Source organism: Ictidomys tridecemlineatus, chromosome 2 (assembly GCF_052094955.1).
Source record: "Ictidomys tridecemlineatus isolate mIctTri1 chromosome 2, mIctTri1.hap1, whole genome shotgun sequence".
Lineage (NCBI taxonomy): Eukaryota > Metazoa > Chordata > Mammalia > Rodentia > Sciuridae > Ictidomys > Ictidomys tridecemlineatus.
In genome coordinates, this window is record NC_135478.1 from 226068714 (window position 1) to 226172873 (window position 104160).

At 48.3% G+C, this 104160-nt stretch overlaps 2 protein-coding genes and 1 pseudogene across 11 annotated transcripts; 2 read left to right on the top strand and 1 right to left on the bottom strand.

Moving 5' to 3' along the window:
* Nucleotides 1-24959: 24959 nt before the first annotated feature.
* On the top strand, nucleotides 24960-27003 carry LOC101975506 (protein SET-like; annotated as a pseudogene).
* A 12643-nt stretch (nucleotides 27004-39646) lies between these two features.
* Nucleotides 39647-70979, top strand: Nub1 (negative regulator of ubiquitin like proteins 1). 4 transcript variants are annotated; one of them, XM_078040843.1, is made up of 15 exons: nucleotides 39647-39800; nucleotides 42179-42296; nucleotides 46330-46497; nucleotides 47937-47995; nucleotides 49192-49262; nucleotides 51274-51456; nucleotides 51641-51732; nucleotides 53353-53459; nucleotides 60123-60309; nucleotides 61141-61248; nucleotides 61880-62032; nucleotides 66220-66366; nucleotides 68622-68711; nucleotides 69283-69460; nucleotides 69621-70979. In XM_078040843.1, the coding sequence occupies exons 1-15, from the start codon at nucleotides 39730-39732 to the stop codon at nucleotides 69797-69799; spliced, it is 1911 nt and encodes a 636-aa protein (XP_077896969.1). In that variant the 5' UTR covers nucleotides 39647-39729; the 3' UTR covers nucleotides 69800-70979. The 4 variants fall into 4 exon arrangements, with proteins under 4 accessions (XP_077896969.1, XP_005326740.2, XP_077896970.1 ...); XM_005326683.5 differs by lacking the exon at nucleotides 39647-39800 and adding an exon at nucleotides 39965-40461; XM_078040844.1 differs by lacking the exon at nucleotides 39647-39800 and adding an exon at nucleotides 40516-40974.
* A 1866-nt stretch (nucleotides 70980-72845) lies between these two features.
* On the bottom strand, nucleotides 72846-88833 carry Wdr86 (WD repeat domain 86). 7 transcript variants are annotated; one of them, XM_078040847.1, is made up of 9 exons: nucleotides 88175-88283; nucleotides 84316-84404; nucleotides 81482-82471; nucleotides 80741-80782; nucleotides 80519-80660; nucleotides 77529-77949; nucleotides 75848-75983; nucleotides 73618-73721; nucleotides 72846-73434 (listed from the first exon to the last, which is right to left on the bottom strand). In XM_078040847.1, the coding sequence occupies exons 4-9, from the start codon at nucleotides 80772-80774 to the stop codon at nucleotides 73258-73260; spliced, it is 1014 nt and encodes a 337-aa protein (XP_077896973.1). In that variant the 5' UTR covers nucleotides 80775-80782; nucleotides 81482-82471; nucleotides 84316-84404; nucleotides 88175-88283; the 3' UTR covers nucleotides 72846-73257. The 7 variants fall into 7 exon arrangements, 6 of the variants coding, with proteins under 6 accessions (XP_077896973.1, XP_077896972.1, XP_077896975.1 ...); XM_078040846.1 differs by lacking the exon at nucleotides 84316-84404 and having other exon boundaries at nucleotides 88175-88310; XM_078040849.1 differs by lacking the exons at nucleotides 84316-84404; nucleotides 88175-88283 and having other exon boundaries at nucleotides 81482-82036; nucleotides 82345-84309.
* Nucleotides 88834-104160: the final 15327 nt, after the last annotated feature.

A 104160-nucleotide genomic window follows, 5' to 3' on the forward strand; every position in this document is an offset into this window, starting at 1 on the left:
CCCCCTGGCTGTCCATCAGCATCCTTCATGGTAAATTGGCAGATGTGAGAGAGGGAGATGGGGGCCCACATGGAGCCAGTCAGTCGGAAGCTCAGGTAACAGCCCGGGACTCTGGTTAGCAGCTGGAGTGGGGGCAGGCTTGCAGGACTGAGCTCACAACCCGTGGGACATGAGACGGTCCAGGTGGGTGGTGTCGGAACTGAACGGAGTTAGAGGACCCCAGCCCTGTTCAGAGGTGAGCTGCTCGGTGTTGGGAGATCCCCATTCATCTGGTCACAGCAGCAGACCGTGCAGAGAAAGTAGAGAGAAACGTGCGTTTCCCAGCCCAAATGTCAGGGACAGGAGCTTCGACCAGAAAGCGGTCCATCTGTTCCCTGGAGCACTCTTCTTCCATAGCAAGGAACTAACTACCATTTGTTCTCTAGAAAGGGGTCCTCCTTTGTGTACCAGGACCACAGTCCCACCACCCCCGGGTCCTGGGGAGGGAAACAGCACACCTAAGAGGGTTATTGGAATCCTGAGCCAGGCCACGCCACCCACAGCTGGGCCTTTGGCTCTTCTGTGCGCCTACATGATTGTTTCTGGGCTTTTCTATCTTCAAACCGCCATCATCCCTCTCTCCAGGTGACATCTCAGAGCAATTAAGGCAGTGTCTCCAGAGATACCCCGTCAAAGTACAGGGCCTGGTAATTCTGGCTACGGGAACAGAGCACGTCCATCGGTCATGGCCTCAAGGTATCTCCTCCATCCTCCCTGCAGGGTCCTGGCCTCCAGTGGGTGCAGGCCACTCCCCAGACCCATCTAAACAGCTGCCACTGGGCAGTGGGCACCTCCCAAGACCAGTGAACTCTGTGGGCCTGGATTCGGTGCCCCGTGCCTTTTACCATCGTGAGTTCTTTGGCTGGCGATGATGATGTACGTGTCACCATGGCAACCAACAGGGCATTCTGAAAATCTTGAGATGGTGGTGCTGGCAGAAGCAGCACCAGTGGGGAAAGCAGGTCTGGAGTGGGACTCCATTCCTGGGACAAATTTCCAGCTTCCTTTAGGAAGGCGTGGTGAGAAGTTACCGTGGTCTCTAGGTGGCTGTCTGGTCTGTCCCTCTGTGGAAGGTGCTATATCAGGGACTCAGTGTTGGGCTTTGCTCACGGGTGGCAGTTTGGGAACGCAATGGTGATGCTATCCATGTAAGCCTTGGTCAGGGAAATGGACCTACTCTTATGGTTTGATTGTTAACGTCCCCTCAGAGGCTCACGGGCAGACAGTGTAGGACACAGAGGTGGGGTGATTAGATGATGAGAGCTGGTGAACCGACGTGAGTGGACTGCTAGTGGTCACTGTAGGCAGGGGGTCTTGGCTGGAGGAAGTGGGTCACTTCCTCCCTGCCCTGCTCTGCTTCTTGGCTACCAGGGCTGAGCAGTTGACCTCCACCAAGCCCTTCCACCACAATGCTCTGCCTCATCTGGGGCCAGACGAATGGAGTTGGTCAGCCATGGACAGAACCTCTTAAACTGGGAGCCCCGGATAAACTTTAGCTCCTCTAAGTTGTTCTTATCAGGTATTTTGGTCACAGCGATGAAACACTAACACACCTACCAAGGAAGCGCCAGGTGAGAGAGAAAGAGGCTACTGCCGTCTGCAGGATCACTTGATCATCCCGTCAGGCTGCCTCCTGAGCGCCTCCTCTGCAGCGGGCATCCCAAGGAGCACCAGAGCATCCTCACACGGGGCCTGTCCTGGGAGGTCCACATACCTTGTCCCCAGACGCCCTGGTCTTGACCGAGGCTCCTGACTATCCAATCTGTTGTCGGTGACTCATTAGTCAGTGTAGATCCACACCCAACCATTGTGCCTTCAAGGCCAAGAGCGACATTTTAGCAGGTGGGTGGAATTTGTGCACTGGGAGGCTTTCCCCTCGCTGCTCTCCTTCGGGCATTCCCGAGGGGAGCCTAGTGCCCATCACGCACCTCCCTGCAATGACCGCGAGCAGTGCAAACCTGCATCTATTGAGTAGGAGCTCCCTATGAAGCGTAGATGGGAACTGAGGGGGCACGTAGTGAAGTGGTAGGAGCAGGTACCCCGGAGTCTGAGCCACTGACCTGGGCAGTTTATCCGTGTCCTTTGGGCTTGCTCCGGCTTTCTCCCACAGGCGCAACGGTCTTACTAACACAATGCAAGGTGCACCTGTCCACCTGGATGATTTAGTGGATCAGATAGTCAGTGCAGGATGAACGGCATGTTCCACTGTTACTGGGTATCCAACGAAGAGGAATTATCCTTACAGTGTCTAGATGCAGTTTTCCCACCTAGTTAGCCTTTCTGGGGCTCATTTTTCTTTATTGTTTTATTGTTTCCATCTGGTATCATTTTCTTTCTTCCTAAAGAAATTGCTTTATTATCCTCCTTAGTGCAGGTTGGTTGATGGAAATTCCATTAGTTTGTTTTTAAAAAATCTTAGCTGGCACGGTGGTGCACCATAATCTTAATGGCACAGGAGGCTGGGGCGGCAGGATTGCTTAAGCTCAGGGGTTCTTGGCCTCCTCTGCTCAGCATCCCAATGCTATCGGGACCTGATGGGATTTGTGGCAGCTCCTGATGGATCTCTGCATTCCCCGGTGTCGGAGCTCCCAGGAACCTCTGAAGCACCTGTGGAGCAGGCTGGAACCCATCAGTTTCTCCGGCCCAGGCAGGTGAGGAGAGGTGTGTAGAGAGTCCTGCCTATATCTGGGGTGTTCCTTGCTCTTCCAGCAATAAAAATCCTACTAGAAAAGTGTGAAGGAAGCAGGGAAGGGAAGAGGTAGGCTGATGGAAGGACAGTGACTAAGGGACTTTATCACCCCCACCCCTACTGTCTAGAACAATCCTCCACCACTCCTGCAGCCTAGAACATCCTCCTCCACTCCTACAGTCTAGAACATCCTCCACCACCCCTAAGTCTAGAACATTCTCCACCAACCCTACAGTCCAGAACATCCTCCTCCACCCCTACAGCCTAGAACATCCTCCACCATCCCTACAGTGCAGAACATCCTCTACCACCCCTACAGTTTAGAACATTCTCCACCACCCCTACAGTCTAGACCACCCTCCACCACTACTACTGCCTAGAACAATCCTCCACCATCACCCTACAGTCTAGAGCATCCTCCTCCATCACCCTACAGTCTAGAATATCCTCCACCACCGCTACAGTCCAGAAATCCTCTACCATCCTAAGTCTAGAACATTCTCCACCACCCCTACAGTCCAGAACATCCTCCACCATCCCTACAGTCCAGAACATCCTCTACCACCCCTACAGTTTAGAACATCCTCTACCACCCCTACAGTTTAGAAATTCTCCACCACCCCTACAGTCTAGACCACCCTCCACCACTACTACTTCCTAGAACAATCCTCCACCATCACCCTACAGTCTAGAGCATCCTCCTCCACCACCCTACAGTCTAGAACATCCTCCACCACCCTATAGTCTAGAACATCCTCTACCACCCTACAGTCTAGAACATCCTCTACCACCCTACAGTCTAGAACATCCTCCTCCACCCCTACAGTCTAGAACATCCTCCTCCACCCCTACAGTCCAGAACATCCTCTACCACCCTACAGTCTAGAACATCCTCTACCATCCCTACAGTCCAGAACATCCTCCACCACTCCTGCAGCCTAGAACATCCTCCTCCACCCCTAAGTCTAGAACATCTTTCTCCACCCCTACAGCCTAGAACATCCTCCTCCACCCCTACAGCCTAGAACATCCTCCACCACCCCTACAGCCTAGAACATCCTCCACCATCCCTACAGTCCAGAACATCCTCTACCACCCCTACAGTTTAGAACATTCTCCACCACCCCTACAGTCTAGACCACCCTCCACCACTACCACTGCCTAGAACAATCCTCCACCATCACCCTACAGTCTAGAGCATCCTCCTCCATCACCCTACAGTCTAGAACATCCTCCACCACCGCTACAGTCCAAAAATCCTCTACCATCCTAAGTCTAGAACATTCTCCACCACCCCTACAGTTCAGTACATCCTCTACCACCCTACAGTCTAGAACATCCTCCACCACTTCTAAGTCTAGAACATTCTCCACCACCCCTACAGTTTAGTATATCCTCTACCCCCCTACAGTCTAGAACATCATCCACCACTCCTCCAGTCTAGAACACCCTCCACCCCCTACAGTCTAGAACAATCCTTTGAAAAGTAGAACCAAATGGGACTTCTGGGTTCTGATGCCAATTGTAGCTCTCCTTAGCAAGCCTTGCTCAGGGCCACGTGTCCCCTAGTGACCCCTGTTGGAAGGTGACATTGTGCTTCTCTAAGGCATCCCAGAGAGCTGGGAGCCTTGAGGAAAAGACAGAAACAGGAATCATCTCCTATGGGTGGTTAACAACACTGGAGTAGACCCTATGTGTTTTGTCTTTAAAAAAAAATTTTTTTAGTTGTTGATAGACCTTTATTTTAATTATTTGTACGTGGTGCTGAGAATGGAACCCATGCATCACACATGTTAGGCAAGCACTCTACCACTGAGTCACAACCCCAGTCCAGTACTCTTTTTAAAAAAACTTTTTCTTATGAAAAAATTTAAGCATATATATAGGCAGACTAGCAAGTCCAATGACCTCCATGTACCCATCCCCAGCTTCAACCACTCCAAGCCAGTTTTATTCTATCTAGCCTCCTCTCTCTCTCTCTCTCTCTCTCTCTCTCTCTCTCTCTCTCTCTCTCTCTCTCGTTGTAGATGGACAGATGCCTTTATTTTATTTGCTTATTTTTATGTGGTGCTAAGGATTGAACCCAGTGCTTCACACATGCCAGGCAAGTGCTCTGCCATTGAGCCCCAGCCCCAGGTCTATCCTACCCTTTTCTTGTACTAACTCAGAGAAAATTCAAGACATCATATTATTTTAGTTTTTACATATTTCAGTGCTCTATAAAAGATAAAGATTTCTGCAAGGCATAGGGGTGCACACCTGGAATCCCAGCAACTCAAGAGGCTAAGGCAGGAGGATCATAAGTACAAGATCATCCTGGGCAATTTAGCAAGATCCTTTCTTAAAAATAAAATAAAAAGGGTCGGGGATGGAGCTCAGTGGTAGAGCACCCCTGGGTTCTATCCTCAGTATTGAAAAAAACCCTTTAAACATGTACATATAATCGTATTATCATTGTTAAGGATTGGATGTGAGGTGTCCCCTAAAAGCTCATGGGTGAGACAATGCAAGGGGGCTTCGAGGTGGAATGATTGGGTTATGAGAGTCTTAGCCCAATCGGGGAGTCAATCCCCTGGTAGGGATTGAAGACAGGTAGGGTGTGGCTGGAGGAGGTGGGTCCCTGGGGGCCACCTCTATACTTTGTGGGTTGAGCTTAGCTTTCTCTCTCTGCTTCCCATCATCATGCGAGTGCTTCCCTCCACCACACTCTTCCACCACGATGTTCAGTCTCACCTTGGGCCCCCAGGAGTGGAGTTGGCTGTCTATGAACTGAGACCTTTGAAACCAATGGCTCCCAAATAATTTTTTCCTCCTCAAAATTGTTGTTGAGGCCGGACACGGTGGTGCACACCTATAATCCCTGTGGCTTGGGAGGCTAAGGCAGGAGGATCGTGAGTTCAAAGCCAGCCTCAGCAAGAGTGAGGTGCTAAGCAACTCAATGAGACCCTGTCTCTAAATAAAATACAAAATAGGGCTGGGGATGTGGCTTAGTGGTCAAGTGCCCCTGAGTTCAATCCCCGGTACCAAAAAAAAAAAAAAAAAAAAAAAAAAATTGTTCTTGTCAGGTCTTTTGGTCACAGCAGTGAAAAAGCTGACCAAAGCAATCATCATCATACCTAAAAATTAACAATACTTATTAAACTAAGTGTTTAAATGTTCGATTGTTTCATAAATACGTGGTTTCATATAGCTTACTTGTTTAAATTAGGATTCAAATAGGGTTCACAGGAGTACACCCTGCTGGGTGGCTTGGAGGGGCCAGGGGAGGTGGGTGGGTTCCCTGGTGGGCACTGAGCAGGTCAGCGGGGCCCTCCTCAGGCCCCCAGCCCCCAGCACATCCCACCCAGGAAACCCCTGCTCAGGACTGGGGTCTAGCCTGGCGAGGGCCATGTGTCTTCTCTCAAGGGAAGACGGTGCGCTGGCTCCCGGCAGCTCCTGTAGCACTGAGCACACTCGTCATTGGCCAGGCGTGAGTGGCAGAAGACATCTGGGGTGAGCAGATGGGTGAGAAGGGGGCTTGGAGAGACTGGCTGGATGAGGACGTCACTGAGGGCCACCCACTGGGTTCAGCATTCAGGAACATCACCTCCAATCTTCAGGCCCGCCCTTGATGCCACTGTCCCTGCTCCCTAGATGAAGATTTCTGTCCAGGAAAAGAGAAGTCACCTGCCCAGGGCCAGGCCGAGCTGCTCCTCCACCGGAAGTTCTCATGGGGACCCGGGACAACCACCTCTTGGATGCTGACACCTGCCTCCACCGGCTCGTGGGCCTGAGTGACCTTATAGGTGGGGAGACATGAAAGTGGGGCGGCAGGAGAGGAGCAACGGCCCTGCACCTCGTCCGTGCAGGGGAACAGCTAGCTCCACAGGGGACCTGAGGTGGCAGCTCAGCTCCTCTGGCACCTGTGACCCGCTCAGCAGAGAAAGGAACCCTTAAGAACTGCAGTGACTTTCCAAACGACACAGGACAACCAAGGGACTAGTTATCCAGCATGGTCGCTCGCTCTTCGGCGGAAAGAGGAACCTCTGGGGACAGGAGCTGGTCCCGCGTGGCGAATCCTGAGAAGTCAAACCCCGACGCCGGGTTCCACTCGGGTGGGTGGGCACCGGGCCGGAGGCTGCGCGCTGGCACGGGCTCTGGCGCCACCTGGCGGCCCCCTCAGGACCAACCCAGGCACGTTCTCTTGGACCCAGGCCCCATCTGCTCTCAGGACGCTGGAGGCCACAGGCCCTTGTGTAAGTGACAGGTCACCACGTGGTGATTGTGGGGAACCTTGGGAGGCACGAATAGGCCAGCCACGCCCGTGACGCATGCACGCAAATCTTTTGGGCCCTACTTCTTGTAATTTTAGCAAAACGAGGAAAGTTTAGAGTTAAATCAAGTTACTGGAGGCATAAGAAAGAGCAGTTCCTGCCAGGTGCAGTGGCACAGGCCACTGTAGAGGCTGAGGCAGGAGGATTGCAAGTTCAAAGCCAGCCTTAGCAATTCAGTAAAGCCCTAAACAACCTAGGGAGACCCTGTCTCAAATAAATAAATAAATAAAAAGGGCCGGGGATGTGGCTGCATGAGGTGGTACCCCTGGGTTCAATCACCAGGACTCTTCCCCCCAAAAAGAAAGAGCAGCTCCTACCTCCTCACTCCCAGCTCCCCAGGCAGGACCCCTACTCCTGCGGCTGATGTCTTCCTGGTCCTGGCATCCCTAGAAGCTGATTCACAGCTCTAGCTCTTTCATTTTAGGGTTTCTGACCGTGAAAGAGTGGGTTTTGATCTTCATGAACTGGAACTTCCTGCTTCTTCCTTCTGCCAGGTAATTTCCACCCTCTCCCAAGTCTGGGGATTGAACCCAGGGCCTCTCCCACTTAGCTACATCCCCAGCATGCGCTCTCTCTCTCTCTCTCTCTCTCTCTCTCTCTCATCTTTTATTTTGAGACAGGATCTGGCAGAATTGCCCAGGTTGGCCTTGAACTTGCAATCCTCCAGGCTCAGCCTCCCAAGTCTGGGATTACAGGTATGTGCCATTCTACCTGGTACCTAGTAAATTTTTATTTGGAATTAGATCAGTTTTCATCATCGATATTGGTAAATTCAGGAAACTACTATTCAAAAACAAGCCATCGACTATATATGAGGATTATTGTTTCTTTCTGCCTTAACTTTTTTGTTACTCTGGATTTGATGATTGTCTTGTGTTTTCTTTTGTTTAGTTTGACTTGTGATCTGCATCTTTAAGCTCATGTTGAAGCTCATGATAAGGGTGATTTTCTCCGGTTCTCCAGGCCGGGGTCCTCAATCCTGGCCCCTCTCTACAATGTCAGAGGCAGGCACAAGTCAGCATCCAGGCAGAACAGGACCCAAATAAAATTTAGGTTCAAATCAGAAACTGCCTGAGCTTTCTGTTTGGCATAAAGGTTTTCTGCAAGTGAGGAGTGGCAGCATGTGCTCTTGGGCTGGGTCATCTCTTGGAAGGCAGGAGCCGTGCCTCGAGCCGTGCCTCTCTCACTTCCCTCCACTGCCTGGCTGGCCGGGTGCCCCAGGCATCGGTGCCTGCCCAATACACACATGCAGAGAAGCTGCCCGGTATGGATTGAATCTTATCCCCTCAAAGATGCCAAAGTCCTAACTTCTCGTACCTGTGAACCTGACCTCATTTGGAAGCATGATTCCAAATGCTACATATGATTAAGATGTGGTCATGAGGGGGACCCTAATGCAATGCGACTAGTGTCCTTATGAAGAGGGGAAACTTGGCAGCAGAGACAGACAGCTCTCAGTGAGACTGCCATGTGCAGATTGCAGCGATGCGGCCACCAGCCAAGGATCCACCAGAGAGAGCTGGAGAGAGGCCTGGAACAGATCTCTCCCTGGCACCCTCACAGGAAGCATGGTCCTGTCAACACCTGAATCTCAAACATCTGATTTCCAGAACAGGAGAAAGCAAATCCCCATTGTTCGAGCTGTTGCGTTGCGACAGTGTACTTCGGCAGCTCCGGCTTGCCGATGCATTGCTTGGGTGTGCCACCTGTTTGCTGCTGCCTACCTGCACTCTATGGTCTGTCCGTCTCTCTACCATAGCTGTTTCCAGCTCAGCTGCAGGGGGCAGCATCAGTGGGATTGGAGGCAAGGGTCTCTCTGACCTGTGACTTGTGGGTGCACACAGGACGAGGGCTCTCAGATGGCATCTCCAGCCCATATGCCCCAAACACAAGGGACATCATGAGAGACGCAAAGGGGTGCAAGCCACCTCCTGTGGGGACCAGGACTGACACCCAGCTTGGATTTGCAAAGCCTGGGCCTCCATCCATTTGTGTCATGCAGCAATGACCGCAGCACAGGTAAGAGCCTCGACAGGTGCCACCGCTGGGACCCCCACCTGGAGCAGGACGGCCTGGGCTTCTTAATCACAGGCCCAAGGGCGTGCTGAAGTGGGGAGGGCAGACGCCGACTAGGGGGTCACAGGAATCGGGAGCTTCTGGCCCTTAGTGAGAGGACTCGGGGGTGCTGCAAGCCCTCTAGTGTTTGGGCCCCGCACCTGTCCTGTTGGAGCCCAAGGTTGCTGCCTGGGGAACCCAGGACTGGGTGTCCTCTGTCCTTCCTTGACTCTGCCTCCTCTCTGGCCAGTTTCTTCCCCGAGGAAGGACAAACGATTCTTGTACTCCCCAAGTCCTTGCCAATTTGGTGTCATTTACATCCGCAGTCTTTTAGGTTATTTAACTTGTAAATTTCCCTCAATAATTCCGGCTACATTACTTTCAGAGTCCTGATTACGGCATTTAAATTTTTTAGTATTCCACGCACCGCGCTCCAGGATGTGTGGGTGCAGCCTTCATCAGGGCAACCAGAAAGCAGCCACCCTCTCTGTCGGCCACGCTTCCTGGCATCTGGGGGAGCAGCTCCTGGGGAGGGGCCCAGAGGAAGTGGGGTGACTGAAGGGGGACCCTGCCTCAGTGCTCGGTGGCCCAAGGCCGAGGACTGTGCATAGCGGTGCACTTCCCCACGCTGGGTCCAGCCCTCCCGGGTGCAACCCACGTCGTGGCCATCGTGGGAGACACACAAGGCCACACTTCCTGGCTGCAAACCCTGCGAGCCAGCTATGGTCCCCTTGCTCCCACCCGGCTTCCTCCCCTGTGGGCCTGGCCTTCGTACCCAGCAGGAGCTCGGTGGAAGGCAGGTGTCCCTGTGGCTCCCTCCCACCCTCACACCCATCTCAGGTGGCAGTCACCTTCCTCAGGGCACTGTCCCTTCAGGGCAGCTGTGTGCCCCCTTGTCGGTGGCTTTAGTTCTCCACCTTCAGGCCTGCAGAGGCCACTGTGTCCCGCACTGGCTGTTCTTGGCCTGGCCACTGCCTCTCCTCCCCTCTCTGCCTCTCTCTGTTCCTTCTTGCCAACTGCTGTGACACAAACCACTTCAAACATACTGTCACACGATCACTTTTTCTGCTCGGGTTCCATAGGTCAGGAATTCAGGTGGAGTGAAGTGGGGAGAAGCAAAGGAGTGGTCTCTGCTTGTCTGGGCCGGGACCCTGCTGGGAAGACGGGCAGGCGGGAGGATGGGGCTGTCGGGGCAGGAGCATCCGAGCTCCATCTCTCACAGACGGCCTGGCAGTCGGGACTGACTGTCAGCCAGAGCCCTGCATATGGCCTCTCCTCGGGCTCCCTTTGCAAGGCTGGTTCGGGCTTCCTCACGGCATGGTGGCCAGATTCCCAGAGCACCCCGAAGACAGCACTGTCAAGCCTGTGGTGTGTTTGCTCTGCGCCTCAGCAGCCACAGAGCATCGGCCTTGATCAAGGGCCAGGGCTGCTGCTGCGGCCCTCTCACACCTAGCTGCACCCAGGCTGCAGGAGTCTGCAGAGACCCAGCCCCTCGTCACTGGCTTCCAAGCGGAGGCCTGGGAGGGCAGGAACTGATGGAGCCTCCCACAAGGGCTGGTCCCATAGCCTCCAGGGAGGCCGGGAGAGTGAGCTGCAGCCATTTTTTGCTTCTGGAGGGGGAGGTGAGTTTTGCCTGAAGAAAGGTTCTCCAGCTTTTCCTACGTCTATGAAGAGATGTCCATGACGGTAGAAGGAAGAGGGCCAGGTGCGTCCAGAGGAAGGTTCAGCTGACAGCTGGGAAAACTGGCTTCTGACTATCTATGGGGACGGGTGGGATTGGGAAGCCCTCCCCACACCCCTGCAGTAGCAGATGCAATTGACTGCAGTGCACATTTTTTCTTCTTTTTTAATAAAGAGGCTTACTTTAACAGTTCTGTTCCACAGTCAAGGGGCTGCATCTGGTGATGCCCTTCTTGCCGGCAGAAGCCTGAGAAAGTGCAGGGCATCCCATGGCAAGAGACGGGAGTGTGCATGTGCTCTGCTCTTTCTCCCTCTTCTCATCCATTGTTTTCTTTCTTTCTTTCTTTTCTTTCTTTTTTTTTTTTTTTTGGTGGAAATGGTATGTTTGATAAAAGTTGAATGTTGCCTTTAGCTGAAATTTCAAAAACCGTTTTAGAACATTTTAATAAAACAAGTGAGAAAAGACAGACTAAACGTTGGGAGTATACAAAGGACATCTTCCTTTGTCATCTTTAAGTTCAAATTAATATTAATGGACTTAAAAAGAAGAGCAATAAAGAGTGGCACACACTGTAATCCCAGCCACTCAGAGGCTGAGGCAGGAAGATGGCAAGATCAAGGCCAGCCTGGGCAACTTAGCAAGACCCTAAGCTACTTATTGAGACCCTGTCGAAAATGAAAAATGAAAAGGGCTGGGGGTATAGCAGTGGTAGAGTGCTCTGGGCACAGTTCCTAGTACTGGGGGAGGGGGAAGCCATACAGACGAGAGACAAAATCAGTGCAAATTATTCTGACATGGAGAAGCAAATTATAACAAAAAAACTTTCATCTCATACATAAAGCAGTAATTGATTCAGGAGAAATGATACATTTTGAATAGAATCAGTGAATAGGCTTTTGGATTGTTTGATAATCCAATTAGTGAATCATGAAACGTTGGAAAAGAATGTAACTAACTTCTTTGCTAATTTGACATGAAATACTGTCATTGATAAAGATAAAATAACATGCAAGAGCCCAATAACAGGGCTCAGCAAAAATAAAAGCAAACTCGGAAATGCATTGGACTCTTACAACTCATATCCGAAACTCAACAGATATTTCTCCAAACTTGAAAATAATATTTAAAATATACAATAATTATGACCAGCATTGGGCATAAGGCTGTATGGGCCCCATTTGGAAGCAGGGTCTCTGCATTTGTGAGGTGCCGTCATCAGGGTGGGTCCTAACCAAACGTGCCAGTGTCCTCGTAAAGAAGAGAAACTCCAGAGGCCCGCTCACAGGGTTCAGAAAGGAACCAGAAGCTACGTACTGATTTGAACATAACAAAGTTTAACAAAGAATTGGACTGGAGTAGTGAGAGATGGGTTACAAAGATGTAATACCCTTTTGCACCTACGGGGCAGCCATCACCTTAGAGCGGAGACAGGAGGGAGTAGTCCCTGTGCTAGGGCTGAGATCCTGAGCTTATTGGAGAGATCAGGGCAGGGAATCCGTCACTGAGGTTTCAGAATTTGCTAGAAATCCGCTCTCTAGAGTACCCGAGGAGGGGCTGGGGATGTGGCTCAAGCGGTAGCGCGCTCGCCTGGCATGCGTGCGGCCCTGCAACAACAGAACTTGTTGCAAGTCTTCATAGGACAGTACCTACTGGCCACAACCCGGACAGTACCACTGGCCACAACCCGCTGTGCAGCTGCTCGAGGGGCGCCCTAGTCAGCAGCTGACTGCTAGGAATGAGTGGAGCCGATGCTGCAAAGCCACGCCGTGCTCTTGGAACCGTCAGATGGGGCAGAAGCCGGGTGCCTTGCAGGAGCAGGTGCCACAGAACCACACCGGCGCTTGGCGCTTGCAGAGTGTGCACCAGAAACGGGAAGAGAAACCCTTGCTCAGCCGGTGCTCCTCCAGCGCCCCCTACCGACAAAGCCTAACACAGCAATTGGCAAAGAAGGACTAATGACAGGGTCCAGCTGGATTGCAGGGAGCAGGCAAGGAGGCAAGAGCTGAAATGCAACAGATGAACAACTAGCTTGGAAGTGAAAGAGACTTTCCTAACTTGATGAATCTCATGCACTGGATAGTCTTTCTTTCCTACCAGGGATTGAACCCAGGGGCGCTCCACCACTGAGCCACATCCCGACCCTATTTTGTATTTTATTCAGAGACAGGGTCTCACCGAGTTGCTTAGTGTTTCGCTTTTTTGCTGAGGCTGGCTTAGAATTTGTGATCCTCTGGCCTCAGCCTCCTGAGCTGCTGGGACTACAGGCGTGCGCCACTACGCCCGGCTAAAACTATCTTTCTAATTTTTCTGATTAAGATTATCATCATTTGAAGAGTAAATCAGAGTCCACAGTGAAAAGCTATTAAAAGTATTATATATAGGGGTTGGGGTTGTGGCTCAGCGGTAGAGTACTTGCCTAACACCTGCGAGGCCCTGAATTCGATCCTTAGCACCACATAAATAAATAAATAAAGATATTGTGTCCATCTACCACTGAAAAATAAAAAAATAAAAAGTATTATATACAATATGTGTATGTGTGTGTATATGTATATATATATATATATATAAAACTTGAATGTCTAGCAGCATTCAATAACTGTTGCTTTTTTGGTGCTAGGGATTTTTTTTAGGACAAGAGTAAGATTATTTTATTTTTAAATTGTTTTAATTTGTTCTTTTTAAATATAGATGACAGTACAGTATATTTTCACATATTTTACATACATGGAGTATAACTTATTCTAATTAGGATCCCAGTCTTGTGGATGTATGTGATGTGGAGTTTCACTGTGGCCTGTTCATATATGAACATACTTATGTCTGATTCATTCTATTGTCTTTCCTATTCCCATCTTCCCTATCTTCCCTACATTCCCCTTTGTCTAATCTGATGAACTTCTATTCTTGCCCCCTTCTTATGTGTTAGCATCCACATATCAGAGAGAATATATGACCTTTGGATTTTGGGGGGATTGACTTATTTCACTTACCATGCTAGTCTCTAGATCCATTCATTTTCTGGCAAAAAATCATAAAGTCATTATTTTTTATGGCTGAGTAATATTCCAATGCATTTATATACTACATTTTCTTTATCCATTCACCTGTTGAGGGCAACTAGGTTGGTTCCATAGCTTGGCTATTGTGAATTGAGCTGCTATAAACATTGATGTGGCCACATCACTGTAGTGTGCTGATTTTAAGTCCTACTGAGAAATGGGATAACTGGGTCAAATGGTGGTTCCACTCCAAGTTTTCTGAGGAATCCCCACACTGCTTTCCACAGTGGTTGCGTGAATCTGCAGTCCCACCAGCAATGTATGAGTGTAATTTCCCCCCACATCTTCGCCAACGTTATTATTACTTGTATTCTTGAAAGTTGCCATTCTGACTGGAGTGAGGTGGAATCTCAGTGTAGTTTTAATTTGCATTTCTCTAATTGCTAGAGATGTTGAACATTTTTTTTTCATACGTTTGTTGACCATTTGTAGTTCTTCGTCTGTGAAGTGCCTGTTTAGTTCCTTTACATGTTTTATTGTGTTATTTGGTTGTTTTTTTATGTTAATTTTTTGAGTTCTTTATATGTCCTGGAGACGAATGCTCTGAGGTGCAGGTGGTAGACATCTCCTCCCACTCTGAGGCTGTCTTCGTGTTCTGGATGGTTTCCTTTGCTGTGAAGCAGCTTTTTTCTCAGTACCGTCCCATTTACTCATTCCTGACTTTCCTTCTTGTGCCTTAGGAGTCTGTTGAGGAAGTCAGTTCCTCCGCCGACATGATGGAGATTGGGGGCTGCCTTTTCTTCCAGTAGGTGCAGGGTCTTTGAGTTGAGCTTTGTGCAGGGTGAGAGGGGTTGACTTTCATTCTGCTACAGATGGATTTCCAGTTTTCCCATTGGTGCTAGACATTGCATCCAGGGGTGCTTTACCATTGAGCTACATCCCAAGTTCTTTTTCTTTTTTGATTTTGAGACCAGGTCTTGAGACTGAACTTGCCATCCTCCTGCCTCAGCCTCCTGAGTTGCTGGCATTGTTAGGTGGCCTCCACTGCACCCAGCTTGTTGCACATATTGAAATATATATCCTGACTCCTCTGCTAGATTATAAGGGGTAGGTCAAGGATAGATTAAGAACTCAAAAAATTTAACATTAAAAAAACAACAACAAAGTAACACAATCAAATGTGTAAAGGAACTGAACTGGCTGTGGGGGGGGGCACAGACACCTCCCTGAGGCAAACCCTTCCTGGACAAGGACCCTGAAACCCAGGGAGGCAAGACCATGCTGGTGTCATGTTTGAGTCCAGGGTGGAGGGAGGGATGGACCCTCCCCCACCGGCTGACCCCAGCGGCGGCTCTGATCAGGGTCCCTCCGCTCCTCCCCATTCTTGGCTTGGGAAGGTGCGTGTTGACAGCAGATGGGGAGAGTGTCGGAGACATGTCACCACAGACTAAAGGAGGTGCTGCTTTCTCCTGGGCTGGGGCTGGGGCTCAGGGGTAGAGTGCTCGCTTAGCACACGTGGGGCACTGGGTTCCATCCTCAGCACCACATAAAAATACATGAATAAGATAAAGGTATTGTGTCCATCTACAACTAAAAAATATATTTAAAAAAGGGGGAATCTAGGGCTGGGACTGTGGCTCAGTGGTTGAGCACTTGCTTCTCACGTGCAAGGCCCTGGGTCCCACCCTCAGCACCACATAAAACAAATAAATAAGTTAACAAACAAACAAATAAAGGTATCGTGTCAAACTACAACTAATAAATAAATAAATATTTAAATATTTAAAGAGAGGGAAATCTCAGATGCACCCCCGCCCCTATTACACTGAAGCCTGACAATCAGCAGCAGGCCCAGGGTCAGGGGCCTGACAACAGGTACCCCGAGGGGGAATTAAAAGCAGGAACTTGAATGTTTTGAAGATAGTTTTCACTTAATTTAAGATTATGGCAACACTTTGTACCTCACCGACTGAGTGTGAAGATGTGCATTTCCCAGTTCCCCCAAGCCTCGTCAACCTTGGATATTATCAGACATTAAACCTATGCCAAGTTAATAGCAGGCAAATGATTTATCGTTGTTAATTGGTGTCTCCTTCGTTCCTAGGGGGCATGAGAATCTTTTAAATGTGCATGGGTCGTTTGGGCTTTTGCGTGAATTCCTGTGATTATTAGTTACTGTTGGTTCTTCTTTTAGGAACTTCTTTAAGCTTTTTACAGAACGTCTTACTAATGGGTGGCAGCCTAGCAGCACATCACGGAGCTCATGTCAGCACATAGCAGCTGCTGAGTAGACACTTATCAGACTAGTGAACGGTCAGCAAGGGTCTGGCTCGGACTGCTGTGTCCTGTTCTCTGTCTAGTACTGGGGATTGGACCCGGGGGGACTCTGCCATGGAATACATACCCCAGCCCTTTTTATTTCTTCTTCTTTTTTTTTTTTTCTAAAGAGAGAGTGAGAGAGGGGAGAGAGAGAGAGAGAGAGAGAGAGAGAGAATGAATTTTTAATATTTATTTTTTAGTTCTCGGCGGAGACAACATCTTTGTTGGTATGTGGTGCTGAGGATCGAACCCGGGCCGCACGCATGCCAGGCGAGCGCGCTACCGCCTGAGCCACATTCCCAGCCCCTTTATTTCTTCTTTTGAGACAGGATCTTGCTAAGTTGCCAAGGCTGGCCTTGAACTTGTGATCCCCCTGCCTCAGCCACATCCCACCCCCCAGGAACCTGGGATTATAGACCAGCACCACCCTGCCCAGCTGTCCTGCCTCTCGCTCCTCTGGATTCTGGACTTGTGGAAGCCACCATGGAGGTAGGGCGTGGCATGATGTGCACTATGCGCCTCTGCCGAATCCTACTCCGCTCAGGCCACGTAGCAAAGGTCCCAGGACACACCGGGAAGGGCTGCCTTGCAGAACTGGGAACTATTAAATCCTACTAATGCTTCGTTTGGGCTGTGATCCAACACAAGTTCTGAATCTCACCAGCAGAGAGAGCCCTAAAGTCAGAATGATCTGGAAGTGGTGGAAATACCATGTTGAGAGTTTGGGGCAATCTTGTATCTCAACAATTTTCAATTTCCCACCTAAAAGTTTTCCTCACAAATTTAAATAGCCACAAAGAATGCAACTGGGAGGTTGGTGTAAATATTAATATTTTAAAATAACTATTTTGTTACCCTTGGATATGTGTTCAGTGATATCTAGATGCATAGCAATTTAATTCCCACCATTTAAAACTATCTAAGTTCTTTAACCATCTCCCTTTTTTTCATAAATCTGTCTTTCCATCCACTTCCCTCATAAAATTTTACCCTAATATACATTACATTTGAAAGTCTTATGAATTATCCCCATCATACTTTTAGCAACAAAATATGTTTCTAAGCCAGGCCTGGTGGCACATAATCCCAATGGCTTGGGAGGCTGAGGCAGGAGGATCATAAGTTTAAGGCTAGCCTCAGCAACCTAGTGAGGCCCTGAGCACTCCTGGGTTCAACCAAGCATCGCCAAAAGTAAATAAATAAATAACATATACCGGTTTGAATGTTATAATTTGTAATTTAAGGAAATGGTATCCTATGATCAGAGGTTTCTAAATGCTGAAAAGTTTCTTTGGTTAGAATTTTTCACTGCCATTATTAGTAACATATTAGAAATACATTGGGTTAACATATTAGTATTTAGTATATTAGTAGACAGTATCCCATGTTAGTAATATATTTGATTAAAACCATATAAATATGTGACAGATTTTAATAAATAATTGTAATAGTAAGTTTTTATGGGTCCTGCAGGGTGTTTTGGGGTTTATTTTTTGTTTTGGTCCTGCAGCTCTTAATGAGGTGAAGGAAGTTTTTATTGTGCTGGAATAAGGTGCATTATTACACCAGTTCTGCTTCTCCTTTTGTTATTGTTACAGATGTGGTGGTGAGAAGTGTTTTTCACACAGGTAAGTTGAAGGGAACAGAAGGTATTTTGGGGGGGTATGGCAGACTGAACTCAGGGGCACTCACCCTCTGAGCCATATCCCTATTTTGCATTTTATTTAGAGACAGGGTCTCACTGAGTTGCTTAGCACCTTGCTTTTGCTGAGGCTGGCTTTGAACTTGCGATCCTCCTGCCTCAGTCTCCTGAGCTGCTGGGATCACAGGCGTGCACCACTGCGCCCGGCGGAATGGAAGCTTTTTTACAGCAGTGCCATACAATTTTTTGCACCCTTACATGTCAAAAGTCATACCATGATCCACTGTTACCCCGTGTATATACATATTTTTTTTCTTTTTCCTTTTTCTCTGTGCCTGGGATGGAACCCAGGCACATGCTAAGCGCATGCTCTGCCACTGAGCGACACCAACAGCCATTAGCAATACTTTTTGATGATTGGCTGAAGGCCAGTTCTTGCTGCTCCTCTTGGTTGGGTGTGGTTAGCCCAGCATCAATCCTGCTCTCCGGAGACTTCCACTGGTCACGTGTGCCTCCTCCTCTGCCAGTTGCTTCCCTCTGGGAGGAAGCACGTGCGGGCAGAAGGCTCGGGGTCTGCTGCACTCCTGTCCATTCCACGCCGTGCAAAGAAAGCTCCACAAAATGCTCAAACCCACTTTTCCAGGCCAGGTTTTGTTTAGCGGCAGCCGTACTGTCTCGCACCTGTCGGTTCATAAACCTGTTCGTGCAGACCCCTGGCTTCTGTTCAGGTGACCCCTGTGATGTGGTGGGCTGGGCGGCTCTTCCCAGGAAGGCCGGGGTGGTTGGTCTGTGGCACAATCAGGGAGCAGGGACAGAAGTGAGCAGGTGTGCAAGCTGCTGGTGCCAGGGACAACAAGTTGCTTCTGCTAAGGAACTCAAGGCCAGTTCCCGCCAGGTCCTGCTGGGTCACCAAAGCCAGGCAGGGACTGACTGCCACTCTTCCTATTCTTCCCATATAAACCGTCACAAAAGATCCTCCGTTCCTTGAGATTCCTGACTCCGATCCTTGACCCCTAAAGGCCCAACTCAGACACAAACTTTCACAGAGAAGGAAAGAGGAGTAGCGAACGTCAGGGGAGCCTCCCGACCAGCACCGCGAGAACCCGGATGGCTTTGCCAGCTCCTGCTCCCCTGCCTCCTCCTCCTTCCTTTTCTTCTCTCCCCTTCCTCCTTTCCTCCTCTCCCTCCCACTCCTCCCTCTTTTGTCTTTGAAAAAGGCAGGTGGTCGGTGGGGTCGAGAAAAGGATTTCTCCGTGGGCACCGAGAGTCCTGGAGATTCGTACCTTCGGTCCACTCATTCTTCTTAGGATCCTTAGTTTGAGGACATCCAGAGCAACTTAGCAGGACACCATCTCAAAATAAAAGGAGGTCTGGGGATGTAACTCAGCGCTAGAGAGCTTGCCTCACGTGCTTGTGACCTGGCGGTCCCTACTAGTGCCAATAAAAAGAAAGAAAAAGAAATCACTTTAAACCTCCATCCTTGTTTCAGTCAGTTTTTCCACCCTGTGATCAGAAGACCCAACAAGAACATTCAGAAGAGGGCAGTTCTGCAGGGGCCATGGTTTCAGAGGTCTCAGCCCAGAGAGGGCCAACTCCATCCTTCGGGGCCCAAGGTGAGGCAGAACATCGAGGCAGAGGAGTGTGGGGGAGGCAAGCAGCGCAGGACATGGCACCAGAAGCAGAGAGAGACCCTCCTCCTGCAGCCACAGCCTCCCTGCCTACAGTTACCACTCAGTTAATTCCTATCCGCGCATTGACGCACTGATTAGGTTACGGCTGTCTTAACAGGAGCTTCTGGGGGACATCTTACACCTAAACCATAGCACTTTATTGTCCTGCGTCTCTGTTCCAGCAGGCAAGTTTGTATTCTATGAAAATTTAAATGGCCAATGATATGTCCACCTGGTGAGACATTAGGCAGCTGTTGAAATTTTGTTCATGGAGGTATGAAGTAATATTTAGAAACAATATGTCTTAATTTTTTAAGAGGAACAAAGTTGCCCATTAGGATGATGATTATTTAAGAAGAACTCTTATTAGAAAACTCCAGAAAGCCTCACATAAACATGCTCGTCATGGTTCTAGGTGAGGTAATGAAACACTGGGAGATGCACATTCATTCTCTCATTTTATTATCTGAAAACATGGGCTGAGACTCAGCTCAGGGCGGAGCCCTTGTCTAATTGATGCGTGCAAGGTCCTGGTTTCCATTTCCAGCACCGAAAAGAAAAAGTCTTAATAATGGAAAAATAAGGAAGAAAGTCATCCGATAGTATCCCCCAAGCTATTCAGGCAGTCTCCCCCTGGTGCAGCAGGTGAGATGGGCTCTGGCTGGTGGACAGGGAAGCTGCTCTCCAGCTCTCACCTGAGGCTACAAGACCATGATACTGACAGCAATTCTGACACTAACATGCACCTCTCAGACCCACTCCTTGGTGGGTGACACACTGGGCACCTGCCACGTCAGGGTGAAGTCTAGTGGCTTCATCAGTTCAGTGATCAGTGCCTTCAAGACAAGTAGGCATGACTGGGGGAAGAGGCAGGATGCAGAGGGGGAAAGAAGGGGACATAGCAAGAGATCATGGGCTACAGCGGCACCTCGGGTGACTTCTGGTTGACCCAGGTGCTACTGGTTGCCTGTTCTACGTTCATCTCCACTTCCTTGTCAGGGGGTAAGATCACCAGGGGTTGCTTTGTTTTGCTTTAGGGGATGGGAAATGATTTCCCAAGGTCTCTTGCAGCCAGGAATGGCTCCTGGGCTTTGTTCTGGGCAGTCAGATGTGGGAGGAAGTTGAAGGGGTGGGGCTTCTAGACAAGCCATTATTTTTCTGATGAAGATGGACAGACTTGTTTGCCACAAGTTTTCCCTTCTTTGTTCTTGCCCCGTCTTGTCTGGACCACAAGCAGAACGCTGGAGACGCAGTGGCCAGCTTTTGTCCAAGACATGGAAGCCTGAAAAGATGAGCGTATCAGGGTTCCCAGAGAGACGGCCAGCGGAGCAGGTGAGAAGGGGGCTCTAGGAGGAATTGGTTCACTTGAACACGGAGGCTGACCTGTGCCCGAACGGGCGGGTAGGCCCGCGGCCAGCTGAATGGTGGAGAACCACCCTAAGGTGGAGTCCAGGAGAGTCCAGGAGAGTCCAGGAGAGTCCGAGTCAGGGAAGCTGACACTGCAGCCCCGTCTGGGGCCAAAGGCCTGAGCCCCAGGGCGGCCCGGCCAGGTTCCAGAGTCCAAAGCTGAAGAACCTGGAGTTCTGATGCCCCAGGGCAGGAGCAGAGCATCCCTCCTGCTCTGAAAGGGAGAGTGAGAGCAGAGACCCTCAGGTTATGACCTGGGTGCTCGTCCCCTCTAAAACTCGGACACTTGGTAACAGAGTGGAGCAGGGGCCTGAGGAAGGTGATCAGGATCAGCTGAGGCCTCAGGACGAGGCCCCCCTGGTGGCTTCTGAACTGGCATGCTTGCTCTGTCTCACCACACGAACCCTGAGCCTTCTCAGGACTCGGCATAGTCAGCAAGAAGGCTCCTGCCAGATGTGACCCCTCAACCTTGAACCTCCACCCCAGGGTTTGTTCTTTCTAAATCAGGGAGTCTCTGACATTCAGCTCCAGCCACAGAGCAGAGTGAGGTGCCTGACCGCCTTCTCACTTTCCCACTGGGCACCCAGCTGGTGGGATGGCACCTGCCCACACTAGGGCAGCTCCGCCCCATGCGGTCCATCAACGCACACTCATGCTTCTCTGGAAACCCGCTGAAGCCGCACCCAGAAACCGCTTCCCAGCCGTCTGGGTATGTCCCAGTCTAGTCAAGTTGACACCCAAGATTAACCATCATGGTAAAGTTCTGGGAGAAAAGCAGAATCTTGATTCTCATTCTGATGTAAAAGTGAACTTGTGTTAAAGCTTGTATTTAACTCCTGAGGAAAACAGGATCTGGAGTCAAGGGAAGTGGAAAAGAGGCCAAAGTGGCTTTTCCAGGGGTGGCAGAGAGACCTCTGGTCTCTACCTAAAAGGGCAGAATCTGCACATTTGTAGGCTGAAGGCTGTGGAACAGAAGCTGCAGGGAACCTCCCTTCTCACAACTGTTCCCTCCTGCCCTCCTGCCATGTGGCCACCTGGAGCTTGTGTCATGGCAGTGGGACAAAGTGGAAGCCCAGGCCTCAGCCAGAGGGAAGGCAGGAAGGGAAACTGGGGAGAGCCCAGAAGGGACTCACACTGGCCCCCACCTGGAGCGGAACTGCTGTCCCCAGTCCTGAGTCTCAGGATCTCGTGGGAAATACAACCCCCAGGGAAAAAAGGAGAGCTACAGGCCCAGGGAACTGCCCTTACCTACAACTGTTCCCCTGCCACCTCTGCCCCCGCCCTAATGCGCCCACCACCAGCAACTGACAGAGTTCCTCCTAGGACCTGGCCCCGAGAGACCCTATAAAACCCAGACCCTGGTTGTAGCCCAGCGCCATTTTCTCCTTGAAAATGTGCCCCTCTATTGTTTAATTAGCATCACGGATCCCTTGGGGTCTATCTCTATTTCTTTCTCTGTTTTCTCCCTCATTTGCTTTCATTTTGTGCCCAACCTGGGAGTTCAGGGCTCTTTACCCCTCCCGTCCTAACAAACCTCTACCTCTTTTTCATATTTCTCTCCCACTTCTCTCTCTCTCCACCTTATACTCAAAGGTTAATGACAGTCATGTTTAAACGGCTGATGAGACGTGGAAAGTGACCGCTGATCATCAGCAGTTCTGATTAGCATGGCTGAATTCCCAGACGGACTATCCCCTCCCCTTTCTACATTACACTCAAAGAAGGAGGACCGTCCTGCTCTCCATGTCCACTATAGCTCAACGGTGGCCAGGACACAACCTGAAATCAACCCCAGTCCTGGGATAGATCTTTGCTGCCTTGCTGCCACGGAGATAGAGCAAGGACCCATATCGGGTCCTTTGTGGTGGTGTAGGCATCCTCCTTCTAACCCTGTCTGCGCCACTTCCTTCCTTCCCTCTGGATTCAGACCTCCGGGTCAGAGGCTGCCTTCCGCCACTTTGTTCCCGTACGCAACACCACCCTTCTCATTCTTCAGGGCGGTCACATCCCTTCCAGTCTCCCTTCAGAGGTGCCCTGCCCAAGACCCTGGCCTTCTGGCTCATCTGGACCTGAGGGGGTCTTCCACCAATGGGGTTTCAGGGCGGCACGCCCTCTCATTCTCCAGTGGAACTCTGTCCAGGACGGGAGTCATCAAGGGACATGTCGATGTAGCCCCTTCCCTGGTCAAACTGCCCCACATGGGGGCAAACAGTCATCCTAGGGGATCCCCCTTAGGTTGTCTCATTAAAAAAAACTGTACCCAGATCTGGCCACAGTCTAAATTAGATCACCTGAGTCGATAGCCCAAATTCAGAATTTGGAACCTCTGACCCCCAAATCCTCCAAGACTTAGACAATTTCTCCAACGAAATGGCAAATGGCCTGAGGTTCCTTACCTCCAAGCTTGCTGCTCAAAGCCCTCATTATGCCAACCTGGCTCTGCTTACAATTAATTCTTGCCGACTCCCATTTCCTGAAACCCCCTAGATCAAGTCCTGACCCCCATCCCTCCTCCTCATTTATTGCCTTCGAAATAGCAGATGAACCCCCACCTTACAAAACCAAGGGGCCTTCTGCCCCCTCATCTCAGCCCCCTCCCCAAGCCCTGAATCCCCACTCCCCACATCTCCACCTCCCACCACATGGCCTGAAACTCTTCTTCCAAAGCTTGTTTCCCCTTTGGAAAGTAGCCGAGACTGTGGGGTCCATGTTCCCTTTTCTTATTTTCAAAATGGAGGGCAGATTTGGCTCATTTTCTGAAAATTCTAGTAAGTTCAGGAAGGATTCATAAGTCTGACTCAGGCCTATCACCTTACTTGGGCAGATGTTCACTATATTCTCACTTCCAGCTTGACCCCAGTGAACATGCCCATATTTGGCAAGCTGATCTCCTCCATGCTGGCCTTCTCCATACCCCAAACTCTTCACCTGGCAAGGAAAAAAACAACAGAAAAATCTGTCTCAATTAGAGTAAAACTACTGCTCATCTGTCCTAGTTCAGGAATACAAATTATTTATTTTCTCCAGTGGGGATATCACCCAGAGCACTAACAGGCTTGCCTCCCACTTCAAATCGAGGAGAATAATATGAAATCGTGGTCTTATGAATATGAGGACCCAAAGGACAAAGGGAAAATGTAATTTTAAGGGCACAACTAGCTGGCAAATGTCCTCCCTTAAATTAAAATAGTTTTCAAGAAGTTAATTAGTGCCAGGACTAGTGGCACATACCTATAATCCCAGTGGCTCAGGAGGCTGAGTCAGGAGGATCACGAGTTCAAAGCCAGCCTCAGGAGTAGTGAGGCACTAAGCACCTCAGTGAGACTCTGTCTCTAAATAACATTCAAAATAGGGCTGGGGATGTGGCTCAGTGTTTGAGGTCCATGAGTTCAATTCCTGGTCCAAAAAAAAAAAAAAAGAAGAAGTTATTTAGTATCCTCCATTCTGACGGAGGCTCCAGACAGAGTCGTGGAAGGAAAGGAAGAAACTGCTGACCCCTAGAGGCCCCGGGATGGGGAGCTGTCCCAAAGTCAAAGAGACAGTTTTCTTGGCACAGGTACCCATGTTGTGTTCTCCTTCACTTGTCCTCCCAAGTAATAGTAGGGGATGGCTTAATCACAGTTGAGATAAAGGAGTTGCCTAATGATATTCTGCATCCAACCTGGCTTTCCTATCAACTGGGGAAAAAAACTGGTCTCTGGAGGAAACACACACTACAGGACCACACCTTAAGAGGCTGGCTTTATAAAGGAAAACATATGGTTAAAATGCCCAATGAATGAGGTTTTGCCTCTCAAGCTCAGAAGAGCAGCTTCCCTCACTTACCTTCTGCCAGATCTCTCTCTGTCCAAGGCTTGCATTGAAATGTAAATTGCAGAGGCCTGCAGGGCTTGCAGAGAACTGATGAGGGGCTGAAGGAAAAAGTGTGTCACTTTTAAATCCAAGCCTCCTGTGGCTGGTTATCTTGCCACCCTGCTTTCTTAACAATATCCACTCCAGCATAGGGAGGGAAAATAGAGTGACCAAGTCTTCTTTACCTAAGGATTTTAGTGCTGTCTCATTCTTTCACTCTAATGTTAGACAAAAAGTAAGCTCTAAAAAGATGTTTTATATGCTCCTTTACTAGAGTAATCAATGACCATGTCATTTTTTTAGAACTCTTCATTTTTTTTTAGAATTTTTTTTATTGGTTGTTCAAAACATTACAAAGCTCTTGACATATCATATTTCATACATTAGATTCAAGTTGGTTATGAACTCCCAATTTTACCCCAAATACATTGCAGAATCACATCGGTTACACATCCACATTTTTACATTATGCCCTATTAGTAACTGTTGTATTCTGCTACCTTTCCTATTTAGAATTTTTTTAATTCCATATTTTCAAGCTCATGGTTTTATGATGAATTCACATTGGATCTTGTGTGCCTAGATTAAAATATTTTCCTGATCAGTCTTATTTTATCTAACTATAGAGGTTTTTACACTCTGTCTTTGTTCAAGGGCCAATTTTTAAGGGTTAGCTCTCAAATACGTTAGGAAAATTTCCTCTTTCAAGGGATACAAGATCTCTGTCTCCTGTCTGTTTTGTGTATGTGTGCACACCTGCGTACTGTATTGTTGTGTCTACATGTGTGCTTGTGTCCATATGTCATGTACATGGTATCAAATTTGGTATATAGATAAATGCTACATAAAAAATCAAGTACTCTTAACTTCTCAAATTCCATAAGGTAATATATTTAAACATTAAATGTGTTTTTATAGATTGGTAAATGGAAAAAGGTTTTAGATTGCTTTGTATCTGTGTCTTTACTGAAACAAGATTACTGAGGGTTATGATTCTAGCTTTGCACTTCTCCCGGGTGAGCTGCAAGACCTGTGGGCCTGCTCCTTGACTTCCCTCACAGGATGGCCCCCAAACACCAATCTTCACCCCAGTCTCAAATGTAGAAACCCAAACTGCCCCCTGCCCCAAGGCAGGTAGATTCATCAGCCTCTCTGGGCTTGTGGAAGGATGAAAAAGAACACGAAGAAGCAATTGAACTTATTGATGAAATAGACTTAACCAACAAGCCAATGAGGTGATATTGAAAGTAGAACAGAAATATAACAAACTCTGCCAAGCATTTTTTTTCCCAGAGGAAGTCATAAAAATCACAGATTTGGGGGTAACAACATTTATCCACCATCCACAAGTGTCTGCACTGCTTGGGGAGGAAGATGAAGAGGCACTGCATTATTTGACCAGAGTTGAGTGACAGATTTGAAGATATCCAATCAGGTTACAGAATAGATTTTTTATTTTTATGAAAATCCTTACTTCAAAAATAAAGTTCCCTCCAAAGAATTTCATCTGAAAGAGAGTGGTGATCCATCTTCAAAGTCCACTGAAATTAAGTGGCAGTCTGGAAAGGATTTGGTGAAATCTTCAAGCCAAATGCAGAATCAAGCCATGAGGACGAGGCAACATGAAGAACCAGAGAGCTGCTTTACCTGACCACTCTGAGGCAGGTGCAGACGAGTTAGGAGAGGTGACCAAATCCATTGCAGCACTACTTGGTTCCTGATATGGAAGATGAAGAAGGGGGAGGAGAGAAAGAAAAAGAAGATGATGATGGTGATAAAGCAGGAGTAGAAGATATTGATGCAGAAGGGAATGAGGATGAAGGTGAGGGAGATGAAGATGATGATGAAGGGGAGGAAGGAGAGGAGGAGGAAGGAGAAGATGACCAATTGAACACTGGTGGATTCCAACCTTTTTTCTTTCTTTCTTTTTTAAAATTCAGTCCCTGGGGGCAAGTTGCAGTCTTTTCCTTCCCTCCCGCCTTGTGCTCAGTTGCCCTGTTCTTGAGGTCTCTTTTCTCAAACCGTGTTTCTCAACTTCTTTTGGGGGGAAATGCCTTGAGTAAAGTACAATGGGAAAAGAATCTCTACACCCTTCTGTTCTAAATTCATTTTTATCCCTTCCTGTCTCAAAACAAAAACCTGTATGGAGTCCACAGCACCGTGCTCTGTGGGAAAGAAGCCCTTCTGCTCCCTCTGTGCTGGAAGCTGGAGGGGGCTGGGCCCTGTGGAGTGCATAGAATTCTAGATTTTCCCTCCTTTCTCTGTATATTGGGCTCAGAGATCACACCGTGTCTCTATGTGAATACGGACAGTTAGCATTTAACAACATGTGTCTTCTACTTTTTTGTTTAAAAAAAAAAACACTTGGGGCTGGGTTTGTGGCTCAGTAGTAGAGTACTTGCCTCACATGTGTGAAGCACTGGGTTCAATTCTCAGCACTGCATGTAAATAATGAATAAAAATAAAAATTTATTATTTTTAATAAATTTAAAATTTAAAAATTATTTAAAAAATACTAAAAATTATTTTAAAAATTTAAAAACACTTAAAAATATTGTTTAAAGTTTAGCAAAGGGTAGGTTTGAGATGTTTTGGTGGGATAAGTGGGCTTTGTGACAATATGGCTTCTTCTTTGGCATGTTTAATTGTGATGTTTAATGGACATACTTCCTGTTTAAGATGATACTTTTAAAATAAAATCCTCTTCTAATGATGACTTGAGCCTGCCACTCAATGGGAAAACCGGCAGAACTTCTGGGATCTTATTTGGAATTGACCTTCTCTCTCTCTCTCTCTCTCTCTCTCTTTTTTTTTTTTTGGTGGTGCTAGGGATTGAACCCAGGGCCTTGTGCATGTGAGGCAAGCAGTCTACCAACTGAGCTATATCCCCAGCCCAAGAATTGTCCTTCTCTATTGTAATTTTGTTTATTTTTAAATTTTCTTTTTTTTTTCACTGTAAAGGAAAGATGAAGCTCAGTTTTAAACATTAAAAGTATACAAGTTGCTTTGTTACAATAAAAAAAAAAACTAAATGTGTACACACATACACACAGAAGATTCTGTCAGGTGTAATTTATATACAAAGAGTATGAGAGTTTTCAGTTGGGTTTCAATTAAGGTACCATAAAAACATAAAAATGTTTCATCTTATTAAAGTGGAAAAATTTGTCTCAACTCAGAAATTTTATAAGGGTTGTTTCATAATGTGAATTATGAAAAAGAATCAACAGCTAGGAAAGAGATATAAAAAGATTCTAGGTATAGAAATATATTTTAATATGGAAAATAGAAGAAAAAATTCTGGATGTGAAAGTCTTTGTGTTTGGTAAAGTAAAAAGCTATAGAATGTCTAAGTAAGTTGCAGAAGGTTTGTGGAGGGAAAATGTCAAAGAGTTTGTGTGTAACTAAGTTGACTGTATATAAATAGCACAATCAGTTAAAGTTATTCAAGGTTTTCTCCTGGGTCAAATATTAGTGTACTAATTAATATAATAAAGTTTAATCCTCTATGGGTTGAAATAACAAAGCTTTCTTTTAACATTAATCTATTTTTATCTATCAAGATAATCTCTTATTTCTGTTAAGTTTTATTCTTTAGAAAAACTAGTCTTGAAGGAATTAGGGTTTGTACAAGGGTTAAACAACAACTGTTATTTTAGAGTATTACACTACCTTACAGAGTCTAAATTTGTATTTAAAAGCTAAACTTGATTAATATAAGAACATCAGTGTAATCATGGGACTGTTAATAGCTTCTTTGTGATATCTTCAAAGTAAAAAGTCTTTTTTTTTTTAAAGAGAGAGAGAATTTTTTTAATGTTTATATTTTAGTTTTCGGCAGACACGACATCTTTCTTTGTATGTGGTGCTGAGGATCGAACCCGGGCCGCACGCATGCCAGGTGAGCATGCTACCGCTTGAACCACATCCCCAGCCCCAGTAAAAAGTCTTTAATACATAAGGTTTAAAAGAGAACTTTTACCAAGCTGGTATTCTTCAAACTAAAGTTTAAAGTAAGGTTTGGGACTATAAAATTATGTTTCTTGTTTTATAACTATTATACAAACTCAATATGTTTTTGTTCTTGTTAATTTGATTTTGTATTTTCCTTGTAAACTTTAACTGTTGTCTGTTAGTGCCTTACAGAAGTACAACTTCTAATATAACAACCTGAGCTAATTTGAGTTAATAGGCCATCACCTACAGGATGATGTATGGCTAAATCCAGTACTAATACTGACTCCAATTAAATAGAAGCTGTAAATAACCATAAATTTATAGACATTAAAGTTAAAATCTAGTACTTTCACTTTAAGACTGGTGAAAGTGGCTTGTTGGATGTTTAAGACCAAAACATGGAAACTAAAGGTAAGAAAGTAAAAGGGCCAAGAAAGAAAATAGTCAATATTTGGCTCTTACCCTCTGAGTCAGCTTAAACTCAGGGAACAAGGGGACTTCTCTAAGGCTTTTCCAATTCTGGGCCACATCACCTCCTGATCTGGGGATCACTGAGACCCTAGAAAACAGAAAGTTGAAACAGTGCACATGCTACAAAGAAGAGGTTTGTTGAAGAGGAAGATGTCCCTGAGGCAACATAGTCAAGGAGACCCTGACCCATCCTGGAAAATGGCACTAAAGGAGCTAAGAGGCTACTTTCAAGTTCCCAAGAGTGATGCCCTGAGGGAACTTAGCTGACTCTTAACAATAGACAGGAGCAAGGTCAATTTGACTAGCCTGGTCTTAAACACCTAGTAAAACCAGTTATAACCAAAGTACAGCCATACTTTGGCATTAAAAAGAAAATACAATAGTTCTTTTAATGGAAATTAAGATGTACCCTTGTCAGCCCCACAGCCCTGGTGCCCCTCAAATTCTGAGGTATTTTTCCTTTGTGAGGCTCATATTTAACACTGTCTACCAAAAATCAGACTGGCCTCTGTACCTTGGCCTTCCCTACTTCTCAAATTGATGTTTTACCTAACAACCAAAGTTTGCCTATCCTGATAATGGTGCACACCAGACACAAGACAGCCTTCAGTTTATTCCCTTACTCATAGGACTTCAGATATCCACATGGATATCTCTGGCACAGGAGCAGCAGGATCGCCTTCTGCTGAACAAGGTGACCTCTGCCTCTTCCTAGGGGGAAGAATGTTGCTTCTATATCAATCATTCAGGACTGGTAAGGGATAAGGTTAAACAACTGATTGGAGCAGCAGAGAAGAGACCTAGCTGGTACCTGGTGGTCCTATTGGGGGATCTAAACTGATGGACTTCCTGGTTACTTCCCACATGTCCCCCTTAATTTTCATCTTTTTCATAATAACCTTTCTTCCCTATATTCTTTATACAGAAACAGCTTCTTCTCTTCAAATATGCTTCAGCCCCACTCTCTTTCTCCAGGAAATTAATTATACAAGTATAGCTCCTATTTTCACTGTGCTGCGCCCCATGTCTCTCTAATGCTTATTTCTGTATTTCCCATTCTTTCCTGTGCTTCAGTTCAGATGTTTTCTATTGATTTGTGTGCAGTTCACTAACCCTGTCTTTAGTTTGTGTCTAATCCATAGAGTTCTTGACAGGGTGACTTGTTTAGGCTCAGAGGCCTCCCAAGAACACATCAAAGCTATTCTCCTCCTGCACTTGAAACTGACCATCCTGAGCCCCACAAGGAGGAAATCACCCAAGATGGCGTCAAGTTTCCCTCCCTCTACACCCCTGTGTCTCAGGCCACAAGTGCAGGAAACTTATGGGAACCCTCCTCGCCTCTGTGTTCTCTTCCATATCTCTGATAGGGGATCCCCTACTCCTTCCCCTTTCAGAAGGAAGTAGCTAGATATGATGACATTGCCCCAGCTCATTATACAACTTTCAGAGTCTGGAATGAAGGCTGTAGAAAATAGGTTGCAGGGAACTTCCCTTATCCACAACTGTTCCCCTCCCCACCCACCTGTCATGTGTGTAAGCAGAGATCTGTGGCCAACTGGAGCTTTGTCATCGTAGTGGGATAAAGTAGAAGCCCAGGCCTCAGCCAGAGGGAAGGCAGGAAGGGAAAATGGGGAGAGCACAGAAGGGACTCACACCTGGCCCCCACCTAGAGCTGAACTGGCTGTCCCCAGTACTAAGCCCTGGGATCTCTATCCACACCCTTTGAAGGATGTGGGAAATAACAACCCCCAGGGATAAAAGGAGAATATAGGCCCAGGGAACTTCCCTTACTTACAACTGTTCCCTTAACCCCCCTGCCTTCCTCAAATTTTTCCTACGTAGCCCTTGCTGTAGCCTGTCACCATTTTCTCCTTGAAAGTGTGCCCCTCCATTGCATGATAAAGCATCTCTGATCCATTGAGGTCTATCACTGTTTTTATCACTATATATATATATATATATATATATATATATATATATATATATATATATAAAACTTTTGGTACCAAGGGATATTTAACAACTGACTGACATCTCCAGCCTTTTATGGTATTTATTTAGAGACAGGGTCTCTCTGAGTTGCTTGGGACCTTGCTAAGTTGCTGAGGCTGACTTTCAATTCGTGATTCTCCTGCCTCAGTCTCCTGAGCTGCTGAGATTACAGGCATGCACCCAGCTTATAGGCAACAATTTTGCCATTAGTTAGGTAACATTGGTTACAGGGATGTGAAAGAGTGCTTGTCTGAAAGGAGGATCTGATTTGACAGCAGGTGCGATGGCATTTGGGGGATAGAGCATGGCTTTCCAACAAAGTACAAAGTCTTCCTGCAGAGGGAAGGATATGTAAACTTTCCCTTGAGCAGTGATGTCGGTCCCGACGGACCTCTGGATGCCTTCCAAAGGAAAAACATGTGCCTATTTTCTGAAGTGATGATTTCTGCTAAACAAACCTGGTCACTGTCTTAATTGTTGAGACTAGTTGAAGATGATTTGGTTATGTGGGTGCTGCTGGGTGTTGAGTAAAAGTCACAAGGACTGAGTGCCTGCTCTAGATCCCAAGGCACCAAGGTGAAATGGAGTCATTCATGATGAAATTCCAGGCCACGAAACTGACACTAAGTTGTTTATCTGATTTTCTAAGAAATGAGAAGGCCGACCCCCAATTGACCATGATCAGGATTTGGCTAGCATGATCAGGAAGTCCCCTGTATTTTAACCCTACATGGAAAGCCACTTTGAAAGAATAAATCTGCTTTTTGTTTCCTGTTTCTGCTGTCTTCAGCCCTTTCCAGTCTATAAAGCCCACCTCCTCTGCCTCAGCCCCCAAGGGTGTCTTTAATCAGATTTTTAGAGAAGATGCCATCTAAATTCATGAATCACTAATAAAAGCCAATTAGACCTTTAAACTAGTCTTGTAGTTTTGTCTTTTGAAGAGGAGATATCAAATACTTGCCCAAGGTGGAGGGAGGACAAAGACTCTTTTCTGGTAAGAGCTTCCCCATATTTCTCTGAGAAGCAAAAAAAACTGACTTTAGTTTTATCTTTTGGTTTACACACCAGTCCATCAATAAACTAAACACTCCCTCTAGGGTGTGGTGCACCAGCTTCTCTAACAATTAGAAGAGCCAGAGGCAGTGGAGAGCTGCTGAGCCACTGAGAGCACTGGGAGCCTGACTATTCCAGAGCCCAGAGCCCAGAGCCCAGAGCTGGAGACAGCTGGTATCTGCAGCTGCGTGTACCCTCTGGGTACTGGCCAAGTCTGGACAGGCACATGAGGCTGAAAATCCAGATTCCGATCCCACAGAGGGCCACGGCCAGGGACAGAAAACCAGCAGGGCTCCTGGTGGAGACCAAAGGGGAATTCCAAGGACAGTCTGCTGAATCCTAAGCTTGTGTGGGACAAGCAGCTGAAAACTAAGTGTGAAGCCTCTGAAGAGCCGAGGAAAGTCCCGGTGGACTTGCCTAACTGAGATCAGGTTTGAGATGTGCTGGAGTTCTGGGGAAGGGACTCCCCGTTAGAAACCAGAGCCCTCAACCCTGCCTTGGCTCACAGAGTCCTTGACTGGATCAGGGCACTGGAAAAGGGGAACACTCCCAGGATGGTCATAACATTGGATGCCTTAAAATTTTAGAAGCTGCATTTGGCATCTCAGAAAAATTACTAGGTGCATGAAAAATAAAGCAAAACAAGAAGACAAATCCACAGATACCTAGATATTGAAATTACCTGACTTTGAAATAATTGTGATTGACATATTAAAGAAAGCAGGGAAAATATGGAGAACTTTACTTGAGTATAAAGTATATAAAAATATATTCAGTGGAAACTCTAGAACTGAAAAGTATGATAAATAAAGTTATGAACTCTATGGATTAGACACAAACTAAAGACAGGGTTAGTGAACTGCACACAAATCAATAGAAAACATCTGAACTGAAGCACAGGAAAGAATGGGAAATACAGAAATAAGCATTAGAGAGACATGGGGCGCAGCACAGTGAAAATAGGAGCTATACTTGTATAATTAATTTCCTGGAGAAAGAGAGTGGGGCTGAAGCATATTTGAAGAGATCGTGTCCAAGAACACAAGTTCCCTAAGACTGATGAAAGTCATCAATTCACAGATTCAGTAAGTTCTACGACTCCTAAGCAGAGTGAATACAAAGTCACTCATACAAGTGCATCATAGTAGGACCTCTGAAAACCAAGGACAAAGGTAGAAATTTAAAAAAAAAATTTAGTTGTAGTTGGACACAATGCCTTTATTTTAATCATTTTTATGTGGCGCTGAGGATCGAACCCAGTGCCTCGCACATGCTAGATGAGCACCCTACCTCTGAGCCACAATCCCAACCCCCAAGGTAAATTCTTAAAAAGAGCCAGAAAGAAAGCCAGCCACGGCCTGCTAAGATGGTCAGCAGACACCAGAAATGGTGGAGTCAGAAGACAGTGAGGTCAGCACCTTCCGTGTGCCCAAAGAGAGTTCACAGATGTCATTAAAATTCCCCCAAAGTTTTATGCTTTGAATAAAAGTGTTTCCTTACAGCAATTTCTGTCTCCCCATTTTTGGTAGGGCAATGGGCAGCACTGACATTGGATCCTTAACGAAGTTTAGGCAAGAAGCTTCATTTGGAAGACAGGGATAGTAGAGGCTTCTGCTTTGATCTTTTAATTGTCATGAATAATATATGGTTTATAATTGTTTTCTGTACTTAAAAAGAAAAAAGTTAATTATTCTAACATTTCAAAAAAGGTTTTTCAAAGGGTGAGTCTAGCAATGATTATTCACTTTCTTACTTCCATGATCTGCTTAGTTCCCATTCACCCTTTCTTAAAACCACAAGACTAATATTCTATGTCAATTTCTTTTTCATGTTAAAGTGTTAATAAAACACTGAATTTAACTTAATACTATTAACAGCAAGGTTTTATTTATTCTGTCATCTCTGTCCTTACTTCCATGTCTTTCCAGAGCAAAAGCATGACCTACCCAGCCATTGAGGCAGATGTACTCAGGTTCCTGGGTTAAAAATCTGGGACCAGGTATGTCAAAGATTCCAACCAGCACACAGAACTGGAGGACTACACACTTTTAGAGGCTTCTACTTGAGTCCCAAGTGAGCTGGCCAGTCCTCTTCTTAAAATCACTATGATCTTCCCCGAGATATAGCCTCCTAGCACACAATCCCTGGGAATCAGAGTAGTCTTCTTATCCAATCTTTTCATAACTTCTTCAGCTTGTGCCATCTTCTAAAATAAGTAGAGTCCTAGACTCCCAGTCAGGTGGGAACAAATCATTCTCACCATTTACTTGGTCTCTCTGTGGTTTCCATGTTCTACTTGTCCAGCAAAAATGCTGAATAACATGATTGTGACTCCAAATGGGGCAATAAAGAAAAATATCACTCACAACACTTGCTACAGATAGCAGGGGACCTTTTGCAAGAGAGCCATGGCAAAGGGCACAGGGACCACTGCACCCAGGGAGAGAGACTGGCTTCCACTCTGACTCCAACTAGGACAAGTGAGGACTTATAACCATGGAGAAGGTGGATGAAAAATTAATAAGAGGAAACATCAGGGAAAGGGGTCCTGGTTAAACTGAGTTAGCAAGATTCTTGTTCAAGCTGAATTCCACAAGGACAGAGAAGGAAGCCCAAGATCAGGCCTAGTCAAAAAGAACTAGGTGGCCCACTGAAGTTTTGATCAAAGGAGTCTTTTTAAGGATTACCAGTGAAAGTGAAAGTCCATCAACTGAAAGTGTGAGTCATCACTCAAAGTCCCTGGAAATTCCCATTTATAACCACTCCTTAGAAATTACCATATATATATAGGAAAGTCAAGAATGCACTTGTTTCCTTTTTTATTATTATTAAATTATCTATTTATTCTGATTTGTATTATATGATGGCAGAATGCAATTCATTTAATATTATATAGAGAGAACACAATTTCTCAAGTCAGTGGTTGTACACAGGTATTTTCAAACCATTCGTGTCTTCAAACATGTACTTAGGGTAATGATGTCTAACTCATCCCACCGTCTTTCCTACCCCCATGCCCCTTCCCTTCCTCTTCCTCCCCTTTGTCCTATCTGAAGTTCCTCCATTCCTCCCATGCTCCTTCCATTGCCATTATGAGTCAGCATCCTCATATCAAAGAAAACATTCATCTTTGGTTTTTGGGATCTGATTTTTGGGATCGGCTTACTTCACTTTACACTTGTTTCCTTTTTAAATCCACTTCATCTATAAAAACTTAATTCCAAGTGGAGTGGCTCTCATCTATAATCCCAGTGACTCAGGAGGCTGAGGCAGGAGGGTCACAACTTCAAAGCCATCATTGAGGCCCTGAGCAAACTTAGCAAGATGTTGTCTCAAAATGAAAAATAAAAATAGAAATAAAATGGGCTGAGGATATAGCTCAGTGGTAAAGTGCCCATGGGTTCCATCCCCGTATCAAAAAAAAAAAAAAGTTCACTATATAACTTAATCCAGCACACGTATATCTTTCTGATTAAAGCAACTATAAAAGATGAACTGTCAAAGCCACCTGTTACTCTGATTTTCTATCCAGAATTGATAATAATCAGCATTAAATTTCACTGCCATGCAGAGGGTGTTTAAGGAGTTTCTAGTTTTAGATGAGCAGAAGTGAAATCAGATATTCCTTGATTCTTTATCACCACAAAATCCATAGCAACAAAAACACAAATGCAAATCAGGACGACTTCTTCATCTCAAGAAACTGCAGTTGGAGCCAATAAATATCAATGTTTGAAGAAGACAGGTTAATAAAAATACAGTCCGAAAAATAAAAGCTGGATTACTGGGTCAAAGAGAATGTACACTGGGGTTCTGCCATGCTAATCTCCTACAAGTTTACAGATCTACCCTTCCACATGGCCTTGCCACCAAACATATAAGTGACAACATAAAAAACAGACAATGTATTCCTTCAACATCAAAAACTTTTGTGCTTCTAGACACCATTAAGAAGGTGAGAAGACAATCCACTCCATCCTGAAAATATGTGCTAATCATGTTTATCTTGCCTGAGATCCAGAATACATAAAGAACTCTTAAGCTCCATAATAATAATTTAAAAGCTCAGTTTTTTAAAGATGGGCAAAGAATCTAATTAGATATTTCTGCAAAGGAAATAATGGCCAATAGGCACAGGGAAAGAGGCCCAACATAATTAGTGAGTAAAGAAATGCAACTGAAACCAGAGAGAGCGAGCGATTTGCACTCATTAGAGTGGCTAGAATAAAAAAAGAAAGATGTTGGTGACACTGTGGAAAAATTGGAATGCTTATGCTTTGCTGGTAAGAACACAAAATGGTACAGCTGCTATGGAAAATACCTTGGCATTTCTTCAAAAAGATTAAACACAGAGTTAGCATATGAACCACCAACTCCAATCCTAGTCATATACCCAAGAGAACTGAAAATATGTTCACACACAACTTGTGCACTAATCTTCACAGAAACACTATTCATAATAATATCCAAAGAGTGGACATTATCCAAATGTCCATGAGCTGATACATGGATATATAAAACGTGGCACATTTGTATAATAGAATATTATTTGGCAATAAAAAGGAATAAAGTACTAACATATGAAATAATATGGATTAATCTTTAAAACATTAGGCTCAGTGAAAGAAGCCAGTTGCAAAAGACCACATATTATATGGGTTTTTTCCCCCATTAGAGGGGATTGAACGCGGGAGTGCTCTACCACTGAGTTACAGGGAGTGTTCTACCCACTGAGCTGTGTCCCTGGCCCTTTCAGTTTTTTAAGATGATCTCACTAAGTGGCTGAGGCCGGCCTTGAACTTGTGATCCTCCTACCCCAGCCTCCTGAGTAGCTGGGATTACAGGGATGGGCCACTGCACCTGGTCTATGTGATTCTATTTCTATAAAATGTTCAAACTAGGCAAATCCATGGAAACAGAAACTAAACTGAGTTAGTGGTTGCCACAGGAATTGAAGAAAAAAGGAGAGGTGAGTGGGGGGATGGGAAGTGTGCCTACGGTTGAGATTTTGTTGGGAAAGTGATAAGGGATAGCAAATGGGCACATGGTTCTTCGGGAGGTGATTAAATTCTTTAAAATTATTTTCAGCAATAGATGCACAATGGTTTGGATACACTAAAAACCACTGAATTATACAACTCGAACTGGTGAGTTGTAAGGTATATGAATTATATCTCAACAAAACTACTTTAAAAGTGAAAATACATACTAATGTAACTATAGAGAAATCTTAAAATCATAGAAAGATGTAGATTTTGTAGTATCTTCAGAAAAGATCAAGTTTTATTTCACAAAGTAAGTTTGTTATTTACTCAGTCTTTACAAAGTAACAAATTGATGTAAACATTGTTTTTTAATATTACAAATATTTACAGATACTGTTTTCTTGGGATAACTATCTATTTCCCTCCAATGAATAAGACCTGGAAGCAGCTTGCTTTGACTGAATGCTGATCACTTTTGCTGCATAGCACATTATTCCTGAACCCGTGGCCTTAAAGGATGGCCATTTTATTTACCTCATGATTCACAGGATATGAATCAGGTGGTCCGTTCTGGGCTCTCCCACTGTGTCTGTGGCCACTGGCAGCTGGATGACCTGGCTGAGCTTTCCTGGCATGTCTGGAAGTTGGCAGCTCTTAGCCGGGGTCCCTTGGTTTCCCCCCATGTGGCTGCTCACACTCCAGCTGACTAGCTCAGGCTTTTTCACATGGTGGTCTGCAGCAGGAGAGGGCCAGCCCCAAGGCCCCAAATCTTTGCTTCTGACACATTTACTAATGCTGAATTGGCCACTGCAAATCAGGAGGCCAATCGAAATTCAAGAGGTGGACAAAGAGATCCCACTTCTTCATAGTGTCTGTCACAAATTCAGCGAATACTGGAAATTTTCTGGGTAATGAGTGACATTTTGCACTCTTCTTGAGTTTTCACAATATTTTGGGAACATATTGGTGCTGCTAGAAGGCTCACCTCATAACTCCTTCTCTAAAGAGCCTCCCCCAGTCAGTCAACAGGCTGAGCAATCCACAGGTAATAACCCAAACTCCACAAAACACCACTCTTTTAACAGGCACTGGAGAAACAGGCACTGCAGAAGCAACAGGCAGGGCTCCTTCTCCAGTGCCTCTGGCTCACCATTATCATTACCTGCAGCACTGCTGGAACTAACTCTCCTTCATCCTCCACGGGGCTCAGTTTCTATTGCAGAGTTCTTCCTATTTTCCACGCCCCCTTTACCTGCTCCTCACACAGAGGCACTCACCTCACGCCTCCATAGCACACTCCTGGCATCTGTCTTTACTCCACTGTGCATCTAACTTGGTAGACTCGTCCTCTTGGAACTGGCCCTCACTAACTGAGCCACCGATATCCAGAATCCTACAACCATACTCTTCTAAAAATCTCATAAAAATGAGAGTGGTTAGTTAGTATAAATGCACTTATCCTAATTTTAAAAAAGCAGCATTTAATGCATGCTCTACATGCATAATCTCACTGAATGCCCACAATATCTCACAAAAGTAGGGTTATTATTATTATTCCCCTGGAGCCAGCATTGGTGGGAGTCAGCTGCTGGCAGGCTGAATCTATGACATCAAGTTCCCCCATGACAATGCTAGAGCCAGTCCAAGGAAGGGATTTGGGAGTTGGATGGGGCCAAACCCTCATCGGAGCAACCTTCCTGGGGTCTGCGAGGTACTTCCTATCTTGTGTTGTCTGCCAGCCTTCCAAAGTCCTTAGAGTGCCAACTACCTCACAGCTCTGCCCAGAATCTGTGCGCAACCACCTGGGCGTTGCCCTCCTTCTCAGAGCATTTCACCAATCGCCCTTTTGTGGATACTTATTTCCTCACCTAGACATAAGGACATAGCTCAGCTCATAAGTTAATTTGCATTTACCACCTCCTTGGAAGTAGGAGAATGTCCACAGGTACTGTAGGCGATGCTAGGCCGGCAGCGCGATAAAGGAGAAAGGACCTCGGAAAGCAATCTTCGCCAGAGCAACCTCCGCCCTAGTGGGATTACAGAGGTCTTGGGTTGAATCCCTCAGTTTGGAGGGTCAGGCCTAGTCCAAGCAGCTGGCTGGGTGCGGGGCGGTCCAGACCCTAATGCAGGGGAAACTGCAATGTCCTAATAAGCTTTTGGAGAAACAAAACCAGATTCTCCTTTGAAGTCCACTTACTGGACCAGGGCATCAAACCGCGGACACTGGGCCCGGAACGCCGACCCGACCCCACCCATTCCCGGGTCCTCACTCCGTCTGGCTCAGCGCTGACCCATTTTGCCGCGCCCCCTTCTATAACTGCCCTATCGCGCCCCGCCCCATATCGCCCCGCCCCCTGACTACACCGCCCCGCCCCATCTCTAACCCCGCCTCCTCCCCGCCCCCTCCACTGCCCTGCGCAGGGTCTACCTTCGCCAGCCCCACGCCCGACTTAACCCACGGGCCCGCGGTAGCCACGCCCACAGCACCACAGCCCCGCCCCTTCCCGCCCACAGCATGCTAAAGCCCCGCCCACACCCCCCTCCCGGGCACCGCGAGGGCGGTGCGGCGGCGGCGACGGGGGCGGGGCCGGCCTCACCCGGAATGAAAATAAACGGCGGCCACTGCCGCATCCGGGCACTCGGCAGGTCGCAGCGGGCGCGGCGGCGGCGCAGGTGAGGAGGCGGCGGCGGCAGCGCGGCCTCAGCGGCGCTGCCCGGCGACCCCGCTCCGGCGGTTCGACGCGGCCCCAGCCGGACGCGGCGCGGCGGCGACGGGCGAGGGCCTGCGCGGAGCCGGGCGGGGCGGCGGCGGCGCTCGGACGCGCTGGCGGTTCCGGCCCTGCGGCTCGCGCCAGCGGCCGGGCCAAGGCATTTAAAAGCGGGCGCAGTGCATTCGTTTTCGGGGAGACGGAGCCCCAACGCCCCGTGCGAGTCTGGCGGCCCGTCAGGGTGCCGCGTCCCGCCCCTGCCCGGGTGCCCTCGGGACCGGCCCGCCCTCCACCAGCTCTGGGGACTGTCCCCTTCTACTCCTGACCTCCTGGGAGGAGATGTGCGCGTGTGCGCGTGTGCGTGTGTGTGCGCGTGTGCGCGTGCGTGTCTACACGCTCAGCTCGGCGGGGGCTCCCGGCCGGCTGGCTCCCCTGCAGCGAGGAAGTGAAAGTGAAAGGACGCGCATTGGATAGCAGTTCCAGTTTCGGTTTGAAGCAGTGGTAGTGGAGGATTTGGTGTCTTGGTTGTGATGGGGAACACTGTGTGGCATGCGGAAGACTGAAGTTCTCCAGCTGAAGTCGAAAACTTGCTGATTAGACTTTTTCCCCTTTTGACTTGATTTCATGTATGTGTCATAGCTTGTTTTGTTTCTGTAACTGAAGTTTTGTTAGTTTCCAGACAGTGGCTTAATTTAAAAAAAAAAGAAATTATGTGGTGTAGAGACCCGGAGCTCTTGATCTGCTCCCTGGAGTGGGACACGGGCTAGGTTTGTGACATCCTTTGGCCCTTTTGTCAGGTAGTGGCTTGGTTAGGGCCAGTGAGTGCTGTACAAATAACTGGTTTCCAGTAAGCAGCCCATGAAAGTTATCCCTGCACCCTGTGTGATTTCTAATTCAGGATTTCTGAAGATTTATGAGTAGTACATAAATGGTTGTGTGTGTGTGTGTGTATAAGCATTGAACCCAGAGGCACTTAACCACTGAACCACATCCCCAGCCCTTTTTAATTTTTATTTTGAGGCAGGGTTTCCCTTAGTGGCTTAGAGTCTAATTTGCTGAGGCTGGCCTTGGACTTGAGATCCGCCTGCCTCAGCCTCCAGAGCCCCCAGGATGTCAGGTGTGCATCACTGTGCCCAGCTGTAAGAGGTCTTTTAAGTTATTTGCATTTGAAAAGCTAAGGCTACTAAGTCCTGCTCTGCTTTGCTGTGAGAAGTAGTTTGTTAATACTTGAAAATATAGAATTCTTTCCTGGGTTAATATATATATATATATATATATATATATATTATAATATTATATATAAAATACAGAACCCTCTCTGACTGTTTTTAAAAATATTTGTTAAAGGAATACATTTAAACTAATACACTCGATTCAAAAACCAGGTGAACGAGGTTTGGAAGAATGAAATACCAGTCCTCAATAGAAAAAGTGTTGCTTATCTAGGTTATAATTTGTATATATATATTTGCTCCCTAGAGCTTGTCTTGATCATCCAGGAGCTGATAACTTTTTACTTTTATTACTCCTTGTCTGATCTGGCAGACCCTAAAGCACTGTACTATACCTGCCAGCTTCTCACACACCCCTTTGAGTGACTATGCTAGTGCAGGATGCATTGACATCTCCTTCATGGCATGTGCCTCTTTGGAAGAGTGAAGTTATTCTTGGGACAGAATAACAAGACAGCAAGGGATTGTGTGACAGAGTGCAGAGACAGTGTAAATAAATTTAGAGTAGAATATATAAATTCAGATATAGAGAATATTATTGCTAGTTTATGGTTCAAGCTATTCTTTCTTTATGTTAACTTCCAGTATGGTTGGTCTTTTGTGTTAAAAATAATCTTAAGTACAAGTGAATTTACAACTCTATATTTAGTTGCTTAAAGAGGTTTATTACTTTAGGTATTCATCTTTCCTTATCTTTTCTCTTAGATTATAGAATAATAGCAGGGTAAGAAATAGAAAAGTATAATAATCCTTGTCACATAACAGCAACTTTGGAATCACATTTTGTATTATATATAAATGAACATATATTTTTAAAATATTTTTTAGTTGTAGTTGGACACAATATTTATTTATTTTTATGTGGTACTGAGGATCGAACCCAGTGCCTCGTGTGTGAGGCAAGTGCTTTACTACTGAGCCACAACTCCAGCCCCAAGAACATATATTTTTATATATTTTTAGAAAAGTCTAGAGATATTTAAAACCTTGGTAATTTAGATTAAACTGGAGAGGGAGGAAGAGAACTCTGCTTATTCTACAAAACACCTGAGCATATTAGGTGAGCTATAAATGTGATGGAATTTTATTGATGTACAATTTTGCTTTTAAGGATGGCACAGAAGAAATATCTTCAAGCAAAATTGACCCAGTTTTTAAGGGAAGACAGGATTCAACTTTGGAAACCTCCATATACAGATGAAAATAAAGAAGTTGGTTTGGCATTAAAGGTATTTTTCTTTTAAGATGTAAATAATTAGCAGTGTTATAAATCTTCGTGGTAAATAAGATTCTGGAGTCACAAGAAATTGCCAGGTATGACCATATAAACTTTGGGTATCACAGAAAACAGTAGTGACAGGCAGGTCCCCACTTTTTATGAGGAGTCAACAAGCTTGTTTTTATTTACTTAGATAAATACCCATATGTGTGTGTGTATATGTGTATATATTGCAGGGCAAGGGAGAGAGAAAAGGGGGAAAGTGCTGGGGATCAACCGAGGGCCTTATGCATGCTAGGCAAGTGCTACACCACTAAGCTACATCACCAGCCCTTTTACTGGTTATTTTATTAATAACTGTGTTACCTAACTTCTCAGGCATTGTTTTAGCTTTCTGTCACTATAGCAGAGTATCTGAGGCAATTTATAAAGGCTCATACTTCTGGAGGTTTCGTCCAAGATTGAATGGTCCCATTACTTTGGGCCTCTGCAAGGGTGACACATCATGACAGGCGCTAGTGGTGGAACAAACTGTTCACTTCTGATCCAGGAAGCCAGAGAGGGTGAACAGGGTTCCCTTTCAAGGGCATACCCCCAAATCTAAGGACCTCCCATAGGCCCACCTATAAGGTTCCATCTCCAGCGATAGTGCCACACTGGGCATCAGGCCTTTAAACACATGGGCCTTTGGGGAACATCGTTCATATTCTAACCATGGGAGTGCAGGATATTTTTAATACCTTCATAACATTACATACAATTCCTCACCTGGGACCCAGTTTTGACCAGGACCAATGCCATTATGTCACTGCCTCGCGTGGTCTGCCTCTCAGTCCTCCTTGATGTCATCCTCTGCTATAAAACAATTGCTTCCCTCCCCCATTTCTTTATGGCCATCAGTGTTCATTTTTCCAAAGTACTTTTTCTAACAGTTTTTTATGGCATCATCAGAAATGGTATTATTTTACATGATGTTTCAAGAAACTGAAATTTTCTTGCCTTTCTAAGCAGAAAAACTTTACTCATTTTTGACAGAAATCTCCCATATTGGAACATCCTAGCATGATCTTCTCTGCTTTCTGAGTCTGGGTATCCTGAACATGAGGTAACATTTATCAGGGACCATAAATTGTTGTGAGGACATTAAATTGTCATGTGTAGCAACATAGTGGTGCCATCAGAAGGTGGCAGACGGCACCAGAGTTTGTTTTCTTTTCTCTCTGTCCTGACAGGTGTCACCTTTCCTTCTTTGCAGCCCATATTCTGAATTTTATAGTTTATTGGCTCAGAAATGGGTGTGACATGATAAGATATTTGATCTTTGTCCCCAGTTACTACTCTTGCGAGAGTGGTAAGGATGATAGGAACATCTTTTGTCTTAATGAAGCTTGGTGGCTCACAGCTTCTGGATAGGGCTGGTCACCAGAAAGACCAAGCTCCTTGGTTAGACCCTTGGAAATTTCAGGCCCATTCTCTAGGCTCTGGGGAGAGGAGAGTGACTAGAGAGCAAGTTAACCATGAGTGGTCCATGGTTTAATCAATCATGCCTCCATAAAAATGCTAGGTGACAGGACACCTGCTTCTAAATTGACAAATTCGTCCACGGAACCTGTGAGGCAGAGGCTCCTCTGCTCAGAACCCTTCCAGACTTCACCTTTATATCTTATCTGAGTGTTCACTTCTGAAACTTTAGAATGAACTAGAATAATGAGAGTAGCATTTTCCTGAGTCATTTCCAGCGAATTATTAAATCCGGAAGGGGGAATGTTTGGAACTTTATAGCCAAGTGGAACAGAAGTGTGGGTAACCAGAGAACTGGGTACTTGGCACCTGGGGTCTGCAGTGAGGACCTTTTGTGAGACTGAGCCGTCCAACCTGTGGGTCTAAACTGAACAGCAGGACCCAGTGATATCAGAATTGGTTGGTGTCACAAGGTAAAAAAAATAAACACTCTCAGTAGTCATTAAGTTTTCTAGAAAATTACACTTTTTTTTTTTTAAAGTATTTTATTTAAAAGACTCACCTTTTGGTGACTCCTGGGTTAAAAAAATAAATAAAACAACCCAAACATGTATTGATTGAGTATCCCTATCCCAAATGCTTTGGACTAGAAGTATTTCAGATTTCAGCATTACTGATTTGGGGATATTTGGCCAGACTTTACCAGTTGAGCGTCAAGAATCTGAAAATCCAATATCCACAATGTTCCAAGATCCAAAACTCTGAAACTTTCAGAGCATAATGTTACCACTCAGAAGGCTTTGGATTTTGGATTTGGGGATTAAGGGCATCTTAGCCACTATAGTACATCTGGTTGCAAGGTGCTTCCTGTCAGGTAAGTTCTGAGACGTGTGTCATTAGGTGATTTATGGGAGACGTAAGGGGCTGCTGCTGGCTTGGCATGGCAATGAAGCTTTTTAAAAATGTAAGTAGAAGGGATACATGCTAAAATAATGATAAAAGCACAGTACACTAAGTGAGCAAACCATAACACAATCATTGATGATATTATTGAGCAGATCTACTGAATATAATGGTATGTGCTGTACTTTTACACTGCTGGCAGTGTAGTAGGTGTGTTCACACTGGCATCACTGCAGACATGTGAGTGATGCTCTATGATGTCACTAGGCCATGGGAATTTTTCAACACCACTATATCTTTTTTTTTTTTTTAATACCTGGAGTTGAATCCAGTGGCTCTTAACTACTGAGGCACATCCCCAACCTTTTTTGGTATTTTATTTAGAGACAGGGTGTTACTGAGTTGCTTAGAGCCTCACTAAATTGCTGAGGCTGGCTTTGAACTTGGGAATCCTCCTGCCTTGGCCTTTGGAGCCACTGGGATTACAGGCATATACTCCCACACCTGGTAGCTTCATTATATCTTATGGGACTACTGCCATGTTCAGTCCATCATTGACTGTAATGTAGTCACGTGGTACACGAGTGTATAACTACACACAAAAAACATAAGTAAAGGGGCTAGGGATGTGGTTCAAGCGGTAGCGCACTCGCCTAGCATGTGTGAGGCACTGGGTTCGATTCTCAGCAGCACCACATAAAAAATAGAATAAAGATATTGTGTCCACCTAAAAAACTAAAAAATAAAAAAGTATTTAAAAAAACATAAGTAATGCAGTTTAAAAACACATTAATCATCATCAATATTGTTTTCTCCCAGTCTTTTCCTTTGTGACTATCAAAAATGAATTATAGATAAGTTTTTACTATTCTAAAAATAAAATATTCTGACTTTTTATAACTTTGTATATCCATGAACATCTTTCTTGTTAAATATATACTTCAACATCATTTTTAGTGCTTCATAGTATGGCATCATAACTTTAACGAAAGCATGGGCTGTAGATGCTTACAACTTTATGAGATGTTTAATGAGATATTAAGCCATTAGTGGAAAGAAACATAGTGACTTCTAAGTAATAACTAGCTCACATTCTTTTTTGAGGCTTCTTAAATCTTCTTAATTTTTCATTCTGAAATCTGAAGCTCTCCTTGGTAAATAATTTTATACCAGTACCATTGCTTGAGAATTTTCCATTAAGAAAGTTATTCAACTTGTCTTGTTCTCACAAGTTTGAAAAATTATAATGTTTTCTCTACTTTTTTTTCTTTTCCTTCCAGTGGTGTTTAACAGTTCACTGTTTCTTAAAATATTTTGTTGTTGTGCTGCTGCTGCTGTTTTTGCAGTACTAGGGATTGAACCCAGGGCTTGGCACATGCTAGCCAAGCACTCTACCCCGAGCTACATCCTTATCCCAATTTCTTAAAATATTGAGGTCACAAAAGTCATGCCCCACCCTTCTTTCCCCCTTGGATAGTTCTAGTTAGCTTTACTTTTCTGTTGAGCCTGTTTTCCTGTCTCTCTGTAGAAGTTTTACTTTTTCCCTGGATCTGCTCTGAGAGCCATGACTGCATTTCAGTGGGGACCTCTGTGCATCAGAGTCCTCCATGTCTTTTCCTAGGTTTGGCCGAGTTTGAATTGCTATCATATTGAGCTGTGTTTCCTGATTTTCCTTCTAGGATCTTGCCAAGAAGTACTCTGACAAACTAGAATGTTGTGAAAATGAAGTAGAAAAGATAATAGAAGAAATACGTTGCAAAGCAATTGAACGTGGGACAGGAAATGAAAATTACAAGACAACTGGGGTTGCTACAATTGAGGTGTTTTTACCTTCAAGACTAAGAAAAGTGAGTAATTCCCTGAGTGTACACAGGGAGCAGTATTTTGTGTTATGATCAAATACATTATTGTTTTTGTAAAGCTGCAATCCAAAGTTAAATGCCTTAAGTTACCTTACATGTTGACATTTGATGTTGTGGACTCATTTTTGTTGTTGTTATAGGCTCTTTAACTGGCAGCCTCCCATGGCAAGCTTGCTTCTCTAGGATCTCTGAAACATCACAGAGCTCTGTGTCATGTTCCATCTCTTTCTAGCTTAATGGTTAGAAATACTGGGAAGTCAAAGTGGACATCAGGTTTTCTAGAACCTTATGCACTAGGACATATTTGAAAGGAGTTTATCTGTTTCCTATTCTGGTGGAGGTCATAGGGCAGCCCAATGAGTGCTTAAGCTGGGCCAAAGGGACTTAGGTGGGGCCACCTCATCTCAGGGCCACATCCTCAGAGGTCTGAGTGTAAAAATGTCACTGTGGCAGGGCACTCAGAGATGCCGCTCAGGGCCAACCCATGTTAATCCTTCTCAGAAGGAATAAAAAAGTGTATGTAAGAATCTATATGTCAGTAATTGTAGGAGCACTGTTCATAATAGCCAGCAGGTGGAAATAACCCAAGTGTCCATCAGTGAATGAATGGATAAATAAATGTGGCACACCCATACAATGAGAAACTATTTAGCAATAAGAAAGAATGAAAAACACATTTACAACATGGATGGGCTGAGGCTTTAGCTCAGTAGTAGTTCAGTCTCCAGTACTGCAAAAAAGCAAAACAAAACAAAAAACTCAATCAACAACAAAAACAGAAATAAAAAACAACTTGAGTCACCTTCAGCAATTGCTGAGTGAAGCCAGGCATGGTGGTACATACCTGTAATCCTAGGAGCTCAGGTGGCTGTGGCACAAAGATGGCAATTTCAAGGCTAGCCTGGGCTACTTAGTGCAACCCTATCTCAGATTTAAAAGTAAAAAACATGCTGGAGTTGTAGGTCCATGTACTGATTGGGGGGCAGGGGAACCTGACGTGCTGGGTGAAAAGGCCACATGATCTTGCTTATATGGAGAGTTCAGAAGAGTCAAATCTGTAGAGACAGAACATACATTAGTACAGGGGGTGGGGAGAAAAAGGGAAGAAATGGGAATGTAGGACACGGTGTTTATTTGAGGGGATGATGGTAGAAAAATGTTCTGAAATTTGGTTATAAGTATTGCTGGCCCTGTGACAAACCCGTGAGCAGCCCTGTCTGGTGGTGGTGCATGGCTGCCCCCTTGAGGGCACTCGGGTCACTGGGTGAGTCTGTTGCTGGCTTGTGTTTACTAGGCCTTTCTTCCAGGCAGGCAGTGACCTATGTTATATCCGTGATACCAGCTTTTCCAGTTTCATAGGGTAACAGCTGTAACTGGTATTAAATTTAAGTACATTTTATTTTGTTTGTTTTGTTTTTAAATAGGATAGGAAAAACTTACTGGAGACCCGATTGCACATCACTGGCAGAGACCTGAGGTCTAAGTAAGTATCTGTGAGCTCCAGGTCCCAGGTGCTCTGCCCTTCTTTACACTCAATCACCAGATCCTCTGGGACCATCCTGTAAGAGAGGCTGGTTAGCTCTCATCCTTCTTTTATGTCAGAGAAGTTGCAACTTGTGATGGAGTGGCTTATCTGGACTCAGTGATAGGCAGTGGTGACCTGAGACTTGCACCCTCTTCTCTGCTCCTGGAGGAGCTTGGGGTGAGATGGAGACTATGCACCTCAAAGGAGGGCTTGGGTGTTTGAATGAAGGAATAGGGTAGAAATGGGGACACGGCTTGGCATCACAGAGTATTGGTTTTGAATTCCATCCTTAGTGCACCAGTAGCTTTCTGTGATCCTCAGCAAAATGTTTTGGCTGATTTCAGACTATTGTCTCTTAGTTAAAAAAAGGACATCATTACCCTAAGTACATGTATAAAGGTATGAATGGAGTGACTCTGCTTTGTGTACAGTCAGAGACATGAAAAATTGTGCTCCATGTGTACTATGAATTGAAATGCATTCTGCTGTCATGTATAACAAATTAGAATAAATAAATAAATTTAAAAATAGACCTGCGTGTCACTAGTGAAAACCCTGGTTGAGTATTTCATCTCCCTATATATATAATTAATTTATTTGGGGGACTGGGAATGGAATCCAGGGCTTCACTCACGCTAGGCAAGTGCTCCAGCACTGAGCTACGTCCCCAGTCCTTACTTGTATCTTTTTAAATGGTGTTTTGAGGTCTCCAGGGCCATTCAATGTCTCATTTTCCTTTTTGGTCTACCTTAGGGCAATTAGGGATGGATTCAAAACACAACTTTCCTTCAGCACCCATGAATAGATCCTAGGGACCAGCCCCTGCTGGGGGTCCTCCTGGGGAGACCCTGGAAGGTCTGAGGTAGTTTTTAATCCTGGTGTGCAATGAAGGCCTCCTGCCCAAATGGATAGACATCCCAGTGGTCCCACTGCATGAGGAAACACCCAGTAAAACAGTGGGAAAAGGACTGTCTCTTGGAGCTTCAGATTGCCACTAGAGAGCCAGCTTTATTAAAGTGAGGTGATGTCTGTGAGTCAGTGAATTGAGATCTTGGTGTTTCTGAATAAGAGTATAAAATGGTTATCATGATTAAAATCTTTTTAGTGTAAAATAAATTTGCTTTCCTACAGTTTTCACTGATTTTATTTTGCAGAATAGCTGAAACCTTTGGATTTCAAGAAAATTACATCAAGATTGTCATAAATAAGAAACAGCTTCAACTAGGTATGTTATAACAGAATGCAGAATTTTCCCATAAAGCTAATATGGAAATAATGACTTTCCATTTTTTTCTTGATTTTCCTGTATTTAAAAATATCTAGTTTTATTAAATAATCCCCAGTTACTTGAGTTTGAAGTTCACTATTTATATATAAATAAAAATGTAAAGCTGAAAATAGCTTCCCAGTAAATACTCACTGCCTGCTGTTTGCTAGAGGAGAAGAGAGATGCTCATCACGAGGTCAGCTACAGTCTGTGTGTGCTGAGAGGGAAGACTTGGGAGAGGCCCCGGCTGATGTGGCCTCATGTTGGGCCCAGATTGAGGGGCCCAGTGTGGAAGACCAGGGGTTGCAGGGCAGGCAGAGTCAGCGCTGAAGTCACAGCTGTGGTCCTCAGCCAGGCTCATTCTGCCATTAGGAGACATTTCTGCCTGTTGTAACTTGGTGGTGGGGAGAGTTGCTCCTCTGCTTAGTGGGTGAAGGAAGGACACTGGTAACATCAGACCACCTGGGGTGGCTGACACAGGCTTCTTGAGCCCCAGATGCCCCGAGCGCAGCTGTTGATTCAGGGGACTAGATCTGCCTTACTCGGTCCTAGAGTGTTTCTCCTAAGGAAATGGGAAGGTGTCCATCTGGGGAGGGATCTCCTGTAGCGCCTCACAGATCACTGGCTCAGAGGGGAGGGCTAGGTGCAAGGGTGAGTGGAGATTGGGAGGCATCAGCTCTGCCATGGTACCTGCAGTCCTGTGGTTTGATCGGTTTCCAGTGGGTTCTGGGGCCTCACGAATCCAGTTGTCTCCAGCTTGATGCGCTGTGGCCCTTCATGGCCACTCTCGCCTTCCCTTCCTGTGCCATCTCCAGCCGTTTGCCACTGTGTGTCTTACGCATCACAGATCCCATTTCTCTGTCATCTAATCTCTGTTCTGTTGTGGTGTTGTTCATGGGACAGAAATCCTTGATTTTGATGTTATCAAATCTCTTGTTTTACATTTTGTGTTTTGTTGAAAAAGTGCTTTTCCCAGCTTCTGGACTACAGGGATATTCAGCATTTTCTTATATATCAGTTTAGTGTATGAGGACTTTCATCTGTCCAACTAAATATTTTTTTTTTTTTAAAGAGAGAGTGAGAGAGGAGAGAGAGAGAGAGAATTTTTAATATTTATTTTTCAGTTCTCGGCGGACACAACATCTTTGTTGGTATGTGGTGCTGAGGATCGAACTCGGGTCGCACGCATACCAGGCGAGCGCGCTACCGCTTGAGCCACATCCCCAGCCCCTGTCCAACTAAATATTTCCAGAATGTGTTCAAATCTATTTATAGCACAGTATTTGTTATTCTAAAATACGTTTGTATCTGTGTTTTCTCTTTTAAATTTTGTTTGCTTATGTGCATCTTTGGTATAATTTTTGTGAGGTTTATATTTTGACAACTTTTTCATAGATCTAGTTTTTGATTTTGTCATTTTTTTCCTTGGTTCAGTTTCATTGATTTTTTTTTGCCATCCTTTCTATACTATATGTGAGGAAACTGAGTCCTGGAAGATAAGTAGTTCACTCAGGATCACAGTTAAAAAAAAAAAAAAAAGGAAGGAGACCATGATCTTTGTTTTTAACTGACAGGAGATCACCTCTGATAGTGTACTACTGTGCTGAGGCTTCCTGTCCATCTCTCTGAGTTGTGTCTTATTTCTCAACTAGAAAATAGGAAAATTTGTGTATTAATTATACTTTCTTGTTTTTCTTTTATACTTCCTAGCTCTCCCTGTAATAGTTTCCCAAATATTTGTGGCTTCGGTTTGGTCTTAGAATAAAGGAAATTGAACTTGGGTCCGTTTCCACTGGATGATTTTAACACTGTTTCATAGTAACAGTTACACAACCAAGTTTCAGCTTTATTTTGCCAGTTATGTGGCCTTGTGGTTTGCAAGTGTTGATGCAAGTTTAAGAACTCCATTAACTTCAGAAATGGACTGTTTCCCCCTGAGCTTATGTGATGCTCAATCTGATGCTTACAGGGAAAAGCCTGGAAGAGCAAGGAGTGACTCACAATGTCAAGGCGATGGTGCTGGAGCTGAAGCAGTCTGAAGAGGATGTGCGGAAGAACTTCCAGGCAGAGGAAGAAGAACAGAATGAGGCAGAACTAAAAGAAAAACGAATTCAGAGGACAAAGAGAGGACTGGAGATACTGGCAGAGAGAGGTATCAGCAGAGCTCTGGACTGGCCACCTCACTTGGATACATGAAGGCAGCAGGGATTACACAGACCAGAGTGTGGTGGTGTGCACGTCCCTTGTGGAGGTTTCTTCCCTGCAGTCTTAAACTTTTGCAATGTTCTCTCTGCTTTTGACTGTAAATTTAATAGAGTTCTTTGGTTTTGTTGCAGCTGAGATGGTGGTGGATCCAGAAACCACACCGTACTTAGACATAGCAAACCAGACAGGCAGGTCCATCAAAATCCCTCCGTCACAGAGAAAAGTAAGTACTAGGAGACACTAGGGGCTTGTTCTTGGATTTGCTGTCATAACAGAGGTGGTTTTGTATTGTTACCATTTCTCAGCCAAGGCTCAGTAGCTTCTTACAGTGAAGAGCTCTGATGACTAGGGGTCTAGCTAATCTTAGTTTATCTGTCTTAAGAGACAGTTTGAAGTGGGTTTTGCTATTTAAATTATTGTGTTTAAAATTAACAAAGTTAAATTTTGGGGGTTTGGGGTGTTTTGTGATGGGCCTCTTTATGTCAGTCAGGCTGGTCTTAAACTCTTGGGCTTAAGTGATCCCCTGACCCAGCCTCCTGAGTAGCTGGGACTATAGCCATGCATGTGCCTCAAGGCCTGATTTAATGTAAGTTTTAATGTCAGAACTTTGTGAATTGATGTTGCACTGTCAGTGGATTGAGTTTTTTTTTTTTTTTAAAGGTTGGCGTCTATTTACCTATAGTTGTTTTATAGTAAATGATGATATCTAGATCTTTTTGAAAAAATCTTTATAAGGCATAAATTATATAAAAATTGAAATATAAAAAAATCAATGAGTTTCAAAAAATTTGTATCACTTTTGGCAGCTTCCCTTCATAACTGTAACAAAATACCTTAGATAATTATAAAGAGGAAAGGTTCATTTTGGCTTATAGTTTTGGAGGCTCCAGTTCATGATCAGTTGGCCCTATGGCTTTGGGCCTGTGGCAAGGCAAGCACATCATGGTGGTAGTATGTGGAGGAGCAAAACTATGTTATCAGCTAGAAGGAGCCAGAATCGAACAGTCCCCTTTGAGAGTGCACCCTTAATTACCTAAGGACCCCCGCCCCACCCCTCCCATTGCACCATCCTGGGGACCAAGTTTTATTTAGCATGTGGGCCTTTGGGGGACACTTGTCCAAACCAAGGCAATTAAAACAAAATGTTTTGTAGTTGTAGATGAACAGAATACTTTTATTTAATTTAATTTATTTTTATGTGGTGCTGAGGATGGAACCCAGTGTCTAGCGTTGCTAGGCAAGTGCTCTGCTGCTGAACTACAGCCCCAGCCCTCTGTGGCAATTTTTAAAAAATGGTTCTGGAAATACTGGAGTTGAAATATATTTCAGAAAAGCCATGATGACTGAGAATGGAAAGTGATTGCCAGGCAATGTGTCCTGCCCTGTAATTCTAGGGTCTTGGGAGAGTGAGGCGGAATCGCTTGAGCCCAGGAGCTCGGGACCAGACCAGGCACAGATTGAGGCCTCCTCTGAAACAACAAACAACACAAAACAAAACCCACCACTTTTTAAAAAGAGGATGTAAGAATGAATGGGTGCTGTTTTGTATGCGTATGTGCAGTCTCATAGAGTACTTGGAGTGGACCCAGGTCAGAGACACCAGGAGAAACTAGAAACAAAGGGACAGGTGCTGCTTGTGCTCGCGTCAGCCACGGTGAATTGGGGCTTCAGTGTTTAATTAAGCTTCAATTATATTTTTCTTAACTTTGGCTTTTAGATTGAGTTGTGATCTTGCTTTTTGTTTTCATCTTATTTGGTTTTCTTTAGAATTAATATACTTTCAATATAATTTGTTTTATTATATTTTAAAGTGATTTTTTTAAAAATCCATATTCTTTCCTAGGCCCTTATGTTAGCTATGGGATATCATGAGAAGGGCCGAGCTTTCCTGAAAAGAAAAGAATATGGAATAGCCTTGCCATGCCTTTTGGACGCTGACAAATATTTCTGGTAGGCACTTTTGTACTTGGTGAAATCCAATTTTAAGAAAGGTGGTCCAGGGGGCTGGGGATGTGGCTCAAGCGGTAGCGCGCTCGCCTGGCATGCGTGCGGCCCGGGTTCGATCCTCAGCAGCACCACATACCAACGAAGATGTTGTGTCCGCCAAGAACTAAGAAAAAATAAATAAATGTTAAAATTCTCTCTCTCTCTCTCTCTGTCTCTCTCACTCTCTCTTTAAAAAAAAAAAAAAAAAAAAAAAAAAAAAAAAAAAAAAAGAAAGGTGGTCCAGATTATGCCCAGCACCTCCCTTCCCTGTGGCTTCAGACTGAGAGTGGTCGATGTAGAAGATTAGTTATGCAGTAGACAAGTTGTGAATGATTTCTTCCCATTGTATTTCTAATTCACCTTTCTTCCCTGGACAGGAAAGAATTATATAAGCATATGCACTTATTTTTTTTACAAGAAACATTTCCTTGCCTGACCTGTCTGTTCCAAAGTTCCCCATGAGCATGTCTCCTGATGGTTTTCATGTAGATGCTGATGGTTGTTCCCCAAATCCATTGTTTCATTAGGGGATGCAAAATATTGATACTCTGTTATTCCTTCTGCATTTATTGTTAGAATTGTCTGAAAAGAATTAATTTTCCTCTCTGAGCATGGTGATGTATACCTGTAGTCCCAGCAACTTGGGAGGCTGAGGCAAGAGGATCACAAATTCAGGGTTAGCCTCAGCCACTTATTTAAGACTCTGTCTCAAAATAAAAAAAGGTGGGGATGTAGCTCAGTGGTAGAGTGCCCCTGGGTTCAATCCCCAGTAGCACACAAACAAGAATTTTTTCCTCATCAGCTATTTGGTTTTGGACAAAAAAGAGATCAAAGCACTTGGCTTCTTTCTCCTCATTTTCAGAATCAACCAGTCCCCTAATGGTGACTAGTCAGTTTTTATGTTCTTTTTTAAAAAAGTATTAGTATTAACTAATGAGTTTTAACACAAAACATGATATTTTTCAAACTTTGGTGTACAAGTTTGCTGTCTTTGTTAGCAGATTGCTCCTCTGGCCCTGTTAATGTAATCTTGGTAGTCTCTGTAGACTCTCATCTCTGGAGCCCAAAGACACATTTCTGAGACAGTCTCCACACTGAGATCAGCAATTTACCAGAGTCTGTTTTTTTTTTTTTTTCCTCTCATGGTACTGGGGATCCAACCCAGGGCATCATGCATACTATGCTAGCATCCTACCATCGAGCTAAACCCTCCACCCTTTTCGTAAATCTTATTTTGAGATGCAGTCTTACTAAGTTGTCCAGGCTGGCCTTAAACTTGTAAATCTCCTGACTGAGCCTCTCAAGTAGCTGGCATTACAGGTGTGCACCACTGTACCCAGCTCCTAATAGGAGAGGAAATTGCATTTAGAGACTATATAATCTCAGCATATTAAACATTTGTAAAGTAGACTTAATATTCGTTAACTTCAGCCGGGCGTGGTGGTGTACATCTATAATCCCAGCACCTCAGGAGGCTGAGGCAGGAGGATTGAGAGTTCAAAGCCAGCCTCAGCAATTTAGCAAGGCCCTAAGCAACTCAGTGAGACCCTGTCTCTAAGTAAAATACAAAAAAGGGCTGGGATGTGGCTCAATGGTTAAGTGCCCCTGGGTCTAATCCCCAGTATCAAAAAAGAAAGTAAGTAAGTTAACTTCAGTGTGAACTTGTTTCCAGTTTGGTAAATTCCTAAGATAATCCTCTATACTTTAAAAAGATAAATACAAACGTAGTTTACTGGCTGCTTTGGTCAGTGCCTTTTAGTCTTAAACAAATCCCAACTTAAGCTAACTTCCACAAAGAAGGACTTTATTGTCCCAGATATTTAGGAGGAGATGAGTGAGGCTGGGAACAGGGAGAACAGGGCTGGGAGCCTCTGGGGCCTCCTGCTCTGTCTGTATCTGCTTCCTTATTGGTGTCAGCTTCATTCTGTGCTGCTGCAGACAAGGGATCTTAAGTTGGGTCCTTAAAATTCAGGTAAATGTTTCATTTTATTTCATAATTGTGCCTATAATTGTTATTATCAAAAATTTCCAATATGCATAAAAATAGAAACTAGTATAATGAACTCCCTTTTACTCATCCTCCAGCTTTACCAGTTGTCAAGAAATGGATGATCTGAGCTCATCTGTGTCAGTCTTTCTTAATATTTCTATGGTGGACAAAACCTTAAAGTAATTTTCAAGTCTCAAGAGAACCCCTGAATAGAAATAAATGTATCTTCAGTTCATAGTACATCGACATATTCAGTAGGTACTAGATACAATAATCGAGTAATGGCTGTCAGTTCTTTTTAAGTAGATGTGTTAGATTTCCATTATTGCAACAAATAACTGAGATAATCAACTTATGAAGAGGAAAGGTTTCTTTTTACACAGTTTTGGGAGTTTCAGCCCCTGATTGTTTGGCCCATTGGTTGGGCCTGTGGTGGTGTATTACATCATGGTGGTGGGGACTTGACTGAGGGACTTGACTTGATTTCGGGTGGCTGGAAAGAGAGAGAGACTGGAGTCCCACAGTTCCCTTCCAGGGTACACGTCCAGCCAATGCCTTCAGACCTCTCACTAACCTCCAGCTCTCAGAGGTTCCCCCCACCTTAGGACCGAGCCTTTGTAGAACATTTCAGATCCAAACTGTAACAGTGGAGAATGCTGTTGGTTTCCTGAGGATCCGTTGATTCTGGCCAACATGTTAGCTTTCTTTTTGTGTGACTGCAACCTCATCCTGAAGAAGACGAACTGTGATGCCAGCCAGCAATCTAGGTGCAAGAAACTTGTTCTGTTTTCTTTCCCACTTAATTTTCCCCCCTACCTTCTCCTAGTAAGCTAGAAGTTCTGTCATAGTTTTGCATGTCTTGGGGTATGATGGGTAGTGTGACCAAAAATAGTTCCTTTCCCTGTTTATTTGTGGTATGGGAATTAAACCTAGGCTTGTGCACACTAGGCACACACTCTACCAGTGAGCTACACTCCCATCCCTCTTTCCTATTTAAAACTGAAAATGAGAGTTCTGCTTTTAGCCAAGGTGGAATAACAGGGACTGTTTACCCGCTCACTTGGAAGCACCTCAGAAACTTAACAAATGTATAAAAGAGCAGCTCCCAGCAGTACAGGGAGGAGGGCCCACCCAGGCAGAGCCTCATGGTTCCTCTGAGTTGATGAGCTGAGAGCCCAGGAGGTGAGAGGAGAGAGCTTTAGAGCAGCCCTGTTGAGTCTACAGGTGGTACTCAGCACATGTGTGTGGGGACACCCCCAAACTGGGCAGGAACTGCCTGAACGAAGCAGAGAGAACAGTCCTGTCTGTTCACAGAGGCAGGGGCAGTTTGTACCCCACCAGCCAGAGTGGACAACTTGGAATCATAGACGGAGCATTCAGATGGGTCATGCCGCAATAATAGGGCAAAATTAACCCCAAAGATTACTCTAGTCCTGCCTAACAGAGCCTAAAACCCAGCTTTGAACAGTAGATTAAAGTTACTGTTTTCAAGTAACTTCAGTACAGCCCTAACAAAGCTCAGTAATTTAGCAACACAGAAATAATCCAGCTTCCAATTAAAAATTAGCACGCATGCAGGCTAGGGTTATGGCTCAGTGGTAGAGCACTTGCCTCACACGTATGAGGCACTGGGTTCAATTCTCAACACCACATAAAGTAAATAGATAAAATAAAGGTATTGTGTCCATGTACAACTAAAAAAAAAATTAGGAATGCAAAGAAACCAGAAACTATAACCCATATTGAGGAGAAAAACCAATTAACAGATGCAGATCCAAAAGTGACACATAAGTTAGAACCAGTAGACAGGGACATTGAAACAATACATTCCAAATACTCATGAAGTTATAGAAGGGCTCGAGTGTGTCAGATGAAGACCTGGGAGACATGCAAAAGACTCATGCTGAAATTTAAGAGAGGGAAAAATAGTGTCTGACAGGTGCCTTGGGTGGGGTGAACTGCAGTAGACACTGCAGAAAAGAAATTCAGAAAATGTGAAGATGGGGCAGTAGAAACTCTAGCATGACACAGAAAATAGAACCGGGTAAGGGACAGGGAAGAGGATGCCAGAGCACCTGCAGGTTGGGCAACCTGACATGTGCAGTTGGTGGTCCTGAAGTGGGGGGGTGGCACAAGGGACTTGAAGAAATAATGGCTGGAACTTTTCCTGATTTGGTGAAACCTATTAATAATAAGGGCTGGGGGGATACGATTGTAGCTCAGTGGCAGAGCGCTTGCCTAGCATGTGAGGCACTGGGTTCCATCCTCAGCACCACATATAAATAAATAAAACAAAGGCCCATCAACAACTAAAAATGTATATATTAAAACTCTGGGGATGTGGCTCAGTGGTTAAGCACCCCTGGGGTCAATTTTCAATACCAAAATCATCATCATTGTTATATCATCATAAGCCCAAACAGAACGTAGTTTTTCTAAAGTGAGGCTCAATAGATTTTATTTAAACAAATGTCATACATTTATTTTAATGTTGCTTTATTGTGAGAATTTACTGATAGTGTTTTATTTTTGTGGTACTAGGGATAGAACCCAGGGCTTCATGCAAGGTAAGCAAGCACTTTATCACTGAGCTACTTCCCTAACCCCCTTTTTTAATATTTTATTTTTTAGTTATAATTGGACACAGTATCTTTATTTTAACAATTTATTTTTATGTGGTGCTGAGGATCGAACATGCTAGGCGAGTGCTCTACCGCTGAGCCACAACCCCAGCCCCTTCCCTAACCCTTTTTATTTTTTAATTTGAGACAGGGTCTTGCTAAGTTGCTGAGGCTAGCCTCAAACTTACAGTCCCTCCTGCCTCAGCCTCCCAGATCTCTGGGACTACAAGGTTTGTGCCTCCACACCATGTGGCAGTGTGGAATATTAAAGCTACTGAAATTGTAAATCAAAGAAATATTAATAAAGATATACCCAGGGCTTCGGTGTAGCTCAGTGGGGAAGTCCTACCTGGCACATGCAAGGCCCTGCATTTAGTTCCCAATCCCACAAACACAATTTTATTCTAGGTTTTTAAAAAACAACTTTTTGCCCAACTTACATGATTAGGTTCAAATAGAGGCCTAGCAGTTTCAGAATTAATATGTAGAAGCTGATTTCCTAAAATGAATAGAATAAAATGCACTCCTCTAGTGGGAGATGTGTTTTTGTTTTTGGCTTTTGGCTGCACATATTCTCAGTTCTGAGGCACACTTGAGATGAGTACACATTATATTTTAACTGAAATGAGGCCATTTATGTCCTTGTCTTGATGCTTATTAAATGAGTCTGTAGGAAATTGAAAATGTGACAAAAGTCCATTTCCGTGAATGGCAGGACCATCTCTTACAGAAACCTGAACATGTTAGGAGGCAGATTGGGAGGTCTCCTCTTGAGTAAAAGATTGGGTCAAATTCACAGGCTCCTTCTTTTCCCCTCAAAGTCGAGTTCTTAGGCCAAGCCACAGATTTGGAGAAACAGAGATAACAAATAAATGTAAAGCACCTGCTTGAACACATTTTCCTACCCCCACTGGACTGTGCACAGGCCTTACCCGTGGGAGACCACTGTTTTAAGGGGTAAATGACAAGGTCAGACTCGATTCATTTTTCTTTGCTGAACATTCGTTTGTAAGACAGGAAGCTTGAGGACATGTGCATTCTATCATTTCATATAAAAGCAATCTTAATTTAGTAGGATAACAGTGAAAACAGAAAAACCCTTTAGAATTTCTTAGTGTAAAATTTGTGGTTCCAGGTATTCTCCTTTCTTTTTGAAGACTAAAGATCTAGATTTGCATTATGAATTTTAGTATAATTACACTTAAAATCCAAATAAATAATCTTGTGCAGACAGAATCTACATTCTTTCTAGACTAAACTGACTTCTGTTTATTGTCTTATGTGTCTTCCTTTTTCTGGATTCAGCCCACTATCTCAGCTACAAAGTATCCTTCAGTCTGCACATGGTGAGAAATCAGCTAGCCAACTTAGAGCTGATGTTTTCTAGATGGTTTCCTCCCAGTGTGAATATGATTGAGCTTGAAGGCCTTATTAGAATCTTCTGTCAGTTGAGGCATTCTTAGAAGTGATTTGGGGGACTCTATTTTTAAAGCAGTAGTTCTCAACTCTTCCTGGGCATTAAAATTGGCCCTAGAGATTTTAGAAAATAGCATCTAGGCCCCTTCCCGAGAGACTTCTGTTACTGCTGGTCTAAAAAAGAGGGAAAGGGAAAGAAAAGAAAAAGATTGTTCATGTCTCCGTGCTTCTGATTTGCAGTCAAAATTGGCAGCCACTGTGGCAAAGCTGGGTCTCCTCTGTTTGCTGAGGGGTGCTGACAGTGGCCTTGGATTCCGCTTCCTGCGAGGCCTCTTTCCCAGCCTGCTAAGTGGGTATGGTGTGTGTGTCTGTCCTCCTCCATCCTAGAGCAGTTGATTTTAGGCTGCTATTCCTGAGCCCTAATTTCTTTTTTCCTTGTTGAAAAGATTCAGATTATAAATACAGCTCCCCTTGTAAGTGCTGGGATCTTTGTTTTTGAGCAATCTTTGCAACACATCAAGAACCAGGAAAGAATTCCAGTAATACCCTCAAAAGGTAACTAGTGCCACTTGTCTGTGACGTGGTCCCCTCTCCTTCCAGCGAGTGCTGCAGGGAGCTGCTGGACACCGTGGACAACTACGCTGTGCTGCAGCTGGACATAGTGTGGTGTTACTTCCGCCTGGAGCAGTTGGAATGCCTGGATGATGCAGAAAGAAAGCTAGACTTGGCCCAGAAATGCTTTAAAAATTGTTATGGGGAAAATCACCAGCGGCTGGTGCACATAAAAGTATGTTACTATCATTTGTTTTCTGTATTGTTGAGCCCATTTCTGGAAATTGTATTTGTTCCTGCTAAATTATTTAGACTGCTGCTTTTATCTGATAGTAGTATGTAATATGCTCTTTTTAAGCTATATTTAAAAAAATTGTTAAGTGATTTACAAGTCTGGCTCTTTCCTTGGTCTCTATTTAGCCCAGGGGAACATAGTTTTCTGATCATGGATGCCCCCTACACACACTCATGATCACCTGACCAGGAGAGCACCTGTGATATATTCACATTCAGTAGCATCTGATGAAAGGTATAAATGCAAAAAATAGACATCCCGGGGCTGGGGTTGTGTTAGAGGGCTCGCCTAGCAAATGGGAGGCCCCAGGTTCCATCCTCAGCACCACATAAAAAGGTAAACAAATAAAATAAAGGTATTATGTCCATCTACAACTAAGAAAAAAAAAAAACACCAAACATACACACACAATTCTAGAGTAATGGTTCACAGAAATCAGTTATAACCCAAGAGCTGTGACTTGAGTAAGGATTTTTCTGATCTCTCAAGTTGTCAGAATCCCGCGGGGCATGATAGCCTCTACCTGGTCTGGATTTTCACCACCTTCTCCAGTAAGCAAAGGGGCCCCTCTCCTGGATGGCCTGAGATAGGTGTCCTGGCCCTGTGTTGCACTCACGTGCCTGGGGCCTTCACGTTGCCATCAGCAGTAGTGACACTATGGTCACAGCAGCGTTGCTACCTTGACACTACGAAGACAGAATAATGGCTGTGAGCGTTGTGCACCAATGATTATAAATAAGACGGTTTTATCCTTTTTACCAATAACTTTAGGGCAACTGTGGGAAAGAGAAGGTGTTGTTTTTGAGACTCTACTTGCTTCAGGGGATCCGAAACTATCACAGTGGGAATGGAGAAGAGGCCTGCGAGTACCTCAACAAGGTGAGAAAGGAAGCTGTAGGCATTTCCACCTGCTTTTTTCTTATCCCCAGAAGTGAAATGTTGAGGAACTTGGCAGTTTGTGACTTGTGAGAAATGTGCATCTCTTTCCTACTCCCATCCCTCATGTGCTATAAACACATCTGTATCCGTTAGGATTCAGGCCAGATGCTATAATAAGGACACTTCAAGAGACGGTGACTTTAATCAGGCAGATGTTTCTGTCCTTTCACCCAGCAGTCTAGAGGTGAGCAGGCAGGACCGGGTAACAGCTCTGCGGGGCATCCCAGATTGCTCCTGTCAGTGCTCTGCCACCAGCAGAGGGGCTGGAGAGCCACCAGCAGAGGGGCTGGAGAGTCGGAGCAGGCCTCAGCTTTATTACAGAAAGACGCAGGTCACGGTGTGGTCGCTCCCACAGCACTCAGCCTGTTGGCACGTATTGTGGTATGGGTGAGCTCTGCAGGCAGAGACAGTGTTTTCTGCTTCAATTTATTCTGGTTAATAAGGGGATGAGTTTAGAGTTTCTGTTAAAAAAAAAAAATCTGATCTGCAGTAATTCTTTTAGGCTTTAGCTTTGTGTTGGGCTTTGATGTTTTCGTAGTTACATGATTCTTGCAATTCTCCCTGTCTGTAGGCACGTCAGCTCTTTAAAGAGCTATACATCGACCCGTCAAAAGTACACAACTTGCTGCAGTTGGGGTTCACCGCCCAGGAGGCTCGGCTTGGCCTGCGGGCCTGCGAAGGGAATGTGGATCATGCAGCCACGCATATTTCCAACCGCAGAGAGGTACCCACCTCACGTGCATGCTGATGCCTGTGCCTTTTGGGAGGTTGGGAAGGGTGAGGCATAGTGAGCTTATTTCTGAAGTGCCTGAGCTCCCTCAGGTATGACGGAACAAGAGACGATCCCATAGGAAGTATTAGCAATAGGATCTCCTTACCACTCCAGATCAGGAAAGGAAGGCGTGACTTTGGTTATTGATTACATCAACTTTCAGGCAGGTTACACAAGCAGTCTCTTCTTTCTCTCTAGACACCATGATGTATTTTAAAAAAATAATTTTTTTTGTAGTTGTAGATGGACAGAATGACTTTATTTGTTTATATTTATGTGGTACTAAGGATTGAACCCAGTGCCTCACATGTGCTGGACAAGCATTCTGCCACCGAGCCCTAGCCCCAGCCTCAGCCCCATTCCCAGCCACCGTGGTGTTTTTCTTGAAACCATTTTAAGGGGGCTGTGTTTTCTCAGGGGGCAAGAATGATAGTTTGGGATTGTGTTCTTGCCTACAAACACAAGTCAGATCATAGAAACAAGTAGCATCATGTTACAAAAGCACAGGTGTAAAGCTACAATTATTCAAAACAAGTAAAGAAAGCTTTAGAACTTTGGAATTAGAATCTTTTCATGTATGCTCTCTATACAGCAGAGGACCTGGGGTCCAGAGAGCTAATGATGGGCTATTAGCAATAGGCCCACTTTTCTGTCCAGAACAAGAAGTTGGCAATAGCCTCTCACAGAGAGGTCTAGCTGTGAACCCCAGCCACAGCCTTCTCTGGAATCTTCACATATGTATCCCTGGTTCCTTTTTTGCTGAACATAAGGGTAATCCTTAGGAGGACAGCAGCCTGTGGAGCTGTGGGAATGGGCAGGAAAGCCAACTGTCATTGGCCTGCCTGGCTCTGGGGTGGGAGTGGATTCATGGGTCAGATTATAGGAGAGCCAGTCAAAAGGGCTGTTTTGGGTTTCTCTTTCATGACACGAGTGTTACCATCAGTCATGGTCCACCAGTTTTGCTGTGGACATCAGCGATGGGTAAAGGCAGTGACTAAAAAGCATGGCTCTGCGTGTTTGCATGTGGTCCAACTCAGTACTGACAGAGAAGCAGACATTGCTGGGCACGGTGGCCTCTCCTGGCCTCCCAGACCTGACTGAGGCAGGAGGAGCAACTTGTGAGACCCTGTCTCAAAATGAAAATAAAAGGACTGAGGATGGTGCTCAGTGGTAGAGCACCCCTGGGTTCAGTCTTCAGGACCAAAACAGAAAAGAAAAGCAGATATTTGTGACAATGCATTTATTACTTTTCTTTTACTTCATTGTGGAAAAGATTTCTTTAGTATTTGGAAAGCCAGTATTTTAAAATGAGGTCATTTGAAAAATATTATTGTATAATACTTTATAATTCACAAAACATTTTCACAGTAATGTCATTAAGTTCTGCCTCTGACCACCTGTGAGGCCAGGGATGAATAATTCTCATTTTGCAGTGTGAACTCTGGCTCAGAGACTGACTTTTAAATAAAGTAGAGTGCTGATAAGTTTCAGCCCTTGGAGAAAACGCAGAGAGACACCAGCACACATGGAGCAGTTGCGCCTGCTCACCCTTCCCCTTGGTGGATGTTGTAGTTGGGGTGCTTATTGTTAAAAGCAACAACACAAAAGAATCGAGACTGTCCTCATGGAAAAGGAAGTTGGTGGGGTTTATTGGCCTGTAAAGCCCCAGAGAGGGATGGTCTCAGGGTTAGCTGATTCAGTGGCCTATCCGTGTTGCCAAGGACATGGTCTGTCTGCCTCCCTTCTGTGCTATCCTCCTGGAAGTCCTAAGCACCTCACAGACTGGCCACTCACAGAGGCCAGGGGACTGTGAGACCTGATGGGCTTAGGCCTGTGGCAGCAGATATTGACGTAAACCATTCAGAGCCCACCTGGGGAGCTGGGTCAGCCCCCCACACCCTAGGGAGGCGTAGAATGGATATTGGAAAGACAAACACAGTGCCCCACAGAGCCGGAGCTCAAGTGCAAGGTAAGACTGCCCCTCAGTTCCTGAGGCTCTACATCATGGGTAGTTCTTAAAAGTATGTATTTTCTTGTACAACATGGTCCTCAACTGGGAGAATTCTGCCTAGGAGGTCCCACAGCCTGTTTTACCAGGCCTGTCCTTCAGAACCCAACTCTTACAGAAGGTGTGTGTACAGAGTATTTCAGTGCAGTACTCATTGTCACTCCTGCTAAGGTACAGAGGAATGTTCCAGAATAGTGTGATTTTCTCCTGTTTGGTTATGTGGTTAAAATGAACCTGACACGGCATTTGTGATTGTAGGAGTGTCCTTGAGGCCCCGGCTTGTTTGCAGTTCTGGGTCAGGCAACTCTGGTTAGGCTCCTCACTGCTGGCAGGGTTTTTGTGCATGCGTGTTGTGCATATTTCTTTGCCTTCTAGAATATAAATGGAGGAAGCTGTAATTGGAAGCAGAGGATGTGGCTGGGTAAAGGCCTCTGGTGTGGGGGGTGTGAACAAAATAAAGGGGCGGCATGCGGGAACCTTGCTGGCTGTGTGGTTGCACACAGTCGCAGGGCAAGGTCAGCTCAGAGGCCTTTGTAGGGCCTAGGGAGATAGGAATAAGGAGCTGTGGGCTGATAGGGGAGAAGGGAGCCCCTGCAGGCTTTGAGTCCAAAGGTGAGGCGATGAAGCCCACTATGATGTGCAGAAGTCATTAGGACTGGACACCCAGGGCATTTCGCAGACATCAGGAGGGTGGGGACAGGTGCATCACAGCTGAGGCAGAGGTAAGAGTTTGTGTCGTGCGTACTCCAGGGAGCTGACTAGAGGTTCTCCTGTGTTAGGAACAAAAGTTAGCCTCTGTCCCCAGAAGTAGCTCAGCAGCCACCCATTCCACTTGGTCTTCCTTCTGACACCTGAGGGAAATGTTGGTGCCACCTAAAATTTGTGGTGTTTCCTAAGCGATGAGGTCATTCTGCTGCTTCAGGATCAAGGAAGAGGGGTGCTTGGAGCTGGATTCAGCCCCAAAGGCAGGAGTGGATCTTGGGAGGAGCATAGACTGCTTTCCCTGTGTTCACTGCCATGGGTCATTGTGACCTTGGCACCATCACTCAGCATCTTGAAAGTTTCTGTCTCCTTGTTGACAGAGTGATGAGGTTGAATCAGATTAGTGGTTTTCAAACCTCTTTTTGTTTGTTTGAATTTTTATGTCTTTCATAGTGCTGGAGATCAAACCCAGAGCCTCATGCATATTAGGCAGGCACTCTACCACTGAGCTACATTCCCAGCCTCAGATTTGTATTTTGAAGCAATTAAAATTCCCTTTCCTTGCCAGTGTGATGCCTCATACCTGTAATCCCAGTGACATGGGAGGCTGAGATAGGAGGACCAAAAGTTCAAGGCCAGCCTTAGCAACTTAGTAAGACCCTGTCTCAAAAAAATAAAAAAGGCTGTGGATGTAGCTCAGTGGTACTGCACTCCCTTGGGTTCAATCCCCAGTACTGGAAAAAATTTAAATTAAAAAACCAAAACTCCTTCTTAAATGGTTTTTTTTTTGGTATGTATGTTTGTTTGTTTTGGTGCTGGGGATTGAACCCATGGCCTTGTGCATGTGAGGCATACACTCTACCAACTGAGCCATATCCCCAGCCCCTTAAATGATGTTTTTATGCGTCAGTGATAGAATTCTCCCAGTTGAGGCCAGGTGCTGGGAGAAGGGACAAGACAATTCCTGCAGCCAGCTCCTGCACAGCAACAGCAAGCTCTTCCAAAAAGCAGGGTTACATGGCCATTGTCCCCTTGAGCATCCTGAAGGTGGGTCAGTGATATTGGCATCATCCAGGAGGAATGGCTCCCTGGGTGATCATTACGTGCTCCTCCCGGTGCTGAAGCTCCTCTGCCCTCCTCTGGAAGAGGTGTGCCACCTGTCTCTGGCAGCCTCCGAACCTGAGTGCTTGCCAGGTTCTTGATGCAGTGTTGGGCTTGGGAGGCTCCTCCTCCGTGCCTCTGCAGCAGCTCCCCAAGCTCCCTGCCCTGGCTCTGCTGCTTTTGACCAGTCCAGGGTAGGTAGAGAGAGCCCCTCCTTCTTTTTTGTTTGGTTATTCACCTTTTGACCTCAAGAACCCAGCAGAGCATGGATTTTACTTTCTGTGAGATCTCAGCCTCTAGCTTAGTGGGACTTGCTGTTTTCTCCAAGGAACTGGCCCAAATCAGGAAAGAGGAGAAAGAGAAGAAGAGGCGTCGCCTGGAGAGCATCAACTCTTTGAAGGGGATGGGCTACCCCACACACGCAGCCAAGCACGCCCTCCATCAGGCCGGTGGGAACCTGGACGAGGCTCTGAAGGTGACCCCTCCCTGGGACGCGCTGCCCTTTCCTGCTGTCCCGCCAGCCCCGCTTCCTGCACTCTGCAGCGTGCTCACTCCCGGCTGGGCCGCCTTCCTAATTGCTGCTTTGCACCTAGGGTTGGCTTTCTGTGTCATCAGCAGAGTGGCAGAGCCAGAAGGATGGGTCCAGGCTCCCTCTCCGCTGAGGCCTGCTGGCTCAGGAGTGTAGCAAATGTTTACGTGGGCAGTCCGCAGGCCAGGACTCTGAGTAGGGTTTCTGTTAGCAGCAGAGAGTTTGATGTCAATGGCATAAACTTCCTAATTTCAAAACAGAAGAGAATGATACAAGTTTTACTATAATTTTTTTAAATTAAATTTTTATTTGGCTTATTTTATCTGATAGGTAGTACCTATTGGCAAAGGGGATTTTTTTCCTTTCTTTTTTTTTCTTCTTTGTAGTACAGTTGGATTGAACCCAGAGGTTCTCTTACTATTTTTTTTTTTTTTTTGGTGGTGGGTTACCAGGGATTGAACCACATCCCCAGCCCTTGCCTCAGCCTCCTGAGGCATGCACCACCGTGCCCAGCTGAGGTGCTCCTACTATTGAGCTATTTTTTGAGACAGTCTTGTTAAGTTGCTGAGGCTGGCTTTAAACTTGACTCTCCTGCCTCAGCCTCTTGAGCAGCTGGTATAGGTGTGGCCACTGCACCTGATGCAAAGGAGCTTTTTACAGAACTCCTTAAAGCCACACACCAGTAGTAACTTCATCCAGGTCCAGCCCCTCCAGTCTGTTCAAGAGGTTCTCAGTAGGGCCGGGGCTGTGCTACATCCCAGGAGCTCAAAGTGGGAGACTACTGCCCTGGGGATACCCACAGACCAGCAGCAGACGGAACACACAGAATGAGGACCACACATGGTGCATGGGCTGGGGCAGGAGCCAGGTACCAGCAGGGAGCCAGGCAGAGGGAGGTGCCTGTTGTCTGGGTGGGGACAGGGCAGTGTTGGGGGCTGGGGTAGGGCTAGAGAGGGGGTAGACCAATGGTCAGTGGCCAGGTGCCACCTCATCTGCTGGGCTAAGGAGGCCAGAGGAGCTCACCCTGTCTCGCCTTCTGTATTTGCCCTGTGCATGAGAAGGCCGCATAGGGCAGTATTTTTATTAACATTTTAAAATTAAAAAACATTATTTGAATATCAAGTTTGATTTTGATTGTTTTGGGGCAGTGCTGGGAGTTAAACCAGGGCCTGGTACATGCTACGCAAGTGCTCTACCACTGAACTATCTCAGTGCTCTAGTTTGAGTTTTCTTATTTGTCAGAGAACTGTAAAAGGCTGGAAAATGTGACTATATGAAGGAACTGATGGGGCTAAAATTAAATTTAATAGTTTTTAATAATGAACATAGTTCATAAATCCATTTAGCCACTCTTGAAGTATTTTATGCTAGATGGCAAATTGCCCAGAGGGTCTTAAGGTTAACAGTTAATGTGTGAAGTCAAGGGTCCAAACACAACTTCTGGCTGGGAGTGGTGGTGCATGCCTATGATCCCAGCTATGTAGGAGGATTGCAAGTTCAAAGCCAGCCTCAGCAACTTGGCAAGACCTGTCTCAAAAAACAAATAAACAAAGCCATCTGGGATGTAACTCAGTGGTTACATGCTGGGTTCTATCCCCAGTGCCACACAATTCATTACACCAAGGTCATCCATGACCCTTTCCTGGTGGCCTCATGCATGCTAGGCTGAAGGGTGACTTGTCAGGAGGGCAGGGTGCATGCTGCGTACCACAGGTGAGCGTGGATGTGACAGTCCATGCAGCACTGAGCAGGGTCTCACTGAGCTACTAGTGCCTCCTTCAGGTCAGGAGGGCGTGGTGCCTTCAGAGGCGAGGAGGCCTGCTCAGCAGCCTTCTGTTCACTTCCTTCTGTGGCCTCTGCCCAGAGCTGCGCACTCTGGCGGAACCGTGTGCCCTCCTGAGCTGCCTCCTCCTGCTCTCCACTTGGCACGTCTTGCTCCCAGGGTCACTTTTGCTCCCCCTTCAAACCTCCAGTCTGAGGTGACATTTGACTGGAGCCTTCTGCAAACACAGCTTGGCCCCCAGTCTGGGTTGGGCCCCTTTCCTGGCTTTATGGCACCTTCGCATGGCCCACCACAGTGTCCCAGGTGGTCTGTCTGTGCTACAAGTAGACAGGCCTGGGCTGTCTGCTGGTGCACTGTGGGTGCTGTGCCCTGGCCCCGTGGGCAGTTGTGGTGAGTCACGGTGTCCCTGTGCTTTCAGATTCTCCTCAGTAACCCTCAGATGTGGTTAAAAGATTCAGATTCTGATACCAATAGCCGAGAGAGCCCTTCCCAGGAAAGCATTGACCAAGTGAGTGACTGGCCTTTGCGCCCCAGCTCTGGCGCCCCGGGTCCCTCAAGTGGGCTGGCTGGGGAGGGCAGGGTGGCGGCAGGACAGGGCAAGCTGTGCTGCTGCCCAGGTTTCCAGGCTCCAGGCAGGACCTGCGAGGGAGGGCCGCCAGCACACGCAGCAGGAAAAATCAGCCTTGCAGGCCCTCTTCCTCTAGCTTGCCTCTTTTTTTCACATACCACTGTTTACATCATCCCCAGTTCTCTGCATATGACCAAAAGGACGTCCCTTTGTCCTGTGGAGTCCATCCACCTTGTGACAAGTGACCAGCCATACTTGCCCCACAAGTTAAAGTGTCCCACGCCTGGTGGCTGCTGAGCTCGTGACACCTGTGCCTGAGCACAGCACTTTGCTCCCAGCCCTGAGGTGGCCACACAAACCATTGACCCTTTCCTGGTGGCCTCGTGCATGCTAGGCTGAAGGGTGACTTGTCAGGAGGGCAGGGTGCATGCTGCGCACCACAGATGAACGTGGGTGTGACAGTCCATGCAGCATGTGAGCATGACATCCGTGGCCTTTTTCTGTCCCCTAGCTGGTATACATGGGCTTTGACACAGTCGTGGCCAAGGTCGCGCTGAAGGTGTTCAGGGGCAATGTCCAGCTGGCGGCTCAGACCCTCGCTCACCACGGAGGGATCCTTCCTCCCGACCTGCAGCTCTCGGGGGAGGACTCCTCGTCCACCCCATCCACGTCCCCCTCGGATTCCGCAGGTGGGTCAGGTCTGAACACCAGGAGAGCAGACACCCCAGGCATGGGCCTGAGGGAGAGGCTGACCTGGAGACTGAGGAGGATGTTCCTGGGATAGGGTGGCCGGCAGGAAGTGTGTCGCAGGGGCCTTGGCGCGGTCCCTCACTGTGTGTCTTACTGTAGGGACCTCCAGCGCCTCGACAGACGAGGACATGGAGACAGAGGCTGTCAATGAGATACTGGAAGACATTCCTGAGCACGAGGAGGATTACCTTGACTCGACTCTGGAGGATGAAGAGATTATTATTGCAGAGTACTTGTCCTATGTAGAAAATATAAAGTCAGCAGCAAAGAAAAACTAGTGAACAAAGAAGTACTAAGTTTCTGCTTATAAATTCTGTCATTATGAAAAGTCTCCTGCAGGTCTTCCTTTTGTTCTTGCTTTTCATCTGATTTTGCTGCAAGCGTGCTTCCTCCTCTGGGTACAGGAGGGGCGGATGGGGACCCTCATAGGCAAGGCCTGCGGGAGCCAGAGGCTGGTCCTGGGGAAGGCACTGCCTGGCTCCGCAGCCTGCTCTGCTTTCCCCTCTGCCTTCAGGTGTGCACCCTAACTCTGCCCTTTGCTTGATTTTTCACCCAGTGGGAAGCAGGCTTGCTGCTGGAGAAGAGGGTGTCCCAGGAAGGTCTCAGGGGAAGGGGAGCAGCAGGGACTGTGACCAGACCTGTCTCCTCTTCCTGTCACCCACCTCCTGGGCAGCTTTTTGCTGTGCCTGCTGCTGAAGCTGTGGCCTCCCAGCCACGGTGTGGGCCCTGCTCCCCCCGCGTGCTCCCACACCACCGTCCCTCCTGCCCCACGGTCAGCCTTTACATCTCCGTTCCAAGTGCTGTGGGGCATAAAAACGAGGCACGGGCTGCAGTAGCCAGATGAAATTGTGGCAGACGCCTTTATCCTGAAATGTCAGTGTTTTGTGCTCTCAGTTCTGCAAAATATGCACTTGAAATTCAAAGCTGAAAATCAGACTTTATGTATTCAAAATTCCTCATACAAAATCTTTTATTAAATGGGAAAGTTTTAAGTGCTAACCAAAGCAACTTATTTTTAATTAACATTTTTAGACTCTGCTGTCATAGGAAACTCGCTGTTAGCCAAGAGACCTATCAGAGATTTAGAAATATTTTCCCAAGATTTTGGTGGGGATCTTTGTTGTAGCTTGTGACAGAAGACTCCCTCAAGCTGTGTGGTCAGCCTTCTGTCGGCTTTAATAACTTCTCGCCATGCTGCGTTCATCTGGAGTGTGTGCTAGGGGAACACCCGGCATCCAGGGTGCAGCTGGCAGCTGCCAGGTGGGGAGTGGATCAAGTGCCAGGCATGTTCCCTAAGCCCCTTCTAAAAGCAGCCAGAACACTCAGACGGCAGAATGGGCCACATGCTGCCTTCGGGTCTGACTGCGGAGGCTGCACCGCAGTCTGGTTTGGAACGTGGGAATCTTGTCTTTCTCTTTCAATGGATGGTACTGATGGAAATAAACAGTGGAAAATACACTCGGGAGTTGTCAGCCTTACTGCAGGGAATTCTGCGTGCTCTGGGTTTTACCTGTTGAGAGGGTCTGGGTGACCTGGGTTTTCGTTTCCATTGCAAGTGTTGTGAGGAATGGAAAGCTGTGCTCAGAAGCAGTGGCGAGCTGGGGTGTTGCTCAGTGGGGTGTCCTTGCCAGCATGCGCACAGCCCTGGGTCTTACCCCCAGCAGCCATGGTCTCGTGAAAGGCGGGGCTGTGCCGATGCTAGCGAGGGAGCAGCCCTCAGCCAGGGGTGTGAAGTGGACCTGCAGGGCTTGTGTGGGGAGCGGCCACCAGCTGAGGATTTGGTCCCAGTTGTGGCTTCTGGCTTCCTGTTTTAATGCCGATGGGAAAGCCAAGGGCACCACAGCTGCACCAGCAGCCCTGGTTTTGTTGTGTGCCACAAGAGAGCTGCAGGAAGCCCGCGCCGAGGTGGCCAGCACTGCAGAAGCAGCCAGCAGCTGAGACCCTACCTGGTCCTCGCTGGGCAGTGGCTGCAAGAGCAGAAGCGAGGCTGCAGGGACAGAGGCCTGCTACCGAGTGGTTCTGGGAGGGCTCTCCTTGAAGGGTCAGGAGAAAGGAGAACATTGCAGGCCTGGTCAGGCGAGATCCCAGCAGGGTGGCAGTCTGAGTGTGGCGTATTTGTGGGCTGGAGAGGGTTCTGGACCCACAAGGAGGCGTGTGGGAAGAGTGAGGGTCTAAGGATTGGTGAGTCCAGTCAGCCCAGAAAGGTGGGTAGGGGCTGGCCAGAGGTGAACACCAGGTGGGTAGGGGACCTAGGGCAGCGCAGCGGAGATGGGAAGGTCAGCCTGAGGCTGTGCAGTGCAGTGACGTGCTGGACCTGGCCAGGTGTCCTTGATGCTGACCACTTATCAGATTCTGTCTGCCTTTGGCCCTGGTAATACCACCACACCCTGTCCCTGTTTTCCTGCCCAGATGCCCTGTTTTGTCCTGCCCTCAGCCAATTGAATTGATTGATCAAAGGCGAACACCTGATTTTTGGTTCTTGTGGCAGTGTTGGTATCAAACCCAGGGCCTCACAGGGGCAGGGCAAGCGCTTACCACTGGGATACACTGCTGTTTCTGGTTCCTCCCTTTTTTCAGAGCATCTGACAGACTGGACACTCTGTGTCTCTGCATTTTGGAGCTGGGGACATCAGCGCCAGCCTAGGACTTGCTCCCTCTGGCGCTCCCCGGTGGGACTCACAGTGGTTCTCTGCCTGTGCTTCCTGAAACTTCATTTCAGTCCTGATGGCTCCCAGAGTGGACATGTGTGTTCAAGCCCACCCGGAGAACAGCACCGGCCCCATTCGAGGTCTCCTGCTTGACTGCTGGTCATCAAGAAGCCTGACCTCCTGGGGGCTGGGGAGGCTCTGGTTCCTGGGATTTGCAGGTTTGACCTGGAGCATCATCACGGATGTGCCTCACTGCCCTTGTCCCTGTGGGGGGTCCCCCTCAGGCCTGGCCATCTTGGAGAGCTGGTGCGGCCTGTGGCACGGCAGACCTTGTCGGGCAGCACCTGTGCACTGAGCAGGGAGGTGCCCATAGCGAGATGCTGCCCTCTTAATAACAGACACTGTCACCTGCAGCTGCTCTCCCTACACTAGGCACCACCAAGGGGATAAGAGCTGTGGGAAGACCCCCATGGATTCAGGCCAGAAGATGATGGGCGCTCCAAAGCAGTGGCACCTGCTGTCAGCTGGAGAGGCTGAAGAGCCGTCCTGGGCCCTGGCCTTTCCCACAGCCCCTTCCCCAGGAGCAGTACTGCTGGCAGCCCCTCACCACAGGCAGGGGAGGTGGCCCAGGCTGGGTGTGTGCGGTGGAGCTCAAAACAACAGGACACACTCGCGCTTTGAGCTTTAGAGGGTGTGTATTTGAGTTCTTCATGAGGGTCCTCAGGACACAGTTTGCCAGAAAAATTTGCCAAAGTAGAAATGTCCTCATTTCCTCTCAGCAGGAAGGGGCCAACCACCCGAGGTTTCTAGAAGTTTCCAGAGCTTGGGGGCATCAGACTGGAGTCCTCAAGAGTTGGGAGGGTTTCAGAGGAGGCCAGATGACAAGGTCTTAGCTCAGGAGGTAGGGACAAAAAGGAGCCTCCCCCAGGGGAAGGGAGCCATCCCCCAGGGCAGGTACACACCTCCTCATCCCAACACATCACCTGCAGCTGAGGCCGGCAAAGTTCAGGAGCAGAGACCAAGGCCTGCCTCTGTGAGCCTGGGCTTGGGCACCGCCTGCTGTTCCCAGGCAGTGGCAGTTCTGTGGCTCAGGCAGCCTGCAGCGGTGTGTCCGGGGCACAGGCCACCTTGTTGCTGAACAGGCGTGACAGGCTGCGCTTGGCTGCTGGCCTGCGAGGCGTGGGTGGCAGGGCCCGGAGACCACGCATGTCCCAGAGGCGCAGCGTGCCATCATGGGACACGGTGTAGAGCACCTGGCCATGCACCTGCAGGCAGGCGAGTGGACTGTCAGACTCAGGACTCCCCCACTACAGGGCAGGACACCAGGCAGAAACCACCACAGCTGGAGGGCCTCTGCTTTGACCCCAGGGGCAGTCTGGCCGGGCCCAAGCACCCTCCCTCCCCAGCAAGTTACTGAGGCCCCAGGAGCTGGGCAGGGAGGCTCCTACCTGCAAGCAGTTGATGACAAAGCTGTGGCCCCGGAACACCCTCTGCAGCGCTCCCGACTGCGCGTCAAAGGCCCGGGCGCAGGCATCCCCACTGCCCGTGAATACTGTGGACACACAGCAGCGCACTGTCGTGCCCAGCTGCCAACTTCTCCCAGAGCACAGGGGCAGGTGCCAGAGCCTGACCACGGCCACCTCTCTGAGACTCTGGTGTTGGGCATCTGTCCTTACCCACCTCCTTCCTGTCTCCACTCACCTAGTCCCGGCTTTTATTTTATTTTTGGTACTGGGGCCTGCCTCACCGGGTGGCCAAGGTTCCAGAGGGAAGCAGCAGAGCCTCCAAAAGGAACCTGAGCTCCTTCTACAGACCCGAGGGGCGGAGACCCCCTCCCCCTCCCCGTCTGCAGCTGCCTCTGCAGGGCTGGTGGGTGGCTGCCACGCCCTCCTTGGCTTCAAGTGGGCCTCACTGTCCCCCAAGTGGCCCTGTCCCTCATTAGGGCCTCCCAGGGTAAGGTCCCACTCCCAGAGCCCTTTGGTGAAGCTGGCCTCTCTGCCTGGTGTGCTCAGGATGGTCCTCACGGCCAGCAGACTCTGTCCCCTGCTCCACCCCGCACCTGCTCCCACAGGGACCAGTCAGTCCTCGGTCTGCCTTCTGAGAAGCGCCCGGCCTTCTGGGCTCACTCGCGTGCTCCTCTGCTCCTGGCCGGGAGAAGCCTCTGCTTGTCTGGCTCCCTCTTGGGTTTCCCTCCATTGTAACTTAGCCTCACAGTTCTCCAGCGTGAAGGAGCAGCAGCGTCACCTGGAGGGCCTGTGCCAGGCTTCTGATGTAGCACATAGCACCTGGGACTCTCCATTTCTAACTAGTTCCAGGTGATGCCTTTGGCTGGGGGCCACACGGAGAATTCAGCCTGGAGGCTGGACGCCCCAGGAGCGACCCTGGCACTAAGGCAGACGCCAGGAAGCACCAGGTCAGGGGAGGAACCAAGCCAACAGGGTCTGGGCGGGAGCAGGTAACTACTGTGGGCTGCTGGGCCCTGCAGAGGCTGAGCCACCTGGGAAGCAAGAGCCCCATGCCATTTTATCTGCCAGCTCCCACTGGCCACCCGCCGAGGGGGCTCTTTGGGGTGTTGACTCCCAGCATCCAGAGGTGCTGCAGCAGGATCCCTCCAAGGGTGCAGTTCCAGTGCCTCCCGCTATCCGCAGCCAGAGCCTGACCAAGGCGCACCTCTCTAGGGCTCTCTGGTGTTGGGACATCTGTCTCTTACCCACGTCCTTCCTGCCTCCACTCGCCTAGTCCTGGCTTTTGTTTTTTTGGTACTAGGGGCTGAACTTGGGTGCTTTACCGCAGAGCCACATCTCCAGCCATTTTTATTTTGAAACAGGCTCTTGCTAAGTGGATGAGGGTCTCACTACATTGCCAAGGCTACTCTCAAACTCGTGATCTTCCAGCCTCAGCCTCCCAAGTCACTGGGATTACACAGCACCCAGCCTATCCCATCTTTTCTGTTAAAGCTGCAGGGTGGTAGCTGGCTGCAGAAGATGCACCCCTTTGTTTCTCCCTCCTCTTCTTCCTTCCCACCAAAAACATGACATGATGGCTGGTGCTTCAGCAGCTATCTTGAACATGATGCTTCATTAAAGCTAGAAGACATGTGCAAAGAATGAAGAAGCAGCTGACAGAAGGACTGAGGTGCTGAGGACCTTGTGGAGCCACCCATGCCAGCCAAGGCTGCCGGCCTCTCTTACCTGAGAGAAGAATAATCGCTACCTCACTTAAACCTCTATTTTCCGGGTTTCCTCTCATCTGCAGTTACACCTACGGCCAAGGGAGGCCAAGACCATGGGCCCTCGAATCTGGCTGGTTTAAGGGGGGTGTTGCTGTCTCCCTTGAAGCCTTAGAATGTGTCCTTGAGACATGCTTTGACCCCAGGACCTCTGAACATGCAGTCTCCCCCATCCTTGTGAAGGTGAGGAGTCCCCCATTCTGTGTTGGAATTTCTTTGAAAAAACAGAAGGAGAAGGAGAAGAAAAAGCAGCAGCAGCCGCTGGAGGAGCCGGTGCACGGGGAAGGCCGGGTGGCTGGCTTTGGGCACCACAGCCAAGGCCAGTCGCTGAGGGGAAATGACGCAGGCAGAGAGAGGCCGAGGGGACAAGCCAGGAGGAATGCAGGAGGAGCTCGGCAGGGGGCCTCGGCCGGCTGGGGCACGGGGCAGTGTGGGGACAGGTCACTTACAGGTGCCCGCGTGGTACTTGAGGGTGCTCACGCTGTGTCTGTGGGCTGGGAAGGTGCACACGTGCTCCCCCTCGTGTGCCAGCCAGCACTTGGCAGTCCTGTCCGCGCTGCCCGAGTACAGGAGCCGGTCCACCAGCTGCGGGAGGAGCAGGAGGTCAGCTGCTGGGCACGCCGGCCTCCGCAGGGCTGGCAGAGCCTCCAGGAGGGGGGACCCACCAAAGCCGTGGCCAGAGAGGCCCCAGCCCTGCTGAGGTCCCTGGGGCAGGAGGGAAAGGGAGGCGGCTGGCGGGGCCCCAAGCAGGGCCAGGCCCCAGGGAGAGCACTGGGCTTTGGACCCCGAGGGGAGACCACGCTCTAACCTCCTGAGCCAAGTCAGCAAGGCCTCTGCAGCCGGCTGTCCCCTCCAGCCCTGAGCGGGCCGGACACTCCTGCACACCTGCTTAGATACGGTCCCTCCTGGGTTCAGACCTGCCTCTGCTCCTTACGACTCGGAGGCCGGACAGGTGACTCATTCCCTCAGAGCCCCCGCTTTCCCTCATGTGACTGGGAAAGATCATCCCTGCCTCAGAGGGTGGCGCTGAGGACAAACACGGGGCACAGCGCACACGGAGCCTGGCGCTGGTCTAAACATGCGGCCAACACCTCACCCCAGGTGCAGCAGCACCTCAGCCACAGCTCTTCAGTGTCCCTCAAAGGCTACCCGTTCAAGGTTCAGTCCCCAGCTGGTGGTGCTGCTGGGCAGTGGTGGGACCTTTAGGAGGTGGGGCCTGGTAGGAGGAGGCCGGGTCTTTGTACGCGTGCCCTGGAAGGGGATGGTGGACACTGGCTCCTCCTCACTCTCTTCCCTTCCTCTGCCACATGCTCCCACCATATTGTGCTGTGCGTCACAGGTCCAAAGCCATGTGGCCCAGTAACCAAGGACTGAAACTTCTGAAATTGTGAATCAGAATAAAACTTTCCTCCTCCTAAGGTGATCTTCTCAGGTGTTTTGTCATAGCAATGAAAAACTTAACATACCAGCTATCTTCAAAATCAATCTCTCTCTCTCTCTCTCTCTCTCTCTCTCTCTCTCTCTCTCTCTCTCTCTCTCGGCAGGTACTGGGAATTTAACTTAGGGTCTTTCTACCATGGCACCTGTTACCAGCTCTTTTTATTTTATATTTTGAGACAAGGTCTTTCTAAGTTGCTAAGGCTGTTCTCAAACTTGTGATTCTCTTGCCTTAGCCTCTTGAGTTCTGAGAGTACAGGTGTGTGTCACTACATGTGGCTCTTGGGGCAAGAGCTGACACCTGCTCTGGGCCCCTCCAAGTCTGGCCCAGACCCCTCAGGCACAGTCAGAAGCTGAGCATTGAGCTTCAGAACTTGGGGGTTTGTTGAGAGCTTTGCCCCTGGTCGCCAAACCTGTGAATGTGAACTTATTTGATGTTGGGTCTTTAAGGAGTTGATTTAAGTTAAAATAAGGCCAAGGGTCATCGGGGTGAACCCTAATCCATTCGGACTGGTCCTGTAAGAGACCAGGACGCAGCCACACTGAGAACAAGGAGAGAGGCCTCAGAGGAACCAGCCCTGCGACCCCTGATCTCACACGTCCAGCCTCCCATCCATGGCACCTGTCCTGTGGCCCGAGCTGGCCAGCACAGGAGCAGGGCAGCCCAGAGGGCAGCGGCCAGGCAGGTCTCACCTCCAGACAGATGACAGAGCCCTGGTGTTCCCGGAACACACGCAGCTGCTCCCCGCTCAGGATGTCCCAGGCTCGGATGGTGGCATCGGTGCTGCCAGTGAAGGCCGTGCGTCCAGGCGCGTCCAGAACCAGGCACAGCACGGCGCCCGTGTGGCCCCGCAGTGTCTGGTGGCAGCAGCCACTGGCTACCTGCCACACCTTGGCTGTGCCGTCCGTGCTACCGGTCACCAGGAGCCCCCCAGCCACGGCCTCCTCCAGGCAGGGTGTGCCAGGGACCTCCCAGGGGCTGGAGTAGGCCAGCGTGAGCACGCAGTTGCGGTGGCCCCGGAGCTCCAGGGACGCCTGCCCCTCGTCCACAGTCCAGACGCGAGCTGTCCGGTCGTAGGAGCTGCTGAAGAGCTGGTTGTTGGCAACGAGGATCCTGGTGCAAGAGGGTCAAGGTTAGGGCCAGGATGCCCACGGCTCTGGCGGGCTGCCTTGGCACTGCAGCTGGACAGCCTCCTGCTCTCTGCCTGCCGACACCCTCACCTGCCAACACCCTCACCTGCCGAGGTTCAGCTCAAAGCCCAATTCCAAAATGCCACCAAGACCCCCTGGGACGCCCCCTGACGGAATCCCTTCCCTGCGCAGAGCCACCTGCTGGCCTGGCCTCCACCCACAGCAGGGACCAAGGCTCCGACTTGGACCCTTCCAACTCTCCACGCAGCTCCGCACAGTCATGAACGAGGGGAGTGGAGATGGGGACGGGGAGGTGGGGTGCCACCCTTCCAGTTTGCCCAGAGCTGAAGGGTTTCTGGGGACACAGGCCTTCCCATTTAAAGTCAGGAACTAAGAGGACCAGCTGGCCACCTCGCTGCAGGGCCACTGGAGAGTGAGAGCTCTGGAGAGGCTGGCGGCTGAGGAATTCCACACGTCCACCCTGACACTGGCTGCAGGGTGCCCAGGGGTGACAAGCTGCAGCCGGCAGGTGGGCCCCTGTGTCAGCTATCACGGTGGCCCCATGCAGGTGACACTGCAAGCTCCAGGTCACAGCCCTGATGGGTTTCCTGGCACACAAAGGGCCGGGGAGCAAGGAGAGCCTTTTCATGCAGTGGAACTGGCCGGCCTCAGGACAGGAGGGGAGGCCTCTGGAGGCAGCAGCCATGATTTATGGTCATTTTGCTGAATGCTGAGAAATTCTTTCCAGAAAAACACCGTTTGTCTTTGGTTCAGAACCTCACACGTAACTTCACAGGGCCTGTTTACACGCCAACTTTAAGCCCTGTGCGCCAGCCACAAAGGCCTGAGGCCATGCCTCTAGTCTGAATGGGGCATCCCTGCAGGCGTGGGACCAGGACCTGCCAGGGGTCAGGACCCTTCCTGTCTCAGGACCTGAAGGGGGTGGCCTTGGGGTGCTGGGGCGGGTAGCTGATTCCTGCCCCAGTTGGCACCGGGGAGGGATGCCAGGCCACTGAAGGGTCAGTGTTCCCAAAGCTCACACATGGCCACTCTCTGAACACATGGGAGGCAGTGATCCCAGGTGCTCACTGGTGGCTCTCACCCACTGGACGCACAGTTACTTAATCACGCAGACCTGAGCCGTGGGTTGAGCACAGCCTCCGATGGACAACGGGGGGTGTGCATGTTTGTGCACATGGTGCGTGTCTGTCTGCAGGGTACACACTGTGCGTGCATACCTGCACGTGTGCATAGGTGTGCATGTGCTGGGTCATGTTTGTGTGTCCATATGACTGCATGCTGCATGCCTGTGTACTTGAGTACATGTGTGTGCGTGTGTGCATTGTATGCACGCACAGGAAACTAAACCAGGCAGAGCGTAATTTCCACCTCTACTGTCTAGCGCTCCTTCTGAGTCAGCAGCCTGAGCTGGTCCCTGAGGGCATGGCCTCCCCCTGACCCCTGTCATGGCCTCCTCACATTTCTTCAATGACATCTTCTTCCTCAGGATAGAGTGCTCAGAGCCAGCCTCGCTGTAAGACAAGGCCTGGGTTCTCCTTCCAGCCTCTCCTCTGCCACGTCCCTCTGCTGGCAGTGGACAGGCCTCCCACCTCAGGAGAAGGAGGGGACAACTCTGTGGTGCTGGAGGCAGGGCTGGCATCCCACGCGGGGCCTCCAGATTGGCCCTCCCACTGCCCACTGCCCACGGCCACACCGGCTGGTCCTTCTCCTCAGGGGTGCTGCCTGCACACCCTGGCGGCCAGCTGCTCCCACTGTGGCTCTAGGTCTGTAGCAGCTGGACTGTCCGCCTTGCTCCTCTTTCCCACCAGCTGCTAGAAGCCCAAGCAGTGGCCTGGGTCCCTCTGGCTGTGCACCTCCTCTCCTCTGGGCCTGCCCGGCCCCTCCCAGGCAGGGCCCCTCCTGCCCACGTGGCTGAGGGCCACGGTGCCAAGTCTCTCTGAATCAGGCCTGACCTTGGGAGCCTGGGCACCCATCACAAGTTAAGCAAACAGTATCAAATTGATCTGATCAGCAGGGGAGTTTCCCCTGCTCAGCTCCAACCCAAGTTCAATAAGGAAAGGAAAAGTCAAACTTGAGCAGGGGAGGTGGAGACTTCCCACAGCCACATGGAAAGGCGGGGCTCAAAAACATCCCGACTGCTTCTTCAGAACAATCTGCATGTCTCCCCAACCCTTGGTCCACCATCAAGTATCAGTTCAGCGCTTTCCTCCTGGTCCCCATCTGTGGACACTGGAGCTCCAACACCTCTCCTGGCACCCAGCAGGTGTGGGCATGTGCCCAGCCCCGGAGTGGGGGCAGACAACGCCAGTGTTGGTGATGCTCTTCCTCCTCCAGACCCTGCACGGCCCTGGACAGAGCCCTCAGGCCAGGGTGCACCTCTGTCTTGGGTCTCCCTTGCTGGGGGCTACTGTCCACACGGAGTTCGCTAGAGAACCTATGTTCCCCAAGGGCCAGGCCCTATGACTCTGTCCCCCTCAGCCTGGCCAGGGACCCCCAACAAGACTCAGCCCAAGCCCCCAGGCCAAGCTGACCTGTTCACGATGGACGTGTGTCCTCGGTACACCTGCAGGCACTGCCCGGTCAGCACGTCCCACCTCCTGATGGTGCAGTCGGCGCTGCAGGTGAAGGCAGCCTCCTCCTCCAGCTGGCAGAAGGTGACGTAGCTCTCGTGTCCTGCAGAGGAGGGGAGAGGGCCCGGATGGAGCTCCTGCTTCTCTTCCAGTGAACGGGACCTGCATTCTCCACTCACTTACCTGGGTATGTCCTCCCACCTGTCCACGCCTCCATTCCCTCGCCTGAAATGGGAACAGCGTCAATGCCCACCCCGCTGACCACTGTGCAGACTGAGTTTCAGTGGCAGCCTCTAGCAGATGCTGCGTGTTGGTTTCCTCCTACACTCAGGCAGAGATACTGTGGTAAGCCTGGGGTCCCCAGGTTGCTAGGTGCTGCACACGCCTTGGAACCTGTCACCTGACTCAGAAAAGGCCCTTTGCAGATATGATTAAGTTGGGGAACTGACTTGGGGAGGCTGTCCTGGATAATCTGGGTGGGCCCTAGATGCTGTCAGAAGCATTCTTATAAGAGAGGGAGAGGGCTGAGGGCAGTGGTGCCCACCTGTAATCCCAGCAGCTTGGGAGGCTGAGACAGGAGGATTGCAAGTTCAAAGCCAGCCTCAGCGAAAAGCAAGGCGCTAAGCAACTCAATGAGACCCTGTCTCTAAAGAAAATACAAAATAGGGCTGGGGATGTGGCTCCGTGAATGAGTGCCCTGAGTTCAATCTCTAGTACCCTCCCCCACCAAAAAATAAGAGGGAGAAGGAGATTTGACACACCAAAGAGAAGAAGGCCATGTGGGGGGCAGAGAAAGCAGCCTACGTGGCCACAGAAACGCCAGCCTCCACCAGACACTGGAAGAGGCAAAGAAAAGATTGTCCCCTACAGGTTTCAGAGGGCATATGGCCTGCTGACCCCTTGATTTGTCCCAGGGACGCTTACTTCAGGCTTCTGGCCTCAGGAACCGTGCAGGAATAAAAGGCAGCTGTTCAAAGGCACCAACCATCTCCAAGGCACTGCCATAATACGGGGACGAAGAAGACACACTTCAGCCTTCCAAGAGTGCCCCCAGCCCAGAAGGAAGGTCATCGGGTGAGGCCTGTGGCCAAGGGGCTCAGCAGGGACAGTGGCTGAACCAGCTTCCCCGGGGCAGAAGCCTGAGTGCTAGGGCCAGAGGGTCTACACGGGGAGATGGAGTCAGGGACAGCAGACGGACTTGGGCTGGCCATGCTGGGGACATGTGGAGGCTCTCACCAGAATGTAGGGGCCTAACAAAAGTGGCCCAGGCAGCTGGAGTAGCGTGAAGCATGGAGGCCAAGCAGGGGCCCAGGTCTGGCCCTGTGCACCCCAGCCTTGGCCAGCTGGCCTGCATCCTGCCCTCAGGGGCCCTGCTAGGTAGTGTGATGACCCCCGTGTTCAGGCCGAGCCATTGTCAAGCAGGCCTGGGGCCCTCGGGGGATTTGCCCAGGATGATGCCAGTCCTTCAGGTGCTTCCACCTGGAAAAACAGCTGTTGAAAACGGGGACATCTGAGAGGAAATCAGGGGCCCAAATCAGCAGAATCAAAGGAAGGTCCCACACAGGGGGGCCAAGGAGTTAAAGCACTCACGTATTTGGGGGGTGCACTTATTACATTAGGATCTCATTTTAAAGAATTTTTAAATCTTATTTTAAATTAAATTAAACCAAAAAAAGCACGTATAAACCAGACCCCTTTAGTGAGCGGCACGATCTTTACTCCACCGAACTACAGCCACCAAACCAGGGCTGCCAAAGACCCGGAATGGTTTGATGATATTTTAAAACCTGGTTCAGCTGGCTGGGGCCCGGCAGACAGGGACGTCAGGGTGCTGTTAAGCTCCTTCTTTCTTTTCTTTTCTTTTGTCCTGGGCACAGGCTGAGTTACTTTTGGAAGAAGTCAACTTCCTGGGTTCTAAGAAACAGAATTTTTTTTTTTGAAAAAAGAAAAGTTTTCCCGTCTTCTTGGAGCACACACACCACGCTGCTCCGAAAACAACGTAGGAATTAAGTAAACACTTGAAGAAGTGGCAGATAATGTTTCCCTTAAAAGACACATCGGCGAAAAGTCGAGGGCAAAGTGGGTTTGGCCAAACACAGCCAGGTTCTCGCCAGCTCCACAGAGTTTGTAAAGTCCTTTCAGACTGTCAACAAACTTTCCCTAAGACGAGATTGTCCCAGTCTTCCTGCTGCCACCATGGGGGATGGGTACAGCCCCCAGCCTCAGGGTCCCCGAGGGCCAGGAACACCCCAGGATGGGAGGGCAGTCAAGGTCACCCGGGGCTGCACACACCAGCCTGTGGGGGAGCCACAGTCCAAGGCCCCCTGAGGACCCTGGACACAGCTAGCTGAGGCCAGAGGGAGGCTGAGGCATTGAGCCAGCTGCTCCCCGACCATCAACGTGGCAGGAAGGCAGAGGGCAGGGCGAGTCCAAATTAACCCCAGGTAAGAGCCCAGCACAGCCGGTGAGCAAGGGCACCTGCGCTCAGGCCACCAGACCAGGACTGCCGCAGACCTGAGGTGTGGGCCAGCCTTCTGATGGCGGAAGGAAAAAAGGGACAGAAACACAGACTGCAGATCCGTAAATATGTAAATGCACGCGAAGAAGATGGGAGGAGACGGGACTGAAAGGGCCCAAGTGCTTTTGTTGCCTTTGGGGTTTTTGTAGGGCGGGGGGCTCTCCACCACTGAGCTACAGCCCAGCTTCTAAGGTTTTCAATGTAAAAAACCTCTGAACCCGAGCCAGGCTGACCAATGCCCCGGGTCATCTGCCTTCCGCCAGCAGAGGCTGCCACAGTGGTCAGGTCTGCTGTGAACGAGCCCCCTCCCAACACTCACCCCACATCTGAGAGCTTGGGTCCCACGTCAGAGCCTGCCAGCAGAGGGGCCTGGGACGCGCTGAGCACACCCCGCAGCGGCGCCACTCTGCTGTGCGGCCCTGACCCCCTTGACCAGTATTCCACAGACCCAGGCCTGAGGGGTCACCCCAGGGGGCAGGAGGAAAATATGCACACCAGATCCCAGCCCATCATACCCCCAGGGACCTCAGTGCCTTGGCCTTCAGCTGTTGGAATTACGCAGAATAAGCAAAATCGCCAAGCTAAAAATAAATATTTTTGAAGGATGAAGAATGCAGATAAGATGCAGCTATTATGTTCAAAAGAACACACTAAGGTCCAGGGTTTTTTGCCAAGGTAGCAGCCCTTCCCACCTCCCTGAGCACCCACATGCTGACAGGAGTCTGGGGGCCAGCTGCTCTCTCCCTGCTCCGTGAAAGCAGCCCAGAGGCCCAGCTGGGGACCCCCACCTGGCGTGTGCCCTGACTGTGTGAAAGGAAGCCTTCCGTCCTCAGTGTCCCAGCACTAAACCACAAAGCAACCGGCCACTCCAGCAGCCACCAGGCGATAGGGATGGCACTGTGCTCTTGACATTACCCAGCTGTCTGTGGCACCTGTCCACTGGCCAGAGCTAACTGTCCCTGTCCTTGAGTCGTGGACTTCAAGGGAGTCTTAGCCTCCCATTTCCAGATGGGTGCAGATACCCACGGTCCTTGCTCAGGAGGTGCTCTCCTTAGCCCTGACCCAGAGGGCCTGCAGGCTGACTGTACCCCTCCAACCAAGCCACCCCATCCTGCAGAAGTCCTCTCTACAGCTGTCTGGAGGCAACTGTGCCCCCGCAGAAGAGGAGGCAACAGCCCCGTTGGTACTTGCACTGTGCCCAGCCTCTCTAGCATCCTTCTTTTAGACGCTCTTGAGTTACCTGCTCCTGGGGGCCAGGCCCCCACTCACACAGCCATAGCGCCTCATGTCCTCTGGGGTGAGGCTGAACACAGACGCACAGGGCTGCGGCTGAAAGGAACACAGACAAAGCCACTGATAGTGCATCTGCCAACCCCCACTGGGGACCCAGGGCGGCTGCAGCCTGGGCCTCCTGGACTGCTGTGGTGGGATCAGGCCCCCCGGCCCACAGTTGCTAGCCAGGCTGCCCACATCTGGTCACCCATGTGCAGCAGGGCTACTCCTCCCAATGTCGTCTGCAGCCAGGCCATGGCCCTCCCACAACCTCCCCCAGGCTCTCCTACCTCCCTCTCTGCCTCAACTGGCACCCCCAGGGCGCCCAACACCCCGACAGTGGTCTCCAGAGCACTGAAGGATGAATTAACACGGGTCTTGTACCTCACACAGACTGCGTTCTATGGAATTCCCCCTGACCCAGGCAAAGCGGGTGTCGTTCGTGCTCGAGCGCCTTCCCAGCGAGCCCCTGTGCCCTTCTAAACATTGTGTCTGAGTGGTATGCACAAGGAGAAGTGCACCTCGTCTCCTCAGCCAGCTTCCTGCCCATTCCACCTCTTCTGCTTTCCCTGATCCTCTGGGAGTCTCAACTCGTGCCTTTGTTTCTGCTCTACCTGAGGCCCAGGCACCCTCTTCCCCTGAACCCATCAAACATGACCCTGGCTCATGGAACACACTGGGAATAGTAGGAAGTGTGTGGAGTAGCCACGTGGCCTGGAAACACAGGCTTAGTCCCTTACTCAGCAGGAACTGCGCAGGACAGGTACGGCCGTTTTAGGAAATGCAGTTCATCTCTTTGATCCAACAAAGTGCTCCCAAGAAGTAGACACCCACTGCATAAAGTGAAAAGGAGAGGGCCCGCGGATAACTTCAGTCCCAGCAATTCTCTTTACAGAATAGCTGGTAATTAAGCCTTCTTCTTCACTGTGAGCTCATCAACTGCATTGGAGAGCCCAATTCCATTAAGAGTTGAACGTGAGCTGAGTGTGGTGGTGCAGGCCTGTAACCCTAGCAACTCCAGAGCTCAGGCAGGAGGATGGCAAGTTCAACGCCAGCCTCAGCAACTTAGTGAGGCCCTAAGAAATTTAGTGAGATCCTGTCTCAAAATAAAAAAAAAATAGAAAGGGCTGGGGAAGTAGCTCAGTGACAAAGCACCCCTGGGTTCAATCCACATTCCTCCTACACACACAAAAAAGAGGTAAACATGGGCATATGAGGGGGGCCCAGCAAGCCAGTTCTGCAGGTCTGCAGCTCTTCTGGGGCCCCTAAGAGCAATGACAATGACCCCAGAAAACCCGTACCCCTCAGAAAACAGCCCTCGCTCTTTGTGCCCATTCCACCCCTTGATCCCAGATCCCTCAAGCTCTGAATACGGAAAACTTCTGGCCCCCTGACCACCCTCCACTGCGGAGAATAAAACAAGAAGCCCCTCTTCAGAGGAAATGCTCATGGCACAGTCACCAACCCCAACCTTCTGCCCAAGAAATCCAGCCACGACCAACTGACAGGTTTTAATTTGGAGGCTTCTATAAGCTTATAGCTGCACGAGGGGCTAGCCCCGGGCGGGACTGGAGATATGCCTGGATCTGCAGGCGGCACTAAGGACCAGGGCCCCTCTGCTTGCCACCCAGCCTGGGCACAACTTCCCCTGCGTGGTGCCCCAGTACAGGTTCAGCCTCACAGCGGGAAGAAGCCCTCTCTGCCTTGAGCCAGCCGTGAGACTGGGACAAGTCTGGTAGCACACTGGACCTTGGGGGTGTTGAAGACAGCACCCGCCCCACGGGGCAGAGTCTGGAAATCACTGAGGGGCTCTGTGTGGGGGTAAATAAGTCTGCGAGGACTAACCACACAATACAGGACACACAGACGTGCATCTATAAGACTTAAAGAATGAAACAAATGTCCAGACATCTTACTAGTCTCTCACCCAGACCAAAACAGACTCTTCAGGAAGAGGGAGCGAGCAAGACCTTGCTTTAGTAGGTGAGCACACAAAAGAACTACAACACGTTCCTGTAATTCTTGAGAGTCGAATCAGTAAAGTAACCTCTCAAGATCGAAGATACTCCATCCCCTCTGTCCTCAAAAAAAAAAAAATTTGAAATGTCAACCTTAATAAGAGCGAAATCAGCCCTTGTAGGAATGGGCTACGGTCCTTTAATTCAACAGCTCTCTGCTTCGGTGGGGATGGCCCTCAATGGGGACAGGTCAGGCACCCCTCATGGAAAGTAGATAAGCAGCTCTGGGACCACCAAAGTGGGTGTGAAGCCAAAAGTCCAGATGCCCAGCACAGAGCTAAGCACAGGGTGGGCCCTGGAGGCTACAAGGCTGCCCTGGGACAGGCCCGTGTCCACCAGACCAGAACCAGCCTGGAGAAGCTCACCTAGCAAGTGGAGTTCCCCCAAGGCTCGCTGGCCTGAGGGCTCCCCAGGCTGGCTGAACATGAGGGCCACCAGAAAGGCCACTACAAATGCTCATTCTGGGGCTTTACTCATGGGGAGTCACTGGAGTCCAGGCCTCAGACTGCATTTCTGAAGCCTCCTCCAAAGAGTCTTACATTTGAGGATAGATACAAGTTGGGTTTAAATTTTCTGACTGATCTCAGCTCTTCCATTTCTAGGTGAGTGCCTCTGTTTGGGAGGAGTGTGTGTGTGTGTGTGTGTGTGTGTGTGTGTGTGTGTGTTTGAGGCCATCTCTTCATTATCCATACCAACTCCCAAATAACCGTTGATCCAAAATTCATTCCTATTGGGCTTTGAAATCTCTACCTTAACTTGTTTTTAACTTGAAAACAGCAGTGTCAGGATCAGCCAGTTTGGAGGCTAACATCCTATCTCAGCTGGAAGGGCTGGGTGGGGCCACCCAGGATTTGCTGATTATGGCAGAAAAGTCCACAGTGATAAAAAAAAAAAAAAGAGCTACACCCCCTGGTGCAGGAAGTCTAAGGCCTTGTGAAAGTTTGTCAAGGGGACTGCCCAAACTATGCAGCAGCCTGGCAGCCAAGGTAGAGTGGGACCTCACACACAGTTCAGAGGCCAGGCCCTGGAAAGGCCCAAGATGGGGTAAACCCAGGGCCCACTCTCCCAGAAAGAGTACACACACAAACCAATAGCTATGCGGTTGCATGGGACTATGTTTACATTACTAAGGGAAGGCCTCCTGATATTTCATCTCCTCCTCAAATATGCAAAACAGATTGAACGACCACCCTGACCAATCCCACTCCTCACCCTTCCTTTGCAGCAACTGGAAAGAGGCCTTAGAGAGCTTTGCAGGGTGGCCGCAGGGAAGGAGTTCAAATTTCAAGTCGACCCCCACTGCTTGAGCTGCTCTGGGCAAATTAACACAATGGGAAGATGGCACTGTAGCTGCACACCACCGCAGCCGCGCCCCCAAAACCCCTTTTGTTACCAAAATGCCCCAAATAGGAAAAGTTGGCCAAAGGTCACCAGATCATCTAGCGACCTGGAAAGATCTGCTTAGCAGGAGCAAAGGTGCGAATTCTTTTGTTTGCTGATAGTGTTGGAAAGGTAATGATTTCAAGCAGCCAGCGGACAAGTCATCTTGCCTGCGCGGTGGGCGCCCCTCTGCCCACCGGGCCCCACCCGCACCGTCCCACCCCAGCATCTCCTCTCGCCTGGTCGGGCGCTCACGGGTCGGGCGCTGGGCCCGGAGGAGCGCTCCTTCAAGAAAGTGAGGCGATGGGCTGGGCCGGACTTTTTGAGGAAGGGTCTGAGAATGAACTTGCTGAGACCCACGGTCTGGGGCTGGGGGCGGGCGACTAAGAAGGCAGGCAGGGGTCGCGGGCGCGCCGCCGTCAGGTCTACCTTGCAGGAGCGCGCAGCACCGGCCGTCCGCAGTGCTCCAGAGCCTGGCCGTGCCGTCCTCGCTGCCGGTCAGCAGGCGCTGCCCATCCGGGCTCAGGCTCAGCCAGTTGATGCCCCCGCGGTGATCCGCGCAGACCCTCAGGGACGACCCGCCGCCCCCCATCCCGCCGGCGGGGCCGGGGACTAGGAGCAGCTGGCTCCGCTAGGGAGGGGCGCTCCGGCGTCCTGCAGCGGCTCCGTGGGGCCGTGTCCGCCCGCGGCCATCCCGGGGTCCCGGGCGCCCGACTTCTGCGGGGGCTCGCGGCGCCCCGGGGTCAAGTCAGAGGCCCAAGCGTCCCCGCCGCCCACCGGCCTCCGGCAGGAGGCTGTGCTGAGGCGCACGATGGACCCCGATGGAGTCCCAGGTGCGTGGACACCCACCACCCCTCTCTCTCCGGAATCTGAAGATCCCACCCCGCCCAGCGGGCCGGGCAGCAGCGAGTGGGGGGGGGCGCAGGGAGGCCCCCGCCTCTCGGCAGCTGCGGGCAGAGGAACCCGGGAAGCCGAGTGCCCGGCGCCCCGCGCGCCCTCCCGGCCCGCGCCGCGCTCCGGAGTGGGCGGCCGAGCGCGGAACAATACGGCCCAGCCTGGCTCCTCCTCAGAGACCACCCCTCAACCTGTCCCCTCCCACTTCTCAGGCTGCGCGCCAGTCGCCACCCCGCGTTCCGCAGCCACCCCCCGCGGTCCCCTGTGTCAGGCCTCCTCCCGCCGCCCCCACTCGAGCCCGGGGGACCCTACACGTGCCACCCTCCCGCGGCCCAGGCTGCCCCTCGAGGCTCTGCCCCCCGCCACTCCTGCCACCCCTATCCCTTCGGCCGGGACGAAGGAGGACGAAACGGACAGAAGGGCCCAGGGGCTTGGGGGGGTCCCCTTATTGGGGGACGCGACCGGTAAGCCCCTGTTGGTTCCCTCGGAAATCAGGCGCACACCCCGAATTCGACTGGAGACCCGCGGGGGGTAGGGTGCGAGCCGGTGGGGGGTCCCTGGAGCGCCACCCCTCCCCCACCGCCACCTCCGGCCCTCGGCTGGGTGCGCGCCGCCTGTGGCCCCACCGAGGTGGGAGCGGGAGCCCACTGCGGCCGCCGCCCTCCCTCCCTCCCTGCCTCCCGAGCGCTGGTTCCCATTAGAGCAGTTCCGGAGCTGACTTCGCTGGGGGGCGGGGCAGGTGACCCCCCTACTCGGATCCTCCAGGTCCTAAAGGTAGCAGGGTTTCCCGTACCCTCCAGAGAAATCCCTTCGGCTTCCCCCAACTTGTAAATCAGCTTGCACCTCAACTTAAGGAGTGTCGACTTCCACGAAGTGACCTTCGCAGGTGCAGGGGAGCAGGTGGAGGAGTAAGGGGCGTTCTAACGGAATGTGGAGTCGCTGGAGGAGAGCAAGGATGGTGGAGGCTCCAGGAGAGAGGACGGCAGAGAGGGGGAGGCTTCGTTGTGCCCAGGGTTGGGTGGATGAAGACAGTTTTCAGATGTCCCTAGTGGCTCATCCTGAGTTCATCGCATAGGTGGGGGGGACCTGTGAGCTTCAGGGAGTCTTTGCATCTTCATCTGGCTTGAAGACTGGTGGGCAGCTGACTGTACAGGTGGCCACCAGGTGAGGTAGGCTAGGAGGTCATGGGCAGCCACAGCACCAGCCCTGGGAGGTGAGGTGAGCATGGTGGATACCAAGACCCAAAGAACAGCCAGAGGGGAGCCATATGTTCTGGGCAGAGTTAAGGAAAATCAGGACCCCTCCCAACAAAGAAGGGGAGGGTGTTAAAGGGGAGAGGCCAGGGCGGTGGGATGGACATGTCGGGCCCTCAAGGAGCTTTCCCGGCGGTGGGCTGGACAGGACCACCGTGCTAGGAGAACAGTTCCGCTTTCCCGTGGCCAAGCAGTGTTCACTGAGCAGGATGGGACCCTCTGCTTCTCTTCCTCCATCCAGCCTAGGTAGGATAGAAGAAATAGAGAGGAAAAGAGACTAAGGGTAAGGAAGAAGAGACTAGCGATGAATCTAAAAGCCCAGGCCCATTTTTTTCTTTCAGGCTGGTCATTCCTAAATTTCTGAAAAATCCACAAACATTAGAGTTACTGTAAATAAACTCATTTATGAAAATTCTCTCATTTTGATTGAAGTTTTAGAGTACTGTGAGGATGTATTTTCAGATTAGATAAAGCAAAGCTGTGCTTTAAGAAACCTGTCATCGAGGCACATTCCAGAGCCTGACTAGACGGAGGAGGTGGTGTGAACCTGAAGACCCGGGAGGGGACCGGAGCTCCCTCAGTGCCCATGATCAGAGAGCCGAGCTCACCAGGCCCACCTCGTGCCCACGTGCCTTCCCAGCGTCCCCTCACCAAGTCGCCTTTAAAAGAAGAGCCCATGGGGCTGCAGCTGTAGTTCAGTGGTGGAGTACTTGCTGGCATGTGCAAGGCCCTGGGTTCAATCCCCAGCACAGGGAAAAAAAAAAACCCAGATACCCTGAAATTGTATTTTGCTTTCAAGATGGCAGGTTCTGCTCTGAGAATGTGTATCTTCACCCTTCCTAGCAAAGCTCTTGCTCTCTTTGCTAAAACCTGATTTGCACTTAAATTTCTTCTATTTGTCAAGACCCTGGAAGGTCCAACTAGAGGTGACTTCTACCTCTGGAGAGACCTGCTTGATCCCCCTTATGGTGACACAGCCACCAGCAAACTATCCGTCTCCATCCTCAGCCTCCAGCATGCAGAAGGTATCCAAAGCCACCAGCTGCCACCAGCTTCCCAGCCCTCAGTCCTCACACTGCTGACCTCTACCAACTGCCTCCTTCCAAACTGGATTTTTTGTTCCTGCCTTTCCCTACCCCTCACTGCTTGGGCACAGTGTGGCTCCCTGGTGGGGGATGACCCTTGCCATTCTTGGGGAAGGGGTGTACTTCCCGGTGGATGGGCATGCAGTAAAGGTGTCTGGAGCCAGCCTGTTTCCCTTTTTGTTTTGCCATTTGCAGGTTACAGACTGCTCTGGAAAATCTAACAGGAGTACCAGGACGTGGGAAAGTCGGAAGGCAGCACCCAGTTCCCCCATCTTGAGATACAGCTATAGCCATCCAAGAGCCAAGCTGGTTTGCCAGCAAAACTGATATCAGCAATAACTAGTGCCCCCCCCCAAAAAAATTCCTCTTTACCTCTCCTCCAGAGCCCCCTAGAGTCCTCATACCTCCTGGAGCAGGAGAGCACATTGTTTTACAGAGGGGGACACCAAAGAAGAGGTCCTGGTGGGGTAGGCAAGATTCAGAAGCAGGGAGGGGTTGGTGTGTGATCGGCAAAAATGGGTGAAATCCCCACCCTGGCACCAGTGGAAAAGATACTTTGCCAGGGAGGGCCATGCCCACGTGCCACATGGATAGCTACAATTTCAACTGTTGTGAAGAACCACCTGCTGGGGTCTCTGTGGGAAAGGTGGGTGTTCTCAGGACTGGGAGGTGGCAGAGGGAGGCACCTTATGGGTGCCGACAGGAAGGGGTCAGAGCTTTTTCAGAATTGTTCTTTCTCTCCTGGTACCAGCTGCACTGCTACGGGGAGGGTGACACGGCTGTCCCTATCTTCCTTGATGGGGTACTTAGCATGTGTCAGGTACTGTGCTAAGTGCTGGTATTTCTCAAGAGGATAAACGTTCCCAGCCCATAAGTCATCTGTAGGAGAAGAGTTCAGAGTTTCCAGAAGGAAATGGGAAGCCCCTGAAGGTTTTTCAACCTGGATGAGAGTGGGTGACCCATGGTGTACTTTTTGGAAGATCAAACTGATATCAACAGAGGAGCTAGTTGGAGAAAGGCAAGCAAGACCTGGAGGGGTACGCATAAGGAGCTGAAGATGATAAGGTCAGATTTAAAGGTTGCTAAGAAAGAACTTACAGGGGCTGGAGTTGTGGCTCAGTGGTAAGAGTGCTTACCTAGCACAGGTGAAGCACTTGGTTTGATCCTCAGCACCTCACAAAAATAAATAAATAAAAATAAAGTCATTGTGTCCACCTACAACTAAAAAAAAATATTTTAAAAAGAAAGAACTTACAGAGAGGAAGAGTTGAGATGTTGCAGAGAAGGGGTGATGGAGTGAGACTCTGAAGAAAGTGGAGAGGAGGAAGCAGGAGAGATTTGTATTAAATGTGTGGCGAGAATGCCTGGTTCTGGATGGGTGTGAAGGAGGCAGGACTGCTCCATCTCAAAAGCACCAGCCTCAGTTATTCGGGGCCCAAGTCAATCATGTGTAACCATGGTGGTGGGAACATACGGCTTTATTATATTGTTCTTAATACTTTACACTTGAAATATAACAAAAATAAGTTACAGCTTGGCATGGATATGCACACCTGTAATCCCAGCTGCTCAGGAGCCCGAAGCAGAAGAGTCGTAAGTTCAAGTCCAGCTTGTGCAACCCAGCAAGACCCTGCCTCAAAATAAAATCAATCAATAAATAAGGGCTGGAATGTGGCTCAGTGGTAGAGAACCTCTGGGTTCAATCCCCAGTAGAGGAAGGAAGGAAAGAGAGAAAATGAAAAGTCAATGCACAGAATGGGAGAAAATCATATATCTGATCAAGGCCTATAATCCAGAATATGTAAGTGTGTTCCATTTCAACAGTAAAAGCCAACAATTCAATTTTTTTTCTTAACCATGAATGTGTATATGATTTAAAGCCTGCATCACTTCTTGGGATGATGAGATTCCTAAGTCCAGAGCCTGCTGTGTAAGCACCTTCTTCATCCTCTTGGTCCTGAATCTACCTCACTGAAATTTTGAAGCTCCAGTTCCTGTGTACACCCTCCTGAGCTAGGAGAAGGCCAGAGTCCTCTCAGCCCATTTCCCACCTTCTCTTCTGACCCTTCCTGGATTCCCAGGGCCAGGGCCAGGAGAACCCTTGGGTTCCAGGAAGGCCTGTCCAGCCTGGGCTTTGGGGCCAGTTGAAAAGGTACCTGGAGTACAAGAGGTGGGTATCCACTGCTGCATCCAGTTGCTCCTCACTCCTGCTGCGTCAGTGAGCACCCAGAAATCCAGTTCTAAAATGGAAAAAAACTGGAAGAGATGTTTTCCCTAAGATGACATACAAGTGTCCAATGAGCTCATGAAAAATACTTGTCTTTTGCTGTCATAATTACTGCATTTTCCTAAATGCAGTGAAAACCACTGTGAGATGCCGCTTCACGCCCAATGGGATGGGTGATTGTAGGATACAACTAATAATAATAAAACAGAAAGCAGGTATTGGCGAGGGTGTGGGAAGACCCCAGCCCTCAGAGTGGCTGGCAGGAGACAGTGCAGTTGTGGGGAAGCAGTCTGGCAGTTCCTCACACTCTAAGAAGCTCCCATATGCCCCTGCAAGTCCACCCAAGAGACAGCATTGTTTGTAATAGCCAAAAGATGGAGACAGCCCAAAAGTCCGTCTGCAGATGAGTGGACATACAAAATGTGACACCATGTATCCATGCAATGGAGTGTTGTTCATCCCTAAACAGGAATAAAGTGCTGATACACGCGTGGAGCCTGATTTTTGTTTTCCGTTTGTTTATTGCAATGCTGGGGATCGAATCAGGGCCTCATGCATGCGAATCAAGCACTCTACCATTGAGCTGCATCATCAGCCTCCCAATAGGTGAAAGCTATCAATCACCAAAGACCACATATTGAATGATTTCATTCATAGAACATATGCAGGACAGGGAATTCTGCAGGGACAGACTTTATTACCCAGTGGTTGCCTAGGGTTAGGAGAGGAGGTTCAGGAGAGCAGGGAGCTTATAGGTAAAGTTTATGGGGTTTGCTTTTGGGGGTGATAAAAGTGTTCTTTATCTGTGACTGTCCTGCACATCACTAAACTGTACAATTGACTGAGCAAACCATGCAATGTGTGAACATCTCGATAAAGCTTTTTGTTTGTTTGTTTTTAAACACACACATACAATGAAATGCCACCTCAGCTCCACTAGGATGGGAATAATTTTAAAATGTAAAATTGCACACCTTGGCAAGGATGTGGAAGAAATGGAGTGCTTACTTGCTGCTGGAGAAAATTGAAAATGGAACGGACACTTTGAAAAACTGATGGTTCCTCAAGAAGATGAAAGAGAATTGCCATATGACCCAGCAGTTCTACTCATAGGTATAGAATTGAAAACAGGTGTTCAAACAAAAACTTGAACATGAATGTTCATAGTAGCTCTATTCACAATAGCAAAAAAAAAAAAAAAAGGAAACAACCCACAGATGAATAGATAAACAAAAATGTGCTATATTCATACGATGGAATATTATTTGGCTATAAAAGAAACAAAGCCCTGGTCCATGTACAACACAGATGAACCTACAAAACACTACTAAGTGGAAGAAGCCAAACACAACAGGACAAATACTCTGTGATTCCATTTATATGAAATATCCAGAATGGACAAATCCAGGCAGCAGATCAGTGGTTGCTACAAGGGGAGGTACTGGGAAGCGGAGAGTGTGTAATGCGCCCTGGTTTCCTTTTGGAGGGAAGTAGCTGGATGACGTCATGACTGCTTAATACCCCTGAATCGCACACACGGTGGCTGCAGTGGTAAACTTAACTGTGTATTTTAACACTCACACAAACTTGTGCTGTTTTTTAAAGGCTTTATGAACCCTCAATTATTACTGCTATTTTAGCACTTAGGGAATGATCATCAGAATATTAGAATTATTAATGTTTGGAGACTCTAACGCTTGGCACCCCGCACACATGCATGTGTCCCAGAAAGTGAGTGACACTAGTGTCCAGAGGAGGCTGGGTCAGTCCTAGGTGTCAAAAAAGCCCTGCAAACTCAGAGCAGGTTCCTGAGCCAGGACTGGTCCCCCACTGAGGCCTGGCCTGCTCCTATGGCCCCCATTCCCAGGACAGCATTCTCTCCGTCTGGCTCCAAGGGGTCATTGTCCATTTCCAGTCGGGTTCAAAATCAAAAAGGAGCCAGCATTAGGAAACCCAACTGCTTTCTTGTGCTAAAAAAAATCCCCTTTGTACTGGCCACTGATGGCCACCACTCCAGCCGCCAGCCCTGGAAGCCAGGCAGCAGTCCCCTAGGGCAAGAGCGCTGCTGCTGGATGCTGGCCCTGGGCACAGGGGGAGGTGCAGAGTCTGGACATGCATGGGGTTCTCTGCGGTCACCCCACATCCGGAATGTTGGGCCTTTCCTGGGTCTCTGACAGGGCTGTGTTTCCTAAGAGCATGTCTGTTCTGTGGGGAGAAGGCCAGCTGGTAAACACCCCATCCCCCCCCCCAGTTTCCACTTTATCTCCCTCCAGCCTTTTCCTGGAAGCTCCTGAGCAGTGTCAGAGGCTGACGAGACCTAGGGCTGCAGTTCTGAAACAGCTTTCGGTAGTCACTGACTTTGACTTCCACTCTGGCCCAAATGACAAGGTAACAAGGACCGTTCACCCTCCCTCCTCCTGTCTGAACAAAAACAGAAAACACCGAGGGCGGTGGAGGACAGCAGTCTCTAGGAGACCGGAAAAGGAGGCTGAGCCCACCACCGGCCCAGCCTGCTGCCTTCAGAGAGTGTCCAGACCACAGAATGGGAAGGGGACCCGGATGGGGCCTGGCGTCTCCTGAGCTGAGGAAACAGCAGTGACCGGGAGGGTAATGTGGCTGGAGTCGGTGGGACAGGACAGAGAGGAGGGACCCTGGAGGGTCCCTCCCCAGGACTGGGCTGAACCGTGTCGGGGCGTGTGTATGAGACAGGATAGGAGGGAACTGGCCCACACCCACAGAGGGCCCAGAGAAGTGCAGACAGTGGTCATTCTGTGTGTTTTAAAGGTCATGTAGGAGCGGAGGGAGTGTCGAGTGCGTGCTGAGCTTGTGCAGGGCCCTGGGTCTGATCCCCAGCACCCCCTCCCCAGAGAAAGGTTATGCAGAAGCAGGGACCATCTCAAAGGGCCCCAAACTGACCTTCTAGAGATGAAAGCCATGTCTCAAATTAAACAACCCTGGATGGATTGATAGCAGATTGTGAAGAAAATATTAGTAAACTTGAAGGCACAGCAGTAGCTTTCTGAGACAAAAAAGCAGAAAGAAAAAAAGTGTTTGAAAAAACAAGAAAAGACCAGTGATTCAGAACAACTGAATGGGGGGTACGGGGCGGGGGGAGTACTGGAAGAGAAAAGTTGATGAATTTTATGAAAATCATAAATCTATAGACCCAGGAAACTCAGTGAATCCCAAGGATAAAAACAAAACAAACAAACAAAAAAAAAAAACAAGAAAAGCCTGAATGACCACAGCTGGATCAAGGGTAGACCATGGGATAGCTGTGGATCTTTAAAATTTGAATTTGTAACTGATCATTTCCACAAAGAAGTCTCAAGGCCGACGGACTCCACTGGGGAATTGGGTCAAACATGTAAAGAGGAAATCATAGATTCTTTTTTTTTTTTTTAAATATGTGTGTGTGGGTGGAGAGGGATTCTGGGGATTGTAGCTTTATCACTGTGCTATAGCCCAAATCCTCTGTTTTTTTTTTTTTTTTTTTTTTGAGACAAGGCCTCACTAAAGTGCTGAGTCTGGCCTTAAACTTTCCTCCTCCTGCCTCAGCCTCCGAATCCATAGGTTTACAAGTCATGCACCACCCAGCTAATACAGATTCTTCACAAATTGTACCAGAAAATTGAAGAGGAGGGAAGACTTTTCAGTGCATTCTGTGAGGAGAGTATAACCCTGATACCAAAATAGAATACAGATTACACACCAATATCCATCATGAATGCAGATGCAAAAATTCTAAACAAAACTTTAGCAATCAAGTTCAACAATGTATAAAAACAGTAAAACATTGTGATCAAGTGAGGGATCAATCCCAAGGATTGAAGATAATTCAAAACTGAGTCAAGGTATGACGTAAAGATGAATGTATGGATCAATTGAAAAGTCAGACAACCCAAAGATAAACCTGTCCATTTACGTAAATTCATTCACCAGAGATGAAGAGAGAAAAGGGTAAACTTTGTAAAAGACGGTTCAGGAACAACTGGACAGCCACATGCAAAAGAATACATTTACACTTGTACCTTATACCACACACAAAATTCAACACATAAATCAGACCTGAATGTAGGAGCTGAACTATAACACTCTTAGAAGAGAATATAGGAGTAAGTTTTCATGTTTTAGATTTGGCAATGATTTCCTAGATTTAATTAATACTCAAAGCATAAACAAACAAAAAATTGGTTTCATGAAAACGAAAAGCTCTTATGCTTCAAAGTACACTAGAACCAAAGTGAGAAATCAACCCACAGAGTGGGAGAAATTATTTGCACATCGTACGTGTGATAAAGGCTTACTCCCGCCCACGTCCCATACGTGTTGGGAATGGAGGTCCCCTCGGTGGAATGGGCTGGCTGAGAGATAAAAGGTAGGAAAAGTAGAACAGCGAAGAAACCACAGGACAGGAAATGTTTTCAGAAAGCGGGGGGGTGGGGTGGGATGGGCTATCCCATCATGGAGCCCTCACTTGCTTTATTTATACCGGGGAACATCCAAGGCCTTCCATAAAAGCTGGGCTGTCCAGTTCCCAATGGTCACGCCCATCTCCAGAGCTACTATGAAGGATCTTCCTAGTAGAGTGGAGATAAAGGTCCTGTGCCTTGGGCAATCGATTGTGTGGGAGAGCCACTGATCGCTCCCAAGGCTTAACTTTGGGAACTATCAAGTATTTCATGGTGGCTTTCCACAGCTTACTATTCACAATATATTTTTAAAAAATTCTTATAGTTCGACCATAAAAAGACAGCTCAATATAAAAATTGGCAAAGGATTTAATTAGAAATTTCTCCCAGTGAAATACACAAGTAGTGGATGAGCAGATGAAAAGGTGCTCCACATCCCTATGCATCAGGGACCACAGGAAGAGAGATCCCTAGGCACCTGTCAGAATGGCCCCCAAAATAGACCTGACTGCCTGTGACTTCTTGTTGGCATGAACAGGGAGCAACTGGAGTGTTCACGTCTGGCGAATCGGATTCAAATACATATCAAAAAAATTATACATCATGATCAAGTAGGATTCATCCCTGGGATGCAAGGCTGGTTCAATATACGGAAATCAATAAATGTTATTCACCACATCAATAGACTTAAAAATAAGAACCATATGATCATCTCGATAGATGCAGAAAAAGCATTCGACAAAGTACAGCATCCCTTTATGTTCAAAACTCTAGAAAAATTAGGGATAACTGGAACATACCTCAACATTGTAAAAGCAATCTACGATAAGCCACAGGCCAGCATCATTCTGAATGGAGAAAAATTGAAGGCATTCCCTCTAAGATCTGGTACAAGACAGGGATGCCCTCTCTCACCACTTCTGTTCAACATAGTCCTCGAAACACTGGCCAGAGCAATTAGACAGACGAAAGAAATTAAAGGCATAAAAATAGGAAAAGAAGAACTTAAATTATCACTATTTGCAGACGATATGATCCTATACCTAGCAGACCCAAAAGGGTCTACAAAGAAGCTATTAGAGCTAATAAATGAATTCAGCAAAGTGGCAGGATATAAAATCAACACACATAAATCAAAGGCATTCCTGTATATCAGTGACAAATCCTCTGAAACGGAAATGAGGACAACTACTCCATTCACAATATCCCCCCAAAAAATAAAATACTTGGGAATCAACCTAACAAAAGAGGTGAAAGATTTATACAATGAAAATTATAGAACCCTAAAGAAAGATATAGAAGAAGACCTTAGAAGATGGAAAAATATACCCTGCTCATGGATAGGTAGAACTAACATCATCAAAATGGCGATATTACCAAAAGTTCTCTATAAGTTCAATGCAATGCCAATCAAAATCCCAATGGAATTTCTTGTAGAAATAGATAAAAGAATCATGAAATTCATATGGAATAATAAAAGACTCAGAATAGCAAAAACAATGCTAAGCAGGAAGTGTGAATCAGGCGGTATAGCGATACCAGACTTCAAACTATACTACAGAGCAATAGTAACAAAAACAGCATGGTACTGGTACCAAAACAGGCGGGTGGACCAATGGTACAGAATAGAGGACACAGAAACCAATCCACAAAACTACAACTATCTTATATTTGATAAAGGGGCTAAAAGCATGCAATGGAGGAAGGATAGCATCTTCAACAAATGGTGCTGGGAAAACTGGAAATCCATTTGCATCAAAATGAATCTGAACCCCTATCTCTCGCCATGCACAAAAGTTAACTCAAAATGGATTAAGGAGCTTGATATTAAATCAGAGACACGGCATCTGATAGAAGAAAAAGTTGGTTATGATCTACATACTGTGGGATCGGGCCCCAAATTCCTCAATAGGACACCCATAGCGCAAGAGTTAACAACTAGAATCAACAAATGGGACTTACTCAAACTAAAAAGTTTTTTCTCAGCAAAAGAAACAATAAGAGAGATAAACAGGGAGCCTACATCCTGGGAACAAATCTTTAATCCACACACTTCAGATAGAGCCCTAATAACCAGAATATACAAAGAACTCAAAAAATTAGACAATAAGATAACAAATAACCCAATCAATAAATGGGCCAAGGACCTGAACAGACAGTTCTCAGAGGAGGACATACAATCAATCAATAAGTACATGAAAAAATGCTCACCATCGCTAGCAGTTAGAGAAATGCAAATCAAAACTACCCTAAGATACCACCTCACTCCAGTAAGATTGGCAGCCATTAGGAAGTCAAACAACAATAAGTGCTGGAGAGGATGCGGGGGAAAAGGGCACTCTTGTTCATTGCTGGTGGGACTGCAAATTGGTGCAGCCAATTTGGAAAGCAGTATGGAGATTTCTTGGAAAGCTGGGAATGGAACCACCATTCGACCCAGCTATTCCCCTTCTCGGTCTATTCCCTAAAGACCTAATAAGAGCATGTTACAGAGACACTGCTACAACGATGTTCATAGCAGCACAATTCACTATAGCAAGATTATGGAATCAGCCTAGATGCCCTTCAATAGATGAATGGATAAAAAAAATGTGGCATTTATACACAATGGAGTATTACTCTGCATTAAGGAACGACAAAATCATAGAATTTGGAGGGAAATGGATGGCATTAGAGCAGATTATGCTAAGTGAAGCTAGTCAATCGTTAAAAAACAAATACCAAATGACCCCCTTGATATAAGGGGAGTAAACAAGGACAGGGTAAGGATGAAGAGCTTGAGAAGAAGATTTACATTAAACAGGGATGAGAAAAGGGGAGGGGAGGGGAGGGGAGGGGAGGGGGGATAGTAAAGAATAGGACAGACAGCAGAATACATCAGACACTAGAAAGGCAATATGTCAATTAATGGAAGGGTAACTGATGTGATACAGCAATTTGTATACGGGGTAAAGTTGGGAGTTCATAACCCACTTGAATCAAACTGTGAAAGATGATGTATTAAGAACTGTGTAATGTTTTGAACGACCAACAATAAAGTAAAAAAAAAAAAAAAAAAAACCAAAAAAAAAAAAAAAAAAGAATATAAAATGGTATGGAGAGCAGGTTGGCGGTCTCCTGAGGGACACCACCCCTGACTCCCCCCTCCTCCCTGCCCAGAATGAAGTGTCCAGGCACAAACTCTGTCGAGCTGATCCCCGTTATCCCCAGTAGCCACGATGGGAACAGTTCACACGTTTCATAGATGAGCAGGTAGACGAAGGGCAGAAGGTCCACAGGAAGGGGTGGCCCCAGCAGGAGCAGGGCCAGGTGTTGACACACACGGTAACACAGGTGGATCTCAACAGCGCTGCGCTGAGTGAAAGAAGCCAGATGAGAAGCTGATCCCCACGGAAGGGCCTCCCATCGGTGGTTGCTTGGGATAAGGGGAGGGACAAGGAGTCGCAGGGGACAGAATGACAAAGGAGCAAGGGGGAAGCTCTGGGCCAACGGCGGGTGAACTATCTTGCTTGTGATGATGGTTTTACAAGTGTGAGCACATGCCAGATGTATTCCAGTGGTGCCCAGGCAAAGATCTCAGGCGTCCTGCACCAGCTCATCCCTCTTCTTGCAAGGGGCTTGTCACAGGATATAGGAAGGCTTCCTGGTTAGAGGGAGCTTGTGTGTGTGTGTGTGTGTGTGTGTGTGTGTGTGTGTGTCTGCATGCATGCATGTGAGAGAATGAACTGTGAATGTGCATGTGTGTGTGCAAGAATGCACTTGTGTGTGGGTATGAAGTGTGGACGTGTGCATGTGTGACAGTGTTTTTGTGATCATGCATGAGAGGAGCCCTGTGTGGGTTCATGTGTGCGGGAGGAGGAGGACGCAGGAGGAGGAGGGCCGGCAGGAGCCCTGTCTGCAGCATCTGTTTTCCCTCATCCCAGAAGCCTTCTAGCTGCTCACAAACGATGCGTTGGCTTGTCCTCCGTGTGGGTCCTGAAGCCAAGATGAGAACTGGGGTTGTTAATCCTACGGAGGGCATTTTTGGTGAGTTATACCTCTACAGAAGACAGGACAGCCATGTCACTGACCTCACCCCTGCCTTTATCCAGCTGGGGGCAGGTAGGAGGAGGAAGTGGATATTGTTCAGGACTCTCTGGTCACAGCAGAAGAAACTGGAGTGTAATGAGCTTAAGCAACAAAAGGATTTACAGCCCCATGACCAGGGGCACATACCTGTGACCCCAGACACTCAGGATGCTGAGGCAGGAGGAGTGCAAGTTCAAGGTCAGCCTTGACAACTTAGCTGGACTGTCGGGGCACCCTGAACAGGAGCTGAGCATGCCCCCCAGCCTTGCGTGATGGGGTGTTGAACTGGCATCGCACGCAGTGCAAAGCAAGGGGGCTTCACCTTCGCTGGGCAAGGACGTGCAGCTCTGGGTCTGGACGTCACCCTGTGGGAGTGGGCGTCACCCCCTGTTTGTTGTAACACAATCCCTTGCCTGATTGGGGTGGAATATTTTACTGAATGTCTTCCCCCTAATAAAAACAGGGCTTTGGGGTGCGCTTGCTCTCTTGCCTCCCTTGCTCCTCTTGCCCTCCGGAGCGGGAGCTGTCCCCTGAGGTTGCAGAGTCTCAGAGCCGTCCCTGACCCCCGAAAAAGGTATTTTGTGTCTGTGTGGTCTTTTTGTTGCAGAGTGACCCTGAATCCGTCACCCACAAAGGGTGACACTGAACCCTGTGTCAGAAATGAGAAGGGCTGGGGTTACTGCTCAGTGCACGTGCAGGCCCCTGTACCAACACAGGGAGGAGGGGATTTATTTACTGGGTGGTGCTGGGGAGGGAACCCCGGGCCCCACACATGCGAGGCAAGAGCTCAGCCAGTGAGATACACCCCCTGCCAAAAAAGGGGGCTTACTAGAAGGAACCAAGGGAAGGCAGGGGAGGGTGTCCAGATTGGAAGGATAAGCTAGGGAACGACCAGGGACCTTGACACCAGAGCTGGTGGCATTGTCCCTGGGTGCCGCCGTGACAGCCAGAGCTGGTGGCATTGTCCCTGGGTGCTGCCGTGGCTCTGCCCTTCCTTCCCCCTGCTCTTCCCACCAATTTTCTTCCCAAGGAGAGGGAATTCGTTTCTCTGCCTTGGGTCTAACTTGGCTGGGAACAGAACCCTGTCACTGCAGCCCAGGGAGAACCACAGCATTTGGAATCCAACAAGTCATCCAGCGCTGTCCCGCTCTGGGCGGGCTAGGCTCACACACAGTGCCGGTTCACCAGGGTCACAGATCCAGAGAAGCCCCTGCTTCACCTCGGAGCCACACCAAGTGGAGTGACCCAAACCTTCTTTCCCGAGAGGCCCAAGTCCTTGGTGGCCCTGCCCGTGTTCGGGTGCCTGGGCTCCCTTTGCCCTGGTTGCTGGAGCCATGTGGCCTTCGTGGTGGTGACGATGCTTACTGAACCCAGGTACTCACAGGTACTGCTTATTGACCCTGCGCTCACAAGAACTTCTGTAGAGGTCCTGGGGCATCTGGTAACTCCCAGGATCACGAAGCAAGCGGAGAGGACCTGAAGTTAGGTCCCTGCCCGCGAGTCACCACCGGGCAGCAGCAGCAGCGGCGGCATCTGGGAGGTCAGGGTAGGTGCCCGGCAGACTCTCCACGTCCCCCCAGCCTGTGCCTCCTCAGACCATCCTCACAGCAGCCCCCGGTGTCCTAGATCCCATACAAGTTCCCGTGTTTTCCAGTTTGTATTGACCTGAGGAAATGACCAAAGGTCTGAGGTTTAAACGGGACGCACACGTGGTGCGTGTGCAGGCGCAGCAGGGTCTTCCTGCAGGGGCCAGGCTGTGAGCCAGCCCAGGCCGGGGACCCCCTGCTCACCCAGTGCCCCTCAGCCAGTGCCCCTCAGCCAGGCCTCTCGGACCTTCCCGCGTCTACAACAGACAGTAGCGAATGGGTGGCCAAGGCCCACTCCTGCCCCCCGCGATGCCTGTGGCAGGGGCTCCCCGTCACCCTCCCTGCTGGCTCTGGGACCCCACTGGCTTGGCAGCAGGCAGCGTCCCCTTAATATCTGAGCTTCCATCCCCTGTCTACCCTGTTGGGGGGTCTCAGGGCCCTCTTGGGGACAGGTGGTGTGGACACACGCTGCCGGTGTCCCCACAGCCTGAGAACCGATCCTCTGTGTCACTGTCGTGCCCTCGCGGCTGCGCCAGCCTGCCCAGCAAATGTGCCCAAGCCAGCACTCGAAGGAAGCGTTGTCCCCAGTGTCCAAGGCCTGCCAGGCACAGTGGTGCGCACCTGCCACCCCAGGGACGCGGGAGGGTCGAGGCAGCAGGATCCCGAGTTCCAGGCACCTGCACGACCTGGCAAGACCCTGCCTCAGAATAAATAGAGGGGCTGGGGATGCAGCTCCACGGTCGAGCGCTGGCATAGCACGAGCGAGACCCTGGGTTCCACCCACACAGAGAAAACCCTCTGCCCGAACCTCGTCCTGCTCCTCCCTGGTCGGCCAGGCCCCCTGGGAATCTGTTCCCAAGGCGCTCCTCTGCCCTTGGCCTGTTTGTCAC

Coding starts and splice junctions, on each gene's coding strand:
- Nub1 (XM_078040843.1), top strand. CDS start 39,730: ATGAAAATAAACGGCGGCCACTGCCGCATCCGGGCACTCGGCAGGTCG. Junction 39,801..42,178: donor CGGGCGCGGCGGCGGCGCAG/GTGAGGAGGCGG, acceptor TTTGCTTTTAAG/GATGGCACAGAAGAAATATC. Junction 61,249..61,879: donor CCTGCGAGTACCTCAACAAG/GTGAGAAAGGAA, acceptor CCCTGTCTGTAG/GCACGTCAGCTCTTTAAAGA.
- Wdr86 (XM_078040845.1), bottom strand. CDS start 88,337: ATGGGGGGCGGCGGGTCGTCCCTGAGGGTCTGCGCGGATCACCGCGGG. Junction 77,950..80,518: donor CACACGTCCATCGTGAACAG/GTCAGCTTGGCC, acceptor CTCTTGCACCAG/GATCCTCGTTGCCAACAACC. Junction 75,984..77,528: donor GCTCTGTCATCTGTCTGGAG/GTGAGACCTGCC, acceptor CTCCTCCCGCAG/CTGGTGGACCGGCTCCTGTA.